Source organism: Nelumbo lutea, chromosome 4 (genome assembly GCF_056320005.1).
Source record: "Nelumbo lutea isolate HS-2025 chromosome 4, American lotus-T2T, whole genome shotgun sequence".
Lineage (NCBI taxonomy): Eukaryota > Viridiplantae > Streptophyta > Magnoliopsida > Proteales > Nelumbonaceae > Nelumbo > Nelumbo lutea.
This window is the reverse complement of record NC_142687.1, coordinates 1375235-1493492: the sequence shown is the minus strand read 5'-3', so window position 1 is coordinate 1493492 and position 118258 is coordinate 1375235. Positions and strand designations below refer to the sequence as shown.

Below are 118258 nucleotides of genomic sequence, written 5' to 3'. Positions count from 1 at the left end.
TTTACTTTCCTTTAATTTGAATTACTGAGCTGCGTTTGGAAACGGAATCTAAATCCCGATTCAGGTAAATTTACGCTTTGGTTCAGTTTTGCTGGTATTTGGTAACAATGCATTTATGCGTTGATAAATGAAAGAAAATACATTTTTCAATGCATGCTTATATCCATAATGAGATATAAAATTTGCATTCAAATGGGTTTTTTTGATAAAAAAAGGCATATACTTTGTTGGAATTCATGTTTGTATCCATTGCAGCTAAAAACTTATTTAGTAAGAAAGTAAATTTGTCAATGCAAAGCTAACTCAACTCTATTTGCATTGTTTCCAAATACAACATGAGATTCATTTGGTTAGCAGTCAGGATTAAATCAAAATGGGAATCTCCAAGAATCAGAATAAAAATTGTCTATTCCCGATGTCTGTTTAATTCAGATGGGAATCTTAATTGAATTCCAATTATTGTTGTTTGATTCAATTCGAAACCAAAATCAGAATCAACTGAAATTTGCAGTTTTACCCCAATTAGAAAAAGAAAGAAGAAAGAAGAAAGAACGGTGGTTGATTTCGAAGAAGAAGAAGGCACATTAATCTCTGTTCAGTTGGGCTAATACCGACTGCCAGTAGTATTAGATTATTAGCAACGGTGGTGGCAACTAAGGGGGAAAAGGAAGGAAAGAAAGAAGAGATAATAGAGGAGGAAGTGGAGGAAGAAAAGGAAGAAGAGATAGTGATCGACGGCAGCCTTACTCACTGGAGATGGTGGTCAACGGCAACTACTTGGATGGAAAGTCTAAATAAAACGGTCAGGAATTGAATTGATTAGGGCTTTGGAATGGATAAAGATGTATTTATAAAAAGGGTGAAATACAAAAACTTTTTCTGAACTTTCTGACTATCATAAAAACCTTTCTTATAATTTTACTTTATCAAAAACTTCTCTATTTTTTAAAAAGTAGAGGATGTTTTTACTCAACAATTCCATAATACGTGGAACACTGTTCATTTCTTCCTCACGCGGTGCACTCCTCCCTCCAACCTTCCCTTTTCTTTAATGGGTGGACAACCATGGTGGCAGATGGATGACAATGTCAGACGTCCAATACTCTGTTTTCTCGTTCACTACAGTAGGAATCATGCTGTAATGGGTGGGCAACCATGCTTCCACCACAGAAGACCTTACTGGGCCTTGGCACAGTGGAAAGCTTGCTTACCTGTAGAGAAGCGTGGAAGGAAGGTTGGCGTAATATATCCCAAAAGATAAACCGGCGTCATCCAAAGAATCGAATATGGTCTTCTATGAGAACCCTTGGATCAGCTTCATAGTGTCGTGATTGATATATCCGTGCGACGTTGCAGAGTGCACGAATAACCGGTTTGGCTGCGTTAAACTGGGAAGCGACGCGAACCACCTATCACGCACTGCAAACTGCGACACCAACTCCTTGTATACCGATATTACTTCCGGCCTAAACCCATTCATCACTGTCTCCGACAACCCCTTCTCTACCTGCTGCGCAAATCCATTCATGTCGTCGCAACGCCGCCTTTATTAACTGATGATGACTACTGCCCCCGTGGAACACCAAAAACCTACTGGTAAATTTCCTGAAACGAGTGAGCAGGGTCGGGGTCGACGTACTCCGATTGGTTCCCAAAGCAAACCCATTCCGAGTTGGGATCCTTTGCAGAGATCAAGTTGTAGGTTCCCAAAGTAAACCCGTTCCAAGTTGGGATCCTTTGCAGAGATCAAGTTGTATTCTTTCCCGGTGACACCATCAATTTCTGGGTTGATGAAGGAGCGGTTTTCTTGGACTAAAACCACGACGGTTCTGGGTTGACATTAAGTTTGGTCTATTGTTTCTGAATGGTGAGACAAGCAATGTTTAAGTGCAATTCGTTAATTATGAAGGAAGATTTGGTCCGACCTCTCTATTACGTGACATGTGGCAGAAACGACAGCTCGGCAAAAGGGGCCAAGCCTAGGCGGGAACAAGGGGACACCAGCGGATTGAACTCCCTACGGGGGGCCCGTACTCACCCTTTGTAATAGTTCGGAATACACCTCGCCGAACTGGCCAACATGGTAACAGTTCGGGATACACTTCGCCGAACTGGCCCACTGTAACAGCTCGGGATACACTTCGCCGAACTGACCCACTATAACAGCTCGGGATACACTTCGCCGAACTGACCCACTGTAACAGCTCGGGATACACTTCGCCGAACTGACCCACTTTGTAACAGCTCGAGATACACCTCGTCGAACTGACCTGCCCTATAGATACCTCCGAGCTCAAGACTTCGCCTCGCTCAGCACTTCGCATCACCTTTTGGACACCAAAACCAAACAAGTCGTACCACGCCAGACTGACTTGGGATCTGACGTTTGGCGGCAGCACTCTAAACGGCCACTTGCCACCGCCACTGACACCGACATCTCCAGATAGAAAGACGGTTAGGCAGTGATGGTTCTGTCTCAGCAGAAAGGACGATGGCCGAATTGACAAGCACAAGGGTAATCATACCCGACCTGACAAGGGCCTCGGGGCGAGTGCACGAAGTGATTATAAGAGCCCCTGCCCCCCGACAAACGAGGTATGCAAACTTCGCTATCTGGTATTACCTTGCTTTTGAAGGATTCTAACTTGAGCATCGGAGCCTCTACACCGGGTCCCCCCGGAGCTTCCCCATCTCCTCCGTTTCAGGTTCCCTACTACCCCGTTTAGAAGCAAGGCCGCGGACAGCTAAGACCGGCCGGATCGCGCTCCATCAATTGGCGCCGTCTGTGGGAAAACGCTTCAAAAAGCCTCCCTCCAAACTTCGATAACCCCTTTTCTTCAAAAAATCCAACATTCATGGCCTCCTCCAGCAACACCGGACGTGGCATGGAGACAAACGCCACCGGGGAACAACTTCAAGTCCCCGTGGTGTGCGTTGGACAGTTCACCATCCCCCTTTCGGTGGATGGGATCCCCAGCTTGAACGCGCCACAAGCAGTGGCACCCGTAAACCCTCCTACCACAAGCATCCCCTTTCCTCTCCCCATTGAGACAACCTTCACTGAACCGACTACCGTCCCCCTGGCAGCCAGCCAAAACCGATTGGACGACCTGATGCAGTGCATGCGGGCAATGCAGGCCCAAATGCAACAGTTCCAGCAGCACCAGCTTCACCAGCACCAAGTATTGCACAACATCTCCCAGTATCACTATCAACAGCAGTTCCCCCAATTTCCACTGAACCAACCACTACTTCCACCTCGCCACCCCACTTCGAGGCCGGTCAAGGCCTCCCCGCAGGATGGACGCCCCCACCAGGCGAAGGCCTCCCGGCCCCAGAACCCCCTAACAGCCAGGCCTCATCCCCAGGCCGAAGAGAGAAAAATGTCATCCCCTCCTCGCAACCCGCAGGCGGGTCGGGAACCTCGCCCGCGAGGTCGGCACCCCGGCGCTCCAAGCCCGAGCTCCCGTTCACCGAAAACCGATTTGGCGCCCTGGCGGCAGACTACTAGCATTCCGGGCCCATCGAGCTTGGTAACACGGAGGCCAGCAGTGCCAGTACAAGGCCCGCTCAGCAGCGAAGGCGCCGGCGAAGTCGCCAAACCGCCACCCGTGCCTTGTCGGAATTCAGAGGCAAAGACACGAGCTCGGACGAGGTAGGGGCTGCCCCGATTATCTCGGTTCCTTCACCCCTCGCATCAGAACTCCTGGCGGTCCCCTTACCCAAAGACTTCAAACTCCCACCTCTGGACAAGTACGACGGGTCCTTCGACCCCAACGACCACGTTGACGCCTTTCAGTCCCAAATGCACCTCGCCAGGGCCAGCGAATCGTGCATGTGCGTGGCCTTTACCACCACCCTCAGGGGGGTAGCCCGCACTTGGTGCAGGAACCTGGCCCCCGGATCGATAAAGTGCTGGGCCCAGTTCGTGCAGGTCTTCACCACACACTTTGTCACCAGCCAACGGTGCCCCAGAACAGAGGAAAGCATCTTCAGAGTAGTCCAAAGAGAAGGAGAATCCATCCGGGGCTACATCAAGCGATTCAACGAAGCATGCTTGCAGATACCGCGGTTGGACCCCGCAGTGCAGCTCGCGGCGGCCAAAAGAGGGGTGACGCACAAAGAACTCAAATGGCACATGGTGGCCAACCAGCCCGCAACCGTGGCCGAATTCCTCAAGCTCGCGGATAAGTTCATGATGACAGAGGAAGAAATCAACCAACGAACCGAAGGCGGGAACGAGAAAAGAAAGAGAGAAGGCGAGCTCTCCAACCCGGTGGTAAGAAAAAACCCGACCCGGGAGCCGAAGCCTAACCAGTCGTTCCGGGCCCCCTAGCAGTTCGGACGGACTACACGCCGTTAAACACGAGGCGGACGGAGATCTTAATGACGATCAAAGACACCTCGTACGTTAAGTGGCCACCTCGCCTAAAGGGAAATCCGAACGAGAGAAATAAGAATTTGTATTGTAGTTTCCATAGAGACCATGGTCAAAGTACCGAACAGTGTAATAACCTCCGGGACAAGATAGAGGGGCTCATCCATCGCGGATACTTGAGAAACTTTGTACAGCACAACAATAATAACAATAAGGCAGGTCGGCAAGGGGAGCACGAAAAGGATGCCCCCGAGTCTAGCAACAGACCTACCGAACCGTTGCAGAAGCAGCCTCCGGAAGAGAGGCCTGTTCGGGGAACCATCCATGTAATAGTGGGAGGTTCGGTGGTAGCGGGGTGTACCTCGGCAGTAGCCCAGACTTCAGTTCGCGAAGCGGCCCTCGAAGGACGGAACCCCCCAAAGAGACCAAAGACCGAAGAACCAATCTTCTTCACGGAGGACGACGCGCGAGGGGTCCACTACCCCCATGATGACGCGCTTGTCATCAAACTAAGGATCAGCGACTTCGAGGTCAGACGCGTACTCGTAGATTCGGGCAGCTCAGCGGACATCCTCTTCAAATCAGCATTTGACCAGCTACAGTTACAGAGGAGCGAGCTGAAGCCCGCGAACACTCCCCTGGTGGGTTTCAGCGGAGAGGAAGTCAGGCCCCTCAGAAAAATAACCGTCCCTGTGGAAGTCGGCACATGGCCTTGTGCAGTCAGACTCAACCATGATTTCCTGGTAGTCGCGACCCCCTCCCCATACAATGCCATAATAGGGCAGCCGATCACGCATATCCTACGGGCAGCGGTCTCCACCTACTATTTGGCCATGAAGTTCCCTACGGACTTCGGTGTAGGGGTAGCGCGGGGCGACCAGCTCGAGTCTTGCAAGTGTTATGTTGCCGCCCTGAAGGGAAAAACCAAAGCGGCCGACGACCTCGAACTGGAGCGGCCTGCGGAGCAAGGTGAGGAACGAGCTTCGCCCACGGAGGAAACGGTCGCAATCTCGACTTCGGCTACGGACCCAGCTTGCACACTTCAGATCGGAGCTTCCATTGAGGATCCCCTATGAACCGAACTGGTGAGTTTTTTACTTCAAAATTTAGATACTTTTGCTTGGTTCGCGGCCGACATGCCCGACATTAGCCCCAGACTGATAACTCACAAACTTAATACTGACCCTGTAGTCAGACCCGTTAGACAAAAGAAACACAACTTAGCCCCAGAACGCTGGAGGGCGATCGACGAGGAGGTCGAGAAGCTCCTCGCAGCGAACTTCATAAGGGAAGTCCATTACCCGAGCTGGGTGGCCAACCCGGTGTTGGTAAAAAAGGCAAGCGGCAAGTGGCGCATGTTCGTCGACTACACAGACCTGAACCGAGCTTGCCCGAAAGATTGCTTCCCCCTCCCCAGAATTGACCGCCTAGTGGACGCGACCTCGGGAAACGAGTTGCTAAGCTTCCTGGACACCTACTCAGGCTACAACCAAGTTAGGATGGACCCATCCGATGAGGAAAAAACCAGCTTCATAACCGAGTTCGGCCTGTATTGCTACAAGGTCATGCCCTTCGGACTAAAAAATGTAGGGGCAACTTTCCAAAGACTTGTAAATAGGCTATTTCGGCCCCTGATTGGTACGAAGATAGAGTGCTATGTAGACGACATGGTCGTCAAGACTCAGTTTTCACAAGAATTAATACAAGACTTATGTTCTGTCTTCCAAATCCTGCGTCAGTTTAGCATGAAATTGAACCCCAACAAATGTGTCTTCGGCGTCACCTCGGGCAAGTTCCTAGGGTACATTGTCAATCGGCGCGGTATTGAGGCCAACCCGGACAAAATAAAAGCCATTCTAGATATGAGACCACCTCGGAAAGTAAAAGAGGTTCAGAGGCTAAACGGCTGCATAGCCGCTCTAAGCCGCTTCATGTCCAAGTCAGTAGACCGCTGCCTACCCTTCTTCAAGGCAATCAAAGGCAAAGGGTTCGAGTGGACCCAGGACTGCCAGCTGGCGTTCGATGAGCTAAAAGGTTACCTCGCTAGTGTGCCAACCTTAGCCCGGCCCGAGGTGGGCGAGGTCTTAGAACTATACCTCTCGGCAAGCGACGAGGTGGTCATTTCGGTACTAATAAAAGAAACAGACCGGGTCCAGCAACCCATCTATTATGTTAGTAAAATTTTGCAAGGAACAGAGGCAAGGTACCCGCAGATAGAAAAACTAGCATACGCCCTAGTGACAGCAGCTCGGAAACTCCGCCCATACTTCCAGGCTCACACCGTCATCGTCCTAACTGACAAACCTCTTAGGCAAGTTTTACTCAAACCCGAGGTTTTCGGTCGACTGACGAAATGGGCCATCGAACTCAGCGAGTACGACCTCCAGTACAAACCAAGAACCGCTATTAAGGCCCAAGCTTTGGCAGATTTTATCGCCGAGTGCACTTTCAGCCATGAAGCCCCACAGGTCGAGGCCGAGGTCCCCAGTTCGGGCAAACCCGGAGATCCCGAGCCCATAAAGTTCGAACCCCGTGAAGTAGCAGCCAGTGTGGCATCTCTCCTGGTCAGGCGAAGCGCGAACTGGGATGAGGAGCCTTGGATCCTTCACGTGGATGGTTCCTCGAACCGGCAAGGCAGTAGAGCTGGAATAGTCTTATGCGGCCCGGGCGGCACAAAATTAGAATACACACTACGCTTTGAGTTCGCGGCATCCAACAACGAGGCAGAGTACGAAGCACTGATCGCCGGGCTGGACCTAGCACGAAAGGTAAAGGCAAAACACTTGGTCATCTGCAGCGATTCTCAGCTCGTGGTCAACCAAGTTACAGGCAAGTACGAAGCACGCGAGCTCTCCATGATCGCATATTTGGCCAAAGTAAAAGAAGCCCTGCTCAACTTCCAGTCACACATCATCAGGCAAATCCCAAGGTCAGAGAACACTGAGGCCGACGCCCTATCCCGGTTAGCCAGTACAAGTCACAACAATATGAGAACTGTGTACATAGAGGACTTCCTCGGCCTAGTATTCTCGGGGGGACAGAGGAGGTCGCTCCCGTCTTGGAGGCAGAGCCGAGCTGAATCGACCCACTCGCGAGCTTCTTGATAGACGGAACCCTCCCTGCAAAACGCAATGCGACCAAGAGGGTGCAGCGCCAGGCAGCCAAATACGTCATAATAGATGAACGGTTATACCGACGGTCCTACATGCTCCCCTACTTGCGTTGCCTGCGACCTGCCGAAGCTGAGTTCGTGCTCCGCGACACTCATGAAGGCCTGTGCGGCGGACACTTGGGGGGCAGAGCACTCGCCCAAAAAGCACTTCGACAAGGATACTACTGGCCAACGATGAAGGCAGAAGCTGTCGAGCTCGTCAGAAAATGCGACCAGTGTTAGAAGCACGCCAATATCCACCATCAACATGTCTCCGACCTCAAATACCTCGCCAGCCCGTGGCCCTTTGCACAATGGGGCATCGACCTCCTGGGGCCATTCCCACCAGCAACAGGTGGAAGAAAATTCCTAGTTGTTGCAGTAGATTACTTTACGAAGTGGATAGAAGCCGAACCTCTAGCAACTGTTATGGCTCGAAACATACAGAACTTCTTTTGGAAGAACATAGTATGTCGATTCGGGTTACCTCAGGTACTAATCTCCGACAACGGCAAGCAGTTCGAGGATATCAAGTTCCAAGAGTGGTGCCAGAACATGGGGATTCGGCAAAACTTCACGTCAGTCACGCACCCACAGGCAAACGGTCAGACGGAAGTAATGAACAGAGCCATCCTGCGCGGACTAAAAGCACGCCTGGATCGAGCTAAGGGATTGTGGGCCAAAGAGCTACCAAGTGTCTTATGGGCGCACTGAACTACCGAAAAAACCACCACGGGAGAAACCCCCTTCAACATCACCTACGGCACTGAAGCAGTGATCCCGGCGGAAATCGAAGTACCAACATTGCGATTAGAAACATACGACGATTGGACGAACGAAGACGAGTTACGTACCAACATCGACCTATTGGACGAGGTAAGGGACCTCGCGCACATCCAAACAGTGGCATACCAGCAGTAGGTAGCTCGCTACTACAATAGCAGAGTAAAGCAACAAAGCTTCCGAGTCGACGACCTGGTCCTTTGTAAGATTATGGCGCCCGAACCCGGCGTGGGCAAGCTTGGACCCAACTAGGAAGGACCCTATAAAGTAAAAAGAGTGCTCCGGGGGGGGGGGGGGGGGGCATACGAACTCGAAACCTTGGAAGGCAAACAAGTACCTCGAGCATGGAACATCGTGAACTTAAGGCGATACTACTTATAAACCACCAAGCGAAGTGGACGAAATCAGGTCATATGTGCCACGATGCAAGCCAAGAGAAACCTCGGCGTAAACACGCAAAGAAGTCGAGCATATTATCAGCTCGACAAAAAACCAGTTCACGGAAGTATAATAACCCAGACAAAGTGACCGACAGAATCAGTTCAGGGAAAAAGAACACGGGCAAAAAGACATCTATTCCATTGCAAGAAACAGGAGTACATTGGCCATCAGAAAGGACTTACAAAAAAAAAATTACATGCCCGGAGCCACCTCTTCGCCATCAGAAGGCACTTCAACAACACCGGAAGGCCCTGCCTCTCCTTCAGAGTCCGGTTCGCCATCGGCAGCATTGGCCATCTCCTGAGTTATACGCGAAGTGGATATGGCACTTACATCGAGGTCGGGGTACGTATTCTGGATCATCCACCGGCTCAACTTGAACCCCCTCCTGTAACAATCCATCATCAGATCGTCAAAACGTGGAGAGGCAATGTAGTCCTCAACTGCCTTCTTCTTGGCGTCTTCAATGCCTTGGGAAAAAATCTGTGTTCTCTCCCTGATGTCCTCCTGAAGATATTCGACCTGATGCTGCAAATCCAACTTCAAATCCGCCATATGCTTAACAACTACCCCCATGGCCTCGGCGTCACGCTGAGACCTCGCCTGCCTGGCCATTGCGACCTGAGCAGCCTCTTCAGCAGCGTAAGCAGCCGCCTCAGCAGCCCGGGTATTCGCCTCTGCAGCACGGAAAGCTTCTTCAGCAGCATGAGCGGCAGCCTCAGCAGCTCGCGCCTGTCGCGAGCTCCTCTCCACTTGGGCCGCCAAGGCATGAATTGAAGAATTCACCTACCAAAAGAAACACGTGAGCAATAACAGCAGAAGCAACAAAATAAAAAGGAAGACGTAATCTAACTTACCACCATGGCATGTGTTACGGCGCGACAAGCAACCTGATTCAAGGGAAGATCGGTCCACGCCGCGACCTCCTCAGGGAAAGTAGCGTCCCTACTCTTCTGAAGAGCGTAGTTCGGCGTCAACACGCTCCTGAACTCCCCTTGAGCCCTCGAGCCCGAGGGCCCAGCCCGCGTATGAGCAGACCCGGAGTGAGCAGGAGCACTCGAGTATGCAGGAGCGCCCGTGTGAGTGGTCTCAGCGTAGGACGCCCCGGCAGTTTCGTGCATCGGTGGAATCACTTCGGGCTCCCTGGGCGGATCCTCCAGCGAATGGTCTGGAACTCGGGGCTCCTCATCTAGGGGCAGCTCGGTACGAGTTCGCTTGGCGACCCGCTTCCTCCTCTTCATACCTTGGAACAAACGCCCCCCACGAGTTCTCTCCGCGTCCATCACACCTGCAGAAACGGGTTCGACATCAGAAAAAAATGAAAAGAACAGAGCAAGCAAGAAAACCGCATAGCTAGAAACCTACCCGAACTCAGGCCGGCTGCAATAAGCTTGGCCTCCGTTAAGTAGTGGTGGCACTTTAAACCTTGCCGTGCCCATTGCCGGAGGTCCTTCACCGTCTCTTTATCGAGAGTCACGCCTAAATCAGGAGCGACTTCACCCCACCCGGTCTGAAAGGGCCATCCTTGTGCACTTCGCACGCCGAAGTAGTCCCGCTTCCACGCCAGGACCTTATTAGGAAGATCGTGCAGAAGGTTAAAACCCTGGCGAGGAGAAAGGTAATATGCCCGTCTCCCCCCAGGAAGAGAACCCACCTGTCTCTTGAGCATCAAGATAGAGGAGAATATCTCTAAGTCCAAGGGGAAGTTCTGCTTGCAAAAAAGGGAAACCGTCCCCACCAGGTTCTGAATAGAGTTCGGATGAAGTTGGCCAATGGTGACACCGAAGTGGTTTATGACTTCGACGAGAAGGGGATGGAAAGGAAGTCACAACCCCGCGGCGAGCTGCTCTCGAAAAATCACGATCTCGTCAGGACCGTGTTCCCAAGGAAAGCTACCCGAAGGAATAAAATATGTATACCCCCTAGGAAGGTTGTAAGACATAAGTATGGATTGAAGCCCCTCAGGCGTCATGGTCGAAGGACCAAACCTGTCTAGCATCCGACCTCGGCGGGAGGTAGACGCCAAACTGCCCGAAGTGACTCGGCCTACTGGTTCATAGTCCTCAAGCTCCACCTCAGGATCACTAAGGCAGTCGGGGGACACGGCTCGGTTGGTGGAACCTACGTCGGCCCTACTCGAAGAATCGTCTGAGCTATCAAAGCTAGACATTGGGGAAAAAGATGGATTCAGGAAAGTACTCACCGGAAAGTTTGAAGAACAAGCCAAAGAACCGTGAAGGCTATATAACCAGCCTTGACGCGAGCTGGAAAAGACTTGGATGCGAGCTCAGTAGACACACCGCAGAAGTGACAAACCGACTGGGGTCCCCCACTATTTATAGCTACAGTAGACACTCGCGCAGTGAAGATTCGAAGGGCGGGACAAATCCACCTACTACCTCGCGAAACTCCCCGCACCATGGCAAGACCCCCGACGCAAGGAGTGGGGGGCAATTGATGAAGGAAGATTTGGCCCGACCTCTCTATTACGTGACATGTGGTAGAAACGACAACTCGGCAAAAGGGGCCAAGCCTAGGTGGGAACAAGGGGACACCAGCGGACTGAACTCCCTACGGGGGGCCCGAACTCACCCTTTGTAACAGCTCGGGATACACCTCGCCGAACTAGCCAACTTGGTAACAGCTCGGGATACACTTCGCCAAACTGACCCACTGTAACAGCTCGGGATACACTTCGCCGAACTGACCCACTGTAACAGCTCGGGATACACTTCGCCAAACTGACCCACTTTGTAACAGCTCGGGATACACCTCGCCGAACTGACCTACCCTATAGATACTTCCGAGCTCAAGACTTCGCCTCGCTCAGCACTTCGCATCACCTTCTGGACACCAAAACCAAACAAGTCGTACCACGCCTAATACTAAGGAAGTTCGTGCCCGAGGGCGCCGCGCCTGACTGACTTGGGATCTGACGTTTGGCGGCAGCACTCTAAATGGCCACCTGCCACCGCCACTGACACCGCCATCTCCAGTTAGAAAGACGGTTAGGCAGTGACGGTTTTGTCTCAGCAGAAAGGACGACGACCGAATTAACAAGCACAAAGGTAATCATACCCGACCTGACAAGGGCCTCGGGGCGAGTGCACGAAGTGATTATAAGAGCCCCTGCCCCCCGACAAACGAGCTATGCAAACTTTGCCATATCTGGTATTACCTTGCTTTTGAAGGATTCTAACTTGAGCATCGGAGCCTCTACACCGGGTTCCCCCCGGAGCTTCCCCATCTCCTCCGTTTCAGGTTCACTGCTACCCCGTTCAGAAGCAAGGCCGCGGACAGCTAAGACCGATCGGATCGCGCTCCATCAGTTACACAAAACAGCAAGCTGAGACATGGTGATGATCAATAGAGCAGAGATAAGGGAGGATGGGGGAGCAGAACGTCTGTCTTGATGAAGCGGATCGCATATATATAGAAGGGCTAACCAGTGTGGTGATCGGTTATTTGGATCTGAGCCAGCAAGAGCTATCAACTTTGGTGCTAGCCCTGTAATGAACGAAATTCCCATTACAGGGTTGCCCACCTTGGAGGAAGCATGGCTGCCCACCCATTACAGGAGGAAGCATGGTTGCCCATCGTTGGACGAAACTTCCAGTTGCTAAACGAGAAAACAGAGTACCGTTTTTGTTGTTGAGCAAAATTTCCGATACTATCGTTTGACGTCTGACATTGTCATCCATCTGCCGCCATGGTTGCCCACTCATCAAAGAAGAGGGAAGGTTGGAGGGGGGAGTGCACCGCCATTCTGCCGTTGTGAGGAAGAAGATGAACAATGTCCGAGTGTATAATAGAGTTGCTGAAACAGGGGTATTTTAGTAAAAATATATACCCATTAATTCATAAAAGGTAAAATATGTATTTAAAAAAAAATTGATTCTCTTTAGTAGCGTTTTTCGTCTTGGTAATTAACATAAATGAGGTATTTTTTGATTTTTAAAAAAATAAGGGGGAAGTTTTTGCTAAAGTAAAATTATAGAAGAGATTTTTATGATTGTCAAAAACTTCAGGGGAGGTATTTATATTTTACCCTATAAAAAAATACAAAATAAAAAAGTTGGAATGAAAATCACATTCCCATGGGGATCGGTGGAATAGCCATTCCCTCATGGAAAAATCTCATTCTGATCAACCAAATGGTTGAAATCAGAATAGGCCATTGCGGTTCCGATTCCAAGCACCTATTCCTACGAACTAAAGAGACCCTGAGATTCAGATCATTTAGAATCAGGTCGCAAGTGGATTCTAGAATGAGGCAGGATGATAAAATTGATTATAGAATCTGCGTGCAGAAAAGAAGCAGATGCCTCAAGTTCTCAATGGAATTAGATTTTTTTTTTTTTTTTTAAAGCCAGAATGGAATCAGATATGGATGGTTCTCGGTTCTAGGATATCATATAAATGTATACACAAAAAATAACAAAATTCAAAGGTTTTTCAATGAATGTAAATGACTGAAAGAAAAAGGAAAATAATTTGAATTTACTCATTCCGCATTTATAAATATCCTGATCCGTGTTCATATATGTTTATTGAGTACCCATTAGCCAGAACCGGCCTCTAATAAGGTCTTTAACCCATGGACCATATCATAATCAGATACAATATTTTGGATCCAAATCCTAGCAACCAAGGTCGTGTATATATCGCATATTCGGGTAGTTCACTATCAATTAAAAGCCTACAATTGATGGTGGTGAACTCAGTAAAATTTGAAGTTTCAACTGCAGCTTTCTCTTCTAGACCTTGTGAATCATTGTCTTATGCCATAGAACATGCATTTGAACTCCACCTATGCACCCCACGCACTCTATTTGTACTAAAATCCTGAAATAAGGGAACCTAGTTAGCACCATAAACATCAACAGCCAAAGCCTTGAAGGTAAAAGATTAAAAAAAAAAGGTTTACGTCAGCTGTGTACTTGCGTTAAAACTACACATACCTGTAGGTAAATAATGTGGTTTTTATCAGACTCCACCCCCACCGTATACTAAGTTTCGAATCCATATCAACTTTCATCTTTCTGATGCTTTAAACTCACAGAATTGTAACTTCACATGATCCATACTAGGGCAACCCAGCTTTGGAATCCAAGTGGTAACATTCTAAGGACTTCAGTGCAGGATAATGCGAGTTCTCTGGCTTCTATGACGCTCTGCCACATGATAATATGCAATTTTGATCTACCCAGGGGTGAGTCAAAGGAAAAAGCACATCAAGTATTTGCTGTCCAGTATATACAATCAGTATTTTACGAGGGCTGGTAGTGAAGCATGTAATTCAGCCAAGCATTGAAATATCCAGTTAAGGAGTTGTTCTCTTGGTAGCTCCAAAAGAAGCTCTGCCTGCGAGACACCAAAAGGTTGAAATAGGAACTTAATGACCACCCTAAATCATGTTAGCAAGAACACAATAGGAAACATTAGCGTTCAACAGAGCCACCTAATGATGACTAAGTACAGGGATTAACCTCTTACCTGCCTCTGTTGTACACATGTCAAAGATGCAGGAAAGTAGGAACTTTTTTTGTTGAGACTGGAAATTAATATTTAATGAGCTTACCAACTAAAAGCAATAAGCAACCCAGAGCATATAACTAATAAAACATGTGCAATGGTGGAAGGCCGAGGACCTTAAAAGTTATTATCTATTAAAATAGATTTCTTTTTTTATTATGTTTGTTGTTTTAAATATTTCATTATTAAATTATGATAGATACACATGCATATAATTTTTAAAGTAACTACTGTAAGGGCACATCCCATGCACATCGTGCAAGCAAAGGGTAAAGATATGAAGTAACATTATATAATCAAATTTTAACTTTTATAACGTGCACCGAAACCAAGGCAAGTATCTGATTTATATAGTATAGATAAGTAATATTAAATTAATATTATGATGCTTGAAGTTCTGTAAAGTATTTGGTACAATGCCCCTTGTAACTCCATTGTAATTCCATTCATCTTGTTTGCAATAAAAGATCTAAAACTTTATTGCTCTTTATATAATTTGTTAAGGAAAAACTAAACCGACTTTGCCGTCTTTTTGTTAATTTAGACATAAACTAGGGCTGTCAATTGGTCAGGTCTAGTCCAGGTCACCATATTAAATTAATATTATGATGCTTTAAGTTCTGTAAAGTATTTGGTACAATGCCCCTTGTAACTCCATTGTAATTCCATTCATCTTGTTTGCAATAAGAGATCTAAAACTTCATTGCTCTTTATATAATTTGTTAAGGAAAAACTAAACCGACTTTGCCTTCTTTTTGTTAATTTAGACATAAACTAGGGCTGTCAATTGGTCAGGTCTAGTCCAGGTCAGCATAGACATGATATTGAGCTGACAAGAAAACATCCAGATCCTATAGTATCTGTAAGTAAGAAATCTAGACCACCCCTATTATTAATCAGGCTTATCAGGTCTGACCTGATGAGACCCACTTATAATGGGCAAGCCTTTGGCTACTATTTCTCTTGCTTTCTCTTCTCAAAATATCTTATATATGCCGTATAAATTGACAATTTTATACATATTATATGAAAGTATTATAGAAGAAAGGTAAACCACAAGAAACACATAAAATGTTGGGAGGCATTTTTATCATGTGCTAATATATATAATCGGTTTGAGTCTTAATCAAGTGCATCATGTTAAAATATAGCTTTGTTCTAGGGTTATTTTAGTCTTTTCTCTTCTTTGAATCAGTGTTTTTTGTCTCTATTCTCAAGCATTTGTATACAGGGGTAATCATGTAATTTTACCTTTTATTATGAATTAAACATTCTGGGCAGCAGTTCTCTCTTTCGATAGAGACTGAAGCTCTATTCTGTTCGACCTTTCTTCTCTTCTTCTCCACCTCTTCCCCTTCTAGGCTCATACTAGAAGCCTCATTATTTATTTAATTAAATACAGGCCTGATAACATGGTATCAGAGCCTGGTTGATTGAGTTTCCTGACTGCATCAGTGAAGGATGCCTGCAACTGGTTCAGCTGAGTTTTATACCAATACGAGAGGAGAGGAAGGGGAAGAACCTAAAAGGACTGATCGCCCAGAAGGTTAAGAGGCTTCTATGCCTCAAGCTGCATCGTTGGTCGACTGTTTGATGGTGGTTTAGACGACTCCTACTCGGCAGTTTGAAGAGGGACTGTGAATGTATTAGCAGTCTATGTTGATGACATCATTGTCACAGGAAGTGATGAGCATGGCATTGAAAAGCTCAAATGATTTTTACAAAACCAGTTCCGGACTAAGGACTTGAGGCACTTGAAATATTTTTTGGGCATAGAAGTAGTAAGGTCAAAGTTGGGAATCTCTCTCACAAAGGAAGTATGTGCTTGGCCTGTTGGAAGAAACTGGTCTTTTAGGGGCAAATCCAATGGATACCCATATAGATCTGAATGTGAAGATGTCTGATAGTGAGGGGGAGCCCCTAGCTGATCCTGGACAATACAGGAGAGTAGATGGAAAACCGATTTATTTAACCATTACAAGACCTGACATTTCCTTCAGTATTGAATTGTTGAGCCAATTCATGCAAAACCCAAGGACAATCCATTGGGAAGGTATTGTTAGAGTTTTACACTATTTGAAGGGGGCTCCAGGTAAAGGGTTGTTGTATAAGAAAGAGAACTTTCCTTGGAAGGATACACAAATGCTGATTGGGTAGGGTCGGCTATTGATAGGAAATCAACAACTGGTTACTGCACTTTTTTGGCAGGGAATTTGATTACTTGGAAAAGTAAGAAGCAGAATGTGGTGGCCGGGAGTGGTGCTAAGGCTGAGTACAGAGCCATGCCCCACATTACATGTGAGTTGGTGTGGTTGAGACAATTGTTACAAGAGATGGAAATATCAGTCACAACCCCCATGAAGCTATTTTGTGACAACCAAGCTGCCATTCATTTCTCTTCCAGTCCAGTGTATCATGAGAGGACCAAACAAATAGAGGTGGATTGTCACTTTGTTTGAGAAAAGGTGGTCAGTGGAGAAATTATTACCCCATACGTGAAGTCTGAAGATCAACTAGCTGATTTATTTACCAAAGGCTTGAGTGGTGCTCGGATGCTCCAACTTGAGGAGTGTTAAAATACAACTTTGTTCTAGGGTTATTTTAGTCTTTTCCCTTCTTTAAATCAGTGTTTTTTGTCTCTATTCTCAAGCATTTGTATACAAGGGTAATAGTGTAATATTACCTTTTATTATGAATTAAACATTCTGGGCGGGAGTTCTCTCTTTCAATAGAGACTGTGAAGCCCTATTCTGTTCGACCTTTCTTCTAGGGTTGTTCATAAGAATGCCCAACCCGACCAAACCGACCAAACCGGACCGACCCAACCCGAGTCGGCCAGGTTTTCATCTGTACCGGTCGGTTTTGGGTTGGGCACATACAAAAACCGATATATCGGGTCGGTTTCGGTTTTCTTGCGTGAAAACCGAGACCAACCCGACCCGAACCAACATAGAGATCTACTAGTTTGGTAGTTCCTACTTCCTAGTTTGAGTAGTTTCCTAATTCCTACTAGTCTTCTACTTCTAGACTTCTACTAGAACTAGAACTCTAGAAGGCCCACTAGGCAATTACAATTAGAATTCAATTAGGTGTCCTTTTTTAGTTTTTTACCTAGATTAGAATTTAGAAGGTTTCTAATTTTTTATTTTATTGATCACTTTTGTCTTCTCTTAAAATCTTCTATTCTCTAACTTGGTTGGTCTGCCCCCCTCATTCCCTCAAGCTCAACTGCTCAAGTCTCATTCTCAAAGTCTCAACTTCAGTCATTCAAAGGTTAGTATTTATTTATTTATTTTTTAATTTAATGCATGTTACAAGTTGATATATTTTATTTGTGTTTTGTTTAAGTTTAAGCTTTGAAAAAAATCCAGTTAATGATGATATATTTGCACAAAAAACTTCAGTTTTGTATGAAAAACCTAATCTATTTAAAATTTTAAGTATATATTTCGGTTTTAATTTAAATATATTTTATATTGAAAACTATTAAATAAAGATATTTCAGTTTTACATAAAAACCGAAATATCTGAAAAAATTTATATCTAAAGAAATATATATTCTGAAATATATGAGATATATATTTCCAGAAAATATATATTCCAAATTTCCAATATATTTTATTTGTATGTATATTTTTGTTTATATATATATATATATATATATATATATATATATATATATATATATATATATATATATATATATATATATATTTAATACATGTTTCAGTTTTAAATAGATTTCCAGAAAATATCTTAAAAAATAAAAACTTCAGTTTTCAGTTTTTATGAAAAACCTAATCTATTTAAATATATATTTCGGTTTTAATTTAAATATATTTTATATTTAAAACTATTAAATAAAGATATTTCAGTTTTACATAAAAACCGAAATATCTGAAAAAAATTATATCTAAAAAATATATATTCTGAAATATATGAGATATATATTTCCAGTATATATTCCAAATTTCCAATATATTTTATTTGTATGTATATTTTTGTTTATATATATATATATATATATATATATATATATATATATATATTTTAAATACATATTTCAGTTTTATTCGGCTTTGTACAGGGGCAAAACCAAAACCGACCCAACCCGGCTCAAACCGACCAGGTCGGTTTGGCCTATCAGTGGGTCGGTTTCGGTTCCCACCTTAGGTAACCCGACCAGGTCGGGTCGGTTGGGAAAATCCCACTAAACCGACCCAACCCGACCCGTGAACACCCCTACTTTCTTCTCTTCTTCTCCACCTCTTCCCCTTCTAGGCTCATACCAGAAGCCTCCTTTTTATTTTATTTAATTAAATACAGGCCTGATAACACATCAGGTAAAGTAGTCCCAACTCTATTATAATTGGGACTCAAAATGCATACTCAGGCCCTGTATAATAGGGTTTGAATGGTTTGGGTCCATCAGTTTGACCCAAACCATTGACATTCCCAAGACTTCAGTAGACAACCCCTAGTTCAGTGGGAGTGATTCACCCCTTTCTCCACTGAAAATGCAACATCTTTACCCAAACTCCCTCTGGTTTTATTTATGGGTATTGCAGCCATTTCCTTGTTTTACAATTCTAATAAGGGATCTACCACCTTCAACATGATAGGTGGCAACTCCTTTTATATGGATCAGGGCCACAGCCCTGTATCTAAACAAGTATTTCTCGGAATTTGCAGGGATCCAAGATGGTTTCAGAATACATGTTTAAGATCACAGCTTGACCAGTAAAGAGTGGGAACTTTAAAAAACATCAACAATTACCTTTACTTGGTTATCCTCAAAAACTAGAGAATTCCGATGAACATCAGATGCCATTGACTCTGTCATCAATTTGAAAACCTTCTTATTCATATTTGTTTCCATACCAACCATCTTGCCTGAAGCATATATTTTAGTGATTCCCAGGTCCGCCGCCATCCTCCTTACATACAACTTTTTCAATAGTATCTCCATGGAGCATGGTTCTTTTCCATATTGGCGCCGCAAATTCTCTGTGAATTGCATCAAACTCCAAACACCTTCCTCCGCAGCTTTCTCAGCCTCGTTAATTATTTCCATGGGATTATCCAAATAATTTATGTACTCTGACGGGAGGTGGGGGCTGATATTTATATCAAGCTGGCATAATATAAGAAGAAGGTGAAATTACCATTGAGAAATGTATTTAAATGCATATTACTAACAACCAAGGTCTAGAAGACATTTGTATCATCATCCATGCCTTATCCCAATTATATGGGGTCAGCTACACGAATCCTGTTTCACCAATCCGTTCTATTTAAAGCCAATATATAAAGAAAAAAAAATTAATGTTCAGTCTTGCTAGTATAGACACTCGATTTGTTATCCAGAATATCAGCCCATATGAAGGAAAGCATCTAGATATCTAACCACAATTAGACGGATTCTCCACAGGCAATTGCCTCAATAAACCTCGTTTGATGGCTGCAACCATCCAAACTGCACACATATCTAGACTGTAAGCCAGATAAGCTTGATCTCTTTCAACCAAGGAAAATATTAATTGGGTGGTTACATTCATTTGTAAGGGTTGACTTCAGACTGAACACATCCTCATGGTTCAATCAAGTTCAAAGCCCCCCCTCCCCGGGTATGCTATGCATCCCAATATGCAGTTACTAGGTAGTACAACTATCATGCATGAGGTTGATTCTTACATTTAATGAACCTAGTTCTCAGATGATACTAGATACCTGTACACTATGGTAAGGAACCGAGACCAGCCGGTGCTCTTCAACCTGAATGCCAAAGAAAAGGAAATCAGAATATCTGCAAGTGACATAAATTGTGAACCAAAAGATTGTGATTAAATGGACAGTGAAGCCAGTTAACCAGTTACCTGAAAGCAAAAATACCTCTCAGCAGATGCTAAGAATATATATATTTTTTTATCAACAGATGCTAAGAACATTTAAGATAAAGACATTCCTATTGTCCTACATTATATACCAGTGCCTAACTTTCTTTCCCCCAACCCCACCCAAAAAGTTGGTCTCTCTCCATAAAACACACCTTAACCACCTTATCGGTTTTACGTGTGCATTTCACTAATGGCTAATGCACTCATATATCTACTAGTGGGCATAAATTGCTTTCTATAACTAGTTTTTCCAGGCCTGAAGTTTGAGGATTTTCTTGTAGAGTACTTATATGGCATATCCAGACAATATACACAGAGAGGTCTTCATAATCAGCCATGTATATGGTGTCCTGGTCCTGTTCATCCCAGCCCTATAACTCCCAAGATATTGTTCTATTCTCATGCTCTTAGTTTATATGAATTTATTGAATAAAGATGGTTGAAAGAAAGATTCTTTTCCAAAGTTCAGAGTGCTAAAGCCTGAACTTTATACATGATTTTTTTTTTCTCCATGCCTGAGTGAGAAAATGGTGAATTGACAACAGTTATAGCAGTAAATAGAAAACCAGCCCGACCCGATGGTCCACGGGCCGTGCCCCGGCCTGGCACGATTTGTATGGGTCGATGGGCTGTGCCAGGCTTGGGGTTTTAGCACTGTCATGCCGTGCTGCCCGTGGCCCTGCTCATATTATATATAATATACTATACAAATTATAATCATATAATAAAATACAGTATATAATGTATTAATAAAATAAACATTTTTTTTCAACTTTATTATACTATTTTATTTAATTATTGTATATATAAGCAATTGTATACATCAAAGTTCATATAAAATTACAATTTTAAGTTTTTTTCAATTTTTTAAATAAATAACTTTGGCCCGGTCCACAGCCTGGCCAGGCCCAGCACGGGCCCACAAGCTCAGGCCGTGCGTCGTGGGCCGTGCCGGGCCAACCCCCCAAAATATACCAGGGGAGGAAGGCACAATCCGCAGGCCAAACGCGGGCTGTGCTGTGCCAGCCCAGTACAGCCCGTTTTACACATCTAAAAACATCATTGTACAGCCATGATGCTTCTCTAAAAAAAGTAAAGAAATAGAACAGATTTATTTACCTTGGACAAACTCTCAAAAAGCATTTCAAAGAAGAGATCAATGCCTACATTTCCAATATCTCCTGTCTGCTGTTCACCAAAAATATTCCCAAATCCTCTTATACCCATGTCTCTCTCTGCAAGTTGGAAACCTTGCCCAAGATCCCGACACTCTTCAAGAGCTGAAAGCCTCTCCTGAATTCAAAATTGTATCTAAATAGTTAAAGAAGAGAAAAAAAATCCAAGTTCTTCCCAATTAACAGTAAAAGAGTTCACAAGAACTTGGATAATTCGTGAACACCAAGATGGAAGATTCTGAACCAACAAATGCAACATGTACAGATAATATAATGACTTATAAACCTCAATTAGTACATATTAGATGCTCCCAAATAATAAGCAGTTAAAGGAAACTTTGATGAAGAAAACATACCAATGTTTGATCAGATAGCAGTGATTTGTCAGGGTAAAATAAATGTGCATAAGCTTCTTTATCTGCCCGCCCCACCCTTCCACGCAGCTATGGGAAAAGAACAGATCAAATACCATTGTTAGTCCCACTCTGATGAATGAATTCTCTCAGCAACACAAAAACAAAGCGTCAACCAAGCTGACTGTGTAAGAGCTCAAGGAAAATACACAATCCATAGACATGAAGTCCTACATAAGAAATAGGATAAATGGTCAACATCCAATATTTGCTTGTATTGGGAAGACATCTAGAAGGAATTAAAGCATAACTTCCTACACTATAATACTTCCCAAAGTTTAGCCTACTTCAGCACAAACTCTATATCTAATCCCCAAATATTGTTCATCTCAGCCCTATAAATCCCCAGATATTGTGCTATTCCTACACTATAAAACTTCCCAAAGTTTACATTGGAAGACATCCACAAGATATGAAACCCTCCACTACTATTCTTTTTGTAAGCAAATCCCCCACTATATATTTTCCCAAGGTCATGCCCCATTCCAAGTAACAAGTTTATCTAATCCCCAGTTCATACTTCTTCTATGCCATACAAATATCCCTACAAAGATTAATCTCATGAAAGAAATATTGCATTTTATTTCCCCAAGACAATTATTAAAATCACTTTTTAATCCTTTACAACAAACAAGCCGAGGTCAAGCTTAGAACTTCTACAGGGAAAAACAGATGGCAACACCAAACACATTAAAATTAACTGTTAAAGTAAACATATACAGAAAATTACAGAAGAGGAGTTTTGTTCCTTTTAATATCTTTTGGAAGAATTGGAAGTAAAATTGTACTAGAAAAAAAGGTCTAATGACTACTACCTAACTACTATATCTTTACATAAAGTCACATTTGTGCCCTCACCAAATTCTATAATCTCCACAAATGAGATAAGTAGTCGTACAAGACTACAGATATCTTTTAGACTTTGAACAGAAAATAAAAGAAAAAAGAGAAGAGAAGAAGAGAGATGGAGAGGGAGAACTTGTGGATGGGTTTTAGAAAGAAGAGAGTGGTTGGTGTAATGAAACAGCCGCCCCAGTCTTTAAATTTATATACACAGTTGTATAATTGTAGTAGGACTTAATGCTTACATGGCAAGATAAGATAAGATAAGATTAAAAACTAATCCTACTAAAAAACTAATCCTAATCAATGACTTAATTAAATCTAAATACAACTCAGGCTGTCATACGAGTACACTAGTGTGGGATCCACAGTTTCCTACACTCCCCCTCAAGTTGGGAATAGATGTTTGTCATTCCCAACTTGCATAGGTCTTCCTCTAACTTCTTTCTTGAAACAGCCTTGGTGAGAAAGTCTACAAGCTGCATGTCGGAGGTGATGTATGGAAGGCATACTTCTTGAGATGTAACCCTTTCTCTGATAAAATGCCAGTTCCTTTCAATATGCTTAGTTCTGCCATGTTGTAGTGGATTATGGGCTATATTAATGGCAGCCTGATTATCACAGTACAACATTAGGGGTTTCTCATAAACAATACCCAATTCCTCAAGTAATGATCTCAACCATAGAATCTCAACAACACCATTTGCCATGGACCTATATTCAGCTTCAACACTGGAACGAGAAACAACACTTTGTTTCTTACTCTTCCAGGAGACAAGATTACCTCCTACAAAGGCACAATATCCAAAGGTAGATCTTCGATCATCAACACACCCCGCCCAATCAGCATTTGTGTAAACTTTTATCTTCATGTGGTCATTATTCTTAAACAAAATGCCCCTACCTGGGGACCTCTTCAAATATGCTAATATCCTCTCAACTACAAGGAAGTGAATAGTTCTAGGAGAGTGCATATACTGACTAACTACACTGACTGCATAACTGATGTCGGGTCATGTGAAGCAAAGACAGAGAAGTTTTCCAACTAATTGTTGGAACATAGTTTTATCTTCAAGAGGCTCTCCACCCTCTGCATTGATCCTGTGGTGCTGTTCAATAAGTGTGTCTGCAAGCTTAACTCCCAACTTCCCTGTTTCTTCCAGCATATCAAGGACACACTTTCGTTGAGAGACAAAAATCCCATGCTTGGATCTAGCTACCTCAATGCCCAAGAAGTATCGTAGTTCCGCCAAATCTTCTACCTCAAACTCTTGATGGAGTTGCTTAAGAGACTCAATTTTGCTAGCATCACTTCTTGTTACTACAATATCGTCCACATACACAGCAAGAAAAGTTATGGAAGAAGTCACTCTCTTAATAAACAAGGTGTGGTTTGACTGGGCCTGCACATATCCAAACTTTTCAAGGGTTCGTCTGAATCTGTCAAACCAAGCTCTAGGGGACTGTTTTAGTCCATATAAGGCTTTATTCAATCGACAAACCATTTTTTCTATCTCCGTACCATAAAATCCAGGAGGCAATTGCATGTAAACTACTTCCTACAATTCTCCGTTGAGGAAGGCATTTTTAACATCCATTTGATACAATGGCCAAGAGTAACTAATTGCAAGAAATAATAGGATTCTGATAGTAGTCATCTTTGCTACTGGTGCAAAAGTTTCTAAGTAGTCAATACCATATGTCTGAGTAAATCCCTTTGCAACTAATCGGGCCTTTTACCTTTCAACAGAACCATCAGCATTATGTTTCACAGTGAACACCCATCTACATCCAACCGGTTTCTTCCCTTTAGGCTGATCAACTATCTCCCAGGTATTGTTTCTGATGAGGGCATCCATTTCTACTTTTATTGCATCTTTCCACTCAGGTACTGACAATGCTTCCTGTATTGTTCTGGGAATGGGAATATCAGCAATAGATGCGAGAAAAGACTTGTAGGAGGGAGACAAATGATCATAGGACAAAAACTGAGAAATGCAGTGAATTGTGGATGTGGTGCAATGGCGTTTGCCTTTAAGGACTACTATGGGGAGGCCAAGGTCATTTAATGAAGGTGAAGACTCCATGGTGGGATGTCTCTCATCTGTAGTATTTGGTGAAGAGATTGTGGTACCTAGATCTGGATCTGTAGAAGGAACTGTAGGGTACTGAGGTACCTAAATCTGGATTAGCAGAGGGAGTTGGGACTGGCTTGGACTGCTGATGTCCAAAATCAACTTGTCTCCACCATCTGTGATAGACTCTCACATCCCTGCACCTTTGACAACCTTCCCCACTACACCCCTCTTCACTTGATGGGATTGGTAAAGGAACTTCTGATGAGCTAATCCCAACCTCACTATTCTCCCCCTAAGGAGAAACCCTTGGATAATAGGGTTCGTCCTCAAAGAAGGGGACATCCATTGAGACAAATCTTTTCCCAGAAGTGGTTTCATAATAGCAACATCCATTTTGAGTTTGTGCATAACCAAGGAAAATACATTTTGAGGCCTTAGAATCAAATTTGGAACGATGAGGGCCAAGGATCTGAACGAAGCAAGTGCAACCAAAGGTTTTAAGGGGGATGGTAAACAATTCTTTATCAGGGTATAAAAGGGTAAATGGAGGTTTCATGTCAAGAACCCGTGAGGGAATCTAATTGATGAGATATATTGCTGTAAGAGCAGCATCCCCCCAGAAACGTATAGGCACATTTGAGGTAAACATAATGCTTCTGACTACCTCCAATATGTATCTATTCTTTCTTTCAGCAACCCCATTTTGCTGTGGTGTATGAGGACAGGTACTCTGATGGATAATCCCATGGTCAAGCAGGTAGGAGGCTAATGGGTTTGCAAAATATTCTTTTGCATTATCGGATTTAAAAATTTTAATTTTGACCCCAAATTGGGTTAAAATCATCTGATGAAAGATCCGGGTTAATGCGGGAACCTCATCTCGAGAAGGCATAAGGTAAACCCAAGAAAACCGAATATAATCATCAACAAACAATAGGAAAAATCTGTACCCCCTCCTTAGTTTTATGATGTTTTTCTGAGTAGATGTTTTATGTTAGTTGTTAGATAGGAGGTGGGGACCATAGTAGTTATGTAAGTCCAAATTTTATTATGTTTTTTGAGTGTTATGTATGATGTTTTATGTTTTGCCGCCCTATAAGGGCATAGTTGTCATTGTACTGTTCTAGTATTTTAGTATAAATAATAAGTGAAGGAGGCGGCCAGATTATTGCTCTCTTTTCTTTCAACTTCTCTTCTTTTCTTCTTCTCCTTCTCTCTTCCTTCTCTCTTCAAGAAACTACTTTCTTTCATATTTTTTAATTCAGTAGATTTCTACTTGGTACTAGAGCATCGACTAGGGTTTCTTGAAGCATTCTCATGCAGCCCTAGATCAGCCGACTACATGAAGTAGTAAAGGGCTCATTGATCTGCTATAGATTGCCCAGTTCTTGGAGTTTTTGGTGGGATCTAGGCATCAAGAAGGTGATCTAATATTCAACATCAAAATCAGGAAGAACTGGAGTACAGGGAAGAGTCCCAGAAAAGTTGGACTCTTTATTTTTTATCTGATCTTGGGCACCCAGGTATTGTTAGTTTTCTTTTGATTTTCTAAAGAGGGCGGTTTGGTTTCTGAAATTTTCTAGGCCTCCCGGAGTGATCGATTCACTTTTCTCTTTGTTGGGAGGCATGGGGAGGAGAGAGATTTCCCTCCAGCTAGGGTTTTCTTCTTTCGGAAGGGTTGGTTTCTATGTGTGTGGTATTAAATTATTTTTTGAAGGTCTCCAATCTATTTTTTTCTTACTGTTGAACTATTTGAAGTAAAATGGAGAGTTGGAATACCGAATTGAAATCTACCGGTACTGTGGGACTAGGTTATTTTTGGGTTTGGGATCATTACTACAGTAAAACTTGATGGCACAAATTATTTGGAGTGGGCACAATCAGCTAAGATGGCTGTTGGTGCCCGTGGAAAATTAGGGTATCTCACTGGGGAGGAGAAGAAACCTGATACAGACTCTTCCCGATGGGTGCAAGAGAATTACATGGTAATGTCTTGGTTGTGTAATTCTATGTTACCTCATATTGCAAAAAAATTCCTATGGGCTAATACTGCTAAGGAGATTTGGGATGGAATGACTGAAACCTACTATCATAAGCAAAATGAAGCCAAAGCCTATCAGTTAAGAAATCATGTGATAAGTATGAAACAGGGAGAAAAATCTCTTGCTGTGTATTTCTCCATGCTGAAAACCCTATGACAGGAAATAGATCACTTAGAAACTGTGGTATGAGAAAGTGTAAATGATGCAGCAACTTATCACAAACTGGTAGAGGAATAGGGGTTTTGAGTTCTTGGCAGGGCTGAACCCTGAATTTGACATTGCTAGGTAGCATATTCTTTCTAGGGAGGGTGTGACACTCTCTCAGGCCTATGCTTTTGTCTCTGGAGAGGAGAGTAGGAGGAATGTAATGCTGAGACAATCTGGGATTGACCAGTTGACTATGGTTGGTACAATAAAACCTAAGCCGAATGGAGACAAGTGGAGTAGTGAGACTATAAGGGAAGATAAGAAGGACTTGGTGTGTGATTATTGCAAGAAGCCTAAGCATACCAGGGACACTTGTTGGAAGCTTCATCCAAATCTTATGCCTGCTCGGATAAGAAACAAGAAGGGAAATGCAAATGTAGCCACTACAGGAGACTCTTCAGCCCCTCTCTCCCAAACTGATTAGGAATCCATTGCAGTAGCAGCAATGAGAACAAAATTGGAGAGGTTTGGACAACTTATGAGTAAGAAAGATTCACCCAGCTCTAGCCTTCCAGATGGACAACAGAATCTTGCATCCACTTCAGGTAAGGAGGGACCTCCTTGGATTATAGACTTAGGAGCATTTGAGCATATGACTAATGCCCCTACCATTTTCAATTCCTATCAGTTGTGCTCTGACAGAGACAGAGTCTCTACAACAAATGGTTCACATATGCCCATTGTTGGGAAGGGGACAGTTAGAGTGACCAATGATATAACTCTGCCATCTGTTTTACATGTCCCTAGACTTCATACTAACCTACTGTCTGTTAGTTCTTTGACAAAAAATTTGAATTGTTTTGTGACCTTTCTTCCTGGTAATTGTGTTTTGCAGGATCTGGAGTCAAAGAAGATGATTGGGAGTGGTTGTGAGGTGAATGGAGTCTACCTTCTAGATGAGATTCCAAGACATCAGGGCCATCATGTTAGCAACAGTAGTAGTAGTGGGTCAGAGTCAGTAAACCAGATTATGCTTTGGCACAATCGCTTGGGACATCTTTCTTTTAGTTCTTTGAAATGTCTTCTCCCAAAGTTGTTTGAGTTTGTTCAATTATCTCCTTTAGAGTGTGAGAGTTGTTAATTAGGAAAGCATTGTAGACAGTCTTTTAAACCAAGTAATAAAAGAAGTACTTCTACTTTTAATATTGTTCACACTGATGTATGGGGGCCATATCAAATCCCTTCCATGGGCAGATTCCGTTACTTTTTCTTGTTTGTAGATGATTATACACGATATTCTTGGATATATTTGATGAGATCACGTGATGAGGTTCTTAACTTAGTACGACAATTCCACCAGATGGTTCTCACACAATTTGAAGTGAGAACTAAGGTTTTTAGATCAGATAATGCCAAAGAGTACTTTGAGAAGGACCTAACCACGTATCTCTTAGAACATGGTGTAGTTCATCAGAGCAGTTGTGCATATACACCGCAACAGAATGGAGTTGCTGAGAGGAAAAAAAGACACATTGTGGAGGTGGCAAGGAGTCTTATGGTGTGTGCTTCAGTTCCTGTGCAATTCTGGGAAGATGCAGTTCTTATAGCCGTACATGTGATTAACCGTGTTCCTTCACGGACTTTGGGGTTTAAGGTGCCATTTAGCCTCCTTTTTCCAGATGGAGAGATATTTCATATACCTCTGAGGGTTTTTGGTTGTGTTTCTTTTGTTCACATTCTTGGCTCAGTGTCGAGGAGCAGTTGTCACCATGGATGTTACCTTTTTTGAATCCACATTCTTCTTCTCGAGTAGACCTGTTCATGGGTTGGGTGGCCCGACGGGCCGGCCCGACCCTGGCCGGGCTTGAACAGGTATATGCGCCCACGGGCTTAACCTCGGGCCAAAAAGCCCGGCCCGCAATAAATTCGAGCCGGGCTCGGGATTTGCCAAAATAGCCCAGCCCGGCCCGACCCATAACTAGACCTAAAATCCCTAGTCGAATACCCCTCTTTTTTTTACCTCTTTTCCTCTTTCCCTTCTTTTTCCAGTCGAACCCTTCTTCTCCACATCCTCTTTCCCTTCTTTATATTCTTTTTTTAATGTAAATAAATTCTGATCTATATTGATTATTGAATTCAGAATTTATATTCTTTTTTTAATGTAAATAAATTCTGATTTATATTGATTATCAAATTCAGAATTTATATTGAATTTATATTCTTTTTTTAATGTAAATAAATTCTGATTTATATTGATTATTGAATAGGGAAAAATTCTAATTTTTTTTATTAGGTCGGGCTTCGAGCTCAGGCTCGGGCTTTTTATCAGGGCTGGGCTCGGGCTCGAGCCTAACATATTTCCATTAATGCAGAGTAAAAGCCCGGCCCGACCCACGAATAGGTCTATTCTCGAGTGGTTCTCCTCAGGGGGAGAATTTTGGGGAGGAGAACTCACAATCTATTCATCTTCCTGTTTCTATGGTGCCTCCATCAGTTTAGCCAGCATCTACATCAGTTCAGCCACTACCTGCACCATCAGTTCAGCCAGCACCTGCACCTCCAGTTTCATTACCTGAGCCACTACGGGCAAACTCACAGCAATATCAGCACCAGAAAATGATGGTTGACTCCACACATCCTAGACCCACACCACTCTCTGTCAGTCCTTCTGAAACTCCAGATTAGGCAGATACAGTTCCAGGTATTCGTCTTGAGCCTAAGCCTGTTATGTTTTCTGATGATAATGTTTCTGTCCCTAACACCATTATTGCAACTGATCCCACTGACCTTGATCTTCCCATTGCACTTCGTAAGGGGAAGAGAAAGTGTACAGCCCACTGCATTTCACACCATCTTTCCTACAGTGCCTTATCACCCTCCTATCGTGCTTTTCTTTCTTCCTTGGATTCTGTGTCTATACCCAGGAATGTTACTGAGGCTCTCTCCAAACCTGAGTGGAAAACAACCATGCAAGATGAGATGGATGCTTTGGTAAAAAAACAAACTTGGGAAATAGTTGATCTCCCCCCAGACAAGGAGACAGTCGGATGTCGATGGGTATTCACAGTTAAGTATAAGGCCGATGGTAAGATAGAGAGGTACAAGGCAAGGTTAGTAGCAAAAGGGTATACTCAGACCTATGGTGTTGATTATCTGGAAACCTTTGCACCAGTAGCTAAGATGAGTTCAGTTCGTATCCTTTTATCTCTAGCAGCCACCTATTCATGGTCCTTGTTCCAACTTGATGTAAAAAATGCTTTCCTTAATAGTGACTTACAAGAGAAGGTATATATGGACATTCCAGCAAGCTTTTATGAAAATGTTGGTCAATGAAAGGTGTGCAGACTCAGAAAATCTCCATATGGACTGAAACAATCACCTAGGGCTTGGTTTGACAGGTTCAGAGGGGCACTCATCCGTTTTGGATACACACAGACACAGTCTGATCACACCCTCTTTGCAACAAGAATTTGAGATCAAAGATCTTGGTGAGCTCAAATACTTCTTAGGGATTGAAGTTGCAAGATCCAAGCATAGGATCTTCATTTCACAGAGAAAGTATGTACTTGACCTAGTGTGAGAGACTGGGAAGCTAGGGACCAAACCAGCAGACACTCTTATTGATCCAAATCAAAGAATTAATGGTGTGGATGGTGAATTGGTAAAGGATGTGGGAGATATCAAAGAATGGTGGGCTGACCGCTATAATTGTGTATGACATGACCAGATGTTTCTTGTGCTGTCAGTGTTGTGAGTCAGTACATGCATGCACCTCGGGTTCAACATTGGGAAGCTATTGAGAGAATACTTGCATATCTGAAAAAGCACCCTGGTAGAGGCATTCTTTTTTCAAATCATGAGAATCTGAAGCTAGAATCCTATACAGATGCAGACTGGACAGGATGCTTAGATGACATGAGGTCTACATCAGGAGTGTGTACCTTTGTAGGTGGGAACTTGATCTCCTGGAAGAGTAAGAAGCAAGCGGTTGTGGCAAGGTCAAGTGCAGAGGCTGAGTATAGATCCATGGCTCATGGTGTCTCAGAACTTCTTTGGGTTAGATCCATTTTGAGTGAGATTGGGGTGAAAGCAGAGGAACCTATGATGTTATACTGTGACAATCAGGCTGCAATCAATATTGCCCACAATCCAGTTCAACATGATAGGACAAAACGCATTGAAGTTAATGGACACTTTATAAGAAAAAGGGTAACAACCGGAGAAGTTTGTTTGCCTTATGTCTCTTCAGAGTTGTAGCTGGTTGATGTTCTCACTAAAGGGGTGGCAAGGAACAAGCTTCAACATGATCTACGCAAGTTGGGAATGTGTGATATTTACTCCCAACTTGAGGGGGAGTGTTGAAGATTAATTAGTTTTATGATGTTTTTCTGAGTAGATATTTTATGCTAGTTGTTAGATAGGAGGCGGGGACCACAGTAGTTATGTGAGTCCAAATTTTATTATGTTTTTCTAGACCCACTGTTTTAGTTGGTTCCTTCATATCCCTCAACAAATAATTCAGCTTTCCTCTTCCCCCAATGGCCATCATGGCTGATTGGGCCCATTCTAAGTAGTTTGAACCATCAAACTTTACAGTTGTAATCTGGAAAGTGTTCTCAGTCATGTTACCCGAACCAGTCCCAAAAACACCCTCCCCTTGGCTTTTAAACTCCACTATTGATTAGAAGTAAAAAAAAAAAAAAACACTTCCTAGTTACTGTACCAGTCAGCCTACTGGGTCTGCAGCTAGTAATAGTGGGTCTAGATGTAGGATTCTGGTTCAGCAAAAGAAACCTTAATTACCGTGACAGTCAGCCTACTGGGTCTTTGAGACTGATAGCAGTAAAAAAGGATTTAGCTGTAACAGTCCTGCTGAAACTGCTCTACTGGGTCTTCCAGAGGGCAAAGAGTAACTTTAAATCGAGGAAGACAAGTCTGATTACCTCCCTGAAGCAATAACAGTCCTGAATCTTGAGGGTTTTCTCTTAAACCCTAAAAAGGAATACAGAATGGAGAGATTTTTCTTAACCGTACCTCTTAGATCAAGGTATTCTTGCTGCCGATCTCAAGAAAGATTGGAATCTTACCAAGAAATTCTGAAAACTCTGATCTTGATCAAAAGCTTCTGGAGTTCTGATTGTCTCTTTCAGTCTTGAAGAGAAAAAAAATCTGATCTTGAACTAGAATTCTTCTGAAATTCTGATCGCCACCTCTAGTCTTGATCAAGAACTGATCTTGATCCTCTAGTCTTGAAGAGAAGAAAAAAAAAAACTGATCTTGAACAGAAATCCTCTGAAATTCTGATCGCCACCTCTAGTCCTGATCAAAGACTGATCTTGATCCTCTTTTCTTTCTCTGATTCTTCTTGGTTATCAAGGATACGATCCAATCTTTGGACTGCTGCTGTGGATAACCTCCAAGAATCATCCGAAGAAAAGACTCTCTATTCTTCCAGCCCTAGGCAATTCTCATGTGGTCGGCTGGAACAAACTCACATGAGAAGCCCTAGATCCTGCTCTGATACCAAGTAGTCATACAAGACTACAGATATCTTTTAGATTTTGAACAGAAAATAAAAGAAAAAGGAGAAGAGAAGAGGAGAAGAGAAGAAGAGAGATGGAGAGGGAAAACTCATGGAAGGGTTTTAGAAAGCAGAGAGTGGTTGGTGTTATGAAACAGCTGCCCCACTCTTTAAATTTATATGCACAGTTGTATAATTGTAGTAGGACTTAATGCTTACATGGCAAGATAAGATAAGATAAGATAAGATTAACAACTAATCCTACTAAAAAACTAATCCTAATCAATGACTTGATTAAATCTAAATACAACTCAGGCTGTCATACGAGTACACTAGTGTGGGGTCCACAGTTTCCTACAAGATTGAAACGAGAAACGAAATAGAGAAAGAAAAGGACCTGGTACAACTGTGCTAAGCCAAATTGGTGAACATCTTGAATTATTATAGTGTTTGCATTCTGAATATCAAGTCCACTTTCAACTATATTTGTACATATAAGAATCTTAATATCTCCCTGTGCAAACTTTTCCATGGTTTCTTCCAGCTGCTTTGAGTATTGCTGCAAAAATATAATAAATAAATATATAAACATAATCTAACAAAAAGCAGAATCAGAACAAATAATCTTTTCTGCAAAATAAATGACACAAAAAAAATCATAAAGCATAAAACTGACACTATACTGAAAATAAACAAAACTTTCAATGATGAGCCAAGCATATATCATGAAGATAAACTATGTAAGAAATTGTAAAAAAAGGAACGAGTCAATTAGAAAATATAAGAAATACAGATAATTGAATACGTAGTATGACACATAAATATAGAAAGTACAAATTCTGTCTTCACTGAGATTTCTTATCACATAAAGAAGAATTTAATTCGAAATCACCATTGGCACATCACAATTGAAGTATGGAACATAAAGGGTATAAAGCAATCAAAATTATCCACAGAGAAGTTCTGGAAGGATCACTCTGAATTTTAAAACATATCAGAAACACCCGTTAGAAGTGATCTGTTACAAGTTGAAGAGGATAGAAGAGCTAGGGCCAGACCGAAAAGGAATTGAGTGAAAGTGGTTAGAAAATTAACAATGGATATGGCACTGAACAGAACAGAAACAGCATTCTTCCAGCCAACCCCATATAGTTGGTACAGGCTTAGATGATGACAACGATAATCAGAAATTATAAGCCAATGGAAAAGGGAAAATGTGCATCAGAGACCTGTCAAGTCAACCTGGACTGCTAAAGTTTAAAATTTACAATGTCACATATTTCTCAAAATATTGATATATAATGCACCATAGCATGAAAACTTTTATGCTGTATTGCAAAATAGTGCCTTATTTTGTAACTTTGCATATTATGATGTCTTGTGCTGGTAGGCATGTTCTAGAAAGTTGATATTTGCTGATAAATTTTGAAATTTTAAGACCACCTTATATTGATAATGTTTAGCTAAAGATAGCCAGCACAAAAACATGGTGAATAAAAGAAGATTCTACCTTTCCATGCGCAATAGCTATTTCAACATTTGAAAATGACAGACTAAGAAATTCTTTCACTTCTTCAAGTCCTGTGACATCAGAATGGTAAAAAGGTCAACATCAAATAAACAAGAAATAAAAGCAAACAGTATTAGATACTCTGCAACCCCACTAAAATTGAAAAGAAAGTTACCAAGGCCAAGAGTTAAGATAATATACATAAGTTACAGAAAACTATTCGCAAAAGAAGTACCACATGAAACTGCAACTAGAAATATGGAAGAAAAAATCCGACTGTCAAGACTCAGTTTGGAAGTGGACAGGCATGGACCTCATTTTTCAGTGGGCCCACATCAAGTTCAAATCCACATCTCATGAAGGTCGTGGGTTACTCCAAAGATCATCTTCACCAACCCTATGAGTAGGCTTTATCAATTAAAATATTATGCTTGCCATTTGTGCTTTACAAGACCCCATAATCAGAATAAACACATTTCATACAGAGTCTAGACCTCATGCTTTAATTATCTTAACCACATAAAAGAATTTATACATATATATTGCAACTTCTGTAATACTGGAAAGGAGAAGTACCTAAAAGATTTCAACTAATCAAAACCCCTCATGAATTTGTGTGTCTACACACACACACACAACAACATTAAAGTCCAAAATGTGTAAAAAAAATCTCATACTATGAACAGGGCAACACCCCTAGTTCTTACAGAAAGTATAACACATCCATGCATATTTTGAGAACACAATTACCTTTAATACGGGGCAGAACATAGAAAACTTTGCCTCCGCGATCCAGCTCAAACTTGATGGCTGATAAAACCTTAGCCTTACCATATGCTGAAAGATGAGTTTTTATGGGAACTCGTTCTGGAGGTGGTGTTGAAATTAAACTGAAATTAAAGTGGCACACCGTTTAGTGGATCTTCAAAAGTTAAAAATGAATCAAAAGTCCTTTTTTTACCAATGAACATTTTGTTGATAATACATGAAGTAGTTCAATTGAATATATCCAAACAAATGTCAAAGCCATTAAACGGGAAGTCAAGATTGAAAAGCAAAAGGAACAAACAAGGAACCTTGTGTGTTCCCCTCTCCCCATCCCTCCTGCCCCTGCCCCACCCCCTCTCTCACTTTCCCTCCCCCCTCTCCTTTACCCATTCTCCCTCGCCCCCCTCCTGTACACGCACATTCACACATAACCAGTATTCTGAAACCAATCCCAGGTGTCAGTCTGGTTTCCCTACTGGAATGCAGGCCAACTGGGTTGACCTGCTTCAAAGATAAAAGTTCTTAAGGAATGTCAAAATATTTGGTTGTAAGGCATACAAGCAGTGTTGTTATTTTAGGAGGAAAATTTATATTCAGGGACTTTAATATTGTAAGAAAACCCTATTCGATTCTAGGTTAAAGTAGAGAAGAAGAAAAGAAAGAAGAAGAAGAAGAAGAGAAGAAGGGTTCGGCCAGATTAGGAAGAAGAAAAATCAGTCCTCCCTAGCCGACCCACTTGTATTTATTTCAAATAATAGTTACAAGAAAGACCATATTGTCCCTCATGAAAGATGGGGCACATAACTTAAACTTAAATAAAACAGACCTTTTACTCTCAAACAGAGAAACCAAAATGACCAAAATACCCATAATTCGTGTATTCTAACACTCCCCTTCAAGCTGGAGAGTATGTCATATAGTCCCAGCTTGTCACAAATATAATCTACTCTGCCCCGAGACAATCCCTTTGTAAAGAGATCTACCCACTGATTTCCTGAGCTCACATGAGATGTGGTTATCACTCCACTTATCACTTTCTCTCTTACGAAGTGACAATCAACCTCAATATGCTTAGTTCTCTCATGGAAGACTAGGTTGGAAGAGATGTGAACAGCAGCTTGGTTATCACAGTATAGTTCCATGGGTTTATCAACTGAGAACCCCATCTCTTGTAGCAAGTTCTTCAACCATACTTAGTTCACATGTGGTATGAGCCATAGCCCTGTACTCAGCTTCTGCACTACTCCTTGCCACCACTGTTTGTTTCTTGCTCTTCCAAGTTACAAGATTGCCACCAAGGAATGTACAATACCCTGTAGTTGATCCCCTGTCTGATATGGAACCAGCCCAATCAGCATCTGTGTACCCTACTATCACAAGGGTCCCTCCACTTCGGTATAGCAAACCACGACCTGGAGCACCCTTTAGGTACCTAACAATCCTTAGAACTGCTTCCCAATGAGGAATCCGAGAATGTTGCATAAACTGACTCACCATACTCACAGCAAATGATATATCTGGTCGGGTAATGGTCAAGTAGTTCAACTTTCCCACCAACCTCCTGTATCTTCCAGGATCATCAAACTCTTCACCTGCATCAACACTCAACTTGGCATTGAGTTCCATAGGAGTCTCTGCTAGTTTAGCACCTAATAACCCTATTTCTTCAAATAGGTCAAGAACATATTTTCTCTGACATAAGTTAATTCCATGTTTTGACCTTGCAACCTCTATTCCCAGGAAGTACTTCAGCTTACCCAAATTTTCCGTATTGAAGTGGTCCTGTAGGAATTTCTTCAACCTGTCGATTTCGTTACTGTCACTCTCAATTATGACAATATCATCCACATACACCATTAGCAAGATTTTCCCATCTTTTGAGTCATGGCTGAACACAGAATGGTCTACCTGACACTGTTTCATCCCGAAGTCTTTTTACCACTTCATTGAACCTGCCAAACCAAGCACGTGGAGATTGTTTCAGTCCATAAACTGCCTTTTTGAGTCTACAAAACTTACCATCCTCCCCCTGAGCAACAAACCCTAGTGGTTGCTCCATATATACTTCCTCAATGAGATCACCATGTAGGAAAGCATTTTTTATGTCAAGCTGTACAAGAGGCCAATCATACATAACAGCTAATGAAATCAACACCCGAACTGAACCAATCTTAGCCACAGGAGAAAATGTCTCCATATAGTCCACACCATACAACTGAGAATAGCCCTTGGCCACTAACCTGGTCTTCAATCGCTCCACACTGCCATCAGGAAGATACTTCACTGTGTAGACCCACTTACACCCAACAACATGCTTACCAGGAGGAAGAGCAGTGAGTTCCCACGTGTGATTGTGTTGTAGAGCAGAGAGTTCCTCTTCCATGGCTTGCCGCCACCCTGGGGAGGTAAGGGCTTCTTGGACAATCTTGGGAATGGAAACAGATGAGAGCAATGGTATAAAATTGTGATGAGAAGCAGAAAGGTGAGCAGTTGAAACATAGTGTGAGATAGGATGAGAAGTACAAGAATGTTTACCTTTCCGCAGAGCAATAGGAAGATCAAGATCTGAGGGAGAAGAAGCAATAGCAGAATCTGTCGACAAGGGCTGAGTTGGAGGAGGGGCCGATGCTCTTCTGTGGGTATACACTTGTGAGTTTGGCGGCCTCTCAGTAGTAACTGGCATGGGATGTGAATCAGCAGCAGGAATGGGAACCACGGGAAGGGGATCCGCAATAGGGACGGGAAGAGGAACTACGGAAGAAAGAGAAGAAACCACAGCATCTGAGAAAAAAGGAACTGATTCAAAGAATGTAGCATCAGAGCACACAAATGACTTATGGAATTTAGGGTTATAGCACTTATACCCTTTCTGAGTCCTGGAGTAGCCAAGGAAGATACACTTAGTAGACCGTGCATCTAGCTTGTCTAAACCAGGCCCCAAGTGTTGAACGAAACAAACACATCCAAAGACTCTTGGGGTGAGAGGAAAGGGAGACAAGGTAGGAAACAACACAGAGAAAGGGGATTGACTTCCAAGGATGGACATGGGCATCCAATTGATTAGATAACAAGATGTGAAGACGACATCACTCTAAAAATGCTTTGGGACATTCATATTAAGCATCAAGGACCGAGCAGTTTCAAGGAGATGTCGATTTTTCCGTTCAGTTACATCGTTCTGTTGTGGGGTATAGGCACAAGAAGTTTGATGAATTATCCCATGGTGCTCTAAGTATTGCTGAAATGGTGATGAGTTGTACTTTTTGGCATTATCAGAGCGAAGAACTACAAAATACTTATAGCCATTGTATGATATCCTTGAAAAGTCATCAACAAAAATTACAAAATACTTATAGCCATTGTATGACATCACTTTGATTGGACCCCAGACATCAGAATGAACTAAAGAAAAATGACTCGAGACACGACTATCAACTCTTGGACTAAAAGAGACTCTATGATGTTTCCCCAGTTGACATGACTCACAATCCAAAGATGAAAGATGACTCAATGATGGGACCAGCAACTTCAGAGCCTTGAGAGAATGGTAACCAAGTTTGCAGTGCCATTGAAGAGGAGTAAGAGACGACTGAAAAGCTGCTGGAGGGCCACCACCATCAAGGTAATACAATCCACCTGCCTCATGTCCTCCACCAATTTTCATCCCCGTCTTGAGATCCTGAAACACACAAGAAGAGGGATAAAAGGTTATAGAACAATTAAGAGATTTGGTTAATCTACTAACAAACATAAGGTTAAAGGGGAACTTGGAAACATATAAAACAGATGATAAAGACAAGGAGGAGAGATCAACATCACCAACACCACAGATGGGAGATGTAAAACCATTAGCAAGTGTAACTATTTGAGATGTGGAGGGCCAAGAGAGGGAAGAAAATACATTAGGAGTCCCAGACATATGGTCTGAGGCTCCGGAGTCAATGATCCAGTGTGGGGGCTTGGAAGCCAAGCAAGCCATACCTGAATGGGCAAGGGTAGCGGTCTTCTCCTGAGATGTCTAAAGGAACTCTGCTCATATACTGCACGGGGTACACTCACCATCTCCTTCCTAGAAGCACCAGTAGATGTGGAGGGAATCGGGTCAGTTTGTTGGCTTTCAGTAATTGTACCACTACCCTTAGTCATAGCATGGTTAGCCCAAGTGTTGGGTGGACCACGTAAATCATAGCAGAAATTAACTGTGTGCCCCTCTAAGCCACAGTGTGTACACTTCCTAGGGGCATTACTTCTTCCTTTACCACGACCTCCACTCCGGCCACCAGTACTATTAAACATAGGACCACCACGGTTGCCTGGAAGTCCACTACTACCACCACCACCTCTATTTCCACGGCCACCCCCTTTAGTCACCACGAAACCAGATCTGTCCGAGAGCGAGGAATGCTCTACAGACTCAATAGATGTCCTCTTAAGATGGACAAAAACTTCTTCAAGTGAGGGAAGAGCAGACCCCCCCCCCCAATATTTGTGCTCAGACAGGCTCATACTCAGCCTTCAAACCCACCAGAAACCTTGTCACATTAAGTTGTTCACGCTGTTGTTGTTGAATCTGAACATCCGATGTCAGAGGATGATACACATTGAGCTCATTTCGGATATTCCTCAAACTTGCATAGTATTCCTCCAAGCTTTGATTGCCTTGCTTCAGATTAAAGTACTCTTGGTACAACTGATACACCCTAGTTGTATTGTCTTGTCCGAAGTATAGCTTCTTAGCATGATCCCAGATTTCTTTAGTTGTATCTAGGAACATAAAGTTCACACTAATTTTTGGTTCCATGTTGTTCCATAGCCATGCCATTATTTGTGCATCTTCTTGTTCCCAATCACTGAACCCCGGAAAATCAGAGGAAGGCTTCTCCTCTCTCACATGTTTTACCCTTCTCTTGGCCTTTAAGAACACTTCCACAGATTTTGCCCACGGCACATAATTCTCACCATTCAGCTTAATAGATGTCATTTGAACACTTAGGTAGTCTAGAGAAAGCATGACGCATGTTTTATTGTCATTCTCATCTCCAATCGATGCCATCTTAACTAATTCACCTTCAAATATGCAACACAACCTCACACACTTCCACAAAACTTATCTCACTTACGACACCACCAACTTCTTCAAATACACATTGCACATCAAATACTAAAGCTGAAATCACTCAAGTCATTACATCAAACACCTGTACTGCATACTACAAAACCATTCACCCACCAAAATACAAGGGTTGAAGTCACTCAGTCATTAAATCAAACACTTGTACTGCACACTGCAGAACTGTTCACACACCAGATCCAAGGGTTCATTTTTAAGTATTCAGAATCATCAATACACCATTCACCACAATACAACTACCACCACACCACTGCTGTCGTGAACTTCAGTAGTCGAAAAACCCCACTTTCAGCACACATATGAGGTAAAACAGAGAAGAACAAGACTTATATGCATACTAGTCACTCCAAACCTCCACAACAAAAAAAAAAAAAAAAATTGAACCAAAACACAGCATTCACAGTCCACTATTTGGGCAAAAAACAACACTGTTCATACCTGTCCACAAACAACCCTCTTCGTATCACTGAAAAGAGGGTGTCTAGTACACACCTTCAACGACCACCACCACAGTAACTGGAGGCATTCTCACCTCCAGAACCACAAAACGACGACTCCTCTTTGGCCCCTTGTCGAGCTTCCACTCAGGCTAGCAGAAAATTGAGGAAAGCTGAAATGGTTGGCGACGAACCCAGGAAGAAGACAGCAGCAAGGAAGAATGAAAGGAGAACAAGGTTTTACCGCTCTGATACCATGTAAGAAAACCCTATTCGATTCTAGGTTAAAGTAGAGAAGAAGAGAAGAAAGAAGAAGAAGAAGAAGAAGAAGAAGAAGAAGAAGGGTTTGACCAGATTAGGAAGAAGAAAAATCAGTCCTCCCTATCCGACCCACTTGTATTTATTTCAAATAATAGTTACAAGAAAGACCATATTGTCCCTCATGAAAGATGGGACACATAACTGAAACTTAAATAAAATAGACCTTTCACTCTCAAACAGATAAACCAAAATGACCAAAATACCCTTGATTCGTGCATTCTAACAAATATCAAGCTCATTAGGAAGAAAGTTTGGATACTTTTATTATTTTATATTAATATATAGTCACTCACATTAGATAGAGACATAGGCATGTGGTATTGTTAGACCAATGACCCCTACTCTTCTCTTTTCTCCTCTTGTCTTCTCATAATTCACAACAAGATGGTATCAAAGCAACAAGAAGAAGGCTCTTACAAGGTTGAAGATGTCAACAATAGTTTCTTTAGATCTATTAGTTAATTTAGATTTATAAATCAGACCTCTTGATCATATATTTTCTTCTTCTAAAGTTCTTATTTATTTTTTTGTTATCTTTCGTTCAGTTCATATTTGTTGTTTAGTGTTTTGGTCAGGATTAAAATATCGATACACCTGATACCCTCAAGTGGGTATTGGTGTTTCAATATGATCAATACGCATTATTTTTTTTTACTTCTTTTTTAATTTTATAGTTACTAGAAGGTCCCACCGTGTGTTTTAAAGCTTTAAAGTTATCAAAAAACTTTTTGTATTAGTGTATCCACCCATATCTGGGTGCACCAATACAGATACCATACGCCCAATATGAGGAATACCATATCGATATTTTAATCCTTGGTTTTGGTATTGTTGAGTTGGTCTGAGTTGTTTTTAATTTAGTTAGGAAGTTGTTGGGATTTAGGCCCATCAATTTATGTTTTTTTAAGTTGTGAATGTTCAGCTATATTAGTAGCAGTCCTACTAAGGGCATCCTTGTAATAATCTCATCCTTTAAATTAAGTATAAATATAATGAGAGGTAGGCGGCTAGGGTTAATTTTACAATCCTGGTTGACTTGCAACTATTTTATTCTTCTCCTTTCTTCTCTACTGCTGAAATCTTCATCTCCCCCCTCTTTCCTTTCACAAGAAACTCGACTAAATCTGCAATTAGTGATTTCTACTTTGTATCAGAGCGGGCCGAAGGTTCCTTGAAGTTGTTCTCTCATGCAGCCCTAGATCGACCGACTGCATGGTGATTTAAGAGGCTGATCAAAGCTCTCAGGTAAGCCCAGTTTTTGGATTTTTTTGGTGGATCTGTGTGCCCTGTAGCTGGTCTAGGGTTTCTCATCAAAATCAAGAAAAACTGGAGAAAGGGGAAGAGTCTTATTTCTATTGGACTCTTCAATTTTGACCTAGGAAGTGGCGCCCTAATTTTTTAGGGTTCCTTGGAGTTTTTTGTAAGGGGCGATTCAAGTCCTGCCTGATTTGGAGGCTTCTAGAGAGAGCAGTTGCCTCTTCTCTCTTTTCTCTCGTCCCATAGAAAATGAATCTTTTGTGGGAAGAAAGTCTAGGACACCAGAAAGGTGTTGTTGGTTCCAAAAAGTGTTTTGTTTGATCTTGTTGTAAATTTCAGTTATTTTCTTTACATTTTTTGAGAAGCATGGAGGGCCACGGAGTTGAGAATAAGCCCGGGAGTGAAATGGTACCAGTGGAAGGAGGTGTCGGAGACCCTTTCGGGGCTGGGACCATTACTACAGTTAGGTTGGATGGTGCAAATTACTTAGAATGGTCACAATCTGCAAAGATGGCCATTGGTGCTCGTGGGAAATTAGGGTATATCACTGGTGAAGATGTGAAACCCGAAACTAGCAACTCCCGATGGGTACAGGAGAATTATATAGTGATGACTTGGTTGTGTAATTCCATATTGCCCCATATAAGTAAAATTTTTTTATGGGAAAATACAGCTAAGGAAATATGAGATGGGGTTGTAGAAACCTATTCATAGAGGAAGAATGTTGCTAGGGCTTATCAGTTGAGAAATCATATTATTTCTACAAGACAGGGAGATAGACCTGTTGCAGCCTATTTTTCAGCCCTTAAAACCCTGTGGCAGGAGATTGACCATTTAGAGACATTTGCTTGGGAAACCACTAAGGATACAACTACCTATCAGAAACATCTAGAGAAGTATAGGGTGTTTGAATTTCTTGTTGGCCTTAATCCCGAGTATGATATTGCACGACAACACCTTCTTTCCAGGGACAGTGTTACTCTCTCCCAGGCATATGCCTTCGTGTCAGGGGAGGAGTGCAGGAGAGATGTGATGATGAAAAATCTTACTCCTGATCAGTTTGCCATGGTAAATGCTATGAAACCTAAACAAAGTGGAGATCGGGGTGGTAGTGAAATCAAGTAGGAAGATAAAAGAGATCTGATCTGTGACTACTATAAGAAGCCTAAACACACAAGAGATACTTGTTGGAAGCTTCACCCACATCTTGTGCCGACTAGATTGAAAAATAAGAAAGGAAATGCACACATGGCAGTTATTGGTGACATTACGGCCCCTCCTACTACAACTGCTCTGGAGTCTATTGCGGCTGCTGTAGTAAGGGCCAAACTTGAGAGGTATGGGCTACTTCTGAACCAGCAGGATACAGCCAGTTCCAATTCAGCCGCAAGCGGACAACAAGGTACAGGTGGCACTGGTGGAGTCCACTCTACTTCCTTTACTCACACAGGTAGAGTTCACAAGTCACTGCAAATTACGCTTCTACTTCAAGTAAGGAGGGACCTCCTTGGATTATAAATTTTGGAGCCTTAGAGCACAATACCTAGAGCTCTACTATTTTTTCAACTTCCAACTCTGTTTTGGCTGAGATAGGGTCTTCACAACTGATGGATCACATGTTCCTATTGCTGGGAAGGGATCTATCAAGATTAGTGATTCTATTTCTCTACCCTCTGTCCTTCAAGTTCCCAGATTGAGCACTAATTTGTTATTTGTTAGTAGTTTGACTAAGAACCTAAACTGCTCAGTAATTTTTTCTCCTGGCCATTGTATTTTGCAGGATCTAGATTCAAAGAGGACGATTGGGAGTGGTCGTGAAGTGAATGGAATCTACCTCCTGGATGTACTTCCTCCTCATCAGAGTCATCATGTAAGCAGGGATAGTGAGTCAGGGTCTGTGGGTCAAATTATGCTTTGGCATAATCGTTTGGGCCATTTACTTTTTTTCTTCGAGTTTTTTGTTTCCAAAACTTTTTGAGTCTGTTAGTTTGTCAAGTCTGGAGTGTGAAGGTTGTCAACTTGGAAAGCATTGTAGACATTCATTTAAACCTAGTAATAAAAGATGTTCTTCTTATTTTGATGTTATTCATTCAGATGTGTGGGGCCCTTACCATGTTCCTTCTATGGGAGGCTATCGATATTTTCTCTTATTTGTGGATGATTTCTCACGATACTCTTGGATTTACGTGATGAGATCTCGCAATGAAGTACCATCCTTGGTGAGGCAATTTCATCAGATGGTACTAACATAGTTTGGAATAAGAATAAAGGTGTTCAGATCCAACAATGCCAGAAAATATTTTGAAAGACACATTGCCTCATATCTGTTAGAATATGGTGTTGTCCATCAGAGCAGTTGTCCCTACAGTCCACAGCAGAATGGTGTTGCAGAAAGGAAGAACAGACACATTGTTGAGATTGCAAGAAGCATGATGATCACATCTACAATTCCAATTCGGTTTTGGGGTGATGCAGTTCTCACAATAGTATATCTGATTAACAGGGTGCCCTCTCGTATACTTGGATTTAGCACCCCATTCAGTCTTCTTTTTCCTCAGGGGGAAATGTTTCATATTCCTCTCAGGGTATTTGGGTGTGTCTGCTTTGCACATATCCTTGGTCCTCACCGCTTGAAGCTTGATCCCAAGGCAAAGAAGTGTGTCTTCCTTGGATATGCAGAGAATCAAAAGGGTATTACTACTATGATCCAGTCTCTGGGAACTGGTATGTTACCATGGATGTCACTTTTTTTGAATCCACGTACTTCTTCTCAAAGAATCCTTCTCACGGGGAGTGTTTTGGGGAAGTGAGTCAGTAGTCTCTTCCTCTCCCAATTCCAGTCCCTGTGTCTACTCCTGTGCTTGACCACCACCCTGTGTCACCTACCTTGCCACTACATTCTGCTTCTCAACATTACTTACGACAGAGACTTCACAAGGAGGTTGATTCCACTACAGTAGAACTCACATCACTTCTTGTCAATTCCTTGGAGACTCCAAATTCAGCTGACATGGATTCAGGTATTCCTCTTGGTCCCGCTACTATTTCAGTTCCCATTGATTCTACTAACACTGTTATAGATAACCTTGATCTCCCTATTGCTCTCAGAAAAGAAAAGAGAAAGTGTATTGTTCATTGTATTTCACAGTACTTATCCTACAGTGGACTTTCTCCTTCCTACCGTGCTTTTTTTCCTCTCTTGATTCAGTGTCTATACCCAAGGGTGTTAGTGAGGCTCTCTCCAAACCTGAGTGGAAGACAACTTTGCAAGAAGAGATGGCAGCTTTAATTAAGAATCAGACATAAGACATTGTAGATCTACCAGAAGGCAATGAAACAATTGGATGCAGATGGGTTTACACAGTAAAATATAAGGCAGATGGATGTATAGAAAGGTACAAGGCAAGACTTGTTGCAAAAGGGTACACACAGACCTATGGCATTGATTACTTAGAGACCTTTGCACCAGTTGCAAAGATGGCCTTTGTTAGGATACTTCTTTCTCTTGATGCCTCATACTCTTGGCCCTTGTTTCAACTTGATGTGAAGAATGCTTTCCTAAATGGGGATCTACAAGAAAAAGTGTATATGGATCTTCCTGTTGGCTTTTACAATGATACTGAAAAGGGAAAGGTATGCAGGCTTAAGAAGTCACTTTATGGCTTGAAACAATCTCCCAGAGCATGGTTTGACAGATTCAGAAAGGCCTTGATTGCTTTTGGCTACACTCGGACTCAATCCGATCACACCTTGTTTGTGAAGCGAAGGGGATCTTTGGTGTCAGTCCTAATTGTTTATGTGGATTATATTGTTGTCACCGGGAATGATCTGAGTGAGACTGATGGTCTAAAAAGAAACCTACATAAAGAATTTGAAATTAAGGATCTTGGAGAACTGAGATACTTTTTAGGCATTGAAGTTGCAAGATCAAAACATGGAATTTTTATCTCTCAAATGAAGTATGTCTTGGATCTTCTTCAAGAGACAGGGAAGCTTGGAACAAAGGAAATCAGCACCCCTATTGATCAGAACCATAAAATCATTGCACCAGAAGGTGAACCAATAAAGGACATTGGGAGATATCAGAGACTTGTGGGTCGGCTGCTATACTTGTGTATGACAAGACCAGACATTTCCTATGCAGTAAGTGTAGTAAGTCAATACATGCATGCTCCACGAGTCCAGCATTGGGAGGCAGTTGACAGGATTCTTACTTACTTGAAGGGACACCCGGGCAAAGGCATATTGTTTACTGATCATGGACAGTTGAAACTAGAGGCTTATACAGATGCAAATTAGGCAAGATGCCTTGATGACAGGAGATCAACTTCAAGAGTGTGCACCCTTGTTGGGGGTAACCTTGTCTCATGGAAGAGTAAGAAACAAACAGTGGTGGCAAGATCAAGTGTTGAAGCCGAATACAGGGCCATGGCACATGGAGTTTCAGAACTTCTCTCGATTCGTTCCCTGTTAAAAGAAATTAGTGTACAAGCAAAAGAACCAATGATGCTATACTGTGATAACCAGGCAGCAATTAACATTGCCCATAACCCAGTCCAACATGACCGAACTAAGCACATTGAAGTGGATAGACATTTTATCAGAGAAAGGGTAACTTCTTGAGAAGTTTGTCTTCCATACATTGCTTCTGATCTGCAGCTCGCTGATGTTCTCACAAAAGGTGTTGCAAAGAACAAGCTAGAGCATGATCTACGCAAGTTGGGAATGTGTGACATTTACTCCCAACTTGAGGGGGAGTGTTGAGTTGGTCCGAGTTGTTTTTTATTTAATTAGGAAGTTGTTGGGCTTTAGGCCCATTAGTTTATGTTTTTTTAAGTTGTGACTGTTCAGCTATATTAGTAGCCACCCTACTAAGGGCATCCTTGTAATATCTCATCCTTTAAGTTAAGTATAAATATAATGAGAGGTAGGCGGCTAGGGTTAATTTTACAATCTTGGTTGACTTCCTACTCTTTTCTTCTTCTCCTTTCTTCTCTACTGCTGAAATCTTCATCTTCCCCCTCTTTCCTTTCACAAGAAATTCGACTAAATCTGCAATTAGTGATTTCTACTTGTATTTCTGTCAACAATTCTATTGGTCCAATTTTTCTACTTTAAATATTGTTTTATCCTCTTGTTGTTTCTGTTATCATATCTGATTCCATTATAAATAGCAATTTGCAATTTAAATATAAATAATAATTACAAGAATTATTTTAAATAGTAATTATGTACTATTAGTTGTGTCATCCTTTTTTTAAGATTTTCAAAAAGTTTTAAGCAAATTTTATGCCTAGAAAAAAAAGTTTTAGAGATTTCTTCCTAAGAATCAAGAAAAAATCAGCAATTACAGTTTGTACTTGACTACTGATTTTCTGTCCAAATCTAGCAAAGAGCTTAGGACTTCTAATACTTCCTATAAATTTCTAAATTCAGCAATTCAAGTTTTCGGATTCTGCAAAAAAGTGAGTGAGTGCTCCCTGTTTTTCCCTTGTACTTTGGTGCCAGTTAGGAATTATCCCCTTGAATCTTTTGGTGATTGAGGATCATTTATTAAAGCTATTTGGCCTTGATGGACCCTTCTGATAGTGGTTTCAGACAGTTTTGAGCCTTGTCTTGTTTCCAGTGGTACCTAGAAGAATTTGAATGTCTAGTTGCATTAGGCTTTGACATCAACTCCTTTATTGATCTTTCAACGTTGATAATTGCCCATTGCCCATTGGACATTAACATGTGATGAATTTAAAGGTGTTACTACTAATGATCTCTTGAGTGGTTAACAGGGGCAGTTCATCAGCCTAGAGCTGGAAAGCTCTTGAGGGATAATAAAATTAATTTTGACGGCTGTAGTCTTGGAAATCCGAGAGCATTAGCATTTGGTGGCAACATTCTTTTCAGATTTTCAGACCCAGCTCATTATAGCAACTCCTTAAAGGCTAAAATTATGGCACAAATAGAAGATTTGAAGTTAGCAATATTACATGGATGGACAGAACTTATCATCAAAGGGGACTGCCAAGTTCTTTTACATTGGGTGAGAGTGTGAGAGAAGAAGAGACATATCATGGAGGTACAGAACTTTAGTTAAGCAAGTGCAAATATTAGGACATAATCTGAAATAGCTCATTCCAGAGGAGGGGGTCCCTGGGTCTGCAAATGCCTTGGCAGATACTCTAGCTAAGTAGGAGTGAAACAAAGAATATTTTGTTTGGGGAATGCCAGGCCCAGGGTTTATTTTGTAACACCCTTATATGAGTTTTAAGTGATTTTTTTTTTTGTAAGTATACGAGTTTTAACAGAAATTGTAATACATACATACATAAATATATATATATATATATAAAACTTTCACATAATAGTAAGCGTAAAACTATCTTTTAATCATATGTCAATATAATATAAATATTTGACAGATTCTCTAGAAAATTGCCAAATCCAACTTATCTAAGACTCAGCCTTCCAAATGTGTCATGCATCAACCTGATCGAATTGTAAGTATGGTTGCAACTTGGGTGGGACCAACCCAACTCAAGCCCAACTGAACAAATGCATACATATTATGTGTTTTATTTATATAAAAAAAATTTATAATTATATACGCATGTATATGTATTCAATCCATTCCACTCCTAAATTGAGCCATAAACCCCAATAAAAGATTTTTTTTATAGTAAAAGAAAATTCATTGAAAGAAAAAAAAAACACAAATACATCCTAGACAGGTGTTAAGGATGCTTGTACAAAACAATTTCAAATATTCTTTCAAACCTTCCCAAGCCTAGCTTCAGTTGTGCCGTGTTAAGCTTGGGTTGGATCTATGTTCATAAACTCAGGCTTGACCTTAGGCTGGGCCCAAGCCTGAGGTTTCAACCTTGAACCTAGGTTGACCCTCAACCCAAACCAACAAGCCCAGCTTCAGTTGTGCTGTGTTAAGCTTGGGTTGCATCTATGTTCATAAACTCAGGCTTGACCAAGCCTGAGGTTTCAACCTTAGGTTGGACCTAGGTTGACCCTCAACCCAAACCAACAAGCCCAACTTCAGTTGTGCTGTGTTAAGCATGGGTTGGGTCTATGTTCATAAACTCAGGCTTGACCTTAGATTGGACCCAAGCCTGAGGTTTCAACCTTAGGTTGGACCTAGGTTGACCCTCAACCCAAACCAATCGGCCCAAGTTGCACCCCAACCTGTAGAGCCCAGATATGGTCCCAACAACCGGTCCCAATAGCCATTGCAGTTGTACATCAGGAACACCTCATCATGAAGGACAAAGGAGATGTTCCTAATGAACAGCTGCAATAGCTGTTGGGACTAGATCTGAACTCCTGCCTGTAAGGCCAGGTCAGGTTTCAGAACATTATTGATGAATCAAGGGAAACATGGTCCTATATTGATTTTAGAGTGATTATTAACTTATTATAAATTTTAATGATGACCTTGCAAGTTAGAACAACACATAGAGAAGATACTGTTCCTATATTCATGAAGAATAAAATAATATAAAAAATGTTTTCCACATTAGTTTCTAATGTTATCCCAGGAAGTAGCCAATGCTTGCAGCTTGGTGCAGTGGTAAAAATATCAATCTTAGGCAGACAAGTCTGAGAACGTGAACTTCAGTCTGAGAGAAGACACTTTTGTGTGCTGAACATGCCAAAGGCTAGGTCCATATCCAGTCCACCCCTCCCAAGAACCTGGATAGTTGGGAACAACTTGGGAAATGGCCTTTTTATGAACATTATCCAATTAACTTTAGCTATTTAATGGCATTTGACAAAGGGTGGGCCTTGGCGCAACAGTTGGGTTGCTCCATTGTGACCTGGGTGACCAGTATTCAAATCTTGGAAACAGCCTCTTTGTATGAGCAGGGGTAAGGCTGCGTACATCTGTCCCTCCCCATACCCCACATTGGTGGGATCCTCGTGCACTGGGCTGCCCCTTTTAGTAATGACATTTGACTGATATTTTGTAATTCAATGTAATTTGCTATGAAGTATAAATGATGATGAAGGATACACAGAATTGTGAATTACATTATAACATTGTTAACATTGTTAAAGTCGAAAGGAAATTTATGAATTCCACCCAAAAAAAAAAAGAAAAAGAAAAAATCCAAGGTCTTGAGCTTTTATCCAGCATTAGTTTCTTTCATCACTGACATTGAAATGAAACCCCTAAGTTCTAAAAGTTGTCAAACTGCTACAAATTAGATCACTTTTGAAAACCAAACCTGAATTTTTCTGGTGAGAACCATCACAAGAGATTGAATATGCAAAAGAATAAATGAATGCAAGAATAATGCACACTGTAACTAGCTGGAAATTAAAACAACCACACTTTCTCATGCGTACAATGGTTGGGGTTGGGATTATCAATCAGAATTAAAAAAAAAAAAAAGATATGCATATTAATAATTTTTATCAATAACTGGAAATCTGATTAATGATGTAAATGCAAAGCCCTGCTAAAGCAATTAGCAGGGATGTAAAATGAGCACAAAACGGCCAAGGCAGACAAAATATGACCAATTATGATTGGAACCCACTTGAATGAGCTGTTCAATAGAGATGATGAAATTTTCAAGATAATGCAAATTTTAAAACTACTTGGAATAGAAATGAAATTGTGAACATACCTAGCATCACGAAACCCAGTTAGTGCTAGGTAAAGGGTGCGTGGAATAGGTGTTGCAGAAAGTGTGAGAACATCAACTGAAGTTTTGAATGAAGCAATCTTCTCCTTCTGCTTGACACCAAATCTCTGTGAAATTCAAAAAAAAAAAAAAAAATACATCAGTGGTTAAGAGGTAATAAGTAATGCTTACTTAACAATACTGAACTGTAACAGGGAAAAAACTGAAACTTGAAAGCTTGAATGCACAACCAGTGGAGATCATTCACATGTAAACATTTAAATGCATAATCATCAAACCAGATAGTCATTCAACCTTAATCACCCAATGGAAGACCAGAACAAGAAAAGATTTATGAACTCAATTCCTAAGAAATATGAGTAAGAAGAGATTTACGAAGGAAATTATAATGTAGTAAGAATTATCTCTTTATATAACTTAACAGACTTAGTAAGTGATAATGCAAGCTCCACCAAGTATTCATAACATACAAAACAAAGGATGAGCAGAATGAAACTAACCTGTTCCTCATCAACAACAAGAAGGCCAAGATTATTATAAACAACCCGGCTTCCAAGAAGTGCATGAGTTCCAACAACGATGTCAAGATGGCCATCTTTAATCATTGAAAGATGCTCCTCTTTCTCTGACTTGGTCTGCATAAAACCACTTTAGTCCCATAGAAGAATATTTAAGAAATAACTCAGATATCCACAGTGAAAAAATTAAGATAAATTCAGTTGCATCACCATCATCAACAGCCAGCCCAACATATAATTCCTATAAATTTAGGCTGAAGCAATCAACATACTACCTACAAGTTTTCTTTTGTAAGTATAAATATTAAACTGTTAATTTCATTAACAAGATTTAGGCTTTAACGTAGGGCCACAAGGTATTTAAATATAGAAACAGGGTGGGGCCAATCACATCAACCCTAGCAAGCCTGACAGGGCAATATGTTAAATATATTGTTAGATATTTAGTACAAAGGACAGGCCATCACCCAATGTTGGGTCCCAGCTATCGGGGGTCTTGGGAAGGGTGGACTGGATACAGAACTAACCTATGCCATTCCTTTTTTTCCCACACGGTAGCTGATCTTAGACTTGAACCAATGTTCTCACACTTGTCAGCCCAAAATTTTACCATTACACCTAATAATGACCCCTGTATAGTACAAACATAATGAAATATACTATTGTCAAAATTGGTAGAGGAAGAAGTAAAGAAAATGGGTGTAGATGTTTGGATTACCCATGGCACATGCGGAACTGGGAGATCCTCAAGGCTATAAGCAATTATTGTGAAGCTTGATATTTCTACGGAAGCGATAATGTTCAACAGCAAATGGGTAAGAACAATGGTAGTGTGGTAGGGATGATCCCAAAAATAGCAAACAAAGTGATAGGCAAAGTTATGTATGTGTTCACATATCACCAGCAAGGTTCAAAATTTCAATACAATATGCCCCGTATCTTTTGCTTACTGATACGCCTATTTTAAGGCATTTTTAAGAAACTCTTGTTTAATAATTAAAGAACATAAAAATAACCCCCTGTGAAAATTGAAAAAAATAAAATAAAAAGATGCAAGGTTCAAAGTATCAATACACCCCTTCGGGTGTATCGGGGTGTATTGATATTTTGAACCTTGATCGCCAGAGACTCTTCCAGCTCTGATCTTTTTTTTTTTTTTTTTGTACCGGGTGAGTTCTTTGCCCAGATAGGTAAGCATGACAGAATAATATGAATAGCAGGCTGAGAAGGTTGTTTCTCAGTTTAATCATTCTTTACAGCATTAATAGGCTCACTAGATTCTTCATTCTCTTGGCATTGTCTTTGAGGAAGCTAATGTGTGATTCATAGATTCATTACCAGCTAGGTTTCGGCCCAAGAGGGCATATCATATTGAATTTCATTCCTTCTCAATCTGCTGGAACCTGTGAAAGGAACAGAACAGATGCACCCTTAATAGAAAAGTATGCCCAACCTTGATGGTAATTGGGAAATTTGAGCGGCAGCTGGGTTTCCATCCTAAATGAGTTCCATGCTCTCACATTTAAACACTTCCCTAATCAGTGGGATTACATCATTTATGATTCTAACATTGATACATAAAGCTTCTTTTCTACATAATATCCATGGTTTTTAACCATTGACTGTGTAAAGGCTTGTAGATTAGTCTTTTAGACTGTTTTTGCAAATATTTATGCAATCCATCATACTTTAATTATCAAAAATATGTACCAAATGTTCCTCCTACAGGAGAGTTGCAAGTGTAAAAGGTGTCCTTGTGATGGAAATCATGTAAGCTTTTAGAAGGAGCAGAACAAGAAACAACGACAACCATGATCTGCAAGAATCAAACCATCATATCAAGTTTAAACCAGTTTTTCCCTTACAATATCACCAGTACATGAAGGCTTAATAACAGCTATTTAGCTATTGTAAATATAATATAGATATTGACACTGAATAGAACAGAATGGCAAAACAGGATTTATGTAGCTCACCCCATATAGTTGGGACAAGGATGATCTAATAAAGCTATTCTTCAGTGGATGTTAAAGATTCAGTGCCGAGTTCAGTATTATTATAATTTTGATAAGTCTGGGTTAAGTATTATAATTAACCATTGAGAAGTGGAAAATACAAAAATTCCATGTGAAATACAGACATTTTAAATTTTACCAAGTCAACTGAAAATCACTTTTTTATAGAAAGCAATAGTAGAAAAAGAATTGTATGACCCAGCATGAAATTTGATTAAAGCTACAGAAAACAGTACCAGGATCATATGAAGATAAACTTCAGCAAGTATAACAACCCAAGAAGAGCAAAAGAAGACTTGAAGCAGTCTAGCCAACAGCTCACAGTTTATGAATTACTAAATCTAGACCAGCTTCAAAGTAATTTACTGGAAACTGGGCATGTACTGATCTAGAAAAAAGTTCAACCACATATGAAATAGAGCTGTTCTCCTCAGTCCCCACAATCAAATGCAACCATATCTAAATAAGCAGTTACATGATACTGATCCTAGAACACCAAATCAAAAAAACGAAACAACTGATTCAAGAGAAGCAACTTCATACCTGAAACCTGCTCAGAAGCCCAACCTTGATATTAGGATACTTAGAAAAACGCTCAGATATCACATCAAAGTGTTGTTTGGCTAGAACAATTGTTGGTGCCAGAACCATTGCTTGCTTCCCAGCTGAGACAACACAAAAGATTGCACGTAAGGCAACTTCAGTTTTCCCAAATCCAACATCTCCACAAATCAATCTGTCCATTGGGGTTTCCCTCTCAGTTAAATCTTTTTCTACATCAATGAAAGCCTGAAAATAATGATGCATACTGTCAGAGGTACAAAAAGCTTTTCGCAAATGAGTAGAATAACATTGAAAGAAAATAAACCTTAGCCAATTAATAGTAAAAATTATGGCATATATAACTCTATACTGGTCAGTAAACAATAATGTTGATGGCATGCAAAATATCTTACAAAAAGCAACATTTATCAAATACAACATAAAGAGAATAGAAAAATGATCTACCTTAATTTACGGATTGTAATGATGCATTCAAATAAAAGTATAAAGTGGAAAAACTAATACCTGTTGTTGGTCAGGTGTTGGCTCATAAGCAAATTCAGCAGTAAATTCATTCATGGCAGAACACTTTGGGTATGGAGGCCTTCTTTGTTTTAGTCTATGTAGATACAACTCCATTAAATCAACAACCATTTTCTGAATGGCAATCTTCCCTTTTATCCTTCTCCTCTCCCATGCACTTGTGTCGCTTAATTTGCTTAATGTCCGAGGCTTTTTTGTTTCATTTGGACTGGAAAGAATAGTGAGACATGGTTATCACTTGAGTGGAAGAAAAACCAGAGTCTTATGTGCATGTATATGTAACCATGGTCAATTAAAATAGAAGCAATGAGAAATGCCCTAGAAAGCATGTTGGACATTTTGATGTGATAGTAAGTAACGACTAATGAGTAAAATCTATCAATAAATGTACAAAAAAACATACATATAATTCAATATCCAGTATAGTTTGATATAAAATTTAATGGTGCTAAAGAGCACTTTGGTAGATATTGATCTGACAGCACTCAGAAATTTCTTTTTGGTTACCATACATTAATTGACATTTATTGCAGGTTATGGATTTTATGTACATAAAGCATCAGATACTCATCTCATGACCCACTAGAATCCATATGTATACATGAGAACCCCCATTAGTAATGAAACTACGTTTCAGATTTTATATGACTGTCCTAGTACTGAGACGTTTTCTCGTTTCACATTGAAATTGGCAAAGAAAAAAAAATCAAAACCAGCTCAGACATGGAACAAATATAGCAATTCTAAAATAGAACTAGGTAACAGCCCAGAAGAAATGAGAAAAATATTAAAATAAGAAGAAAGGACAATCTGGGCAGATTTGATAGAGAGCTAAATAGATAAGCTAATGTGCTTGGCAAGAAGGAGCAAATAGACGTTCATGCCTATTAGAGATTCAACATCCCTATTGCAATAATTATTTCTCATTTCTTTTTGATAGATAAAGGGATTTGCATTCCTACTTTGTTGTTGCTTTTGGCTTTTTATTAGCATTTTCTGTGTAACTTTAATCCAATTTCAATGAGCTTGCAACTTTTCCTAATTGTTAAAATTATCAAAATTGTTTTTCTAAATACTGGTAGTAGAGAGTCTAGAGACTAAGGTTGGCCACAATTCTTGCCTCTTAGCAGTTAACCTACGTGAACAAGATGCATATAAATAAAACTAGAAATCCCACATTTCTGAAGTTCCAAAGCAAATGCAAATTGCCATCGCTGACATATTAAACTTATTACCATTCTAATACACCATTAGAGTTCCAATATCAAACAACATCTAGTAACAGTCAGCCATAATTTACGAAAACAGTAAACCTCGACCAAGGCACCTCAATTACCAATAAAAAACACATTTCAACAAACAACCATGTAATCACCAAACCACAAGCAGGAAAGACAAACCTACAGATTATATCTGTAGAGCATCCTCGCCGCCTGCTTCACTGGAAGCTTCGCCATCCCGTCCGCGTACTCGATAAAGACATACTCAATGGGCTCCGTGGAATCCCTCGGGACATCGTATTTAATCCCCACAAACCTCCCAATTCCCACCTTCTTATGCACCACATAGTCACCCGAATGAAGCGTATAGGGGTCGACTTTGTAACCAAACCCCTCACCTTTCCCTTCCCTGTCCCCCTTTAGCTTCTGCATCCCCCTCTGTTGTTGTTCCTTCACCAATTGTATATACTTTTCTGCTTCTTCAGAATCCATGGTAGTTCTCGATGCCTCTCTCTTCCCATAGTCCCGACGAATTCTTTCGTTAAGAACTGATATCGCGTCGGTCTCTGAGGATTCAACCTTTGAAACGTTTGGTTTTCGTTGTGTTACCTCTGCGCATACAGCACTAGTACGTAGAAAAATCCGTTTATTGGTGTGATGAAACGGGAAACTGAGTTTAAAAGGCGGTGATACCCTTTGATATGAAGTAAGGTTGAAGAAGGGAAAGAGTGAGAGGTCGCGTTCGGAAACTGATGCCGGAAGGAGATAAGCTCTGGTGGCAGCCATTGGTGAAGCTTGGTGAGCTTAAAATGAGGTAAATACAAAAGAAATTGACAACGTGCGAGGAGATTCTGCCATCGAGAACTAGATTTGGAGCTTCGGGCCTCGGACACGGTGTTCGTGCAATTCAGATAGGAAATATGTCGCGGGAAAGACAGATATTTAGAAGGCAAGGGAATGCTCGCACAACGCGCGTTCGATGCACGTGCAGATGCAGAGCGCCCAATTAATCGGAGTCGCCACGATCGCGACAGATTGCAGAGCGCGTTTGGGAGCAGCTTTGATTGAGCTGCATTGGTTAAGCCGCGTTAAAGAGGCTACTGAAATTAGCTTTTTGTGTTTTCATGTAACTCGTGTGATCATGTCATCAAACATAGCTTTAGGCTTTCTGTATGAAGCCCGCTTGTAAAGCTTAAACAGGTATGGATGGGCTTTGCCGTGGACCGTGGTGGAGTCTGGCTTTATCCTTTATGAGGTGAGCCTTGTCCGGACTGCCTACGAATAGTGTATGGTAAATACCTCGGAAAGCCCAAATTTATCATCCTTCTGCTTCAACGGAAAGAAGGGATTTTTTTATTTTGATGTGAAACTCTTCTTATGACGAGGATTTTTTACTGGAGTGACTTCTCGAAAGCAATTCAACCTCGCCATAATTCTAATATATGAAATTTGTATGATGTTTGAAATGCATGATAGATTAAAGATTAATGGCCTTCCCTATGATTTTTTATAGGATAAATTATACCGGTGAACCTGTTCAAGAATTTGCAATCCAGAAATAGAACCAATCCCAGTGGGTATTGTACCGGTGAACCTGTTCTCTCCCAAACGTAGCTCTTTCAGCCGACCAAGCTTCTTCAGGTTCACAGGCAACGGCCCTTGAAAGAAATTACTAGTAAAATTAAGGTACTCAATCTTCTGCAAATTGGTGGCCAACAGTTCTGGTATCGGGCCCGAAAGGTTGTTCGATGATAAGTCGAGGTAAGTCAGGTTCCGGCAATTGAGTAGGAAAGGCGGGAAGTCCATGCTCAGTGAGTTGTAGAAAAGACTAAGATATGTAAGGTTGGACATGCCAGAGAACTTGGATGAGTCAGGGGATTCTAAGTAGTTTGACCCGAGGTCTAGGTACCATACCTTTTGGAGATTGTTGATTTGATATGGGATTGGACCCTCGAGAGAATTGTTGAAGAGGTTGAGATAGAGGAGCTCCGACAGTCTTCCGATCCCTGAAGGGATGGAACCAACGAAATTATCGGTGCCCAGGTCCAAGTAAGTGAGCTTGGAGAAGTTGGCAATGGCCGAGGTAATTGTTCCATCGAGAGAGTTGTCGCTGAGATCAAAACTAGTGAGATTGGGTAACTATGCCAAAATGAGTTGGTCGATTGTCCCGTTGAGACTAGAGCTGGGGAGGTTTATCTGGGTGACGCTTCCGGCTTTGTTGCAGACGATGCCGACCCAATTGCAGAAGCTTCTTATATTGGTGAGGGACCAAGAACGTAGAGCATCAGAGGAAGCTAAACTATTCTTCCACTTGACCTGAGCTTCGGCTTATGTTGTTGTTGATGTAGAGGGCCTCAATGGGAGGGAGAAGAGAAACAGAAGAAGCAGAGGAAGGAAAAGATAAGGTCTTTGAGTCTACGACATGTCTGGTGTCTGCACATCGAGTATGCAGACAAAACTGGTGAGATTGTTGATGTAGAGGGCTCCAATGGGAGGGAGAAGAGAAACAGAAGAAGCAGAGAAAGGAAAAGATAAGGTCTTTGAGTCTGCAGATATGTATGGTGTCTGCACATCGAATCCGCGACATGCCTCCCTGCACAGCTGTCGCCAGATTCGAGCATCTCACCACAGAGTTTGTCGGGCTTGGCGTCGACGAGGGCGAGTTCGTCGGCAAGGTCCTGTGTTAGGATGGTCTGAGCAATGGCCATACCAACGTTGCCAGTACCGACGACGGTGATCTTTATGTGACGCTTGGTGGGAGATGGGGGCTCCGTTCGATGGATGGTTTTGAAGAAGGTCTGGGCTATGTCAAGGCCTAGATCTTGGCTTAGGAACCCAAATGGACTCTTCTCCATGGACGTCAAACAGTAAAAGTGGAACTGCTCTAGAGTCTGGCCTGGTTGGATGGATCTTCTCCACTCTCGATGGGGTAAGTATTTAAAAATGTCACCGGTACTTTCACCGGTACCGACGAGCCCCTTCTTTGTCTCACGGTCATAGTACAAGATGGTGGATTTCAACGGTCATAATAAATATCGAACTGTGTTCGGATATTTATTACAAGGATAGTATGTGGATTAGAATGGTGGATTTCAACGAAAAACTAACGGAAGGGGTTTTTGTCTCACGGTCATAGTACAAGAAGGTTTTTTTGTCGCAAAACAGAGTATAGGGGTCTTTGTCACAGGGGGGTCTTTATAATTTATCCAATATTTTTTAATCCTCAAGTTACCCTTTTTTATGCATTTAAACCGCAAGAAAAACATCTCCAACCAAATCACCATGGATACCGGTGACCACCCGTTCACAAATGTACCAAGAGTCTGGAGAGGATAAGACATCGGATCCAAGTAATGACTCTGCACTGATGTTGCACTGATGCCCTTGATGACATCAGAAATAATCATGTGCTCTTTCTTCAATTTCTGCAACAGAAGAGTTAGAAGTAAATATTTCTGCTACCGATATTGGATTTCAATGACTGAATTTCTTTTATGTGACAAAGAAAAAAAAAGAAAAAGGAAAGGCAAAGGTTGCTCGCTCCACACGCTTTGGATTTTCTATGCAGAGCAGAGAAGATCAAGTCGAAGAAGAAACTAATTCTGGTTTTATAACCGAATTTGGATCATTAAAATCTTTTCGTGGTTTTCGTGAATTATAGCACTGAATGCTGAGATTACTTTGGTGGTTTGTGGATTTTTCTAGCTCTAGCTCGTCCTGCAGAAGCAGATCAATCGGAGCTCTAAGTAACTCTACTGAAATTTTGCATTCTTATATTACGCCTCTGTGAGGTTACACAATCCTTTATTTTGCTGAAGATGGTGCTTCATTTTTTAAAATTTTCAGTTTTTTGAAGGTTTTATTAGAATTTAGATCACCTTCTGGAAGTAGATCAGTAGAAGGTTAGTGGATTTTGAGTGTTCTTTTAAGGTTCAACTAGGATTTGCATAATAGCATTAGCAAAAGGTATTGAAGCTTATTTTGGTGTTGACGACCGGTTGGAGCTTTTGAAGGAGTAGGAGTTGTTGAGCTTCATTTTTTTCCCCTTCTTGTAAAGGGGTTTCAGATTAAGGAACTGAAGTTCTAATCCATTTATCTAATAAAGCTGTTGAGACAGTTTTTCAAATAAAGAAGGCGCGAGTACACAACTTTGGAGTTCTTGGTTTTCGTTGATTTGCCTTGTTTTTGTCCTATTTTCGAAGAGAAGGTAAATTGGAGTTGAGACAGAGCGAATGAGATCTTTGGTACTTTGATGAATTTGGGTATCATTGAATGTTTTGAACTGGTAGTGTGTTTGTTTAGAACTTATGATTGATGATGGAGGGAACAAACAACACTATGCTCTGATTCTAACACTAACATCCCCACCATTAATCCAGTTTGTTTTGAAAGAGTTATCTAGAGGCTTTAGGCTTGAAAATGACGATATCTTCCCCTTAATCTCCGTAAGTGATTGACCTGGTGAGATATTGGGAGTTGTCATTTGCAGATTTTAGAGCAACACTGTTGCTTGGCGAGATACTGAGAGTTGTTATTTGCAAAGGAACTCCATCACTGTTTTTTTCCTCAACAAGTTTCTCATTCCTAAGATGATCAGCTGAAGTACCCGACTTTTTATCTAAAGATCGAGAAGTATTCAAGGAAGGCCAAAAGCCCTCGGATAAGTAATGTTTTGTCCACATTTCGATGCTTCTGAACACATCAGCAACCCGGTCTTTAGTCGGAAAGGCGCGAGAGTTACCTTGACTTGGAGGCAAGATCAAAAGTATTTATGGGTCAGTTGGGTTTTAAGAGAAAATGACAAGAAAAATAGAAAATAGATGAAGTTTGGTAAGGTATTTTGATAATTTAACGTATTCCATCATTTTACTTAACGACCAAGGGGGTATTTGTCACAATATAAAAGTTTAAGGGGTCTTTGTCATAAATTAAAGTATAGGAGGGCCTTTGTCATAAATTAAGCATTTAGGCATGTGTGCTTTCCCCTTTTTTTTTATTTTTAATATTTTTTATTATGATTTTTTACTATATGAGTTATGAATTATGACGAATTGTTGATCTCTCTCTTAATTTGATTTGAATTTTAGGTCAATTACAAGTACGCCCTATAGGTATATAGTGTTCACTTAATCCCCTAAAGCACAGTAAACACTTCATTGATACCATATGGACACTCGTGGTTAGTCTGCAACTAACCCTCTCTTTGTGATGAATCCACGGTGCATCGCAGGCCTACGATGAACCTGCAATGAGATTCACACACACTTGGCCTTGCGATAAACCCTCAATTGCTACAGAACCCCAATTTGCTGGGAATCGCATCTAGGTGCCACCTGTGCATGTAACAACGAAGGGACAAATGTGACAAGGCGCCACGTAGGTCTAATGAGACATCGCCTGCCAGACGGTGACATTACTAGCACTACGTCAGTTAAACAAGGCGCACAAAAGGCAATACAACACATGAGTTCTAAGGATCCCCGAGTGAAAAGGAAAGCCGATCCTCAGATAAATCCCCATAGGGACATGTGGCAAAACCCCAACAGTGCCCCTAACGACTAACAATGGATCAAATATTCCCTTTCCAAGTAGGAAACGAACACCTCTAGCTCATTCCTTTCAGGATCTCGAGATCTTCCCCATAAATAGAGACACTCCTCGTAACGAAATTCAATCATTCAATCATCGATTGACCCTATCCTTGGATTCCCTGCTTAGTCGTCTCCTTACCCTCTCCATCTCAGCCACCCGATTGGTTCCTCATCCCTGGTCTTCCTTTGTCCTTCAAGGAGACCGTCACCCCTACCCTAACTACCACATTACTTACACGTCCCATGTAGTATGGGGTTAAAAATACCCTCTTAATTCTTATTTGCAAAATTGCAACAAAGGCCCCATGAGCTTTCACTTTGCAACAAATACCCGGCCCCTAGAGTTTCATAAGTTTACTTTGAAAAAAAATTCTTTTTCAGCTGTTTAGAGTTTTTTAAATCTCCAAACTATGCTTTCTAATATAATATTTTAAGTCCTCTTGATTCCTCTAATAGGTCCTTGCATATTTCTAGCTAGATTTAATATTCAAATGAAATGGTAGAGATATCTTTCTGGTGCATAAAAATTTAAGGTTTTATTTGTTTTTTTTTTTTTATTTATTGGATAAAGGAGTTATATTTTAAGATAAAGAGAGACATTCATTTGAAGTTCAAATGGATTGTTTTAGCTAAACTTTTTGAATTATGATGAACTCAAAGAAACTTGTTTTTCTATGTCATCAGTTTAAGTGAAAACTGATGGGAAAGAAAACAAGTAAAGTTTAGATGGTCATCTTGATAATTCAATGTGTCTCATCAATTGACTTAACGGCGAAGGGGTGTTTACTGCAAAGCGAAAGTTAGGGGATTTGTGTCACAGTAAAATTTGGGGGATTTGTGTCTAACTCCATGTACAGGGGTGTTTGTTTACCCTTCATCTTTAAAACCCCAAATTCCCAACTTTGTTTTTTTATTATCGAGTTTTTTCTCTAGGTCAGTGGACCATACTGTCAATCCACGCATGCAATAGAACCCAAGAAAGGAGGAGAGAGAGATGGGGGCCGATCTTTGGGGTGTTTGCATTTAAACGAGGAGGATGATGAACAGTGTGTTTGGATTAATAGTGTATTGATAGTAACAATATTAATTGTTATGAATTTATATATATATATATATATATATATATATATATATATATATTTGTTATGAACTCATGATTTTATAGGCATGCTCTCATTTGCCTTTTCTCTTGTTTATTCCGGCAGGCAATTTAATTCGTTAATTGAACTTTTCTTTTTGAGTTTAATAAATTTTTAATTTGGGTAAAGAAAAATGTATGGTTGTGTGTGATTTGTATATTGAATTTGTTGACCTTTTATCATTTTATTTTCAAAGTTTCATTCAACACAAACGAGACACAAAAACTGAAAGAGCCTCACTTTTACATTGGCAATTAGAACATGGAAGGTGATGAAACGCGATCCGGCCGATTTTAGCTGTCAACGACCTTGCTTCTGAACTGGGTAGCAAGGAACCTGAAACGGAGGAGATGAGGAAGCTCTGGGGGGAACCCGGTGTAGCAGTTCCGAAGCTCAAGTTAGAATCCTTCAAAAGCAAGATAACACCAGATAGCGCAAAGTTTTCATACCTTGCTTGTTGGGGGCAGGGGGCTCTTATAATCACTCCGCGCACTCGCTCCGAGCCCCTTGTCAAGTCGGGTATGATTACCCTTGCGCTTGTCAATTCGGCCGTCGTCCTTTCTGCTGGGACAAAACCGTCACTGCCTAACCGTCTCTCTAACTGGAGATGGCGGTGTCAGTGGCGGTGGCAGGTGGCCGTTTAGAGTGCGGCCGCCAAGTGTCAGATCCCAAGTCAGTCAAGTGCGGCGCCCTCGGGCACAGACTTCCTCAGTGTCAGGCATGGTACGACTTGTTTGGTTTTGGTTCCCAGAAGGTGATGCGGTGGTGAGCGAGGTGAAGTCTTCAGTTCAGAGGTATCTATAGGGCAGGTCAGTTCGGCGAGGTGCATCCCGAACTGTTACAAGGTTGGCCAGTTTGGCGAGGTATACCCCGAGCTGTTACAAGGTTGGCCAGTTCGGCGAGGTATACCCCGAGCTGTTACAAGGCCAGTTCAGCGAGGGATATCCCGAGCTGTTGCGAGGTTGGCCAGTTCGGCGAGGTGTATCCCGAACTGTTACAAGGTTGGCCAGTTCGGCGAGGTGTATCCCGAACTGTTACAAGGTTGGCCAGTTCGGCGAGGTATATCCTGAGTTGTTGCAAGGTTGGCCAGTTCGGATTACTTTCTGGTTTTGGGCCAAGGGTGAGTTCGGGCCCCTAGTAGGGAGTTCGGTTCGCTGGTGTACCCTTGGTGTTCACGCCTTAGGCTTGCTTTTTTGCCAAGCTGATGTTTTTGCCACATGTCGCATAACTGTGAGGTCGGGCCAAATCTTCCTTCATCAATTGCCCCCCACTCTTCGCGCCAAGGGTCTTGCCCTGGTGCGGGGAGTTTTGCGAGGTGGTAGGTGGATTTGTCCCGTCCTTCGAATCTTGACTACGTGAGTTGCTTTTTCCAGGGTTCTTCGGTTTCCGGGAAGGCGGGAAACGTGCCTACTACTCATAAATGTAGATAGTTGTGACCACGCGTTTTGAATTTCAAAAATTCGCGTCGCTGGGACGTGACAGTGGGTCATTCAAACTTGAAAAAAGCATGCCACTGCTGTACGTGCGCGGACGGCTGTCAGAGAGATGTGCGGCGCAGTCAGCGCGACGTCGGTTTCAAGAAGACGTGAGCTGACGTTTCGCTCTTTTCGGAAAGACGTGCGCCAATCACGGCTCGACCTCATGGGACGTGAGGTCAGCACAAATGTGGGCCGTCGGATCGTCTTTGATCTGCACGGTCGGTTCTTGGTTACTGTAGCTATAAATAGTGGGGCACCCTAGTCGATTTGTCACTTCTGTGGTTTGCCTACTGAGCTCGCGTCCAACTTTTCAGCTCACGTCCAAGTTTTTTCAGCTCGCGTCTAGGCTGGTTACATAGCCTCCAAGGTCTTTTTTGGCTTGTTCCCGTCTTCGAAGCCTTCAAAACTTTCTTCCAATGAGTACCTTCCTGAATCCACCTCTTTTCCTCAATGTCTAGCTTTGATAGCTCAGACGACTCTTCAAGTAGGGCTGACATAGGTTCTACAAACCGAGCCGTATCCCCCGACTGCCTCAGTGATCCTGAGGTGGAACTCGAGGACTATGAACCAGTAGGCCGAGCTGCTTCGGGCAGTTTGGCGTCCACCTCTCGCCGAGGTCGGATGCTAGACAAGTTTGGTTCCTCAACCATGACGCCTGAGGGGCTTCAATCTATACTTATGTCTTACAACCTTCCTGGGGGGTATACATATTTTATTCCTTCAGGTAGCTATCCTTGGGAACACGGTCTTGATGAGATCGTGATTTTTCGAGAGCAGCTCGCCGCGGGGTTGCAACTTCCTTTCCACCCCGTTCTCGTTGAAGTAATAAACCACTTTGGTGTCACCATTGGCCAACTTCATCCGAACTCTATTCGGAACCTGGTGGGGACAATTTCCCTTTTTTGCGAGCAGAATTTCCCCTTAGACTTAGAGATATTCTCCTCCATCTTGATGCCCAAGAGACAGGCGGGTTCTCTTCTTGGGGGAAGACGGGCGTATTACCTTTCTACTCGCCAGGGCTTTAAGATTCTGCACGATCTTCCTAATAAGGTCCCGGCGTGGAAGCGGGACTACTTCGGTGTGCGAAGTGCACAAGGATGGCCCTTTCAGACCGGGTGGGGTGAGGCCGCTCCTGATTCAGGTGTCACTCTTGATAAAGAGACGGTGAAGGGCCTCCGGCAATGGGCACAGCAAGGTTTAAAGTGCCATCACTACTTAACGGAGGCCAAGCTTATTGCGGCCGACCTGAGTTCGGGTAGGTTTCTAGCTATGCGGTTTCTTGCTTGCTTTGTTCCTTCATTTTTTCTGATGTCAAACTCATTTCTGCAGGTGTGATGAACACGGAGAGAACTCGTGGGGGGCGTCTGTTCCAAGGTATGAAGAGGAGGAAGCGGGTCGCCAAGCGAACTCATACCGAGCTGCCCCTGGATGAGGAGCCCCAAGCTCCTGACCACAAGCTGGAGGATCTGCCCAGGGAGCCCAAGGTGACTCCACCGATGCATGAAACTGCCGGGGCGACTTACGCTGAGACCACTCATACGGGCGCTCCTGCTCACTCTGGGTCCGCTCATGCGTGGGCTGGGCCCTCGGGTTCGAGAGCTCAAGGGGAGTTCAGGAGTGTGCTGACGCCGAACTACGCTCTTCAGAAGAGTAGGGAGGCTACTTTCCCTGAGGAGATCACGGCGTGGACCGATCTTCCTTTGAATCAGGTCGCCTGTCGCGCCGTAACACATGCTATGGTGGTAAGTTAGAGTCTATCTGCCTTTTTCATTTTCTGTCGCTTTTGCTATTATTGCTCACTTGTTTCTTTCGGTAGGTGAATTCTTCGATTCATGCCTTAGCAGCCCAAGTGGAGAGGAGCTCGCGACAGGCGCGAGCTGCTGAGGCTGCTGCCCATGCTGACGAAGAGGCTTTCCGTGCTGGAGAGGCGAATACCCGAGCTGCTGAGGCGGCCGCTTATGCTGCCAAAGAGGCTGCTCGCGTCGCAATGGCCAAGCAGGCAAGGTCTCAGCGTGATGCCGAGGCCATGGGGGTAGTTGTCAAGCACATGGTGGACTTGAAGTTGGATTTGCAGCATCAAGTCGAATATCTTCAGGAGGACATCAGGGAGAGAACACAGATTTTTTCCCAAGGCATTGAAGACGCCAAGAAAAAGGCCGTTGAAGACTACATTGCCTCTCCGCGTATTGACGATCTGATGGTGGATTCTTACAGGAGGGGGTTCAAACTGAGCAGGTGGATGATTCGGAACACGTACCCTGACCTAGATGTTAGTGCCATATCCACTACGTGTATAACTCAGGAGATAGCCAATGCTGCCGATGACGAGCCGGACTCTGAAGGAGAGGTAGGGCCTTCGGGTGTTGTTGAAGTGCCTTCTGATGGCAAAGAAATAGCTTCGGGCATGTAACAACTTTTTTTTTGTAACACTGGCTGCTACTTCACGGGGTTCAGACTCTATTGGCTCGGGAGCTCCGGGTTCTCCCGAACTGGGGACCTCGGGCTCGACCTGTAGGGCTTCGTGGCTGAAAGTGCACTCGGCGATAAAATCTGCCAAAGCTTGGGCCTTAATAGCAGTTCTTGGCTTGTACTGGAGGTCGTACTCGCTGAGTTTTATGGCCCATTTCGTCAGTCGACCAGAAACCTCGGGTTTGAGTAAAACTTGTCTCAGAGGTTTGTCAGTCAGGACAATGACGGTGTGAGCCTAGAAGTATGGGCGGAGTTTCCGAGCTGTTGTCACCAGTGCGTATGCTAGCTTTTCTATCTGCGGGTACCTTGTCTCTGCTCCTTGCAAAATTTTACTAACATAATAGATGGGTCACTGGGCCCGGTCTATTTCTTTTATTAGTACCGAACTGACCACCTCGTCGCTTGCCGAGAGGTACTATTCTAAGACCTCGCCCACCTCGGGCCGGGCTAAGGTCGACACACTAGCGAGGTAACCTTTTAGCTCGTAAAACGCGAGCTGGCAGTCCTGGGTCCACTCGAACCCTTTGCCTTTGATTGCTTTGAAGAAAGGTAGGCAGCGGTCTGCTGATTTGAACATGAAGCGGCTTAGAGCGGCTATGCGGCCGTTTAGCCTCTGAACTTCTTTTACTTTCCGAGGTGGTCTCATATCTAGAATGGATTTTATCTTGTCCAGGTTGGCCTCAATACCACGCCGATTGACAATGTAGCCTAGGAATTTGCCTGAGGTGACGCCGAAGACACATTTGTTGGGGTTCAATTTCATTCTAAACTGACGCAGGATTTGGAAGACAGAATCTAAGTCTTGTATTAATTCTTGTGAAAACTGTGTCTTGACGACCATGTCGTCTACATAGCACTCTATCTTCGTGCCAATCAGGGGCCGAAACAGCCTATTTACAAGTCTTTGGAAGGTTGCCCCGACATTTTTTAATCCGAAGGGCATGACCTTGTAGCAATATAGGCCAAACTCGGTTATGAAGCTAGTTTTTTCCTCATCGGATGGGTCCATCCGAATTTGGTTGTAGCCCGAGTAGGCATCTAGGAAGCTTAGCAACTCATGTCCCGAGGTCGCATCCACTAGGCGGTCAATTCTGGGGAGGGGGAAGCAATCTTTCGGGCAAGCTCGGTTCAGGTCGATGTAGTCGACGCACATGTGCCACTTGCCGTTCGTCTTTTTTACCAGCACCGGGTTGGCCACCCAGCTCGGGTAATGGACTTCCCTTATGAAGTTTGTTGCAAGGAGCTTCTCGACCTCCTCGTCAACCGCCCTCCAGCGTTCTGGGGCTAAGTTGCGTTTCTTCTGTCGAACGGGTCTGACTACAGGGTCAGTACTAAGTTTGTGAGTTATCAGGCCGGGGCTAATACCGGGCATGTCAGTCGCGGACAGGCAAAAATATCTAAATTTTGAAGTAAAAAACTCACCAGTTCGGTTTGTAGGGGTTCCTCGACGGAAGCTCCGATCTGAAGTGTGCGAGCTGGGTCCGTAGCCGAGGTCGGGATTGTGACCGTTTACTCAGTGGGCGAAGCTCGTTCCTCACCTTGCTCCCCAGGCCGCTCTAGTTCGAGGTCGTCAGCCGCCTTGGTTTTTCCCTTCAGGGCGGCAACATAACACTTGCGAGACTCGAGCTGATCGCCCCACGCTACCCCCACACCGAAGTCCGTAGGGAACTTCATGGCCAAATAGTAGGTGGAGACCACCGCCCGTAGGATATGCGTGATCGGCCGCCCTATTATGGCATTGTATGGGGAGGGGATCGCGACCACTAGGAAATCATGGTTGAGTCTGACCGCACAAGGCCATGTGTTGACTTCCACAGGTACTGTTATTTTTCCGAGGGGCCTGACTTCCTCTCCGCTGAAACCCACCAGGGGAGTGTTCGCGGGCTTCAACTCGCTCCTCTGTAACTGTAGCTGGTCAAGCGCTGATTTAAAGAGGATGTCCGCTGAGCTGCCCGAATCTACGAGTACGCGTCTGACCTCGAAGTCGTTGATCCTTAGTTTAATGACAAGCGCGTCATCATGGGGGTAGCGGACCCCTCACGCGTCGTCCTCCGTGAAGAAGATTGGTTCTTCGGTCTTTGGTCTCTTTGGGGGGTTCCGTTCCTCGAGGGCCGCTTCGCGAATTGAAGTCCGGGCCGCTGCCGAGGTACACCCTGCTACCACCGAACCTCCCACAATCACGTGGATGGTTCCCCGAACTGGCCTCTCTTCCAGAGGTTGTCGCTGCAACGGTTCGGCAGGTCTGTTGCTAGACTCGGGGGCATTCTTTTCGTGCTCCCCTTACCGACCCGCCTTATTGTTATTATTGTTGTGTTGTACAAAGTTTCTCAAGTATCCGCGACAGATGAGCCCCTCTATCTCGTCCTGGAGGTTATTACACTGCTCGGTACTACGACCATGGTCTATATGGAAACTACAATACAAATTCTTATTTCTCTCATTCAGATTTCCCTTTAGGCGAGGTGGCCACTTCACGTACGGGGTGTCCTTGATCGTCATTAAGATCTCGGTCCGCCTTGTGTTTAACGGCGTGTAATCCGTTCGAACTGCTAGGGGAGCTCGGAACGACTGGTTCGGCTTCGGTTTCCGGGCCGGGTTTTTTCTATTGACTGGGTTGGGGAGCTCGCTTTCCCTCTTTCTTTTCTCGTTCCCGCTTTCGGTTCGTTGGTTGATTTCTTCCTCTGTCCTCATGAACTTGTCCATGAGCTTGAGGAATTCGGCCACGGTTGCGGGCTGGTTAGCAACCATGTGCCATTTGAATTCTTTGTGCGTTGCCCCTCTTTTGGCCACCGCGAGCTGCACTGCAGGGTCCAACCGCGGTATCTGCAAGAATGCTTCGTTGAATCGCTTGATGTAGCCCCGGATGGATTCTCCTTCCTTTTGGACTACTCTGAAGATGCTTTCCTCTGTTCTGGGGCACCGTTGGCTGGTGACAAAGTGTGCAGTGAAGACCTGCACGAACTGGGCCCAACACTTTATCGACCCAGGGGCCAGGTTCCTGTACCAAGTGCGGGCTACCCCCCTGAGGGTGGTGGTGAAGGCCACGCACATGCACGATTCGCTGGCCCTGGCGAGGTGCATTTGGGACTGGAAAGCGTCAACGTGGTCATTGGGGTCGAAGGACCCGTCGTACTTGTCCAGAGGTGGGAGTTTGAAATTTCTGGGTAAGGGGACCGCCAAGAGTTCTGATGCGAGGGGCGAAGGAACCGAGAGAATCGGGGCAGCTCCTACCTCGTCCGAGCTCGTCTCTTTGCCTCTGAGCTCTGATAAGACATGGGTGGCGGTTCGGCGACTTCGCCGGCGCCTTCGTTGTTGAGTGGGCCTTGTACTGGCGCTACTGGCCTTCGTGTTACCGAGCTTGATGGGCCCGGAATGCTGGTAGTATGCCGCCAGGGCGCCGAATCGGTTTTCCGTGAGCGGGAACTTGGGCTTGGAGCACCGAGGTGCCGATCTCGCGGGCGAGGTTCCCGACCCGCCTGCGAGTTGCGAGGCGGGGATGATACTTTTCTCTCTTCGGCCTGGGGACGAGGCCTAGCTGTTAGGGGGGTTCTGGGGCCAGGAGGTCTTTCCCTGGTGGGGGCGTCCATCCTGCGGGGAGGCCTTGACCGGCCTCGGAGCGGGGTGGTGAGGTGGAAGTAGTGGTTGGTTCAGTGGCAGTTGGGGGAACTGCTGTTGATAGTGATACTGGGAGATGTTGTGCAACATTTGGTGCTGGTGAAGTTGGTGCTGCTGGAACTGTTGCATTTGGACTTGCATTGCTCGCATGCACTGCATCAGGTCGTCCAACCGGTTTTGGCTGGCTGCCAGGGGGACGGCAGTCGGTTCAGTAAAGGTTGTCTCAATAGGGGGAGGAAAGGGGATGCTTGTGGTAGGAAGGTTTACGGGCGCCACTGCTTGTGGTGCATTCAAGCTGGGGATCCCATCCACCGAAAGGGGGATGGTGAACTGTCCAACGCACACCACAGGGACTTGAAGTTGTTCCCCGGTGGTGTTTGTCTCCGTGCCACGTCCAGCGTTGCTGGAGGAGGCCATGAGTGTTGGGTTTTTTTGAAGAAAAGGGGTTATGGAAGTTTGGAGGGAGGCTTTTTGAAGCGTTCCCACAGACGACGCCAATTGATGAAGCGCGATCCGGCCGGTCTTATCTGTCAACGACCTTGCTTATGAACTGGGTAGCAAGGAACCTGAAACGGAGGAGATGAGGAAGCTCCGGGGGGAACCCGGTGTAGCAGCTCCGAAGCTCAAGTTAGAATCCTTCAAAAGCAAGATAACACCAGATAGCACAAAGTTTTCATACCTTGCTTATTGGGGGCAAGGGGCTCTTATAATCACTCCGCGCACTCACTCCGAGGCCCTTGTCAGGTCGGGTATGATTACCCTTGGCTTGTCAATTCGGCCGTCATCCTTTCTGTTGGGACAGAATTGTCACTGCCTAACCGTCTCTCTAACTGGAGATGGCGGTGTCAGTGGCGGTGGCAGGTGGCCGTTTAGAGTGCGGCCGCCAAGCGTCAGATCCCAAGTCAGTCAGGTGCGGTGCCCTCGGGCACGGACTTCCTCAGTGTCAGGCATGGTATGACTTGTTTGGTTTTGGTGCCCAGAAGGTGATGCGGTGGTGAGCGAGGCGAAGTCTTGAGTTCGGAGGTATCTATAGGGCAGGTCAGTTTGGCGAGGTGTATCCCGAACTATTACAAGGTTGGCCAGTTCGGCGAGGTATACCCCGAGCTGTTACAAGGCCAGTTCGGTGGGGTATATCCCGAGTTGTTGCGAGGTTGGCCAGTTCGGCGAGGTGTATCCCGAACTGTTACAAGGTTGGCCAGTTCGGCGAGGTATATCCCGAGCTGTTGCGAGGTTGGCCAGTTCGGATTACTTTCTGGTTTTGAGCCAAGGCTGAGTTCGGGCCCCTAGTAGAGAGTTCGGTCCGCTGGTGTACCCTTGGTGTTCACGCCTTAGGCTTGCTTTTTTGTCGAGCTGTTGTTTTTGCCACGTGTCGAATAACTGTGAGGTCAGGCCAAATCTTCTTTCATTAGAAGGCTCTATAACTAGTTTTTCCATGCAGGTCCGAGGTCTGTTAGCTAAAATATGAACTCCTTCTACGACTGTACGACTGGTCGTTTTACAAACAGATTACTAAACAATAAGATGGCTGTCCTGGCTTCTCCGGTGATGCTTCTGTGACTCTAGCCTGTTGCTGTTTGGTTGTGCTTCAAAAAAGTCGCCACTTGTAGATGAGTCTGTGAATAACATCGCCGTTTAGATCTTCATTCATTGAGGTTGTTTCAGGCCTCTGAGGGCAGCCCAGCATCTTGCATCAGTTGGGGGAGTTTCTCTGCAAGGTTCTCCTGCTGCAAATAAACATTCATCTTGAGTGGTTAAAATAAAGATACCTGTTACATAGTGTAGATTCTTCAAACAAATACCCAACTATGGCTGAAAATGAATCAAAATGAGATCGAATAGGATATAGGTAGATCTAAGTTTGCAATTGAATATTGAATAGTATTAGTAAATCAAACTAAAAATTATCAAAATGTTACATATTATTAACAAAATTAATTAAAAATGACTTTCATATTGTATTTGGGGGAAAATAAAAGGAGTTATAACAGATAAGTATAACTTTAGTGTCCTAATATCAATAAATAAAAGTGATACTTAAAATTAAAAAATAAAAAATTTTAACTTTTCAAAAATTAATTAAAAAATAATATCAATTAAGAGTAGAACTACTGTTCATCTTCTCCCTCTTGCGATTTATTCACCAGTGCCGCCGCCTCCTGCGAATCAGCCTGTTTATATCCTTCAATTCTCTATCTCTCTCTCTAATTTTTGGGGTCCTAGTTAGCTAGCTTCAGAGTTGGGCAGAGTGAAGATCTTAAAAGAAAATGCACGCCAAGACACAGGTGACGAGTCTCGCCCCATCCTCTCCGACGAGATCACCTCGGAGGCCCGTCTACTACGTGCAGAGCCCATCACGAGACCCCCACGATGGCGAGAAGACAACATCTTTCCATTCGACACCGGTACTCAGCCCCATGGGCTCACCCCCCACTCACACTCCGTCGGTCGCCATTCCCGTGAGTCCTCTAGCAGCCGGTTCTCCGGATCCATCAGGGCTCACGTAAGATCACGCCCAACGATAGATCTCGAGGGGGTCCCCACCGCAAGGGACAGAAGCCATGGAAGGAATGCGCCGTGATTGAAGAGGAGGGGCTTCTGGAAGATGAGACAGCCGAAAGGAGTCTACCTCGTCGCTGTTATTACATCGCTTTCGTTCTTGGCTTCATCTTACTTTTCTCTCTCTTTTCCTTAATCTTGTGGGGGTCTAGTCGACCTCAGAAGCCTACAATCACCATGAAGGTAAAATTGAATTTTTGTTTGTTAGTCAAAAACCCATCTCTCCCTTTTCTCTTCTCTGAAATGAATTTTTAATTTGCAGAGCATTACTTTTGAGCAAATCGTGCTTCAATCAGGTACAGATGCTACCGGAGTGGCGACCGACATGGTCTCCCTCAATTCCACTGTAAAGCTAGTTTTTCGGAGTACATGTAACATCAACACCTGTTGATCTCTCCTCTCCTACTCTCAACTAAGTGTGGCCAGTGGCACCGTAAGCAACAAAACCCATCTCATGTTACGTTTCTCTGAGAAAATAAAGATGATTCAATCAAACTCCTTCTCTGTGGTGGTTTTAACCTTTTATTTCCTTCCCTCCTTGGGATGACATTGCAGATAAAGTTCTATCAGTCGAGGAAGAGCCAAAGAACGATGACGGTAGTAGTGATGGGGAATAAAATCCCTCTGTAAGGAAGTGGGGAGGGTTTGAGCAGTTCGACAGGCACCTTAACTGTGCCGGTGCCTCTGAAACTGAGTTTCATGGTTCAATCGAGGGCATACGTCCTGGGAAAACTGGTCAAACCAAAAGACAATCGAGTGCTCCGTGGTTCTTGATCCTAAGAAGCTCAACGTCCCCATTTCTCTGAAGAATTCGTTCTAAGTAAAATCATATTCATGGCCGGAGGCGGTGGCGAACGGCAGCACGCACTGGTGAATAGATTGAAGAGGGAGAAAATGAACAGTAATTCTATGTTAATTGATATTATTTTTAAAAAGTTTACTTTTTTTTTTATTTTTTTTTAAAAGTGTAACTTTTATTGATATTAGGGCTCTAAAGTTTTTTTTATCTGTTATAACCCCAAAATAAAATCAATCTTAATCTCCTCTAATCCAAAAGAAGAGGGTAAATTAATTTGGAGGCTTAACTATAATAGAAAATTCTCAATTAAGTTGGCCTATAAATTGAAATGTAGCTTGTGCCTTCACGAAGATGTGAGCTCAAAGTAGATTTCGACTGTTGCGAATGTAAAATGCTCCCCAAAACTAAAAGTTTTTCTTTATCTCTTCTAAATAAAAGACTCCCAACAAAAATACTCTTTCAAAATAGAGGGATAAATGTGGATGGAAAATGCAATTTTTTGTGAAAAAAACAAGGACGTGAAGAAATCACTAGAATTTGGCACTATCATGATAAACTTGGATGCATCCCAATTAAACAATGGATGTGCTCGGTTCAGCCATAGCAAGAAACTTTATGGGAGAGGTGATAGATTACAACTTTACAAGGCCTACCACTTAGGCTCTTCAACCATTAACTTGGCAGAAGCATGGGGCATTTGGGAGGCCCATAATTTGGAATGTACGAAACATTATAGAGGAGTGTCTGGAATAGAGGAACCGCACTAATGAAGAGTTCATCTACAATCATGTGTATTGGGAAGCCAATCAAGTTGCAGACTAGCTCACCTATCAAGTTTTTTCTTCTCAATAGGGTATAATTTGTAGAGGAGTGTCTGGAATAGAAGAACCGTGCTAATGAAGAATTCATCTACAATCATGTGTATCGGGAAGCTAATCAAATTGCAGAGTGGCTCACCAATCAAGATTTTTCTTCTCAACAGGGTACAATTTTTGTTTCAACCTTTATGATCTTTGCAATTTAGCTTTTATTTGTTTTTCTGATTTATTGGGACATACTACCCCTCTTGTGGGGAGAGAGAGAGATTCAGTTCAAACTAAAATATGCACGCAAGGTGACCATTGCCGTTTAGAATTGAAATGTCAAATAGACATTTTTCGGATAAAAACAACAATTTGTATCATTCAACCCAAAACAGGTAAAAACAACAATCTGTATTATTCAACCCAAAACGTTTCTGATTCACGTTATATTATACACCAATTTCTGTTGATCAATCTCAAATGTTTCATGAAGAAACGACAATGGTAACAAAAACAAGTAAACAACCCTAATTTTCAGTTGAGATCAATAAGTAATACTGATAGTGATAGAACTCCACCATTATTCAAAGCTTTGGCAGTTCCAAACCCTCAAATTCTCAATAATTAAGAATAAAGAAAAAGCCTTCCACCAACATTCAAAACTTTGGCATTTCCTCATCATCAAGATCCAGATGAAACCCGAGATCTAATTCCTGCAGAAGTAGCTAGCTCTTATGTCAAGCTAAATCAAACACATCATAACATAAATTTCCCGCCTTTTTAACTAAAGGCAGTCTTAGTGTACAACACATTTCCCCCTTAACCAACCACAGAAAAAGCTTCTCAATAAAACCAACTCTTTGCTTCCTTTGCTACAGGGGAAATAGGAACCGAAATCTTTTCATGGCAGCTCCAGATATCCCTGGTTCAAGTTTTCAGCTTATGCACCAAGTTCCACCATCTATATTAGTGATTCTTTTCTGCCAGCGTTAGTGACAATGGAACAACTCCATCCCCACTTTTATCCCCTCAAGTTTGGGATCTAGATTCTCATCTCAATGGCCCCCACAAATATTCTCTCTATTTGTTGAGCCATCTACAATTCCAAATTCTGTAGCAGATGCATGTTTATCAGATGTAACCGTCCAGTTACCTTCTGACCCCAGCAGTTTGTGTGTCATGGTTGGATTCCAGACCTCTCTAATCCAGAAACACTCTCAGTTTGACTATACAGCCAGTACATGTATAACAGGTGTCTCCAAGTCACCTTTTTTATCCCGGTTTGTATGCCTTGCCTGAGTTAGGCACCTCTCTGATCCAGAAACACTCTCAATTTGACCCTGTAAATCTTCAAACTCGTTTTCCGCAACAGGTTGTCTTTTACCACCCGTCTCAATGTCAAAGCTTGTTTGGGGCATCTCTGGGCTCATTGGATGGTCTAATGATAATGAGCTGGTGAGAGCAGCAGATGAGTCCTCCTTTACCCTTGCTCTAAAGTTGTTTTTAGAACTTGGAATCTTAGAGAAGAAGATTTCCCCAATATTGCGAGCCCATCCAAGGTTATAAGGATTCTTCTTTCCCTCACTCCGATATCGGAAATTCTCGTACGTTGTCTGCATAAACAATTTAAAGACATGAAAGTGGAAACTAACGGATTATGAATGGTGCTAAAAGAGATGTAAATAAGGAAACCTGATTGGTGCAAATTAGGTATATATGAAATGCTGTTAGCCCTCCAACAAACCAAGCAGCTAAAAATGTGTATAATACGAGCATCCCTGAAACTGGGGATTTCAGAAGAGCTTCCCAGAGGTTACACTGGCTTGCATCCATTATTTTCCTGATATTCACCAAACAGAATGCAAAAACATATAGGCACAGCATAGTGGTAGAAGACACGAACATGAAGAAGAATCTGTAATTCCTCTGCATACATACAAGAGCAATATTATCAGCAAGACCTATTTTTCAGAGAACGGAGGCATCCAACAAAAGTAACAGTTGGCAGCACAAGAAAATAAAATCAACTTTTGAACTGAGTTGAAATTTCAAAGATGATTGATAGTATGAACATATGTCAAAATCAGTCCCACTATGGTTACCTAAAAAACTGATTACCAATCAATGGCTATTCATCCAAGTGGTAATCAACCAACAGATATACATCTATATTCACATGGATTTGGGATTGGTTAAAGTTTTTCAGGTACCATACTTTTCCAACACCATAGAAATTGCCTAACCATAGACATGCTTTAAATGACAGAATAAATCAAATATGACTTGCAAGTTGCTACAAGATGATCTTCTAGACTCTGAACAAGGATATACTTGGCTCCATAACCAATAAGATTGACAAACAAAACAATGCATTGCAAAAAAAAAGAGTTTCCTGTTTCTACAACCATCAATTAAACATATCTATCCAGAGGAATCATGGGATAGTAGCATTAGATTACATTTCTCATAACACCTGTTATTTACAGTACTGTGCACATGGTTATTGGGCAAGCACATCTGATTCCATTGTATAACCTATCAAGTAAAACCCCAGATTTTGCATACAACATACATTTCCAATAAACATGTTCAGCATAGATATATGCTCTCTGGTATCGTTAATAACTGCATGAAGCAGCAATAATGATGACCATGATCAGTTTGGAGGCTAAAGGCTGATTATGATCCTTTCTAAGCAACTTTTGCCAAATAAAAAAAAAGAGAAAAAAAAAGGTTAAAACTCAAAATTCAAGGCAATATGAAGTCAGGAACTGGATCATACCTTTCCAATACACTGCCCAACCCAGGGGCAATGGTGATCAAATCGCTCAACACAGTTATTACAGATAGAGCAATGAGAACATCGGGGTGGGCGATATATCAAGCATGTATGGCAGTATTTGACCTTGACCACTACTCCATTGACAATCACATCTTTCATGGGTGGCAAATTGCCTTGACTTCCCGGACAGCTTGAAGAGGATGCGCTTTCATTTTCTGGCTCTGGAGGGTGAGAATTACGAGGAACAATGCCTGGATCCCTTCCGGATGTAAGAAAGAGAAGAACAATAATCTGCAACAGTTACAAGTTGACAGTGTCAATTAGCAAATTTACTGGTGAACATTGTCTGAGATATAATGGATGGCTGAACAAACAGAAGAGCAGTCCCACGTTTTTATCACTTCTTCCCTTGTTTACATGCTGTCTCCTCACCCTCTTTTTCTACATAGTTCCTTGTTTTTTAGGATTAACAAGGAACCAAAGAACCTCTTTTTAGAACATACAATGTCTTTCTGTACTTGGAAACCTCAAAAATGGCAAACACAAAAAACAACTATCGAAATATTAGGCCACCCTCTGGGTAGCTTGAAGACAAATATTTACATGAAATAAATGAATCTGAAATTCTGATCAAGTGCCTCCATTTGAATTATAAAAGGAAAAATAAGTTAAAACTAAGAAAAGGATTGATAAGACAGTTTGTGCCCATGCAACTTAAAACCATAGGCATGCAATATCCAGCATGCATCTTGATAATCAGCCTTGAGTCTGACTTCATATTGCCTTGAATTTTGAGTTTTAACCTGAAGGAAAGGAAGCACAAGTGCTCTTCCATCCTTAGTTACTTCTGAAGTAACTAGTGTCCCTTCACAATGCCTCAATTGACATTCTAAGGATGGAAGAACACTTATGCTTCCTTTTCTTCAGGTTGCCCTCTAGTTACTTCTGAAGTTTACTTTCAGTCCTACACAAAGACAGACAATGTCCTACTAATTTCTGTTTATTCCCTAAAAATGTCCTCCCTCAACCATAAAAGTAAATTAATAAACATCAATTTATTACAATTTAATACATGAAGTATCAAATTGGGACATATGTGTCAAAAAGAAGAAACTCACATATGCTGTGAACACCACAGATACTGCTACCATGAGATTGCCAAGATGGTGAGGAAACTCATCAACCAGACTCGGAGAAACAAAAACAGCAAATAGAATCACTGGAGTTACAATTAGAAATATCGTAAATACCATTGACATCACATCTGGACCAAAAATAAGTCTGCCACCAAGAAAAAACCTCTGCAAAATGTTTAAAAAAGGTAAATCAGTTCCTGTTGACATAAAAGAGGATAGTGTCTTAAGAGATGGATATACAAAACTAATGAGTAAAATAATGCATGGAATTCATTAAATAATGAAACCATATATGCCAAAAATGGTTAAGAAACTGAGAATGGCACTGTGAGATAAAGCCTCCTTTAGTCATGTATTGGTGCTGCAGAAGATTGTGGAGGAGATGATAGTTTAACAAATATAAACACTTTATATATATTTGGATTGGTCTATAAATTCCAAGCAAGATCGAATAGAACAATGGAACTAGGAAACCATCCTCAGAAAAAGTCTTGATAATGACGTAAAGGCAATCTCTGTCCAATAAACTAGTCTCTTTCAAAGAAACTACTAGCTATAATGATTTAGAGTGGGTTAGGCGCAGTATTATAACATAGATGTAATTGAAATTTTAAGTGATGGAATCATTAAACAGGTCATTAAATCAATACCATTAAAAAAAGAAGTTACCCAAATGCTCTTCCCACTAAATCATCATCTGTATAATATTTTTTCTCTATTTTTTTAAGAATTAATTGAAAAAAAGGGTAGAGAAGATCATGAGAGAATCTGCACTTAGGGGGACCAATGAGAATGAATACAACAATATTGTAAGTTCACCAATGGTGAAATTCCAAAAAGTTACAAAGTGGAGACCGCTGTCTTTTTGCTGTTAAAGAAGATGGGTCAATATACACTGTTGCCAGTGATGAAACGGGATTCAGTCACCCCATTCGAACAGTCTTTATACCCTTGTATTGGGAATATCTCCCTATGAAATAAAGCACTGAAGTATGGAGATGTTCCCAATGCAAGGCTGTAAAGGCTGTTTGAAAAGTGTTTGAACGGAGTATGCACTAACTGAAGCCGATCTCGCCAGTGACGTCGTCTAAATAGTTGCCTGATAACTCTTAACCATCGTCATCCACCTAATTCCAACTGGGTTCCTCGATACGAATTTTTTTTTTTCAGAAGATTAGAAAACACAAAAACCCAATCTCATATTTTACTACAGAAAGAATTAGAATACAAGAACTGTCGAGAATTTTCTCCTGAAATCACTCTCCCAGCGATGATAAAGCCGAGGGGGGGGGGGGGGGGAGAGAGAGAGAGAGAGAGAGAGAGAGAGAGAGAGAGAGAGAGAGAGAGAGAGAGATTACAGGAGTTGATAGACTCGCTTCAAATTTTCCAGTAAAATATAGAAATAGAAAAAGAAAACCATAGGAAGCTTACATTTCTTCCTTTCCAGACTTGATAGACTCGCTTTGATTGGCTGATACTACCAATAATCCGCCGATTCGAATATGAGAGTTGAGGTGGTGGAGGACTTGTAAATAACTTTCCCTCCATTTTAACAAAATCTTGGCCCCGAAAACTCCAATTTTCAGTACGTGCAGGACATGACAACACCACTGAAAACCGCGACCTACTGGATGATAAGAGGAAAGGCCCAATCAATATGAAACAAATTTCAAGCAGAATCCAAAGCAAAAAAGCATTTTTATTAAATTCCTTGATGATCGTTAAATCTTTCTTTCTGCCGCGAATCTAACGAAAAACTAATGTTTAGAGGGGGAAGAAAAGAAACAGAAAAAGGCCAAATGCAGACAATCCAAAGAGGAGATAAAAGTCTTTCCACAATAATGTAGCAGAGTTGCCTCCAAAGAGGAGATAAAGAGAAATCTACCTACACTACTAAGCTAAACAACAAGATGTGCAGAGTAACTCGAAAGAGAATAATGGATAAAATGACTGTAATGAAATATTCCAGCGGAGGAAAAAAGAATATTTAACAAGAATATACAATAATGCAGAAAGGGAATGCTTAGAAAATCAGGAAAAATAGTGGAGAAGATTTTAAAAGAACTTACCTTTTAAGGTGGGGAAAGAAGACAAAAACCAAGCTTTCACCGATACATGATAAGATGATCAGTAATGGAAACTGAAAGGCATAGAACCCAGAGTTTCCACAGAGAAGAACTTGGTTTCAGCTCCTAGCCCAATCTGTGAGAGGCCAGCGGAGGCGATTACAGGAGTTGCTCTGATGATTTTTCGCCAAGAATATCGGATCACCGATTTTGACGGATGCGTGGCAACTTTAAGCAACCGAGAAGAGAGCACAGTCTTGCTGGAGGACCGAGAATTACTGCTAAACGGTCAGCAGACTCAGCACAGAGAATGAAAAACTAAAATAGATTAATTAAGATAAGATAATTAAAAGAAAATAAAGCAAATTGCCTAAAACACATCATGAATATCATGACTTTGCAGCATTTCTCTAAACTCACCGTAACTTTTCAGAACGTCTCACCGTAAATTGTGCCACTTTGGTCTTCAATATTACAAAGCTTAAATACGTATAAAATAATATAAATATAAGATTTTGGTAGTAGTGTTCGTAATGTTCGTAACAAGACCCAAATCGACTAAACCGACCAATTCGATCGATTCAATATGAATTTATCGGTTAGTTTCAAGTTAAAAAAATATATAAACTGATGGTTCGGTTTTCATATGTGAAAATCGAAACTGAATTAATATATATAATATATTTTAAATATTATATATATATATTTCAGCTTTATTTCATAAATATATATATTATATATAAAATATCATTTTTAATTTTCAGGGATCCAGTCTTTGCTTTCTTAGACTTGAATCCTTTATTGTTCACACTAAGAGAATTATTTACAAAACCGACCCAAGTTCAGACCCAACCCGACCCATGAACAACTCTAGATTTTACATGAAATCCTTGAAGTTATGATATGGAAAGAATCCTTTGCTTTCTTAGTACTGGGTCGGTTTCGGTTTCATTTCTAGGTAAGCCGACTAGGTCGGATCAATTGGAAAAATGCTAGTAAATCGACCCAACCTAACCGATGAATAGCCCTAGATTTTGCATTCTACGTATTTGCATTTTGTACTCCTTCCAAACTCAGCCTTAAGTGATATTTGAAAAAGAAACAAATTCTCTTTAGGTGTTATTTAATTTTATTTGGGAAAATCTATGATAAAGAAAAGATATGATATGGACTTCTTTGGAAAAATCTATGATGCAGAAAAGATATGATATGGAAAGAATTTTGACCAATCAAAAGCCACCTATGAATTTTGATAAATAACACCTTATTTGTTTCAACGTTTGTGATTTCAGTTTATTGGTCAGTTATTTTTCCTATATCATATTTTTTCCATAACATAGTCAAACCCTTTTTTCTTTATCAACCATCTAAATGTTGATAAAAAATTAATAGTCCCAAATTTTTGTTTTTTCATTCAATAAAGTTGGGGTTATGTTCGAATGGGCATTCAAGAAATTTGTTTTTTTCATTCAAGGATTTGGGATTATTAATTTTTTTGTCAATGTTTGGATAGTTGATAAAGAAAATTATGTCTTTTTAAAATGCCACTTAACAACTAATTAACAGTTAGTTAATGGCGAGTATTGGATTGTCACATTTTGAAAGTTCAAATAATGAATTGTTGCATTTTAAAGTTCAGGGACCAAAATGACACTAGACTCAAAGTATAGATACTAATTTGAAAATTCCCTAAATTTTTCAAAACATCTAGTAAACTCATGTCAATGACATTTTATTTTCTAAAACCCACCCTCCGTTAGAATATGTTAGTGTTTATTGACAAAGAGTTGTCCATATCAGTATAAATATAAGTTTTATGACCAAACTGCCCCTGAATGGCATCTTAGTCACATAAACATATTTTTATGTCAGCTAAGTTTTTATTCAATACACCTTTTTTTTTTCTAATTGACATATAGAAATGGACATTGGGTCTTACAAAGCCACCCTCCTCTTCTTGACCATGGATCTTTTCTTGATCCGATTTGAATTTGATCCACTAAGAACAGAATTTGGATACCTCTCTTGATCTAACAAATCGGATCAGATTGGGAAAAAATCTGTTTAGTTAACGGATTGAATTCAGATATACCCTGATCTGATCGGCCACAACTTGATTCGATTTGTTAATTTTGAAATATTACATAATATTTATATATTCTATATTATAAAATATTATTATATTATATAAATAATATATTATTTATTATATATAATCAAGTTTTTAATTACAATTCCAATATAATATTATTATATTATATAAATAATATATTATTCGATAGGGTAAAATACAAAAACCTTCAAGTTTCTGACAATCATAAAAATCTCTCCTATAGTTTCATTTTAGTAAAAACCTCCCCTCTATTTTTGACAAAATTAATAAATACCTCCCTTTCATCAATGACCAAGACAGAAAACGTTAAAGAGATGATATTTTTTTTCAAAATACTTATTTTACCCTTTCTCAACACTGTTCATCTTCTTCCCTGTTCCAACCCAGAAGCAGAGGCAGTGGCGGCACCCCTCTAAATCCGATCTCTTCTTCTCTCATCTTCTTCGGGATGATGATTACTTGTTCCCGAAGTACCAGTTCTGGATGATGTTCTCAGTGCTGACAACGACGACATAAGTGTTGCGGTGAACCTAGAGAATGTCCTTGGCCAAGTCGATGGCGATCACTCCCGCACTACATCCCATTCCGCCCAAATTAAAGCTCCTAATGTTACCTCTTAGCTTGTACTTGTTGATAATCATGGCGAACAACAAAGGGGTCAGATTGAACAAGCTACAGTTCACGACTAGTATACCAATGTCCTTAGGCTTCATGGAGGTATTGGAGAAGAGGTTTTCTAGAGCGCCAAACATGACCTGCTTGGCTTCCTCCCTAGTGTTAGCCATCGCCGGCCATGGAGGAATGTAGTGCATCGCGTCAGGGACGTGCGTCTCCTCGCCGAGTCTGGAGCGCTTGAGGATCTTGCGTTGGAACTCGAGCGGAGACTCATCGAACTCCCCAGTGAGCCTTGAGTGTTCCATGAAATCCTTGAAGTTAACCCTCAGGTCTAAGGGAGGGAGGTAGCAGGAAAAGTTCACTAGACACACGGGGCGTGGTCACGTCTTGAAATAGACGGTAGCACCCAATATAAGCAATGCAGAGCAAATGGCGACACTCACCAACTTGTTCTCAAGCTGATGTGATAGTTCAAGGATACCCTTCGAGCTCAACTACGACACCTAGACTAGGGTCACAACCATCACTGGAACAAGAGAGAAAGTGACCAGATATTTCATCAAGTAACAATACCACAGCTTCACATATTTAATGTTCACGCTTTGTAAGAAATCAGGCAATCTCCGACTATGTCAGGCCTAAATACCACTTCCTTCACCGGCACCACCATTTTCGACGGCTTGAGCTCCCACTCCTTCCATGGCGAATTGGTGACTGAGCCTAGTGGTTCTAATAAACTCTAATAATAGATATCTCTCTCTGTAAACTGCAGAGGATGAGGGAGAGAAGGAATAGAAGGGTGTATATATAAAGATATTGGCGCCTTAATTAATTTATTAGAACAAAAAATATAAAATAAAACGAGAGGTCAGAGGGGTGTTGCTGCTGCCTCTACTTCTAGGTTCGAACGAGGAAGAAGATGAATAGTATTTGAGAAAGGGTAAAATAGGTATTTTGAAAAAAAATCATCTCTTTAACGTTTTCAGTCTTGATCATTGATGGAAGGGAGATATTTGCTAATTTTGTCAAAACTAGATGAAAAGTTTTTGCTAAAATAAAACTATAAGGAGGTTTTTGTATTTTACCCTATTCAATAAGATATTTGAAATTGAATCAGAGTCATACTCTTTGAAAATGAAGGGATTCTTACCCGATTTGAAATGATCGGATATATCCTTTACATTCGATCCATTTGCACTTTTGCAGCCTTATGTAGGGTCATTGACTATTACCCTACAACTTTGATTTGCACCAAAGATACCTCTACATACAATGCAAGTTAAAAGAATGACATAACGCTGCGTTTGAAAGCGATGTAAAACGTCATTGATGTAAAAGTTTATTTAGGTTCAGTTTTGTTGACATTTGAATTGAGTGCAAATTTAAATCGAAAAACTTCATTCTCTGTTTAGATTTATCTACGTTTAAATGGAATGGAGTATCGATGTAAAATCTCATATAAAATAAAGTTTTATATCAATTATCGATATAATCATATAAATACTACATCAATAAAATCGATACAAAAACTCTATGATTTTCGAAGCTCAACGATTCATTACCTTTTACGGTTCGGTGTGAAATAAATACTTATCTCAACTCATCTATAAGTAACCTCATTTGTTTACTGTTGAGACCATTATTTCTTATTAGTTTACCACAATTATGTTACTTACGTATAGAGTCCACATAAAACCACCAAAAAGGAAAAAAAGTGGTTAATATCCTCCAGAATTCGAAGAGGAAAGGTGAAATCAAGAAATTTACTCAAAAAGAAGTTGGTTGTTACAGTTTTTTTTTGGGTAATTATGTGATACATATTTAAGACCCGCTTAAAGAGCTTCTCCCCACGCATCAGCTATGCATAATAAATTTAGTTCTTGCTTCCTCTTAACCAAATAAGGACATTGTCTTTAGAACGTTATTTGCCCTCACTCAATTCCATTCAATTTATTATTGGACTACAAGAAAATTCGTTCACAGGATATAACAGAACTTTGGACGAGATTCTGCAACCAGCAAAGTTGAAGAGTTTTCGAAGAAACCTTCTATAAGACAATAGCATATCAGACTGAGAGAAACAAGAGTGATTTGCTTGATTCACGCTCCTTACATAATTTATGAAGAGTCATAGTGCAGAGGAAAGTATTGGTTCATAAAATGCTCATTGAATAGTCATGATTTCAAAAATTGTGACTATTAAAATGTACTTAACAACTAATAACTATTAACTTTGAATAGTGCCTCTTGATCACACCTGAACAAATTGTGGCCATTGATAACATCAACAGCCAGTCTCGCACCAAAAGTCAAAGCCGCCATTCGCAAGATACGTGGTCTAAAGTGTCGCACACACGCGTGTACGTGCATTGCATGATAGAAAGCCTCTATAATCTCCTCTTTATATCTAACGAGTGTAAATAAGTTTCTATTTAAAAACCCAAAACAAGTCTTGTAATTTTCCAATATCGGACAAGTTAAAAACTAGTTTTAGTAAGAGAAAGAACTATTTTTCAAGACATGTGCAGGTGTATTTTCTATGTAATTGATCAATCAAACCCATTAGATTTAATCTCTAATGAGATTAAAATCCAACAATGATGACGAAAGATAAGAACTCAAAATAAAACAATTAAGTAATACCTAGAATTGGAAAATGAAAATAGAGAACCCCTTAAATAATACTTTTACAGAAATTTTTGTTTAGGTTAGAGATCAAAATTGATAGCTCACTAAAATCTACCTTTTTCACAACTCTATTCCTTGCCTTTTCCTTAATGTTGAGTTAAATACTTGAAACATATCAAGATGATGAAAGGGGGCAATTGGATTCTTGTTTATTACCGGAGTTAAGGCTGCCGTGGTCGTTGTCACTCCTCGGGTTGCTAGAATAATGGATGATATTCTTTTGAGTTTTGACCAAACAAATAAGTTGGGGATTGAATGGGTTGATGTGTACGTATTCTGATAGTATACTACTTGACTGTGTATGTAGCAATGAAAATCAAGTAGCTCGTAAGTCATAGCCTGCGAGGGCTTTCATGCAGAGTTTCCGGCGTTACGTGAACTGAAAAACCTGGAATGCTAGGAAGGCATGTTTGGTAAAAAATACATAAGGTAAAAAATTGAGAAGCTGTGTAAGTAAAGGTGTAAATCAGGTCATGATAGGCTTGGCACGGCCCATGCCTTGGGCCCATGTCGGGCTGTATCGTGCCACGGGCCTGGGTCGGGTGGGCTGCAGGTCATGTTGTGGGCCTGGCCCGTGTCAAGCTGGGCTACCAATCGAGCATTAGGCTTGGGCCAAACTTTTTTTGTTTTTTTTTTTAACATTTTGATTATTATTCTTTTTTTTGCTAAGTAAGCACTAAAACTAAAATACTCCATTTTCCTTAATTCCTTTAAGCTTTGGGAACAAATTGGAAAAAGAAAAAATCTTACAAAGAAAATGAAAAAAAAACTTAAATACTTCATAAAATACAAAATGGACAACAAATTGGAAAAAAATAGGAATTCTATTTCTTGAATTTGAACAATACAAGGATCAATGGATGAATGAAATATAGAAAATGAAATAAAATAGAAAAATATAATACAATTATAATTTGAAAATAAAAAATCACATTGTTGAAAATAACCACTAATTTAAATGAAATTGAAAATTTTACAATGATTTTAAAAATTGAAAAAAAAACAATAATTGAAATATTGAATATACAAAAAATAAAAAAATATTGACTTCATCATTTTTCTTTAAGTTCCGCCTCCACCTACATCTTCATCTAATAATCTCTTTGATTTCCATCATCTACTTAAGGTGAAACATCAAGTGTAATGTCATGTTATCCTTTGTCTTGTAATCTATCCTCACCATCCAACCAATCTTTAAGGTATATGCACATTTCCAGACTTTCATCATTCATGCAGCTTTTCTTATCATCCAACACCCCATTGCCTACATTAAAACAAGACTCCAATGAAACTATACACTAGAGGGGTTAGTAGATCACATGCCATAGTGGCAAGGACTAGATAATTTTTTTCATTATAATGTCATTTATCACTTTACCTATATATCCTCTTAAACTAGTTGTTATATAGATGTTAGGGGTATTATTGTCATTTATTTCCCTCAAAACCAAAATACATAAATACCCCCATCTAGTTGTTAGGGGGTATTTCTGCAACCCCCCCCCAAAAAAAAGTTGAAACTAGCCGTTTGGGGAGGGTCTCCAATAGCACAATAGTGTCGGACGTGCCGGTCTACAAGCCCGACACAGCCCATACAATCGTGTCGTGCCATGGCATGGCCCGTGAACCATCGGACTAGGCTATAGGCAGCACGACCCGATTTACACCTCTATATGTGAGATAACTCCACTGGAAAGTTATTCCAACTTTCTAGATTTTTATCAAATTTATTGTGTTTCGAGTTTCTCAATTCATGGAATGCAAAAGGCGAATGCAGTAAAGACCTATCAAACTGGCACTATGTAATCTGACTCCTTGTATTTGTAGCATATGATATTTTATAATACAAGTACTTAGGCCCCATTCACTTTTTTGGGAAGTTATTTATCCAAGTAAATTCACTTACCAGATAAGTGTTTCATAGGAAATACTTAATAGTACCCATGTTCTTTTATTGTTAGATAAATAAGACAATGACCATTTTAATTATAAAAAGCCATTATTAAAAGGGGTAATTTTATCCATTCAAGTGTTAGCAACTTTCTTTTCATGTGAGAAAATTACCCACCACATAAATATGAAAAAATGAACATGGATATCCCCACCGAACAGCCCAGACTATGTTTATTTTTGTTTTATTCAATCAGCCTGATTTATCCCCCCCATTATGGACGCTCACTGATCGTCCATAATTCCTCCTAGGTTCGTTTGATTCGCAGCTGGAATTGGAATGGCCTATTCCTATAGCTTGTTTGGTTCAAAAAGGAATGAAAATGGGAATTGGAATCAACAAGAATGAGATTTCATTCTCAAGGGAGGGGCAGGGGATGACCATTCCCTCAAATGAAAAATGTCATTCCAACAGAAATGGGAATGGGATTCCGATTCCGCCCAATCAAACAGTTGGAATCAGAATAGCCCATTCCGATCCCAATTCCAGACCCCTATTCCTGGAAACCAAACAGGGCCTCAATACTTTCGTTCTTCCACGGCTTCATGTAGGGATGATCATTCTTATAGTCCGGCCGGGCCATGATCACCCCTGGCTCCATGAATACTAACAAACGTGGAAGTTCAGGAGGGCAGCAAACCCTTTCTTACTTTGCTATGAATGAAGCAAATCCTGTCACATACAAGCACCGCACTTTTGCTTCTTCACTATTACAAGAATTAGAGTCAATAATTACATGACCAGAAAACCAACTGGATGGACTAAAAACATCAAAAGCAAGGGAAGTAGGGAACCCAAGCCTTCTCTAATAATCCCTCATCGAAAAAACAAAACAATATACTACACTCCATAGGATAAAGTTTTTTTTCTCAAGCATGGCCAAGTATATCGGACAAAGGGGTTTCATTTTTCAACAATGTTACACACCTTTGAGCCTGCACTACGATGTCTTATACTAAAGACAAAGACTAGCAGAAACTTCCAACTCAAGCTGAAGTCCAGACCTAAAGAGTTGGTGAATTGGGTAGAGCCCACCAACTCATCTTTAGAGATTTCCAACCCACGATGCCTCTCTGCTTTTGGAAAGAAAAATGGAAAACCAAATGTTTCTGAACCATAGATCATCCACATGCTCAAATTTCGTAATGGTAATTGAGACAGTAGATATCTTGCACACCTATCCTGGATTCCATGTGAACTGTGCTTTCTTACATCCGAGTACTAAAAGAACATTTTACAACAGAACAATGCAATAATCTATTTTATAAACAATAGAAACCGCTTGTACTTCTCCTCGATGCAGACTATCGAGTTAAAGCCTGCAATTAACCCACTTATCAAGCATCTTATTTGATCTGATCTTTTTGCTGGTTTTCCTCAGCAATTAGATAATATCTTCAACTCCAAATATAATGCAAATCAGCTCATCCCCTAAGCATAAGAAATTATAAACAAAGAATCAACAAGGTTGGAGTGCATTATCAATCATTTGCTTGAAAATAGGAGCAAAATATCGTAAGTGATTCAAGGTTGAATTCCATCCAGTTTAGTTGACTCTTGGCCTGGTAGATGTGGGAGAAACTTTCCATTGAGGACTAACTTTCAGCCATTCCTGGAAATAGGATTGCATCTTATCTCGGTGAGCAGCATTGCTAACATTGACTGTGGGGATTATCTTGTCAGGCCTCAAGAACTAAGAAATCGACAATGGAGATATTAGTAAATGGAAGCCATAAGCAGCAGCACTGATGTTCATGCATTGTGCAGACTACCAATAAAATCAGAGCCATTAAGTCATAAATGATTGGAAAATAAAGGTTAGCATCAGACCTGCACAAATTCTTTGAGTTCCAAAAAGCTGGAGTGCTCACTATATGGAACACCTACAAAAAAAATGGCAGCATAAGGTTTTGCAGCTTGTCCTTCGACATTTACATCTAGAAAACTGACAAAAAAGAGAGCATCATATAGCTAGAAAAAAGCATATCAAACAAAATCAAAATTACCTTAAAGAGCCAATTTATTGAAATAACTTGGTTATCATATTAAAGAAGAAAATTATAGATTCTTAGATTCACATTGCATGGACATTCAAGGGCCAGCTATTTCATAGACAAGATTCTGGGACATGAGTGGTCATTGCCAAGTATTCATCAAAAACTACCATATTCAGATAATGTATTTATGTCATTTTTCAGGTAACCCAAATGATATGTTTTACTTTTTTCAGTTCTTCCACATCAACAAAAGTTCTCACCATATATCATGATATTGCCTCTAGTACTGGGTTTGATTAGATCCAGCTGATTCCCACTAGCCTCAGAGTAAGTCCAGCCTGCATGTGAGGTGAGGACAATAAAAATTACTCCCATCATTCATCATCTTTAGATAATTTTAGTCAAAGTAGTATTGACATACAATTGAAAGCTAACTAGAAATGATGGTAGACATTACCAGTAGGCCGAAATGCTAAAACTGCTGTGAATTTGTGCTTGTAGGTCTTCAAGTACTCTGCTAGGGTCTAGAAGTAATCAATTTTTAGTTGATAAGATTACACAAACTAAAACCTCCATGCAAATTAATGGGAAAAGGTAGGCTTTAAACCTCAGGCCGTAGTGATGATATGGGCAGAATATGCAGAGGTGTTTCCTCTCCGCATGAACAGAGTTTTCCTGAGAGCTGAGTCCAATCAAAAGACTGCAGAATCCGCCTCCTGGAAGCATTTGTATATATCTTGACCTAAAGCAGGCACAACAGCAATCAATCAAGTCATTAAACCATAAATCTCAGTCCAGAACCAAATAAGAATTTAAATTTTGGGAAGAGAACTCAAGAATATCTAGAACCAAATAAAGATAATAAAAAAGTTGTTGCATTGAATACAATCTAAAGAATAAAGCCTTCTATGTCAATCTGAATCCAGTGTTTGAAGACCCTTTAACTTTTATCATAGCTAAAGCCTTTTCAGAGTCTCATTTGTATGTTGAAATTAAATTAAAAGTTCATTCAGGTACTTGGAACTAGTATTAAAAAAAGTACCTGAAACTCTCAAGATATCTTAACTCAAATTGACATTTTTCGAGGAAATTCAGTTCTTCTAGAAATGCAATGAGCTCAATCATAAGATCTAGTACCTCAAAAATGTCAATTGACATCTTAAAGAAAATATGTTCTACAAACATGAAAACGAAATAAATTATGCTAAGCTTTTTGCAGCAGCATTTATCCAATTGAGTGGGTACTAGAGCCAATTTCTGAATTCTAAATGGCAAAACCCGGGAATAAAGAGGGCAAGAGAGACAATCATCACCCATATGAACCTTCCCTATTCTGATACTGAATGCAATGTAGATACTAGGATGTCAATATGAATCTGAAAATACCTTCCCACAGATAAGCCCAGATTAGAAATTCCCTGCACAAGCACCAAAGATAATGGCAATGCAACATAAACAAAAGAACATATACGAACAAGCCAATGTTTAAAAGGCAAACCTATTCTTACAGGCAAGGCTCATTTTGTGGGGCCCGGGGTGTTGCTCAACTGAACCCAGCACCAAGCTTGTTGCTATATTTTAATAAACTAACTTCTGTTTGATGTTGACTAGGTAACTTACCAAGTTGCAGGTTGTAACTATGATGTTTAGAGTCTAAACAGTTCAGGCTACATAGGACTCAAACATACAATGCCACAATCTTTTTGTTAATAATGTCACTTAAACCCAATGTTCTAAAAAGGCATGCCTCAGGCACATAGGTGAAGTGCATTTTAAGGCATGCACCTCACCTGAACCATAGTTGTCTAGGTGATGCCTAGGGGACAGGGCACCCATGGAGGGTTGCCTTGTTTAAACACCAAGCTATTTGGTACATGGCACTTGAAATGTTGTATACTCTTTACTTTTGAGATTACAATTATAAAACATATATTATTAAACTAAAGGGTCATTTACTAAAACCAACCCTATAGTTTACAATTTACTAAAACACCCCTATAGTTTGCAACCAATTTACTTAATTGACTTTCTTTTAAGAATCCTTTGGATTTCTGTCTAAAAATGGTAATGTGTCCATATAAAAAGAGTGGAAATGTTTAAAGAAATGAGCCCATACTTTTTTATTCCAAAAGTATCTTCTAAAGCCTCATATCAAGCTTCTAGAAAGAAATAAGGATTGATTTTCAGATCTATCAAAAAAAAATGTTTGACTTCATTAGAATGAAAAGAGAGAACAACGGCATCCAAGGTTCTTTGTCAGCACTGGTTTGTCTTCCTTCTTCAAACAGACAAGAAGTTTTACTGAATAGAGTTGTTGCCCGTGTTTTACTAGGGACAAGAATAACATTTCCTTTTTTGTTTTCTGTAGATTAAATTTGTTTGAGGGGACCAAAACTGTCATTTTCCACTTCCATCTAATGGAAGGTCAATTACGTAAATTGGGTGCAAGCTATGGGAGTGTTTTAGTAAAACACAAAATATAGGGTAGGCTTTAGTAAACCCATGAAACTACAATAGGTGTTTTAGTAAGTGGCCCTAAACTAAATTATTCATTTTGTGGGCTTATACACTAGTTTCTTTTTATTGATTTCTTGTTTGTTATGGTTCAATCAACACACGTGTTGATGTATGTTGTCCCAAACCCTTGAGAACTTGAAAACCCAAACCTATAAGCAAGAACTTAAAATTTTGTCCAATCAAAAAGTTGAAAACAGTTCTCTTGAAGTATAGGACTGCTTGAGATTAGATGCAAAACCAGAAAAATGAACAAGAGAAGATTAAGAAGTTGAGAGAGAGAGAGAGAACTGGCGGCAATGAGAGTTAGAGAGTGAGAGGTTCGAACTAAACCTCCCTCTAACACTCTAAACATTTTATTAAGTTAATCTTTGAAATATTATAGAGAGGCCCTTGAGTGGGCAAGAAATTACAAAAACAGAACATTACAGAGTATGGGCCCAGAATAAGGCCCATTACAGAGGGAAACATAAACATAACATGAAATAACAGTCTATAGGCCATTCGGCCCATCTCCTCTACGCTCCCCCTCAAGCTGAGCATAGATGTTAATCATGCCCAGCTTGCCAGTGTCATGTTGAAGCCTTGCCTTGGAAATGCCCTTGGTGAGGAAATCTGCCAATTGTCCTTCCGAAGTAATGAATGGAAGACGCACTTCACCGGAAGAGATTCTTTCTCAAATAAAGTGTCTATCAACCTCAATATGTTTGGTTCTATCATGTTGTATTGGGTTGTGAGCAATGTTGATGGCAGCTTGATTATCACAGTATAACATCATGGGTTTGTCATGATCAATCCCAAGTTCTTCCATTAAGGACCTTAGCCACAACAATTCCGAGACTCCATGTGCCATGGCTCTTTACTTTGGCTTCTGCGGAGGATCGGACCACAACTTATTGTTTCTTACTCCTCCAAGAGACAACATTACTAGCCATCATACTGCAATACCCTGAAGTATATCTTCTATCATCAATATTTTCAGCCCAATCAACATCAGTATAGGCTTCAAGTTTCAGATGACCATGCTTGGTAAATAGAATTCCCTTTCCTGGAGAGCCTTTCAGATAGCACAAAATCCGTTCTGCTGCTGCCATATGAGTATCTCTAGGAGCATGCATGAACTAGCTAATACAACTGTCAGCATACGCAATATCTTGCCTAGTCATGCACAAGTACAGAAGCTTCCCAAGAAGTCTCTGAAAGACCCCTTTGTCTTCCAACAATGTTCCATCCGAAGCTGAAAGTTTGTGACTCATACCAATTGGAGTTGCAGCTGATCTAGCACCCATTTTTCCAGTTTCAAACAACAAATCAATGACATATTTCCTCTAGGAAATAAGAATCCCATCCTTGGATCTGGCAACTTCTATGCCAAGGAAGTATCTCAACTCCCCCAGATCCTTCATCTCAAATTCTGTACGGAGGAAAGACTTAAGGGCCCGAATGCCTGAGGCATCATCACCAGTCACTATAATGTCATCAACATACACAATGAGATACACTGTTAGAGATCCACTTTTCTTTACAAAGAGTATGATCTGACTGTGTCTGAACATAGCCAAATTTAACAAGTGCAGCTCTAAATCTCTCAAACCAGGCTCTAGGAGATTGTTTGAGGCCATAAAGTGATTTCTTCAAATTGCATGCCTTTCCTTGCATATCTTTCCCATGCATTTCTGGAGGGAGACACATGTAGACCTCCTCATGTAAGTCACCATTCAGAAATGCATTCTTTACATCTAACTGATAAAGAGGCCAATCAAAGTGAGCTACCAAAGATAAAAGAACCCTCGCATATGCCATCTTGGCAACAAGGGCAAAGGTCTCCAGGTAGCCAATCTCATATGTCTGTGTGTAGCCTTTTGCAACAAGTCTGGCCTTGTACCTCTCAATAGTCCCATCAGCCCTGTATTTAATGGTAAAGACCCACTTGTACCCAACTGGATCCTTCCCTTTAGGCAAATCCACCACCTCCCAAGTATCATTCTTGTGTAGAGAATCCATTTCAGACTTCATGGCATCTCTCCATTCTGGATTCCCAAGAGCTTCTGACACAAACCTAGGAATGGGGTTAGAAGCAACTGAAGAGAGGTAAGCAAAGTATGAAGGAGAAAGTAGAACATAGGAAAGGTGTTTGGAAATGCAGTGTGCAGTGCACTTCCGCTTTCCTTTCCTAACAGCAATGGGGACATTAAGATCTAGGAATGATGGTTCCAAAGGGACTGAAGCAGTACCTGTTATCTCATCTGTGACTGGGAGTGTATGAGCCCCATCTATTGTAAGGGAAACAACTTGCTCATTCCTGAATCTTTGCCTTTGATACACCTTGGGATAATGGGTAGGACGATGAGGTAAAGAAATAGGAGCACTAGGGCAAGATGAATGAAGTGGTTGATCCTCCTTTGATTCATTTTCTAAGGATACAGGCTTGCCAAGTGACTCAATTGGGACAGGAAGAGGAAGAGCAAATACTTGTGACAAACTCTCCCCCTATTGACAATGTCCTTCCTGAGAGGAACCATAAAAAGGAGAAAGCTCATCAAAGGTAACATCCATAGAGACATGTCGAGTGCCAGCCTTTGGATCAAAACAACAATAACCCTTTTGTGTGGGGGAATAACCAAGGAATATGCACTTGTGGGCTTTTGGTTCAAACTTATGCCTCTGGGCACTTGGAATGTGAAAATAACAAGTACAACCAAACACACGAAGAGGAATAAGAAAAAGATCCATGTCTGGATGAAGAAGACCGAAGGGGGATTTAAACCCTAAAACCCTAGATGGCATACGGTTTATAAGATAGATAGCAGTAAGAACAACACCCCAAAATCTTGTAGGAACATGTGAGGCAAACAAAAGGCTTCTTGCAACTCCAACAATATGTCTAATTTTCCTTTCAACAACTTCATTTTGTTCAGGGGTTCTAACACAAGAGATTTGATGAATAACCCCCATGTCAGAGAGATACAAGGATAAGCTCTTCTCAAAGTATTCTTTTGCATTGTCAGATCTGAAAACCTTAATTCTGGTATCAAATTGGGTTAAAACCAGCTCATGAAATTGCCTCACAAGTCTTGGAACTTCATCACGGGATTTCGATAGGTATATCCAAGTGAATCTAGAAAAGTCATCAATAAACAGGATGAAATATCTGTAGCCCCCCATAGAAGATAAGTGGTAAGGCCCCAACACATCAGAGTGCACAATATGAAAAGGAAAAGAAGCTCTTTTATTTCTTACAAGGTAATTGTTTCTACAATGCTTTGACAACTGACATGACTCACAGTTGATACTGGACACACTGACTCCCTTAAACAATTCGGGAAGTAAATGACTCAAAGCAGAAAAAGGTAAATGACCAAAACAACAATGACTCAACATAATTTGACTGACTGACTCTGAAGAAGTAGAACCAAAGGCAGCATTCTTGGGATGATCAAGGCATTGGCCAGGAGTGTCGAGCAAGTATATTCCATTCGCTTCATGGCCACTCTCAATCACCTTCAGAGATTCTAGATCCTGAAACACACAGTGAGAAGGAAAAAATGTTACACAACAATTCAATGACTTGGTCAAGCTACTAACAAATAATAAATTGGTATTCAATTTAGGTACATGAAGAGTGGAAGATAAGAGTAAGGTGTCTGTAGGCTTAACAGTTCCCTCCATTTTGCCCATCCTACTCTGTTTCTATAGGTAACATCCTCCTCAATCTCTCCCTTGTTATGAATTGTCAAACCAAGGTTCTAAAAAAGGTTAGTTATAAAAAAAAGGGTCACACTAAGTTACCTAGTTTCCAATCCTAGGTGTACCCTAATTATCACTCTCATTGTTATTGAATTTGCATGCCATATTTTCTATTTTTTTTATCAATAACAAAAACTTTATTAATGATGTGAAGATTTGTGAAACTTTAGATACAAAAGGAGGAGATAAAATGTCTTAATTTTGCATATTTTCTATTTTAGTCCTACTTACTTTAGAACCTCTTGTCAGAAATTTGTCCATAAGTTTAATTTTGCATTTAATCCTTCATTAGAGTAGTCGTACAAGACTACAGATTTGAACATAAAATAAAAGAAAATTAGAAGAGAAGAGGAGAAGAGAAGAGAGATGGAGAAGAATAACTCGTGGAAGGGTTTTAGGAGAAGAGAGTGGCTGGTAGTCTTAAACAGCTGCCCCACCCTTTGAATTTATATACATGCTTTCATACTTGTAATAGAACTTAATGTTTACATGGCAAGACAAGATAAGATAAGATAAGATTAAAACTAATCCTACTAGGAAAGCTAATCCTAATCAAGACTTAATTAAATCTATGCTGTCCCACGAGTACATTAATGTGGGGTCCATAGTTTCTTACACTCCCCCTCAAGTTGGGAGTAGATGTTTGTCATTCCCAACTTGCATAGGTCTTCCTCTAACTTCTTCCTTGAAACAGCCTTGGTGAGAAGGTCTACAAGCTGCATGTCGGAGGTGATTTAGGGAAGGCATAGTTCTTGAGATGTAGTCATTTCTCTGATAAAGTGTCGGTCCACTTCAATATACTTAGTTTTGTCGTATTGTACTAGATTATGAGCTATATTAATGGCAGCCTGATTATCACAATACAATATTAGGGGTTTCTCATAAACAATACCCAATTCCTCAGGTAATGATCTTAACCATAGAATCTCAACCACACCATTTGCCATGGACCTATATTCAGCTTCAACACTGGAGCAAGAAACAACACTTTGTTTCTTACCAAATTACCTCCTACAAAGGCACAATATCAAGAGGTAGATCTTCGATCATCAACACATCCAACCCAATTAGCATCTGTGTAGGCTTCTATCTTCATGTGGTCATTATTCTTGAACAAAATGCCTTTGCCTGGGGACCTCTTCAGATATGCTAATATCCTCTCAACTGCAAGGAGATGAGTAGTTGTAGGAGAGTGCATATACTGACTAACTACACTGACTGCATAACTAATGTCGGGTCATGTGAGGCAAAGGTAGAGAAGTTTTCCAACTAACCGTTGGAACATGGCTTTAACTTTAAGAAGCTCTCCTCCTTCTGCACTGATCCTGTGGTTCTGTTCAATAGGTGTATTTGCAAGCTTAACTCCCAACTTTCCTGTTTTTTCTAGCAGATCAAGAACATACTTTCGTTGAGAAACAAAAAATCCCATGCTTGGATCTAGCTACCTCAATGCCCAAGAAGTATCGTAGTTCCGCCAGATCTTTTACCTCGAATCTTGATAGAGTTGTTTAAGAGACTTAATTTTGCTAGCATCACTTCCTGTTACTACAATATCATCCACATACACAGCAAGCAAAGTTACGGAAGAAGCCACTCTCTTAATAAACAAGGTGTGGTCTAACTGGGGCCTACACATATCCGAACCTTTCAAGGGCTCGTCTGAATCTGTCAAACCAAGCGTTGGGAGACTGTTTTAGTCCATATAAGGCTTTGTTCAATCGGCAAACCTTTTTCTCTTGTCTCTGTACCATAAAATCCAGGAGGCAACTGCAATGTAAACTTCTTCCTGCAAGTCTCCATTAAGGAAGACATTTTTAACATCCATCTGATACAATGGCCAAGAGTAACTAGCTACAAGAGATAATAAGACACTGATAGTGGTCATCTTTGCTATTGGTGCAAAAGTTTCTAAGTAGTCAATATCATATGTCTGAGTAAATCCTTTTGCAACTAATTAGGCCTTATACCTTTCAACAGAATCATCAGCATTATGTTTCACAGTGAATACCCATCTACATCCAACCGATTTCTTTCCCTTGGACTGATCAACTATTTCCCAGGTATTGTTTCTGATGAGGGCATCCATTTCTACTTTTATTGCATCTTTCCATTCTGGTACTGCCAATGCTTCCTGTATTGTTCTGGGAATGGGAATATCTGTAATGGTGCAAGAAAATACTTGTAGGAGGAAGACAAATGATCATAGGACAAGAACTGAGAAATGCAATGAGCTGTGGATGTGGTGCAATGGCGCTTGCCCTTACGAACTACTATGAGAAGGTCAAGATCATCTAATGAAGGGGAAGGCACCATGGTGGGATGTCTCTCATCTGTAGTATTTGTGGTACTTGGATCTGGATCTGTAAAAGGAGCTGGGGCTACTGTGGTACTGGGATCTGGATCTGCAGAGGAGGCTATGACTGGCCTGGACTACTGATGTGTGAAATCAACCTATCTCCATTGCCTGCGATAAACTCTCACATCCCTGCACCTTTGACAACCTTCCCCACTGCACCCTTCTTCACTTAATGGGATTGGTGAAGGAACTTCTGATATGCTAATCCCAGCCTCACTATTCTCTCCCTGAGGAGAAACCCGTGGATAATAGGGTTTATCCACAAAAAAGGTGACATCCATTGAGACAAATCTTTTTCCAAAAGTGGGTTCATAACAGCAATATCCTTTATGAGTTTGTACATAACCAAGGAAAATACATTTAGAAGCCTTAGGATCAAATTTAGAACGATGAGGACCAAGGATTTGAACGAAGCAAGTGCAACCAAAGGTTTTAAGTGCAACGGTGAACAATTCTTTATCAGGGTATAAAAGGGTAAATGGAGATTTCATGTCAAGAACCCGTAAGGGAATCCGATTGATGAGATATACTGCTATAAGAAAAGCATCCCCCCAGAAACGTATAGGCACGTTTGAGGTAAACATAATGCCTCTGGCTACCTCCAATATGTGTCTATTCTTTCTTTCAGCAACCCCATTCTACTGTGGTGTATGTGGACAAGTACTCTGATGGATAATCCCATAGTCAAGCAGGTAGGAGGCTAATGGGTTTGCAAAATATTCTTTTGCATTGTCGGATCTAAAAATTTTAATTTTGACCCCAAAATGGGTTAAAATCATTTGATGAAAGATCCAAGTTAATGTTGGGACCTCATCTCGAGAACGCATAAGGTAAACCCAGAAAAACTGAGTATAATCATCAACAAATAACAGGAAATATCTCTACCCCCCCCCCATGGCAGTGATATGATAGGGTCCCCAAACATCAGTATGCACAATTTCAAAAGGAATACTGCTCTTGTTGTTACTTAACAAATAGGTTGTCCTACAATGTTTTGCAAGTTCACAACTCTCACATTTCAAACTAGACATCTGGACAAATTCAAATAAACTAGGAAACAAACTTTTCAAGGCCTGAAAGGATAAATGACCCATCCTATTATGCCAAAGCATCACCTAATCAACAAACTGAGAAACGAAGGATTTCTTAGTTTCACTATCTTCCTAATGAGCAGTTCCTCCAAGTAGGTAGATTCCATTCGTCTCACGGCCAGTCCCAATCACCTTCCTTGTCTCCAGATCCTGAAAAACACATCGATCAGGAAAAAATGTTACTGAGCAGTTCTGCTTTTTTGTAATGCTACTAACTGAAAGCAAGTTAGTATTAAGCTTAGGAACATGCAAGACGAAGGATAGGGAAATGGCATCAGACAACTTGATGTTTGTTTTGCTAGTCATATGGTTAGATGCTCTTGAATCTATTATCCAAGAATGTTCTGTATTACCTGGAGATTAAGCATGATAAGCTGAGGCCCGATTACCTGATTGAGCAAAAGATGAGGTTGAAGGAGCTCATGGTGGCTGAGAAGATGGTACTGAGTTACTAACTTCACTTTCCAACTGTGTTAGAGCACCTTGAACAGCAGCTAGGGTGTTTAGAGGAGTGTCTCTTGAGGCTGTTGAGGTTGCACTATCAGTGTTAACAGCCATATTGGCATTCCCCTTTTTGTTTTTGAGTTTTGTTGGAACCAGATGTGAATGTGACTTCCAACAAGTGTCTTTAGTGTGTTTAGGTTTCTTGCAATGTTCACGCATTAGGTCCTTCTTAGCCTCTTTCTTCATATCCCTTTTCCTTATCTCCCCCAGACTTGGGTTTAACTGCTGCTAGGACAGATTTGAAAGGCTGCTACTGCAACATAACCTTTCTCCTAGTCTCCTCACTGTGCACTAGGGAATAGGCTTGAGACAGAGTCACATCCTCTCTTGTCAATAGTTGTTGTCTTATAATATCATACTCAGAATTTAGACCAGCCAAAAACTCAAATACTTTGTTAGCTTCAACTTGTCTTCTATAAGTCTGTGCATCTCTCCAGCTTTCCCATTCTATTGTCTCAAGATGGTCAATTTCATGCTATTGAGATTTTAGGGTTGAAAAATAAACAGAGACTTGTTTCTCTCCTTGTCTAAGATTTCTAACTTCCCATTTCAACTCATAAGCCCTAGCAATTAAGGGGCTGAGAGTAGGTTTCTTTCACAACATCCCATATTTCTTTAGTTATTTTTGCCCATAAGTAATTCCGGCTGATGTGTGGCTGCATGGAGTTGCACAGCCATGTCATCACCAAATAATTTTCCTGAATATGGGATCCTCCTTAGTTGGTTCCTTCACATCCCCCAACAAGTAGTTCAGCTTTCCTCTTCCCCCAATGGCCATCATGGATGATTGAGCCCACTCTAAGTAGTTTAAACCGTCAAACTTTACAGTTGTAATTTGGAAGGTGTTTTCAGACATGCTACCTGAACCAGTCCCAAAAACACCCTCCCCTTGGCTTTTAAACTCCACTAATGATCAGTAAATAAAAAAAAACTTCCTAATTACTGTACTAGTCAGCCTACTGGGTCTGCAGCAGGTAATAGCAGTAAAAGAGCCCTAATTTCTGTGACAATCGGCCTATTGAGACTGATAGCAATAAAAAAATATAACAGTTCTGTTGTAACAGTCCTGCTAAAACAGCTCTATTGGATCTTCCTGAGAGCAAAGAAATCAAGGGAGATAAGTCCTGAAGCAATAACAGCCTTGAAACTTGAGGGTTTTCTCTTAAACCCTAAAAAGGACTACAGAAATCTTCTGGAGTTTTTTTCGTACCTCATATATCAATGTATTCTTGCTGCTGATCTTAAGAAAGATTGAAAAACTTACCAGAAATTTCTGAAAAGCTCTGATCTTGATGAAAAACCTCTGGGATTTTGATTGTCTCTCTCAGTCTTGAAGAGAAAAAAACTGATCTTAAACCAGAAATCTTCTGAAATTCTGATTGCCACCTCTAGTCTTGATCAAGAACTGATCTTGATCCTCTAATCTTGAAGGGGAAATTCTGATCTTGAACAGAAATCCTCTGAAATTCTGATCACAACCTCTAGTACTGATCGAACAGAAATCCTTTGAAATTCTGAGCGCCACCTCCAGTACTGATCAATGATCGATCTTGATCCTTTTCTCTTCCTCTGATTCTTCCAGGTTATCAAAGATATGATCCAATCTTTGAACTGCTGCTGTAGATAACCTTCAAGAATCAGTCGAAGAGAGCTTTCTCTATTCTTCCAGACCTAGGCAACTCCCATGTGGTCGGCTGGATCAAACTCACATGGGAATCCCTAATCCAAGCTCTAATACCAAGTAGTCATACAAGACTACAGATTTGAACAAAAAATAAAAGAAAATTAGAAGAGAATACGAGAGGTGGAGAAGAAGAACTCGTGGAAGGGTTTTAGGAGAAGAGAGTGGTTGGTAGTCTTAAATAGCCGCCCCACCCTTTGAATTTATATACATGCTTTCATAATTGTAATAGGACTTAATGTTTACATGGCAAGATAAGATAAGATTAAAACTAATCCTACTAGGAAAGCTAATCCTAATCAAGACTTAATTAAATCTATGCTCTCCCACAAGTACATTAATGTGGGGTCCACAGTTTCCTACAATTAATTTCATCAATTAAAATGATGTCATCAGCAAGCAAACAACATGCACCACGAGACCTCCTCTTGAATATGTTTAGTCAATTCATCCATGACCGGTATAAATAAATAATGTTGGTTTGGCTGCTTTTAGTGTTTATGTTAGTCATGTTTGTGTCTTAAGCTCTTAGCTATTGGGCCTAAACTTGTTTAATGTTTTATTTGTTTTATTTGTCTAGGTGTCTGTTATGGACGCCTTCCTCGGGAAGACGTACCATCGCCGCCGGCAGCAACAGGCCCCGGGCCCACCGCCAGCAGCAGCAAGGATTCAGTGATGCTCATCCTACCCAGTTCGGCAACAACAGCCTTATCTAGATTAGATTAGCTCATTTTGCTTGTTCTTATCTTATTGTTCTTATCTCTTATCTTATCTTGTTAATAGCTTATCATATTAGGATTAGCTTATCTTATCCTTAGCAAGATAAAACTGGAAGTCTCCCTATTCAGCAAGGAAACTCCCTTTGATTAGGACTCTTGTAATCTCCTATTTAAGGAGACCCCATTATTGAATGAGATATCAAATTATTCAGTCAAGAGTGAGTTAGGAGAGTTGGTGATCTCTTGGACAAATCACCGAAGGTGCCAAGATAGGTTCATCACAAGCAGGAAGGAACAAGGGAAAACAGGAGGTTTTCCCCGTGGACCAACCCGTGACGAGATCCTATTCCCGGGCCCTCAACAACTTGGTATCAGAGCAAGGCGTCATGGGAGATCTGGAGCAGCTACCTTCCAGAGTCCACGACCTCGAGCACCAACTCGTGGAGACCAGCTCCGAAGTTCGTGAGATCAAAGGTGAAGTGCGAGAACTGTGACGACTAATGGAGATGTTTCTTTCCAGCAAGGAAAGGAACTCTGACAGAAGGACAGCAGTTACCGACCGCCGGCCAGATCTGCCAGAGTCTTCCGGCGAACAGCAGTCCGTCGGCCATGGAGCAACCATCATCCCCAAGTACAGCAGGCTGGATTTCCCATCGTACAACGGTAACGGAGACCCCCTAGGCTGGCTGTATCGCTGCGAGCAGTTCTTCCGGAATCAACGGACAAATGACCAGGACAAGGTAAGCCTAGCCGCCTTTCATTTAACAGAAGAAGCACAGCTTTGGTTTTATCGGTTAGAGCAAGAAGAACCCGGGCTCAGTTGGCCCCAGTTAAAATCCTATTGCCTTCTTCGATTCGGACCCCCATTGACCAGCAACCCACTGGGCGAGCTAATTAACCTTAAACAGACCGGAACAGTTGCTGAATACCAGCGACAGTTCCAAACCCTCCTCGTGAGGGCATCCTCCATGCGACCAGACCAGCAAGTCGATATGTTCACAGCAGGGTTAGCAGAATCCCCCAAATTTGGTCACAGCCATGAACTTAGCCCGCGCATTTGAGCGCAAGCTGCAGCTCAGCCGCGGAACTTTTAATGTGGGTCGTCCACCGAACTCGTGGGTGCCCCCAAGACCAGCAGAAACGACCCCCTCTTCTGCTACCAGCCGGGAAATGAAGCCTCCCACGACCACCACCTCTAGAGCAGTGACAAGTACAAGCAGTAACATAGTCACTCCTCCCATCAAGCGCTTGACCAGGGCAGAAATGGCAGAGCGCCGAGCGAGAGGTCAATGTTTCAACTGTGATGACCTCTACTCGGCAGGACATAGATGCAAGAGGCTTTTTTGCCTTCTCATAGATGAGCAAGAGGAGGAGGAAGGGGAACCCGTCAGATTCAAACCAGAGATCTCTCTCCATGCGATCACCGGTATTAAAACCTCTTAGACCATGCAGTTACAGGCACAGATCGCAGGTCATCCAGTGCGCATTCTCGTCGATTCAGGGAGCACACACAACTTCATAAGTGAACATGCAGCCCTGCAGTTAAAACTACCAATGGAACTCCGGCCGCGACTACAGGTAGCCGTCGCAAATGGTGAAAAAGTTCACAGTCCAGGGATTTGTAAGGACGTCCCAATACAGGTCAATTCTGAACTAATTCTTGTTGATTTATTTGTACTCTCATTGGATGGGTTCGATATTGTTCTTGGGGTCAAATGGTTAATTACCCTAGGTCCGATTTTGTGAGACTTCAGCGCACTCACCATGACCTTCCACCTGAATGGCAAGCAAGTTTCATGGCACGGTTGCAGGGTGGAAGAAAAGACACCGCAGGTTCATGCACTCCAGACAGAACCGGCAGCCATGGAAAAACTTCTCGCCGAGTTTTCAGATCTGTTCCAGGAACCGAAGGGCCTTCCCCCTTCCCGAGCTTGCGACCATCGTATTCCTTTGGTGGCGGGTTCAGCACCAGTCGTTGTCAGACCTTATCGCTACCCTCACTTACAGAAGGATGAGATAGAAAAACAATGTACAGCGATGCTGAACCAAGGGATCATACGCAAAAGTCACTCCCCCTTCTCTTCACCGGTTCTGTTGGTGGCGAAGCAGGATGGAACGTGGAGGTTCTGTGTTGACTATAGAGAACTCAATGACCGGACGATCAAAGATAAGTTCTCCATTCCCGTTGTTGACGAACTGCTGAACGAGTTGCATGGTGCCCAGTATTTCTCTAAGTTGGACCTCAGGTCCGGATATTTCCAAGTTTGCATGGCTCCCGGTAACGTGAAGAAGACTGCTTTTCGCACCCACCATGGCCACTTCGAATTTTTAGTCATGCCATTCGGACTCTCCAATGCACAATCTACATTTCAGTCACTAATGAACGAGGTATTCCAGCCCCATCTGCGCAAATTTGTTTTAGTTTTCTTTGATGATATCCTCGTTTACAGCAAATCATGGGTAGAGCATGTCCACCATCTGAGGAGCGTTTTCGTACTCCTACACCAACACAGCTTATTCCTGAAACGGTCCAAGTGCTCCTTCGGGGAGCGACAGGTTCTTTCCCTCGGCCACATCATCCATGGGCAGGGTGTAACAGTTGATAGTTCCAAGATTCAGGCTATAACAGAATGGCCCAAACCTCAATCCACCAAGGCCTTACGCGGGTTCCTCGGTTTAACGGGTTACTACCGCAAATTTGTACAGAACTATGGAGTGTTAGCAGCCCCGTTAACCAACCTGTTGAAGAGAAACTCCTTCCGGTGGGACGACGCAGCTGATGAAGTTTTTCTGTCACTACGAAATGCACTGTCTTCAACCCCTGTCCTGCAATTACCTAATTTCACCCTCGAATTTATAGTCGAGTGCGATGCTTCCGGAGTGGGTATCGGGGCCGTACTAATCGGCCTTGCCCGAGCCATCCAGCACTGGAGGCCGTATTTGTGGGGGCGGTCGTTCATCGTCAAAACTGATCATTACAGCCTCAAATACCTGTTAGAGCAGCGTCTCACCACTTCCCCTCAGCAGCATTGGGTTAGCAAACTGCTCGGGTTTGACTTCCGGGTGGAATATAAGGCGGGATCCTCTAATCGCGCAGCTGATGCCTTGTCTAGGCGAGAAGAAGACGGTGATGGTTCTATGTAGCATTTCCCAACCTCGGATCTCTCTGTTTGACAACATTAAGAAGGCAGCACCACAGTCCCCAGAATGGTCGCTCTTACTACAAAAGATCCAGATCTGCACGGCCGACCCCGATTGGTCACTTCACGACGGGTTGGTACTGTATAAGGGACGAGTCCATCTTCCAGCAGACTGCCCGTTGATACCAGCATCCATAACTCCACCCACGAGGGCATTCAAAAAACACTATACCGCGTCCGGTCTGATTTCCATTGGCGAGGTATGAAGACTTCTATTCAAGATTTTGTCCAGAATTGCTCCACATGCCAACAGCACAAATGGGAAAACCTACACCCGGCAGGCCTCCTTCAACCCCTTTCCATCCCATCGCAGATCTGGGCCGACATCTCCATGGACTTCATTGAGGGTTCCCAAGGTAGGGAGCAAATCAGTTCTCTTTGTGGTAGTCGACCGCTTCTCTAAATACGTGCACTTCATTCCTCTATCACACCCGTACAGTGCCACTTCGGTTTCCCTCGCCTTCTTTACACATATCTTTCGCTTACATGGGTTGTCGGAATCCATCGTCAGCGATAGAGACCCGGTCTTCACTAGTGCCTTCTGGAAAGAGTTATTTCGACTACACGGCACCACCCTGGCCTACTCATCAACTTACCGGCCACAAACCGACGGTCAGACGGAAGTGGTTAACCGCACTATCGAGATGTATCTCCGCTGTTTCGTAGGCGATCAACCTCGACGGTGGTTGGAATGGCTTCCTTGGGCCGAGTACTGCTACAACACAGCCTACCATTCCTCCCTCGGCATGACTCCCTTTCGCGTCGTTTACGGCAGGGATCCTCCCCGCTTGCTGTCCTACGAGCCTAGATCTACTCGCTTGGACGCAATCGATCACTCCTTACAGGACCGCGACGCCCTCCTCGCCGACGTCCGCATTCGCTTACAGCAGGCCCAGCTCTGCATGAAGCTCCACTATGATAAGCACCACCAAGAACTGTCGTTCGATCCAGGACAATTTGTTTGGTTGAAGCTCCAGCCCTACCGGCAGCGCTCCTTGCGCCACAAGGCTGCCCCGAAGCTGGCCCCTAAGTACTATGGGCCCTACAAGGTTCTGCGACGAATTGGCAGTGTGGCCTACCGGTTGGAATTGCCAGAGACTAGCCGAATTCATGATGTCTTCCACATCTCCTTGCTGAAACCATTTACGGGTGTTCCCCCGGACCAAGTTCCCTCCCTGCCACCCTTGAAAGATGGCAAACTGGTTCCCCAACCTAAAACTGTCACCCGCTCTCGTTTTAATCGTGGAATCCTTGAAGTCTTGGTGGAATGGTGTGATCTACCACCAACAGAAGCCACATGGATCCCATTGGCAGAGTTCCAAGCCACATATCCAGCTTTCGAGCTTGAGGACAAGCTCGTAGTCCAGGAGGGGAGTAATGTTATGGACGCCTTCCTCGGGAAGACGTACCATCGCCGCCGGCAGCAACAAGCCCCGGGCCCACCGCCAGCAGCAGCAAGGATTCAGTGATGCTCATCCTACCCAGTTCGGCAACAACAGCCTTATCTAGATTAGATTAGCTCATTTTGCTTGTTCTTATCTTATTGTTCTTATCTCTTATCTTATCTTGTTAATAGCTTATCAAATTAGGATTAGCTTAGCTTATCTTATCTTGTTAGTAGCTTATCAAATTAGGATTAGCTTATCTTATCCTTAGCAAGATAAAACTGGAAGTCTCCCTATTCAGCAAGGAGACTCCCTTTGATTAGGACTCTTGTAATCTCCTATTTAAAGAGACCCCATTATTGAATGAGATATCAAATTATTCAGTCAAGAGTGAGTTAGGAGAGTTGGTGATCTCTTGGACAAATCACCGAAGGTGCCAAGATAGGTTCATCACGAGCAGGAAGGAACAAGGGAAAACAGGAGGTTTTCCCCGTGGACCGACCCGTGACGAGATCCTATTCCCGGGCCCTCAACAGTGTCCCATCACTAATCAGGGGCATTCTAGTCCATTCATGTAATATTATTTTTATAATCATCTATATAAGATTGTAGGGCCGGCTGAAGAGTTTATGCCACCCTTCTCAAATCTTCTTCTTCTTCTTCTTCTTCTTCTTCTTCTTCTTCTTCTTCTTCTTCTTCTTCTTCGGCTGTTGTATTCCAGCAAACATGGTATCAGAGCTCTAATCCATCTGTCTGATTACAGCCGCCACTTTTTTTGCTCTTCCCTGTTCCTTTCTTTTTCCTCTCTCTCTCTCTCCTATCTTGGTCGCTGTGAAGAAACCCTAGAGCTGACCGTAGAACACAGCAAGGTCTGTATCTAGGGTTTCCCTTGGTTGTAGGGCCCAAGGGGCGTTTGTTCCAGCAGTCGATGCCCTATTAGACACCTTGCAGCAGGTAGTAGCCATTCGGCTGCTAAGAGAGATCTGTGTGGAACAGATCTAGGTGGAAGGACTGACTTCGACAGCCCTAGTACAGATCGTACGGGTGATCACAGTCTACTACAGCAGAAGTCAAAGCCCAGTCTAGTCCAGAAGAGTTCAGCACAGTACAGAGGTGGATTGTCCTTGGTTTCAGGCCTGTTACAAGGGGTTCTCAGACATGCAACAGCTTCGGTAAGTCTGAAATAGTGTTCTTTGTACTGAGTTTTCAATTGTGATCACTGTAAGAGGAAGGAGATGTCTTCACTATCGGGAGAAGTATCTACTAGGGATCATAGAACTGGTGGGAGGTCTCCTAATCTGGGAAATCCAAATCTGCACAGCTTGGAGATCACCAGTGTATTGTTGGATGAATACAATTTTAGAGAATGGTCTGTTTCAGCCATGCTCTTCATTACTTCCTGGGAACTTACGGGTTATTTAGATGGACAGAAGAAGGAACCTGTAGTGGGTAGTGCGGAGTTTGCAGTATGGCATAAGGAAAATGCTATTGTTATGTCCTGGCTGCTTGCTTCAATGACTTCAAGAGTGGCCAGGACTGTTCAACACTTTCCTACTGCTGCTAAAATTTGGGAGAAAGTCTCTAAAACATATGGACAGAGAAAGAACAATGCCAAAATTTATAGGCTGAACCAAGACATTGCTGCATTGAGACAAGGAGATATGACAGTTGCCACATATTTTGCAACCCTAGAAGGACTATGGGAAGAACTTGATCATCATCTTATTCTTGATTGGGAGAATGCAAAAGACAAAGAGAGGCATGATAAACAAATTGAAGAGGGTAGAGCCTTTAAGTTCTTGGCTGGCTTAGACCCAATGTTTGAGAGCATAAGGTCTCAAATTTTGGGAAGGGATGAAATGCCGGATTTACATCATGTCTATTATCTAGTAAGGAATGAAGAGATTAGGAGGAAAGAGATGCAAGTTGACACTCAAAAACAACCAGCCGAACAGCCTGTTGAACATTCAACCCTAATTTCTTCAAACCAAAAGGGGAGCAAGCATTCAGACAAGAGGCATCTTAAGTGCTCTCATTGTGGTGGTGAAAGGCATGTAAAAGAGACTTGTTGGGTTCTTTATCCTCATCTGAAACCAGCTGTGTTAAGAAAAGACAATAAGCCCCAGAAGAATCAAACAACAAGTGGGAATCATGTTACTAGTCACAGTGGTGATAACTCGAAGAACACACCTACAGTTGCATCTTCTCCCATGGGCAGACTGCTAATTCCTCCACATCCGGATCCTTGGGTTCCACTACTGATGAAGTAGAGATCCTTAGTCGGGCCTTAGCCCGTCTAAGGACTAATTCCCTTGCTTCCACCTCTCTTGCCAGATCAAGTATTGTCTCTGCTTATAGTACAACTAGTTCTATAAACTCTACTTCTTGGATTATTGGTGCAATTGACCACATGACACGCATGTCCTCTTTATTTTCTTCTTACCAATTGATGTCTAGCCAAGATAAGATGAGAGTTGTTGACGGTTCCCTCTCCACCATCTCTGGGAAAGGGGGAGTTGACCTAAGCAAGAACCCCTCTCTTAAATCTGTTCTACATGTTCCCAATCTTACTTCCAATCTCTTATCTGTTTCGAAGCTTACCATGAATTTAAACTGTAGCGTAACTTTCTTTCCTACTCATTGTGTCTTTCAAGACAGATTGGCGAAGAGAACGATTGGGAGCTGTCATGAGTGTGGAGGTCTCTACTATTTTGATGCAGACATAAGTTTGGCCTTACAATCATCTGCTACCAGTAGTCCGAATAATGAGGAGTCAATAGCTAGGTTACACTTGTGGCATGCTAGACTAGGTCATTTACCTTTTTCATCATTGCAAGGGCTATTTCCTGAATTATTCAAGGGTATTTCAAGTCAAAGTTTAGTTTGTGAAGTGTGTCAGTTGTCAAAACAATGTAGAACTCTTTATCCAATTTCTAGTAATGAAATTCAAGCTCCTTTTGATTTGGTCCATTCTGATGTTTGGGGCCCTTCACCCCTTGTTTCTGTGGATGGTTTTCATTACTTTATCAGTTTTATAGATCACTGCTCACGATGCACATGGATCTATTTGTTAAAAGGACATGATGAAGTGCCACGGATAACCATGGCATTTTGTAAAATGATTGAAACTCAATTTGACAAGAAGATTAAGCAATTCCGTTCAAACAATGCTGCAGAATATTTTGAAAAATCCTTGAACCTGTTCATGGAGGATGCTTGCATGATACGTCAGTCATCTTGTGCTAGTACCCCTCAATAGAATGGGGTTGCTGAGCGCAAAAATAGACACTTATTGGAGACCGCTCGAGCTTTATTATTTCAGCACAAGGTTCCCAAGCACTACTGGTCTCAAGCCGTCCTTACCGCATCATATTTGATAAATCGGTTGCCATCCAATGTGCTGGGTATGAAAACTCCTTTCTCTATCCTCTGCCCTAATCTTCCTGATTTTCCTCTTCCACCTAGAGTCTTTGGTTGTGTGTGTTTTATACATGTAGAGGATCCAAAGAAGACCAAGTTGGATCCTAGGGCTACGAAAGGAATCTTTCTAGGGTACTCTTCTACACAAAAAGGTTATAAGTGTTATGATCCCGTCACCAAGAAGAAATACGTCACAAAAGATGTGGTAGTTTTTTGAGTCTCACTCCTATTTTCATTCTTCCCAGAATCCTCTTTAGGGGGAGACTAGTGGGATGGAAGAGGATTCTTCTTTCCCCTCCTTTTTTGTGCCTCTTTCTGCCTCGGACCTTCCATCTTCTCCTCCTGATCCTCCTAGTTATAGCATCCCGGGTGAACCTAGTGAGGCTCCCATTGCACCTGTTACCACTCTTGATGTTGCAGATGTTTACTGAGGGCACCAGTAAGCAATAGAAAGATATAAAAATCACCTACAACTGAAGGAAAAAAGACCCTCTAGCTCATGGCAGCAATCAATTGGACTCGGATCAATCTGCCTCAGCAACTCCAGGTAATCCTATCACTCATACTTCTGATTTGGATCTCCCCATTGCTCTTCGTAAGTCTACCCGTTCTTGTACTATCCGACACCCCATTGTTGAATTTGTTTCTTACTCACGTTTATTTCCTCATTATTATTCCTTTGTGTCTGCTCTCTCCTCTGTGCATGTTCCTACTAGATACTCAGAGGCAGTGTCTGATCCAAGATGGAAAGAGGCTATGAATGAAGAAATGAAAGCCTTAATGAAAGCAAGGACTTGGGAATTAGTGGATCTACTAGGAGGGAAGAGCACTGTGGGATGCAAGTGGGTGTTCACTGTAAAGCATAGGGAGGACGGGTCCATTGAAAGATACAAGGCCAGACTTGTGGCAAAGGGGTTTAAACAGACATTTGCTCAAGTCGCGAAGCTCAACACAATCCGGGTCTTATTGTCATTAGCTGCAAATTTCTCATGGGAGCTACATCAGTTGGATGTGAAAAACGTTTTTCTAAATGGTGATCTACGTGAAGAGGTATTCATGGATCCTCCACCAGGTTATGGCTTTGATGGGAAAGTATGTAAATTGAGGAAAGCATTATATGGCCTTAAATAGTCTCCTCAAGCTTGGCTTGAAAGACTTTGTGGGGCCATGAAGAGAGTGGGATACACTCAAAGTGGTGCAGATCATACTTTGTTCATAAGGAAACAGAATAGCCGACTTACGGTACTAATCGTCTATGTGGATGATATGGTGATTACAGGGGATGATCTGGAAGAGACAAAAAGATTAAAGGAGTTCTTGGCTTCTAAGTTTGAGATCAAAGACTTGGGCCATCTGAGATACTTCCTTGGAATTGAAGTTGATAGGTCACAAGAGGGCATCTATATATGTCAGCGGAAGTATGTCCTTAACCTTCTATGGGAAATAGGTATGATGGAGTGTAGACCAGCAGATACTCCAATAGAACAGAACCATGGTCTACAGGAATCAGTTGGAGAGGACTACCTTGATAGAGAAAGATACCAAAAACTGGTAGGGAAGTTGATATAATTGTCTCTCACTCGACCAGATATTGCTTACGTTGTGCATGTTGTCAGCCAGTTCATGCACTCTCCAAAGATTCCTCATATGAGAGCAGTGGAAAAAATTCTTCGGTACTTGAAGACTTGCCCAGGAAAAGGAATTCTGTTGAAAAAATACAATAAAATTGAAATTGAAGCGTATACTGATGCAGATTGGGCTGGCTCTGTTGGAGACAAGAAGTCTACTTCTGGGTATTCAACGTTTGTTGGAGGAAATCTGGTTACATGGCGAAGTAAAAAGCAGAATGTGGTTGCTAGATCAAGTGCAGAGGCTGAATATCGAGCTATGGCTTATGGTGTTGCTGAACTGCTGTGGCTTAGGACCCTTCTTGGTGAGCTCGAGATAAAGGTCGAGTGTCCTCTCAGGCTGTACTGTGACAACAAGGCTGCCATCAACATTGCAAATAACCCAGTGCAACATGATAGGACGAAGCACATTGAGATTGACCGACACTTCGTTAGAGAGAGAATTGTCTCAGGAGAACTCTGCATTCCTTATACTCCTTCTGAGATGTAGATTGCAGATGTATTAACTAAAGGACTAGCTTCAACGAAGTTCTCAGACTTACTTGGCAAGCTAAACATGACTGACATCCATGCTTAGCTTGAGAGGGAGTGTTGGTTCGGCTGTTTTTAGTATTTATGTTAGTCATGTTTGTGTCTTAAGTTCTTAGTTATTGGGCCTAAACTTGTTTAATGTTCTATTTGTTTTATTTGTCTAGGTGTCCCATCACTAATCAGGGGCATTCTAGTCCATTCATGTAATATTATTTTTATAATCATCTATATAAGATTGTAGGGCCGGCTGAAGAGTTTATGCCGCCCTTCTCAAATCTTCTTCTCTTCTTCTTCTTCTTTGGCTGCTGTATTCCAGCAAACAAATAAAGGTTTAAGTGTTGAGTGAGGCCCCTTTGTAACTATAAAATCCGATGTCTCTCCCACAAAGGTTCAAATATTGGTTGTTGCATCATCATGCATATCCTTAATTAGGTCTATATACCTATTTTGACCACTTTCTTTTCCAAGACCCACCATATTATTTCTCTAGGGACTCTATCATATGCTTCTGTAGATCAACAAACACCATATGGAGATTTCTCTTTCTCTCTAAACTTTTCTATCAATCATCTCTGTTTTCATCCAAGAAATAAAGAAAAGTGAGAGAAGGAAGAGGAGAAGAGAGTATTTAGGGAGCAAAAAAATCCTAGCTGGCAGCACCCATTCTTCTATTTATAATAAGCTGATAAAAATAAAGAAGGAATTACAATTATACCGTTGGCGGTGCACTCTAATAAAAAACAAATATAAAACATACTGACAGCATAATAACAGTAATAGTAAACTAACAACAGGCTCAAAAGAAATATAGCTTCCATTGGTTCTCTGATGTACTTATTTCATGTCATACTCTTTGTCCAATTATTCTCTCTCAAAGTTTCATATTGTGGTTCATGAGCTTTATCCCCCAATAGTTATTATACTTTTGTATATTACCTTTGTTCTTAAATATAAGCATTATACTACTCTTTTTCCAATCATCAAGCATCTTCTTTTCTTTCATTGTCTTACTGAAAATGTTAGTTAACCAAAATAAGCCTACCTCTCTCATACCTTTATGTATACAAGCCAAAAAATTCGGGTCAAGCAGCTACACCAAACCCCCACAGGGATTTGTCTGCGCTTGCTTCAAGGAGCCTTCATAGAGGCAAAGGGTCAATCTTCTAGGATTAAGAATGCAAGCTGTTTAATATTACATTATCTACTTGAAATAATGCAACTAAGAGATAAATAAACAAATTAAAAGTTTAAAATGCCTGGATTGATGAGCATTTGAAGCACCTTAGTATGAATATATGATTCACATATTTTGTTTTCACTTTCTCATTTTCGGTTTGAATATGTTTTACATATTATGCTTGTGTATTTTAATTTGAGCCAATAGGACTTTTAAAACATTTAGTTTTTAAAACCCGGGTTTTTATGTAATTCTGTTTTTTAATTTATTTGAAAATTTTGTGCCTTGCTTTGAATGAGACATGCCATGCCTTGTACCTTGCACTACAAAGGCTTGAAGGCCCTTGTGCTTTTAAAACACTGCTATAACCAGCTCAACTAATAAGCTTTTTGAAATATTTTATTGTATCTTAAGCTTTTCATTTTTTCTTTTTCAAAGTAGCACCTTATAAAGCAAGCATGCAGCTCCCCTCATGCTTTAGTTGCACCTCTCACTTTTAAAACAATGGAACAAGCATACAACTAAACCTTCATTTACCATTCTCTGCCTTTCAACTGACAACGGTAAAGCTCATGTCCATTAATAACAGAAAAATGCAAACCAGCATACCCCTAATGCCTCAGAAATAGCAAGATAAACACATTCTTTCCCAATGCTATATGCTCCAACAACTATAAGGGTTTTTGGATGCCTCTTAAGACTGTTCTTAGTTGTCTTCACAATAAAGTCCAGTACATCTTCCTTAGAAGGAAACCTGAGACAACAAATCTTGGATCACAATAATTGAAAAAGCATAAAAGAAATAACAAGAAAGGAAGGAGAGAGTTGAAGAAGCTTAAACCAATCATAGACACTTTTTTACCTGTATTTTGGGTTGCAGTAAGTTGTATCTAGGTAAAGCACATTGACTCGATGGTTTACAAGAAGGGGATATGACTGCATCAATTTACATGCTCTGAAGTCTCCAGTGTGCAAATAACATTGACCATTTTCAAGACGAAAATGTACCAGAGCTGCCCCAGGACAATGATTAGCCTCAAGCATAGTTACTTTGATTCCATCAATGACATATTCAATATCTAGTTCCAGAGGATGGACAAATCTGCAAATAAAGAGCCATACTAACAGAAATCAGATTGGGTAGTAGCAACTAAATGTAGTTCCTGTAATGTATAAGCAGAAAGAAATCAAAAATAGAAAACTGAAAGAGAAGAACCAGAGACAGAGTACATACGAAGGATTTACTAAAAGGAACTTTATCACTAGCTGAGCAGTAAGAGGAGTACAATAGATAGGACCATATGACCACCTCTTGCTCAAGCCAGTATAATGATCACAATGGAAGTGACTAAGAAAATATCCTGAGCATCCTTCGATAAGGCCATAGCGAAATGCATCTACAGTGAAAGAAGTTTCTGCAAGCACAGCAAGTCCCTTTGTATATAATGAAGCATAAACAATTAAATCTTCATTCTTATGGATTATTATTTCATCATATTTTTGTTTAACAATGTTCATATGCCTACATTTTGTAAATAGGAATTATGTTTTGCATATGAGGAGTTTAGTTCATTATTAAATGTAATAATCCAAGCATACTGTGTAATGCAACTGATAGTACTGGGTTTTTTTTCCTCCATCAGTTTTCTGATGAGGTTTGCTAACCTCAAGTGTTTGACAAAATAGTCTATTTTTTATATACTTGCATTTCCCAATAGTCATCCACACCTCAGAAGTCAGAAGTGAGAGATTTTCGAGTGAAAGCAACCCTTCTCTACCATACAAATTAAAAAAATTTAAGTCATTCATTGCCTCGGGTTCCTCCATGGTACTTGCTCAACCCTCCACTAAGGCTATTCCAGGCTTAAAATGTTAATGTGTAGCAAGGACAGTTAAGAAGTTCTCTCATAACACCAAAGCCCATTATAACGTGGAGATGCTATACATGAATTCCAAATAGCCTGTGGTTGGCTTTTTTAAAATTTCTTTCTAAATTTCCTATTTCTTAGTCATCCAAAAGTTAAATGCATTAAGAACATGTTCTATACTACTTTTTTGGCTCCAAATTTATCTTAATATCTTTCTTTTGTTCTATTATTATAAACTACTTGCGCAGATATTTGTACAAGACCAAAGTACTAAATAACGAACTGAGCTTTTAAGATGCTCCCAAGTTCTAGTCCCGCCACAACACTGAATTTCTACATCTTCAAAAGTTAAACGCACCAGGGATTTTCTTGTAGAAGGGGCAGACACGTCTGAGATTATTCCCTCCCCCATTACTCCTGTTGCCCAAACAGGGAACCTTCGGATTCATCCGATCGTTGACCGATTCAACAGAGATCCATTGCGTCCTCGTCCTCTTTAAAGACAAAGACGAAACCCTAGGTTTGGCATTTGAATCGTCGGGCTTCTTGAAGCCCCAGAGCTCGAAAAGATTGGTCTGTTTAAGCTTTCTTTCTGGAGGTCTCTCTTGCGTGTTCTTCTCCAGCAAGCATGACCAATCTGTTCCACTGCGATAAAAATCTGAAACGAAGCTTCCCTCTGCAGCTTCGATCACTCGATCCTTATTTCCATTTTGTTCTCTTCCGCGGTCCTTTGACTCTGGTGAGAGCTCAAGAGATGGTAAACCGTCATCGTCGAGGCTCTCCGCAACGGAGATATCCTCCTCTTCGTCCTGAACCAGTTGCATTTCGAAAAATCGAAGTCGAAGCCTCGAAGGACCAATTTGATTGAAGTGGACCGCGGGAAATGAGAATTAAAAATAAAAATGCACAATGATAAGTTTGGTAAGGCAGTAAGGGCGACCGAGTGGAGAACACATCTGCTACGGTCTCGACACTCTTTTCCAATTACGCAGTGAAACACGGACAGTTAATGAGGTAAATGATGAAAATAAATCATTTAACTGCTTTTAATTTCCATAGCTGGGATGAGCGTTAGGCGGGCGTACGCGTATTTTACTGGAGGGTCGTAACTCGTAATGGAGTATGAGGCAGCATATATTCACTTCCTACGACACAGTCTAGCGCAAGGGTAAAATACAAGGTGGTGACGAGGGCAGATTTGGCCCTCCAATGACATTGTTACACCTTGTCACGGGGCTAGTGGACGGGGCCCTGTGCGGCGCTCGATTGGGGTCGAGAAAGCCTACAAATGCAAACAACAACACACAAAAGGAAGCAGGAGTGCACACAAATTAGACAAAAGGCCACTTGTATTGCATTAATCAGTGGTAAGCACAAGCATACAGTACAGTGTCGAGGGGGTCTCGTGCTTAACCTTTACACACTTATGAGCTCACTTGACTACCTACCTCCCCTCAAAGAGTACGTTAAGTTTTTGGGGGAGTGATAGAATAATACATCAAAATACTGTACATGTATACTACTATTTACATAATTGCCATTGACATACCCCCCTTACAAAAAGAGTACAAGGACCCAACCCAAAACACTTAGATGGCGTGTTGATGGTGCTGATGGTGGCTGAACCGTCATAGTCTCCCCCACTCAATTCAATATTCGTCCTCGAAGATTCTTCCTCAGGTACTCGTCTAGCTTCTCTGCGAACGGAATGAGGTCTTCTGCTAGCTCCCAGGTGTCTTCTTCTGTAGGTCCCTTCCACTTCACCAAGTACTCCCATTCTGATGTTTGGGAGGATTGGGACAACCTATGGTCGATGATGGAGTCGAGGGATTGGTTCTTGGGTGGTTGGTAGGATGGGTGTGGGCGTTGACTTTGGTTTCGGGAGGTATCTTGGCTGTCGGCATGGTAGGGTTTAAGTTGACTTACATGAAAGACAGGGTGTACTTTTAGCCAGGGGGTAATTTGAGTTTGTAGGCTGAAGCTCCTACTTTGGCTATTATTTTGCAGGGTCCCTCATATTTTCTCACAAGCCCGGGGTGTACTCTTCGAAAGAACCTAAGGCAATGGGTATGGAGTTTTACTAAGGCCAGGTCACCTATTTGGAAGTTCTCGGGTCGTCTACCCAAATCGGCCCATTTCTTCATTCTTCTAGAGGCTTTCTCTAGGGAGGCTCGAGTGATGTCAAGGCATTCTTTCCATTCCCTGGTGAAAGTGAAGGCTCGAGGGCTTCTTCCTTGACGGTCATTGACGATGTTGTGCGGACATCTTGGTAGTTGGCCGGTGATGACTTCAAAAGGACTTTGATTGGTGGATGAGCTCTTTTGTGAGTTGACGGAGAATTGTGCAATGTCCAGCAATCGAACCCAATTCTTCTGTGTAGCTGATACAAAATGGCGGAGGTACTCTTCAAGGAGGGAGTTCATTCTCTCTATCTGTCCATCTGACTCTGGATGGCTGCTGCTAGAGAAGTTCAAGTTCGAGCCAAGAAGCTTGAATAGTTCTGTCCAGAAAGTACTAGTGAATCGGGGATCTCGATCACTAACAATGTTCTGTGGGACTCCCCAATATTTCACCACGTGCTTGAAGAAAATGTATGCCATGTCTTCAGCTAAAAGGTGCCTTGGTGCTGGGGTGAAAGTAGCATACTTGGAAAATCTATCAACGACAACAATGATGGATGCATAGTCTCCCACTTTCGAAAGACCGCTGATGAAGTCCATGGAAACACTCTCCCAAGGTTGTGAGGGAGTTGTAAGAGGTTGTAGGAGTCCAAGAGGCTTGGCACGCTCAAGCTTGTCTTACTGGAAAATCAGGCATGTCCTTGTGTATTCTCGAACATCTTGCTCCATATGAGGCCAATAGTAGGCATGTTGTAGAAGTGCAAAAGTACGATGCCACCCAGGGTGTCCTGCCCATAAGTTGTCATGACATTCACGTAGAAGAGTCTTCCTCAAGTCTTCAACTCTCGGTACAAATATCCGCCTTCCCTTTGTCAAAAGAAGGCCTTCTTCAACCCAAAACCGCCTAGTCTTCCCTTCATGAGCCACTGTCAATAGGTTCTGAGCGATGGGGTCCTTCTGGAGTCCTTCCTTGATGCTCTTAATGATGTCCAGTCTGATCTGGATTTGAGAGGGACCTTCACTTGTGGATAGTGCTGCAAGCTCGGCCTTCCTGCTAAGTGCATCAACAACCCTGTTCATCGGCCCTGGTTTGTACTCTAGAGTCATGTCAAACTCCGCTAAGAAATCTTGCCATCGAGCTTGCTTAGGGCTCAGCTTCTTCTGTGACTGAAAATAACTAGTAGCTATGTTGTCAGTCTTG

At 41.6% G+C, this 118258-nt stretch overlaps 3 protein-coding genes and 2 pseudogenes across 5 annotated transcripts; 1 reads left to right on the top strand and 4 right to left on the bottom strand.

Moving 5' to 3' along the window:
• Positions 1-13220: 13220 nt before the first annotated feature.
• LOC148853317 (DEAD/DEAH box helicase) lies at positions 13221-56726 on the bottom strand. Its single transcript, XM_088983380.1, has 14 exons — positions 55503-56726; positions 54081-54306; positions 53556-53801; positions 50980-51114; positions 50462-50586; positions 34665-34804; positions 33915-33985; positions 32802-32963; positions 21717-21803; positions 21305-21478; positions 20019-20063; positions 19066-19422; positions 13715-14117; positions 13221-13598 (listed from the first exon to the last, which is right to left on the bottom strand). The coding sequence occupies exons 1-13, from the start codon at positions 56102-56104 to the stop codon at positions 14016-14018; spliced, it is 2472 nt and encodes an 823-aa protein (XP_088839506.1). The 5' UTR covers positions 56105-56726; the 3' UTR covers positions 13221-13598; positions 13715-14015.
• A 15001-nt stretch (positions 56727-71727) lies between these two features.
• LOC148853316 (uncharacterized) lies at positions 71728-73177 on the top strand (annotated as a pseudogene). The gene is made up of 3 exons (XR_016112890.1): positions 71728-72349; positions 72429-72599; positions 72722-73177. The product of XR_016112890.1 is annotated as an uncharacterized LOC148853316 (transcript).
• A 985-nt stretch (positions 73178-74162) lies between these two features.
• On the bottom strand, positions 74163-80210 carry LOC148853315 (putative protein S-acyltransferase 7). Of its 2 annotated transcripts, none has more exons than XM_088984387.1 (6): positions 79756-80210; positions 79118-79313; positions 77669-77851; positions 76551-76841; positions 75461-75694; positions 74163-75381 (listed from the first exon to the last, which is right to left on the bottom strand). In XM_088984387.1, exons 2-6 carry the CDS (start codon positions 79232-79234, stop codon positions 74995-74997), a joined length of 1212 nt encoding a protein of 403 aa, XP_088840513.1. In that variant the 5' UTR covers positions 79235-79313; positions 79756-80210; the 3' UTR covers positions 74163-74994. The 2 variants fall into 2 exon arrangements, with proteins under 2 accessions (XP_088840513.1, XP_088840514.1); XM_088984388.1 differs by having other exon boundaries at positions 79118-79310; positions 79756-80115.
• A 2110-nt stretch (positions 80211-82320) lies between these two features.
• Positions 82321-83181, bottom strand: LOC148853314 (3-ketoacyl-CoA synthase 4 pseudogene; annotated as a pseudogene).
• Positions 83182-88286: 5105 nt separating this feature from the next.
• SNM1 (DNA repair metallo-beta-lactamase family protein) lies at positions 88287-116084 on the bottom strand. Its single transcript, XM_088941699.1, has 9 exons — positions 115296-116084; positions 114304-114484; positions 113932-114171; positions 113679-113823; positions 89724-89858; positions 89574-89640; positions 89377-89454; positions 88950-89002; positions 88287-88812 (listed from the first exon to the last, which is right to left on the bottom strand). Exons 1-9 carry the CDS (start codon positions 115759-115761, stop codon positions 88666-88668), a joined length of 1512 nt encoding a protein of 503 aa, XP_088797825.1. The 5' UTR covers positions 115762-116084; the 3' UTR covers positions 88287-88665.
• Between the last annotated feature and the right edge of the window lie 2174 nt (positions 116085-118258).

What these genes read in the sequence shown, in the direction of transcription:
- LOC148853315 (XM_088984387.1), bottom strand. Translation starts at nt 79,234, where the DNA reads ATGGAGGGAAAGTTATTTACAAGTCCTCCACCACCTCAACTCTCATAT. An exon ending in CTGTGGTGTTCACAGCATAT is followed by an intron (nt 76,842 to 77,668) that starts GTGAGTTTCTTC and finishes TAACTGTTGCAG; the next exon opens with ATTATTGTTCTTCTCTTTCT. An exon ending in ACCTAATTTGCACCAATCAG is followed by an intron (nt 75,382 to 75,460) that starts GTTTCCTTATTT and finishes TTGTTTATGCAG; the next exon opens with ACAACGTACGAGAATTTCCG.
- SNM1 (XM_088941699.1), bottom strand. Translation starts at nt 115,761, where the DNA reads ATGCAACTGGTTCAGGACGAAGAGGAGGATATCTCCGTTGCGGAGAGC. An exon ending in TATCATCACTACGGCCTGAG is followed by an intron (nt 89,641 to 89,723) that starts GTTTAAAGCCTA and finishes GATTACTTCTAG; the next exon opens with ACCCTAGCAGAGTACTTGAA. An exon ending in AGGCAATATCATGATATATG is followed by an intron (nt 89,003 to 89,376) that starts GTGAGAACTTTT and finishes TTTTTTTTGTAG; the next exon opens with GTGTTCCATATAGTGAGCAC.
- LOC148853317 (XM_088983380.1), bottom strand. Translation starts at nt 56,104, where the DNA reads ATGGCTGCCACCAGAGCTTATCTCCTTCCGGCATCAGTTTCCGAACGC. An exon ending in ATGCTCTACAGATATAATCT is followed by an intron (nt 54,307 to 55,502) that starts GTAGGTTTGTCT and finishes TATTCTTTCCAG; the next exon opens with TCCAAATGAAACAAAAAAGC. An exon ending in CAACACCTGACCAACAACAG is followed by an intron (nt 53,802 to 54,080) that starts GTATTAGTTTTT and finishes CATTATTTTCAG; the next exon opens with GCTTTCATTGATGTAGAAAA.